Raw genomic sequence first — 116,052 nt, forward strand, 5'->3', positions numbered from 1 at the left:
CTCAGCGGAAGGAATCTTTAAAAAAGGTCTGAGCCAATTAATATCTCCCAACAGCTTTTGAAAATCATTTAAGGTATGGAGGTGATCTCTTCTTATCTCTACCTTTTGGGGCACAATCTTATCTGGGGACACCACAGAGCCCAAGAATTGTCCTGTATCAGAAATTTGGACCTTTTCTGTGGCTATCTGTAAACCCCACTGACTTAAAGTTTTAAGTAGAAAAGGATATGCCTTTTGTAGCATGGTAAGGTCTTTATGGCATAGGAGGATGTCATCCATGTAAAGGAGCAAAATTAAAGAGGGGAATTGTTCCCTCACTGGCAAAAGAGCTTCTTGCACATAAAGTTGGCACATTGTAGGACTATTGGACATTCCCTGTGGTAAGACCTTCCATTGATACCTCTTATCAGGTTCCATGTGATTAATAGAGGGGATGGTAAAGGCAAATCTGGGCCTATCCCTTGGACACAAAGGTATAGAAAAGAAACAATCTTTAATATCTATAATAATTAAATTCCAGCCACGTGGTAAGGCGGAAAGTACAGGGAGACCCCTCTGTACTGGGCCAAATAAGTTCATTTGCTCATTAATGGCTCTGAGGTCATGGAGCAGTCTCCACTTTCCTGACTTTTTCTTAATTACAAAAATTGGAGTATTCCAAGGTGAGGTAGAGGGTTCAATATGGCCTAGTTTTAATTGTTCCTCTACCAGTTGAATCACAGCTTCCAGTTTTTCAGAGGATAGGGGCCATTGAGGAACCCACGCTGGATTCCCCGTTTTCCATGGTATGGGCCGTGCTGCCCCAATGGCCGCTATGGAAAACCCAGACCCTGTCTGTCTTGGTTTCCATTAGGTAAGATAGGCTCTATCCTTCCCTGTTCTTGATGTCCTAACCCTTTTCCTTCTTTATAACCCATCTTTGCCATGATATTTTTTGCTTTAGTTGAATACCCTCCCGATGGGGCGTTTTCATTGGACAAAATAAGGCCCAAATGCTGCATAATATCCCTTCCCCAGAGGTTAACCGGGAGTGGGAGCACATAAGGTATGAATTTCCCTTGCTGTCCTTCAGAGGATTCCCACGTCAAGGCAACGGAGCTTATAGTGGGACATGATTGATATCCTAGGCCCTGTAATGAATGAGATGACTCTGTGGTGGGCCATGCTTTGGGCCACCAATGTGTAGAGATTATACTTTTATCTGCTCCGGTATCAAGGATGCCTTCAAACTCTTTTCCATTAATCTTAAGGCGGAGCTTAGGTCTATCATTTAAAGATACAACCAAATAGGCAGAATCATTTCCTGAGGAGCCCATTTTCTTTATCTCAGGTCCTGCAGATTTCTCCCTGGTATTATCAGGGAGGAGCAGCAGCTGAGCTATCCTATCTCCTTTACTAATAGAAAAAACGCCCTTAGGGCTTGAGCACAGGACCTGTATTTCAGGGGAATGTTGACAATCCATAACTCCAGGGTGGACTACTAAGCCCTGCAAGGTGAGTGAACCCCGGCCGAGAATAAGGCCCATGGTTCCCGGGGGCAAGGATGGTATAGGCTCCACTGGCACCGGCTGAATACTCATTTGAGGCATTAATAGGAAGTCGGAGGCGGCACGCAGGTCCACCCTTGTGGGTCTTCCTGGGTCGCCTCTCTGACTGCTTCCTGGGTCCTGACAAACCGGTTCCCATATCTTTGAGGGCCCTGGGACCGAGGGCCCGATGACCCGTTTTTTGGCACATCAGTTGATTGACTATCAGGTGGGGGAAGAATTCTGCCCTTTATATCCCTCACAGAGCGACACTGGTCGGCTCTATGATAACCCTTGCCACACTTAGAGCAAAGAGTGAGAGTCCCTCCCTGTTTATCTGGAGCTCTGCAATCTTTCTTAAAATGCCCAGGCTTTCCGCAGTTAAAACATGTCCTCTGATTATTTCTGCTCATGGAGCGGTTCTGAGATTGGAGGATGGCGGCCGCTAAGCCTGCATTGGTGAGAGGTCCCCCAAGCTCTCGACAGACCCTGAGCCAGTCTTGTAAGACTTTGTTCTTTCTTGGGGCTATGGCCGCTCGGCACTCCTTTGTGGCTTGCTCATAGATTAGCTGTTCTACCAGAGGCGCGGCTTGCTCTGAATCTCCAAAAATACGCTCTGCTGCCTCTGTCATTCTGGCCACAAAATCTGAGAAGGACTCCTGAGGTCCCTGGACAACTTTTGTTAATTGACCAGTGGTTTCACCTGCTCGGGAGAGCGCCTTCCAGGCCCTAATAGCCGTGGAGGAAACTTGGGCATAAGCTCCCCAATGGTAGTTTGTTTGATCAGCAGAATAAGCTCCCTGACCCGTTAACAAGTCAAAAGTCCAATCTCTCTGCTCTGGAGTCAAAGCAGCTGCGTTTGCTCGGGCCTGCGCTTGTGCAGTTTCATGCCAAAGAGCTCTCCATTCCATATATTTGCCCATACTAGGGAGAGCGGCTTTTACAACCGTTTGCCAGTCGGCAGGAGTTAGTGCCATGCCGGCAAGCCTGTCTAACTGCACCAAGGTAAAATTAGCATTGGTTCCATATTTACGGACCAACTCGGCAAGCTCTTTAATCTGTAAGTATTCTACCGGAGCGTGGACACGCCCACCCTCGGCTCCTTCAAAGACTGGAAATGCCTGTTGTATTTTCCTTTGTTCCTCTCTGGGAATGAATGAGTCTGCGCACTGCCTCTCTGCGCATCTCTCTGCGCATTGCCTCTCTGCGCATTGCTGACGCACTACGCAGGGCGGGGACTCCGCATAGGGCGGACCTTGAAGCCGACTGCCCTGAGGCCAATCAGCAAACTGGCCTTCGCCAGCCGCTTTTGGCTTCCTTAACTGATTAGCTAGCACTTTACCTGGCTGGTACCCTTTTTTCTCATAATGAGCTGCTTCTTCCTCCCAGTCTGTTTCTTCAGAGGAGAATTCATCATCTGATTCAGAGCTACCAAGAGCTGGCTCCCCGAGCCCATCTAGTGACGAGTATCTCCTAGAGACCTCCGCTAATCGATCTTTTTTCTTTTCTTTTTTCTTTTCCTTCCTTCTAATCTCTCCCCAGGTATTCTTACCTGACCTAAACTTTTCCTCGGGTTCAAGACCCTTGGAAAGGCCTGTATACTTATTTTGTGTACCATATTTTCTCTTTGCTCCTACTCTCTCTCCCCGCTTTACTTCTGATAGATTGCCCTGAATTTCATCCAGAATCCGCCCTGCCTTAACCACTTGATAACATGTGAAAAGGAACAAAAGGGCTTCTAACATTAGAAAAAATTCAAGGCCAAACATTTTCCACTTTACTTCTGATAGACTGTCTTGAATTTCCTTAGAAAGTTCAAGACCAGACTTACCTCGTAAAGCTGTACTCACTGGTACTCTCGTTCCCCAGCTGAAAAGTTCTGAATTCATACAGTTGAATCCTTCTTAACAGTCTGCTTTACGGGAACCTTTATTACCGCGACCCGCAGTTCTGGTTCTGGAATGAGGGATCTTCCTTGCACCGGTGATGGTAAACTCTCGTCCCGAGTTTTTTCTCTTCCCGGGTTTCGGCACCAATTGTTATTAACGCGTTCTCACGCCCGGCCAGGAAGAACACAACAGACCAGAATCTTCTGCGGCAAAACTTTATTGCTTACATCTTCAGGAGCAAGAGTGCAAGAAGCAAGAGAGAGAGAAAACGAAACCCCGTCCCTATTAAGGAGAATTATCCTTCGCCTAGGACGTGTCACTCCCTGATTGGCTGCAGCCCATCGGCCGAGTTGACGTCACGGGGAAGGCAGAGCACATGGAGTGGAGAACCACCCTCGGCACATGCGCAGATTATTTGTTTACCACTTAGAACACAGCTGTCAGCGCCATCTTGTAACGGCGAATGTGGGCGCGGCTCCCAACAGGGAAGGCCAGATTCCTTCAGGGCAGCAGAGTCTGGAAGGTGTGACCACCAGTTTTTTGTTTGGTTCATTCATTGGTGATACGAGTTGTTGTGGTGGGGGCTCATGTTTGAGTTCATTGTCTGCTTGGAGCTCTGGAAGACTCCAACTTCACTTCCTGTTCCCCTCTCTCCTCCAAAAGTCTGGGTACTTGGGACCCTTCTATAAGCCTTGGGGCAAATTTGGTTCTCAACACTTATTCCTGTTTTTCTGTTATTTCCCAGGATTCTTTATTTTCCAGCAAAAATCACTCATAAGTCAAAAGAAAGTGTCTTTACATTTTACCTCTTATCTCCTCCGCCCCCTCACTGCCACCTCCTTCTATTGAGACAGGTCTCATACAGCCCAGGCCGGTTTCCAGCTCTCTATACAGTTGTTGATGACCACTATCTCCTTACTCTTCTTTTTCCATCTCCCAAATGCTGGCGTCAATGTGCCAAGTGGCCATCGGTGCTGAGATCGAATCTGAGGCTTCTTTCATACACGAGGCAGAAGGCAGATAATGTTACAGCCCCAGCAAGCACTGAGCTACACTCGCCCTTTAATCACTGAGCTACACTCGCTTTGTTCTTCTGTACTGGATTTTCCAAGAATTGTTAGCGTATCATGCCTCATAAACATTCTGTCTTTGAATTATATATGTATATGATGCTACAGTTGCTTTGGCAGAAATGGAGACATTCTAAAGAGATACTTGTGTCTCTCAGTTCATGAACTATTAAAACAATGCGCCTGCCTCAAGGAAATGGGAATTTCCCCAGCAATCTCATGCTGGAAGGAGGAATGCCCCCCAGTCAAGGGGAGCTGGTCTCTCAGAGATTTCAAACAGTCCCAACAACTTGTCATATGGTCATACAGGATGCAACTGAAGCCCAGATCATTGTGGGACCATACCTTGACCAGAAATGCTTAGATGTGCACATCCATCCTTGTCTCTCCATTTCAACTTTGATCTCACTATAGGAGTTTAAAACTTGAGGGGTTTGCTGGGTCTCTTTGTCCCTCTTCCCCATGTGTTCACTAAAGCCAAATACCAAACAGTGCTGACAGGAAACTTGAAACTTGGGTTTGAAACCATTCCAGCTCCCAGTGTGAACAACTCAGCAGATGGTGTTGTTTGATTTGATCTGGGGTTCAGCTGGCGGGTGGAGAAAGCTTTGCTCTTGAGAAATACGTAACCCTTGACAAGGAAAGAGAATGATACAGATGTTTCAAGTCCCTTGATGGTATTATGCAGGTAGAGCCGAGTGGCCTAAGGATGTGTGTCTACTGCATCGGCTCCAGGGTTTCTGCCATTCCAGACTTGCTGCCTTCAGTTTCATCTACAACAAGAGTGCCAATTTCTGTTGTACATTCACGTTTTCAGAAAAGGAAACCCTTGGTCAAATGTTCTTTCCCCTGGTCTAGTCTCTGTGAACAGTGCTGGTCATGGAGAATACACAGCAGGTGTTGGTGGGGTGGGGAAAGGCAGCAGCTCTTGGAGAAAGGGTAAGTGGGAGAACCCAGATGGGGCCAGTCAGTAGTGCCTCCATCCTTCTCCGGCCTTTGACCTGCAAGCTCATTGCTGTTGGAGGGTGGCTTTGTTAGGGTTCCTATCGCTGTGAAGAGACACCATGACCACAGCAACTCTTACAAAGGAAAACATTTCATTGGAGACTGGCTTACAGTTCAGAGACTTAGTCCATTATGGCAGGAAGCATAGTGGCATGCAGTCAGACATGTGCTGGAGAAGGAGCTCAGAGTTCTACATCTGGATCTGCAGACAGCAGGAAGACAATGCTACAGTAGGCATAGCTTGAGCATCTGAGACCTCAAAGCTCACCCCGGTGACACACTTCCTCCAACAAGGCCACACCCACTCCAACAAGGCCACACTTCCTAATAGTGCCAGTCTCTAACAGCTAAGCATTCAAGCACACGAATCTATGGGGGCCATTCCTATTTAAGCCATTTCAGAGGGGAAACCAGTGTGCTTTCCATCTATTTGTAGAAAACACAAAGGGGGATTTCAAATAAGAACAGGCCCTGTGGGTCTCCCTCAGTGTTGGTTGGATGGACAGGGATGGTACGGCTGTCATAGTGTTGCAGTGAAGCCTGGCTCTTTGGTTCCAAAGAGATAGATCTTGTGGAATTTACCATAGCTCAGAATCAGCCTGTGGCTTTTACAAGCTTGCTCACACAATTCTCATTAGTGAGATTTTAAAGAAACGGATGCAAAAAGTCAGCAAGATGGCTCATCCTGAAGACACTTGCTGCTAAGCCTGATGGCTGGACTATGATCTCTGGAATCGACAGAAGGAGGAAATCCACTCCTGAAGGTTGTCTTCTGACCTCTACACATAAGTAATGCATGTTGTGTGTGTGTGTGTGTGTGTGTATGTGACTTTTAAGAAGTGACTGGTATATAAGGGGCTGTGGAAATGGTTCAGTTGGTAAAGTTCTTGCAACAGAAGGACCTGAGTTTGGATCTCCAGCACCCACATGAAAAACCAAGCATTGGGTGCGGCCCTATAATCCCAGCACTAAGGAGCTAGAGATGTGCTGACTCCCAGGGCTCACAGAATCAGTCTAGCAGAATCAGAACCATCAAGCTCAGGCTGGTGAGATGGCTCAGCGGGTAAGAGCACTGACTGCCCTTCTGAAGGTCCTGAGTTCAAGTCCCACCAACCACATGGTTGCTCACAACCACCCGTAATGAAATCTGATGCCCTCTTCTGGTGCGTCTGAAGTCAGCTACAGTGTACTTATTACCTACCTACCTTATTACCTATTTATTTATAATAAATAAATCTTTGGGCCTGAGAAAGCAGGGCCGACCTGAGTGAGCGGTGTTGACCAGAGAGAGCAGAGGTCCTAAAATTCAATTCCCAACAACCACATGAAGGCTCACAACCATCTGTACAGCTAGAGTGTGTACTCATATACAATAAATAAATAAATCTTTAACAAAAATCACTAAGCTCCAGGTTCAATAAGAAACACTATAAAAAGCACTAAACCAGCCATGTGGTGGTGCGCGCCTTTAGTCACCAGCAGAGGCAGGAGGATCTATGTGCTTCTGGGGCAACCAGGGCTGTTATACAAAGAAACCATGTCTTGGGAAAACAGCAGCAACAACAACAACAACAACAGAGTGATTGAGGAAGATGATTGACATCCATCTCTGGTCTCTTCATGCATCTGCACACATATGCATGTGAATCTATGCACACAATGTTCACATGTATGCGCGCACACATCACATACATAAAATTAAGTAAACAAAACAGAAACCCTAATCCTAAATGGAAATGTATGGATTTAACATGTTTACCAATGCATTATTAGCCTTTGCTTAAGTCTGTTTTGCAAACACCTTTGAGTATCCCAATTCAAGCTGCATGGCGGTGACACATACCTTTAATCCCAGTACTCAGGAGGCAGAGGCAGGCGGGATCTCTGTGAGTTTAGGGCCATCCTGGTCTACAGAGTGAGTTACAGGCTCAAAAAAAAAAAAAAAAAAAAAAAAGCAAAACCAAACCCCCCTGCCCCCCAAAAACCCCAAAAAACAAAAACAAAACGAAAGGAAAGGAAAAACAGAAAGAAAGAAAATTCCAATTCAGTGACAAGTCCAGTTCTGACCAGTGTGGAGAGATAAATAGAACTCAGCATTTCCTCCCTAAGGGCTCCCTGTCTTGTTTTGTTTTTCGAGACAGGGTTTCTCTGTGTAGCCCTGGCGGTCCTGGAACTCACTCTGTAGAATTCAGAAATCCACCTGCCTCTGGCTTCCAAGTGCTGGGATTAAAGTCATGTGCCACCACTGCCCCGGCTCCCTATCTTGTGTGTGCATTGGCTGTGGGGTAGATGCCCCTCTGAAATTACACAGCTGATTCTCTACCAGGAAGTAGCCTGTTCAGCATGAAATTCTAACAAAGGCTGGTTGCAGGGTCAGATAGCCAGGACCTCTGTGTACTAGGCTGACGAAACAACCACTGTCCGTGGTATAGTTTTCAGATCCCTTGCCTCCAGGTACCCACAGAACTTCCATAGCTGCTGATAGGGTGTGTGCTCCTGAAACTATTTTGCCCAGAGAGGCACTAAGGGGCTTCTCTTCCCCCTTGCTTTCGGTGAATGAGATCTTGGGATGGGTACTAAGGTGCCTTGGATAAGATTAGCGTCTGATAAGGTCACACCACATAGCTCAACGCTTGCACAGGTGGTTAAGGCACGCCTTGAATTGTATGGGCTTGTTTTCGAAATTCCTCAAAAATTGTAAGTTGACATCTGGAAAGGGAGAAAGACTACTGGGAGAAAGGCTATACAGGGAGGAAAAAGCCATACAGCGAGAGGAGAAAGGGCGTACATGCTTGAGTCTTTAGACATGCTTGACCCTTAAGCACGGTTAGTTCTTATTTGAAATGACTATAAGAAGGACTGTTATCTCTCTAGGTAGCCTTCACAGATGTTAACTGTGCTGGAATTCTCGACTCCTATGATGCTGAGGCTTGAACAAGGCTCTGGAGTAAGAATTCCTCTTCCCCTCCCCTCCCTCCTCTCCTTGCCTCTCTCCAGTCTCTTTTCTATATATAACTTCTGCCATATTTAAGAGCTCAATTCCTGGGCTGGTGAGCTGACTCAGCGGGTAAGGGCACTGACTGCTCTTCCAAAGGTTCTGAGTTCAAATTCCAGCAACCACATGGTGGCTCACAACCACCTGTAATGAGATCTGATGCCCTCATCTGGTGTGTCTGAAGACAGCCACAGTGTACTTCTTTATGATAATAAGTAAATCTTTGGGTCAGAGCGAGCAGGGACTGAGTAAGCAGGGTTGACCGGAGCGAGCAGAGGTCCTAAAATTCAGTTCCCAACAACCACATGAAGGCTCACAACCTCTTTACAGCTACAGTGTACTCATATACATCAAATAAATAAATAAATCTTAAAAAAAAAAAAAAGAGCCCAGTTCCGAGTCCTGGGAGCTGAAGGGTTAGTGGAGCCATCTTGAGTCTCAGCATGCTGCACTGACCATGGATCCCATTCCTTAAGATAGTCCCTGGATTCCTAAGCTCCTCACTCCAAGGCACCCTGGCTCTTACACCTTGTTGTGGTGTGCCCCTCTGACTAGGTTCTTCCCATCTTCATTACCTTGCTCACTTTTCTTACATTCTCATCTGTTTGGACTGTGAAGCTCTTTTCCAGACTTCCAGCCAGCTCTCATCCTCTAATGCCTGGCTAGCAACTTGATAGATAGATAGATAGATAGATAGATAGATAGATGAAAGGGTTGAGCGAAATTCCCTCATATTTAGGTATAAGAGCCACAGCCATTTATCTCTAGTAGTCAGAGCAGTCCAATCCACTCTGTGGCTCAGTTCTCACCTACTTTCCTTCTGCGTCTTGCCTGCCTACACACTTCCTGCCGAACTCTGGTCTCTGGCCTCTCTTCTATTTTCCCTGGCCACGGTCATTACATGTTCCTTGTTGAATTGAATTTTAGGACCTCTGCTCGCTCCAGTCAACACCACTTGCTCCAGTTGGCCCCACTTGCTCAGGCCCAAAGATTTATTTATTATTATTCAAAAGTACACTGCAACTGTCTTCTGACATAACACAGAAGAGGGCGTCAGATCTTATTATGTGTGGTCATGAGCCACCATGTGGTTGGTGGGATTTGAACTCAGGACCTTTGGAAGAGCAGTCAGTGCACTTACTTGCTGAGCCATCTCACCAGTCCTTTCTGTAACTCTTTTTTTTTTTAAATTTATTTATTTATTATATGTAAGTACACTGTAGCTGTCTTCAAACACACCAGAAGAGGGCATCAGATCCCATTACGGATGGTTGTGAGCCACCATGTGGTTGCTGGGATTTGAACTCAGGACCTTCAGAAGAGCAGTCAGTGCTCTTACCCGCTGAGCCATCTCGCCAGCCCCCTGTAACTCTTAAATTTCTATTTTCTCAAGTATTTGCTGTCTCTTGAGACCCCCACCCATTCTTAGGGTGTGCTGTGTCTTGAGGAGCAGGGGCCAACAAGAGAAATGGGGACTAGGAAGGTGAGAGTAAGAAGTGGTCGGGGGGCTGGGTGGTGGTGGCACACACCTTTAATCCCAGCACTCGGGAGGCAGAGGCAGGTGGATTTCTGAGTTCGAGGTCAGCCTGGTCTACAAAATGAGTTCTAGGACAGCCAGGGCTACATAGAGAATCCCTGTCTCGAAAAACCAAAAAAAAAAAAAAAAAAGAAGTGGTCAGGGTACAATTTCCCTGGTCCTGCCTACTCCATCAGTGACCATTTACCTCTGTAGCATCCCTTATAACCTTGTCATCAGCTCCACTGCAGTGTAAACACTGCTGCTCCACTCACTGTCCCTGGAGGCACAGAGGTGGTCCAGGCTTCCCACTGATGGATGCTGCTTCCTGGATCTTCAACAGCTCTTAGCTGCTCATTTTCCCCTTCCCTGATCTCTGTAAATAAACTTGTAAAATTATTTATCTTCTTATCATGTATGTGTAGCTGCATGAGTTTGTGTGCACCATATGCCTTCAGATGCCCTTAAAAGTCAGAGGGCATCAGACCCTTGGAACTGGAGGTCAGAGGGCATCGAACCCTTGGAACTGGAGTTACAGGTGGTTGTGTCCTGTCTGGTGTGCCAAGAAGAGACTGGTTCCTCTGCAAGAGCAGTAAACACTCTTACCCACTAAGCCATTTCTCCTGCCCCTGCAATAGACTTGTTCCCTAGTTTCCCTTCTTTCTGACTGAATGTACCCTCTCCTTCCTGTTAGGCCCTGCACTGATGCACAGGTTATCTTTTCCTGGAGCAACTGTTTCCCAGACCTTTGTACTTTGTAACAGGTATTTTGGAAACTACCAGTCCAGAACTGAGTCCATTCCCTTCAGTAGTGATTTTTCCCATGAGTACCATATAACACATGCACATACAAGCATACATATGTACGTACATACATACATACATACTACAGGGTTATTCAGGTTGGAAATCTGGTATATTAGTCAGGGTTCTCTAGGTAACAGAACTTATAGGACATATATATATGGCTTTATTAAAATTATTTACAGGCTATGGTCCAGCTAACCCAACAATGACTAACTATGAACAGAAGGTCCAAGAATCCAGTAGTTGTTCAGTCCACAGGCTGGATGCCTCCACTGGTCTTCAGTATACACTGGAATCCTGAAGACATAGGCTCTAATGCCAGTGGAGGGAATGGATTTGCTAGCAAGGGGCAAGGACAAGCAGACAGAGAGAGAGGCTTCCTTCTTTCATGTCCTTTATACAGGCTTCCAGCAGAAATGACTTAGTGAAGCAAAGGTCCCTCACAGGTATCCAGAGCCATTTTTGGGTTTTAATGATATGTAGTCAAGTTGGCAACCAAAATTGACATCACACCTGGGATTCATCCTAGCAAGCCAGACTCTTCCCTTACACATTAAGTTCATCGGTGCTACAATATTATTTATTTATTTTATGTGTGTTGGTGTTTGGCCTGAATGTATGTCTGTGTACTTTGTGCACACCTGGTGCCCGTGAAGGCCAGAGTAAGGCGTTGAATTCTCTGAAGTGGAGTTTGTTTGTTTTTTAAGATTTATTCATTTATTTTATGTATATGAGTTGTATTAGTTAGGGTTCTCTAGGGTCACAGAACTTATGGATAGTCTCTATATAGTAAAGGAATTTATTGATGACTTACAATCTGCAGTCCAATTCCCAACAATGGTTCAGTAGTGGCTGTGAATGGAAGCCCAAGGATCTATCAGTTACTCAGTCCCACAAGGCAAGCAGGCGAAAGAGCGAGAGCGAGACTCCCTTCTTTCAATGTCCTTATATGGTCTCCAGCAGAAGGTGTAGCCCAGATTAAAGGTGTGTTCCACCACACTTTTAATCCCAGATGACCTTGAACTCGGAGATTTAATCTTCTGGAATCCATAGTCACTATGCCTCAAGATCCCCATACCAAGATCCAGATCAGAAACTTCTATCTCTCAGCCTCCAGATAAGGGTCACTGGTGAGCCTTCCAATTCTGGATTGTAGTTCATTCCAAATATAGTCAAGTTGACAACCAGGAATCGCCACTACATGAGTACACTGTAGCTGTACAGATGATTGTGAGCCACCATGTGGTTGCTGGGACTTGAACTCAGGTCCTCTAGAAGAACAGCCAGTGCTCTTAACCTCTGAGCCATCTTCTCCAACCCCCAGAGCTACAATTTTAACTTTTTTTTTGTTGTTGTTTGCTTCTTTTCTTTTTGTTATATTGGTGTGCATTAAACACAGGGCCTCACTTGTGCTCAGCAACTGCTTTACCTCTGAGCTCTATCTCCTAGCTCCTTTTTTCTTTTGAGACAAGCTCTTATTATTTAGTCAAGGTTTGCCTCAAAATTGTGATCCTCCTGCCTCTATATCCTAAGTGTTAGGATAATAGGTGTAAAGGACCCCAGACCTTAACACAACTGACTCCATGATGGAAGTGGCGGATGGGCCATAAAACTCAGCATGTAGCCAGCACCACTGGCCAAAAAAAAAAAAAAAAAAAAAAGAAGAAGATCTAGTCCATCAAAGTCCATAGCTGTGGACAGTCTCTAAATGTACAAACTTTTTTTTTTCTTCTGTAGTTCTACTTTTAGCTTAACTGCTCTTGTTAACAGAAGTATGTCAACCCAGGATATGGTTTTTTTGCGCTTAAAATTTCATCCCGAGAAAGGCTCATTGCTACACTGGGATCCCAAATACCCAGTGTAGTTGCTGGCCAGCTAATAAAGACTTTGCATTGGCTTAAACCCATGTCCAAGCATTCTTCTCTGGTGGATGCCTCACGACAATAGGCATGTGCCACCATATTCTACCTTCCTCTTCACAACATCTCTTACTCTGTGCCTTCCTTTATACACAGCCCTGGTCAGTTCTTTGGATTAGGCATTCATTATCCAGAGAATTTAATATCTTCCTCCAGCCTCTGGCATTTGCAGGCACATTACACACACACACACACACACACACACACACACACACACACACACACAGAGTCCATATACAGGTAAGCAGGTTCAAACCTGTACACATAAATGTCACTTGAAGTTGAGGGTCTAGTTCAGTGGTAGGGCAGTTGCCCATTGGTTCTATCCCCAGCACAGAAAATAAACACACTCTGAGTCTGACTTCATGTTTAAGCTCTCTCTGAGTCCTTCCATGTCTATAGTGTAAAGTCTGAATATTTCTCGGCAAGCCTTGTAAGGCCCTTCCTGGCATGATACTCCTTGCTCATAGTTCTGAACTTGAGTGGCTTGCTTATCCTCTATGCTATCTCCGAAATTTTTTTTCCCTAGAACTGTCCTACGCAGGGAAGTCCTCCCTGATCATGCTGCCAGGATCTTAGGCAAACCTTTAGTGGCAGACTTTATTCTTTGGCTTGCCAGTACAGGAGGGTAGGCACCAGGTTAACCTACTTTTCTGCTCTCAGGACCTGGCACACTTTGAATGGCTAATCAGAGACTGGCAAACCCATTGTACAGGGGCTAAGGTACATCCAGTTTGTGTGCAGAGCCTAGGAGCTTGTGACCAGGCTATCAAATTACTCAGTTGTTGTAAAGTACCAGGCCTGGGGCACACTAGAGTGTGATCCAGGACAATCCCATGGAAAGTAACTGAGACCTACCAGAGCAGACCTTTCCCAGAGGCCGACCTGAGAACCAACACAACACGTGGGACTCAGTCACATACAGGACGGCAGGACAAGGAGGAGCCATGAATAGCCCAGGAGAAGGAGCAGGGTGGCTGTCACAGGCTCCCTGGCACAGACCCAAGTAGGAGGAGGCCAGGACTCATTCATCCAGGGCCAACCCAGGGAAGACTGCCTAGCAGGCTGGCCCGGCTTAGGCCAGGCCACCAGGGGAGGGGATTTCCTCTGGCTCCCTCCTCCTTGGGAACCTGTCTGGACAATTTTAGTTCTGGGAGGGCGGGAGGAGAGCCTGGCAGGCTGCGGCTCGGGCCTCCAGGCAGCTCCGTTGGCTGCTTGAAGTGCAAGATCCGACTGCAGTGTGGGACCACTGTGCCTCGGCCTCCCCAGGTAAGGTGCAGGGGTGGATTGGGGGATGGGGGGAGGAAGGCGGTGGGAGGCCGAATGCTGAAGCAGGAAGCTGGTGGCAGAAATTCTAGGTAGCTCCCTAAACCTGCTGACCGTCAGCGAGGGGAAGGAAGATTAATGCTTCCAGAGTCAACCTTCCGGAAGAACCTAGAATGTCTGCTTCGGGTTCTGAAACTTTTCAAAGTTGGCAGCGCCCTGGAAGTGGAAGGAGAGCCGACCTGGGAGTTTAATCCTGCCACCTCGCTGCAAGGTTCAAGCAAGCACTGTTTCATTACTTTCTCCCCAGCATCCTCAGACTCCCAGGGCTTATTTTTATTTTTGTTTTGGGCGGGAGGAATGGTGGTGTATGTGTGTGTGCGTATGCGTGTGCGTGTGCGTGTGTGTGTGTGTGAGACATGTCAGCCACACCTATAACTGAACTGGTAATCGTCTGTATCACCATCTGAGCCAGAAACTACCTGGGCTTCCCCAGCCTCTACCTCCTCTGCCCTGGAGATTGGCAGGTAGAGGTTTCAGCTCTTCCAACACGGCAGCTCTGCTGTGACTTCCTCCTTCCTGCTATGGGCACCTAAGGGATTTACCTCAAGCAATCGGTCTTTTATTCTTGGCCATTTGTTTACTCATTAGTTGAGCACACACATCAGTTGTCTGAAGGGAGGAACATGTCCTTCCTGCTGTGAATAAAAAAGTTGAAATTTATCCACACGTATCTACAAGCTGACAGGCAGGCAGCGGGGCATGGCAGGAGTTACAAACCTGGACTGCTGACCCTTCATTTCCTCTTTACTTCCTGGACTTCAGCATCCTCATCTGTAAGGGCCTGGATTTGTTTGTTTGTTTGTTTTTTAAAGATAATAAGGAACTATGTGAATCCAGGGCAGGCTGGGTGGTCAGCTCACAGTGGGGCCTGGATAAACATCTGTGCTTTCTTCTTCTTTGCCCCTCCCTAACTGGCACCTTCCTTGCAGTAAGCTTGTAAAGATAGAGAAGACAAACCCTGGCCTTGACAGTGTCTAGGTGGCTTGTAAATTGAACTGAGTAGTGGAGGCAGGTGCTCTAGGGAGTGGGAGGCCAGAGATGTGAAGGAAGGAGACGGGCCTCTGGCTGGATGTACAAACCCTGGACCAGGGCTGGGACCAGACGGTGATGCCGTTTCTGACTTGAGATCTGTCAGAGACATTATTCTCCTTCCATACTTAAGAAGATTCTATTTTATTACTTCTTTTTGGAAGAGGGTCTCACTATGTTATCTGGGCTGGCAGAACTCACTGTGTAAACTAGACTAGCCTTGAACTTCCAGAGATCCTCCTGCCTCTGCCTTCCCAATATGCTATCACTCCCAGCCTTCCTTCCCCATTAAATATTTGTTGACAATTTTGAACATTAATGAAATATATTTTAGCCAGTTTCACACACCCTACCCCCCTTCCTCCCACTGGTATTCTTGTCAGTGAATGTCCCTTTTACATCAAGTGTGTGGCTTCCTGAGTTCAGTTATTTGCTGAGTGGGGGTGGGGTTTATTTAGTGTCAAAAAGACCAATTATCTATGACACACTACAGAAGAAAGTGACACCCCTTCCCCAACAAGTGGTGATTGCCTCTCGTCCCTCAGTCCCAGTTGGATCTGGCACTTAGCCATCTTCAGTGCGTGGTCTTGGGCTTGTGGGTATCTGTAATCTCATCATTCAGGAGGCGGAGTTCAAGGCCAGTCTGGGCTGCACAGAGAGACGTTGCCTCAGATACCAAACCAACCAAACACAAAGATTCATTGCATCGAAACTCTGCTATATTACTCTCATCCCCATAGGCTTTCCCTAAGGCCAATACATAATGGATCCAGGATTCAGGTTTGTGGATCAGAATTCACGCTGTCTGCTCAGTCCCTGAAGTCTTTCAAAGTCTCTGTATAGAGGACAGAGAGGGAGGCGTCATAATCACTTCTGTTCTGAGCTGTTTCACTCAGGTGGCAGGAGACATGCTTGTAGTTGTTCCTCATTCATTCATTCATTCATTCATTCATTCATGTGCTCTATCTGTCCTAGGAGACCTAAAGGACCCCAAAGGGGGGTAATTAGTCTGGCTTGATGATTCATGCCTGTAGTTCCTGCACTGGGAGGTGGCTGCAGGAGGATTTTGTGAGTTTGAGGCTGCCTTGAGGTACATAGTAAATACTAGACCAGCTAGGGCTGCACAGCAAGACCCTGTCTCAAGTGAACAAAACCAAGGGTCCAGATAGTGTCTGCACTGTTACATAAACAGTGTACCTTCTATGCTCTTGCTATAAAAATGCTCCGTCAGTGAGTCTTTTGTGAGTAGATGAAGCTAAGCAATATCCAATTGTGCATTCCTTAGACTGTGCAATAAGGATGCAAAATGGCTACAACAGAAGTCTTGTACTTAAGGATGCCCACAGTCTGCAAAGAAAGCATCCCGGACACAGCAGAGGTTGGTGAGCCACATTAGAGGGCCCTTCACTTCCACCATGCAGTGTGGCTCTGACACATCCACAGTGAAGGAGAGATGTAAAGGGACTCAAACTGGGACAACAAATTGGGAGGGAAGATGTTCCACGGAGGGCAGAACTCACGAGGAGACCAACTGGAGAAGGGGAACCTGGCCAGCTCTGGCTCAGTGTGGTCACAGTACAGGGTGTATTTGGGGGAGTGCACCCAGGAGGTGGATACAAGACGATCAATGCCAAGGCCACAGCCTCAGTTGTATACTAAGTTTGAGACCAGCTTCTGGTACACAAGACTGAGGCTGTGGAGACAGTTGGCAAAGTGTAGGCTGCACACGTGTGGGATTGATCTCTCGGACTCTAAAAGCTTCATGTGATACCACATAATTGTTATCCTAACTCAGCTCTAGTGGGTGGAGACAGGAGGATCCCTGGGGCCCTCTGGGTAGCCAGATAACTTCAGCAGTGAGTAGCCACAATGTCTGTGTCACTCACTGTTCCCGACTGGAGATTCAGTGTGATCAAGTACTTCTAGCTCCTGTTGTCATGGCTTCTGGCCATGAGGGTCTGAACTCTCAGACTGTGACAAGAGAAACATTTTCTCCTTTAAGTTGCTTTGCTAGGTATTTTATCACAGCAAGTCACTAGTACAGGCAGTAAGAATCCTGTCTTAGCTGGGGTTTCTAGTGCTGCAATCAAACACCATCACCAAAAAACAAGTTGGGAAGGAAAGGGTTTATTCGGCTTATATTTCCATAAAGCTGTTCATCACTGAAGGAAGTCAGGACAGGAACTCAAACAGGGCAGGAACCTGGAGGCAGGAGCTGATGCAGAGGCCATGGAGGGGTGCTGCTCACTGGCTTGCTCAGCCTGCTTTCTTATAGAACCCAGGACCACCAGCCCAGAGCTGGCACCACCCACAATGAGCAGGGCCCTCCCCATCAATCACTAATTAAGGAAATGCCTTACAGCCAGATCTTATGGAGGCATTTTCTGAATTTGTGTTCTCTCCTTTCAGATAACTAGCTTGTGCCAAGTTGACATAAGACTAGCCAGCACAGGTTTGGTCTGAGTATTAAATAAGCTATTTTTCTGTGAAAATCCTTAGAATAGTGTACAGCTCATAATTACTATGAATGAGTAGACTTAAGTAAAATCAGTACTATATATTTTTTTTATGTAAGTACACTGTAGCTGTCTTCGGACACACCAGAAGAGGGTATCAGATCTCGTTACGGGTGGTTGTGAGCCACCATGTGGTTGCTGGGATTTGAACTCAGGACCTTCAGAAGAGCAGTCGGTGCTCTTAACCGCTGAGCCATCTCGCCATCCCAGTACTATACATTTGTAGTAAGGTGTGGCCCCTTCCATCTATTCACCAAATCACTCTTGTTTGTTCTTACTCGATCTCCAATTATCTCTTCCTCCCTCTCTCGCTCCCTCCTTCCCTTCCTTCCTTGCCTAGTATACACGGGCATGAATATGAAGCCCTGAGTTCAATCCCCAGCATTGCATAAACTGGGCATGGTGGTACATTAGGGGAGTGGAGGCAGGAGGATTGAAAACTCAAGATCTTAAGAAATTTGAGGCCGGCTTGGTCTAATATGAGCTGCTTTTTAAATTTTGTCTGGGATCCTTGCCAAAGGAATGGTGGCACAAAGTCAGGTTGGAACTTCCTATCTCTATTTACTAAGCAAGAGAATCTCTTACAGGCAAGCCCAGAAGCTTGTCTTTGGTGTCTCTAGGTCCTGTCAAGTTGACAGTATCAACCATCACACAGTCCTCTTTTGGGGTGTGTGTGTGTGGGGGGGGGGGGTTGAAACAGGGTTTCTCTGTGTAACTGCACTGGCTGTCCTGGAACTTGCTCTGTAGACCAGGCTGGCATCAAACTCACAGAGATCCACCTGCCTCAGCCACCAAGTGCTGGGATTAAAGGAATGTGCTATCAATGCTCAATTTCATATAATTCTTTTACAGATGAAGTTCCTGAAGCACCAAGAGGTTTAATGCAGGCAGGGGGTGTTCCTATGGGATTCAGGGACAAAACATTTGGTAAACAGCAGACATGGGCTTTGTTTGGTGGGGGTTAGCTCCTGGTCTGAATTAAGAAAAGTGACTTTTCTATAGTCAAGCAGGGACTACACTGGAGCAGGAGCCAGGGTTTTCTGACTCCTTTCCTCTCTTCATTTACTTGATTGGCCCATTCAGGGTTCACTGAGTGCCTTTTACTGTGGTAGATGCTATGGTGCAGATGGAATAGGAAATGAACAATCCTGACCTTCCGGCAACTAGAACAGACAGACAATAAATATGCCAGATATTTTTAGGTATGGTAAGTGTTTGGAGCCAGGAAGCAAGAAAATGTACTAGAATATTGGAGTGGAGGAAGGTGTGGGCAGGGAGACTTCCTAAGGAGGTGCCAGCCCTGTGGGGGGTGGGAGTCAGGGTTGCTGTGTTGGGGTTGGAGAGCTGGTTAGAAGGAACAGCAAGTGCAAGGTCTCTGAGGCAGGAGGATGTCTGATGAGTATCACAGATAGGAAGAAGTCCCTATGGCCGCAGCATATTGTTGGGAGAGATTGATGGAAGCTGGATTCTAGAAAAAGTCAGGAGCCAAGTCATGTAGCTGCTGTGTTTATCCTGAAGACAATGCAAACAGCTAACAGCTTTTTTTTCCCTCCTTTGGAGTGTTAGCAATGGAATCCAAGGTCTTTACCTTAGGAAAGTGCTCTACCGGCTGGGATACACCCTAGCCTTGCCATGGCTTTTGAGCAAGTTGATATACTCCAATGTATTGTTTTAAAGAGCAGGTGGAAATAGGGATGGAGGTGGAGGCTAATTTTGGAGGCTGCTTCAGTTGAGTCATCTGCAATCTCCTATATAGAGGGATACAGAGATGACCAATGCCAGTGGGAAGACACAGTGAGATGTCCTCTTGTCATCTGGTGTCTCGCGTAGCTTTTGTTACCACGCCTAAGCTCCGGGAATGGGCCGTGCTACCAGCCCCCTCCCAGATTCTCTTGAGTCCATGGATAAAAACCACACACACACACACACACTGCTCAATTTCAACTTGCCTTATTGGCTCAATTGCTGGGCATTATTAAACTACCTCGGCTAACATGGCTAGAGTGCCCTTCCCAGTACTCTTAGCTCAACACCCTAAATCGGTTCAACTTTAGTTGCTCAGTTACTTTTAGTCCCAGCTCAACATCCCCAACATCCCTGCTTGTAAAAGTGGCCTGTGGTTGCTCCACCTGAGATTTCACATGGCTGCTTGGCTTTATTCTCTCTAAAGCATGGTGAATTCTCCCTTCCTCTCTCTCCTGAATTTGCTCATTTGCTTCCCGGCAGGGACCCAGAAGCCCCGCCTATTCCTTCCACCCAGCAATTAGCCCACGGCTTCTTTACTGATAGATCAAGAACCAATTGGGGAACAGGACCTTAGCATCAGAACCACCCCTACAATCTGGCTCTGTATGTTGATAGCTAATGCTGTATTACAAGTAACTCCAAAATAAATGTTACGGAGGTTGCACACTTTTTCTGTTCTCTGCCAACTCATGTCATCTCGTTGTTGTGCTCTTGGCTGGGAAGACCAAGGAGGTGTCATTATTGGCCTAGTGCCCTGTTGCTCTACATGGTCCCAGCCTCCATGCTGGAGTATGGCCTTCTGCAGAGCATGGTGGCCTAAGGGTAGTCAACACATCTCTTAAAGCCTGGCCTTCATAGTCCCCAGGACTCCTTCTGCCACAGGCACAGGGTTGGCCCTGTGACTTAAGAAGAGAAAAAACTAATTCCATCTCCTAGTGGGAGGAATGACAACTAGTGTGCTCATCTTCAGTGTCCCACAATAGGCTCTGGAAACTGAATGGCTTGCCCCACTGTGCCCAGGCTGACCCACTTTTCATCTGAATCACTGCATATACTGCTGTGCAGCAATTCTTAGGACTTTCTATTTCCCTCTGAATAGGAGAGGAGCAGACTTTTGTTGTTGTTTGGTTGCTTTGCTTTCTTTTCTTCCTTCTTCTATGTCTTTCTAGTGTCTAACACACACCAGGCGTCTAGGGATGGTTTGCCAAAACACACACTCACCACATGAGCTTTGGTGATCACCAGAGAATGGTGGTGTATGTAAGGATACCCAGGAGGAGTGGCTAAAAACATATGCTGGCTCTCAATCTCTCTCCCTCTTCCTCCCTTCTCACCTTCCCACCTCTGCCTCTCTCTCCTTCTCTCCCTTTTCCTCTTCCCACCCCCTCCCTCTCTACACTGTCCCCTCTCTGTTTCTCCCCTTTCCTTCTCCTCTCTCCCTCCTTTCTGTCTTCCTCTCTGTCTCTTTGATTCTCTGTGTCTCTGTCTCTCCTGAAAGCTGGGATTAGAGATATGCACTGCCATGCCCACTTGAGATCGGCTCAGTGAACACTTCACCTTTTGAGCTACTTTCCCAAGCCTGAAAACAAACCTCTAAGGCAGCAGCTGCTTCCAGCGCCACCTCTTCTCTCTCTGTCTCTATTTCTCTACCCCTCCTTGGTTTTGTTGTGGGGTATTCACCAGAGAAGACTGCTTGGAAACGAATTTAAGCCAATAGAAAGTCTTTATTAGCCAGTCAACAGTTACACTCAGTGTTCAGGATCCCAATGTAGCACTGAGCCTTTCTCAGGGTGAACTTTTAGGCATAAAAATCGTATTCTGGATTGACATATTTTGGTTGACAATAACTGTTAGCCAGAAGCAGAACTACAGAAACCAGAAAGCAAGACTAGTAGATTTAGGGACTTTCCTGTAATTTACATACTTTGATGGATTAGGCCTTTATTTTCATTTGGTAGGTGGTGCTGTCTGCATGCTGAGTTTTATGGCTTGAATGGCACTTTTATCATAGAGTCAGTTTTGCCAAGGTCTGGGGCCCAGGGGCTCATCGGTTAAGAGCACCCATGTTCAGTTCCCAGAACCTACATTGGGAAGCTGCAATTCTAGCTGCAGGAAATTTAGTGCATCTGGCCTTCCTGAGACACTGCACTCATGTGCACATATCTACTCCTAACCACACTGTTGAAAATAAAAATAAATCCTTAGGGGATGGAGAAATGGCTCAGAGGTAAAGAGCACTGAGTGCTCTTCTAGAGGACCCAGGTTAGATTCTTAGCACCCACATGAGAGCTCAGAACTGTCTGTAACGCTAAGATTTGACACTCACACATATATATGTAGGCAAAACACCAATGCACATAAAATAGAAATAAAAAAATTGAAAATAAAAATAAATCTGGGTGTGGTTGTCCCTAAGGGTTTGTAGGCAGCCTAGTCTACAATGTGATTTCCAGGTCAGCCAGTGCTATATAGAAAGACTTAGCCTCAAAAAAAAAAAAATAAAATAAACAAAAACATGAAAGGCATGTCAGTAGGGTGTGGTAGTGCATGCCTGTAATCCCAGCATTTGGGAAGTGGAGACAGGAAGAACAGAGTTCAAGATCATCTTTGGCTATACAGAGGGGAGCATGATCTACATGAGATCCTGTTTTAAAGAACAGGGGGTGAGAGTGGTGGTGGTGGTGGAGAGAAATCCTAGCCCTGAGGAGGCAGACAGGAAATCCCTGGGGCTAGTTGGCCAGCCAGTCTAATCTACCATCATGCATCCCAGTGAGAGACCCTAACCCCAAAAACCAACAAAGGTGGACAGCTCCTGGGGATGGACCTCTGGTCTCCACACACAAACACATGTGTGCTTCATGTATGTACCAGCACATACTTCAATATACATACATACACACAAGTGAAAATAGTTTGGAAGAACACTTACAGATTTGCTTTCTTTCTTCCTCTTTTCAAGACATGCTTTCTCTGTGTAGCCCTGGCTGTCTTGGAACTTGCTCTGTAGACCAGGTAGGCCTTGAATTCAGAGGTGCCTCTCAAGTGCTGGGATCAAAGGTATTATGCTAATGCCGGACTACAGATTTCTAACAAAAGCAACGATTTTACATTCCTACAGTACTGACATGGTGTCAGGGTTTCTTTAGTCCTGTGCTCTGGAATGCGAGCTAGGTCAAGTCACTTAAATAATGTTATCTAATTTTGGAAAAAATTCTGGACTGTCTTTCTCAGTGTATATGAGACAGCTTTGAAAGCTCAGTCATGATCAATAAGGATGGTGATGTGTTGAAGATAATACAAAGTCCTGTCTATAACAGTGGGTACTTTTTTTTGGGGGGGGGGGTACAGGGTTTCTCTGTGTAGCCCTGGCTGTCCTGAATCTCACTTTGTAGACTAGGCTGGCCTCGAACTCAGAAATCCACCCGTCTCTGCCTCCCAAGTGCTGGGATTAAAGGCGTGTGCCACCACAGCCTGGCTAATAGTGGGTACTTTTAAGAAAGATTCATTTAGGAGCTCAGTGGTTAAGGGCACTTGTTGTTCTCTTAGAGGACCTAGGTTTGTTTCTCAGCACCCACATAATGGTTTATAGTCATCCATCACTTTAGCTCTAGAAGATCTTATGCCCTCATCAGACCACGTGGGTGCTCAGACCCAAACCCTATCTTCTATAAGAGCAGCCAGTCCTCTTAACTGCTGAGCCATCTCCACAGCCCCTCCCTCCCTTCACCCTTTTTTCTGAGACATGGTCCCTGTGCAGTCCTGGCTGACTTGGAATGCACTACGTAGGTCTGGCTGGCTTTGAACATCCGTTGACTCGCCCACCTGCGCCTCACAGGTGCTGGGATCACAGTGTGTCTCACCCATGTGCAGCTCAGCAGTGCATGCTAGTATCACCATCACTAATTTACTGGGGTGTGTGCACCTACATGATATGTTCAGTAGCTCTTGGGGGAGCAATGTGATGTAGCCTAGAGCCCCAGGGAGCTGGCTTTCCAGTCACCCGGAATGCAAGCTTTGGTGCCTCGTTTGCTTTATCTGTAAGTGGAAACAGTATCTTCAGCACAGGGTGAATAGGAGCATCTCCCAAACTAACATGAGTAGGAGAGACTCTGAAGACTGGATAAGGGAGGAATTATGATAGTCTTTTAGTGGAAGTAATACAAACATACTATTGAGCACACCACTCAAGCTATGGTAATATGAACATACTATTGAGCACGCCACCCATGCTATGGTTCCTAAGCCTGACCCACAGCCAGGGTGGTGGAGTTCAAGGAAGGAGCTTTGAATGCACAGTGGAGAGGCCTGGGGAGGCAGAGCTCCTTACCTTAGTTGCCCTCTCTACGGTGGGCCAGTGGGTTTCCCCTCCAGAACGGAAACTTTTAGAGATGGGGTTTCTGAAGGCATTTTTTGTTTTTTTTAGATCCTTTGTCTATTTATTTCAAGTTGTGTGCTCATACATGGAGCAAAAAGAAAATGGCCACAGCCACAGCCACAGCCACAAACCTATAATACTGAAAAACCAGTTCTTAATTTTAGTCGCTAAAAAAGCATCCTTTCAGGCCATGGCCACAGAGAGATCCCTGCAGGCGCTGGACCAAGGCATAATGATGGTTTACAGTGTGATGAAGGAGGCTGTTAATCTCTGTGGCTCAGAAGCCCAATCCCTGGCCTCACCAATTACCCAGGTTGCCTAGCAACGCCACCAAAAACCTCCCACTAGGCCCAGCTGGGCGGCAAGTGGGTGCGCTCAGTACAGACTGCTTGGCTCTCTGGCCACATCAAGGCTGGACTCAGCCCCGGGGAGGGACTTGCCTGGTACTGATGAATGGGTGGGACCAGCTGCATGGAGAAAGAAAAACAATTCAGCTGTTTGAAACCTCCCTGTTTCACTGCAGTTAGCAAACAACATAAGCGGATGGCCAAGGTGTCTTCCATTAATGAAGAGCTGTCCAAAGGGTGCTATCCCAGCAACCCTCCTGAACTAGGTAAAGAAGAGAAGGTGAGCCTGACTTAGTCTTCCCAGTTCTGAGAGAGGTGAACCCTGTTCTTGTGTGGGCACTTGTGCCCGTTTGCTTCCCCCCTGGTAGCAATGGCAGTGTTAGGAATTTCCAGCTCTATCCTGGCCTGCATGGTGACCTGAAGATCAGCTTCCATTTAGAATTCCCTGAGTTTGGGCTGGGTCTGTGAGGGAGGAAATAAGGTGAGGTGTGTGTGTGTGTGTGTGTGTGTGTGTGTGTGTGTGTGTGTACATACATAATCAAAATGAAGATGTGCACTTCGATAATGTGTGGTTCTTAGAAAACACAGAAGAAGGGGCTGGAGAGGTGGCTTAGTGGCTAAGAGCACTGGCTGCTCTTCTGAAGGACCTGGGTTCAATTCCCAGCACTCACATGGTGGCTCAAAACCATCTGTAACTCCACTTCCAGGGGGTCTGATGCCCTCTTCTGTCTGCCACAGGTATCAGACACGCACATAGTATACAGACATAGATGCAGGCAAAACACCTGCACATATAAAATACATTTAAAAGAAAGGAAGGAAGGAAGAAAGAAAGAAAGGAAGGAAGGAAGGAAGGAAGGAAGAAAGAAAGAAAGAAAGAAAGAAAGAAAGAAAGAAAGAAAGAAAATATGGAGAAAGGGAAATATCCATGAAGTTTGGAGTCAGAGGTTCCAGGCTCTCTCCCAGCCTTGCTGGGTGTAGGACCTTGATAAAGTTGTTGGTGGGAGCCCAAGTTTCCTTATCCATGAGATGGGGTAAAGTGCCTCACTTTACAAGGATGTTCACAAGCTGGGCAAGGTAGCTCATATCTATAATCCCAGCATTTGGAGGCTGAGTTAGAAAGGCCACTGTGAGTTCAAGGTCAGCCTCAGCAACAGAATGAGGTTTTTGTCTCAAAAACACAAGACAAAACAGGAAAGCAGCCAGGGAAATAGCTCAATCCTCAAAGTGGTTGTTGAATAACCATGAAGATGTGAGTTCAGATTCCCAGAACCTACGTAAAAAGCTTAGTGCACACCTGAAATCCCAGTGCCAGGAGGTCAGAGACGGGGATCCCTGGAGCTTACTGGCCAATCAGTCCTGCTGAGACTCCAAATAATGATAATAATAATATTAATAGCAACAATAAGAACAATAATAATAGCCAGAAAAGACACTATATATTGATCTTGCCTCTACATGTATACAACTATGCATACATCTCTCTCTCTTTCTTTCTCTCTCTCTCTCTCTCTCTCTCTCTCTCTCTCTCACACACACACACACACACACACACACACACACACACACACACACAAGAGTGCTCAAAGCTAATAAAACCAAGGCTCATTGGAACTAAACACAGATGTTGGGCATATTGATGCCCTAGGCCCTCTGGCAACCCTCACAGCATGGTGGCTCTACAGATCTCAGCGGACAACTCCGAGATGGCAGAACAGTGATGGTTGGTGAGTGTGCAGAGGATATCAACATGGTAACCTAAGACAAGGCCTTTAATCCCAGCACTTGGGAGGCAGAGGCAGGCAGATTTCTGAGTTTGATGCCAGCCTGGTCTACAGAGTAAGTTCCAGGACAACCACGGATATAGAGAAACCCTGTCTCAAAAAAACCAAAAAAACAACAACAACAACAAAAAACCCATAAAACCCTTTCATGTCTGGGAAGGCATGGCCTTAGGACCATGAGGCATCTGGTCAATTCCTCAGTCAGAAATGGAGAATGGACAGGTAGTGGGGCCAGACTATACAGACTATAATTCCTCAAGACTCCCCCATCCCAAGCATGGTGGTGCATGACTTTAATCTCAATGCTTGCAGAGCAGAGGTAGTCAGATCTCTGTGAGATCAAAGCTAGCCTGGTCTCTATAGCAACTGTCAGGCCAGTCAGAGGTGAATGGTAAGGCATTGGGTTTTGTTTGTTTGTTTGTTTGTTTGTTTTGTTTTGTTTTTGTCATTTTAAATTTAAGCAAATACAGTTGACTGCCCAAATTTAGGTCATACCTCTGCCCTAGGTAGCTAGGGCAGGGGAAATGGAGAAATCAGGCATGCTTCCTTCTATAATAGGAGGTGGTCCCTGCTGCCCATTAAGAAGAGATTTGCAGGGCTAGAGAGATGGCTCAGTGGTAAAGAGCACTGGCTGCTCTTCCAGAGGACCCAGGTTCAATCCCCAGAAACCACATGGCAGCTCACACCTGTCTGTACCTCCAGTTCCAGGGGACCTGCTGTTACAAAGACATGCATGCAGGAAAAAACACCAATGCACATAAAATAAAAATAAATTATATATATATCTCAAAAAGAGATTTGGAATTCCCCAAGAAAGTGGACAATTGACCAGTGTTATCAAAGGAATTTACTGACTGGAAGTCCTTGATTTTGAGAGACTGAACACTTACAGTTTGGTATTTTATTGACTATTGCCTGTAGCCTGCGCCCGTGTGAATGAATGTGAGTTGAAAGGCTGGTTTTGCCAGATAAACTTTTTTGTATTATGTATTTTCTGTGATCTCAGTGGTTATAGTCTTTGCTTCTTGTTTGAGGAGCAGAAAAGACTCACAGTAGCTGGGGACATATCTTAGTTGGTGGCATGCTTAAGTAACATGCAGAGTCCCAGAGTTTGAGTCCCAGCATATCATATTCAAGGCCATCTCTGCTTACATAGGGGTTCAGGACCAGCTTTGGCAAGGCTAGTGATAGAAAAGAAGAAAGTTAAGGAGGCCTGAGAAAGTGAGGTTTGTTTCTGGTGTTTGTTGATGCTGTTGTTGTTTTTGGTAGTGGGTTTTCTTCAGTCTCTCTCTCTTTTTTTGGTTTTGTTTTGGTTTTTTTTGAGACAGGGTTTCTCTGTGTAGCCCTGGCTGTCCTGGAGCTCACTTTGTAGACCAGGCTGACCTTGAACTCAGAAATCCGCCTGCCTCTGCCTCCCGAGTGCTGGAATTAAAGGCGTGCGCCACCACGCCAGGCTTTCTTCAGTCTCAAATAAAAGTTTTGGATGGAGTGGGGTGGAATGTCAAATTTAGTGATGTTTTGGATGTCTGATATTCATAGGTCCACTCTGTGTGTCTCTTAGGTATAGGAAGAGCTTTGGAAGTTGTGTCATCAAGCATAGGAATGACTCTTCAAGAGGGAGATGGTATAGTCGGTAAAGGGCTTGCTGTACACACTAAAAAGCCGGGTGCAGTGGAGACAGTTTGTACTCCCAGCATCAGGAAGGGGTAAGTTAATCTCTGCCGATCATGGCCAGCCAGACGAGCCAAATCAGGTCCAGTGGGAGATGGTTCAGCAGGTAGAAGGGATCGCCATAACAGCCTCACCAGCTGAGTTCAGGTCCTTGGAACCCAAGAAAAGCCGGATGGGCTGGTAGGTGTCTGTAATCCCAGCAGTCTCCTGGAAGCTGGAGTTGGCTGCACAGAGGTAAACAGGAAACACTGCCTCAAAAACAAGGTGGAAACAGAGAATCAACACTCACGGTTGTCCCCCAGCCTCTGCATGCACACTGTAGCATGTCACACACAAGCAACTACACACAGAGACAGGCACACACATAGACACGCACTAAATTTAAAAAAATGTAAGTGCAATTTAAAAAAATGCAAATTAGTAGGATCAGGTGTGGTGGTGCGTGCCTTTAATCCCAGCATTTAGGGAGGCAGAGGCAGGCAAATCTCTGAGAGTTGGAGGCCAGCCTGGTCTACATAGGGAGTTCCAGGACAGCAGAGCAGAGAAGCCACCTCAAAAACCAAAACAACAAAATTAAAAATCAGCAAGCGAAAAAGTTGTCTGGAGACATAGCTCAGCGAGAGAGTACTGGCCTATGTAAAGCCCTGGAAGGAAAGAAAGGAAACGGGAAGGAAACGGGAAGGAAACGGGAAGGAGAAGTTTCACGAGACCCTGGATGTCAGCAAGGGATTTTCTTCCCTAGCCACCTTTCAGCTGCCTCAGCTCACCGTGTGTTACACAATATCTCCGAAAGTTACAGGTTAAATTATGGCCAGAACGTTTTAAGTGATTCCATTTCAGTCCCTATATGAGTGAAAGCAGAGGTAAAGTTGTTTCTGAAATAAGTTGTCTGAGAAGAACTAATACTCAGGTGTAACAATGTTCAGCAGCAATACTGCTCACCTTTCTAACCCTCAAGAGCATTAACACTCAGCAGGACTAGTAACACTCAACCATGCTGATAGCCGCACCTGAGGTCCCAAGGGCTAAAAGAAACACTTGGTTAGTTAGATATGCCTCGGTTTATCTTCTAGTAAAGTTTTATTTCCTTTTTGTATTTGTTTGTTTGGGACAAGGTGACCTTGAACTCCTGCCTGACACATAGGCAAGTGCATGTGTGGAGGTCAGAAGACAATTTACAGAGTTGGTTCTTCTTCCACCCTCTGGGTTCCAAGGATTAAACTGCGTTCTTTAGGCTTGGCAGCAGGGGTAATTAAGCTGAGGAAGCCTACCGGTTTTTTTTTTTTTTCGTTTATTGTTCTTATTTCTTTTATTATTTTGTTCTATGGATCTGGGTGTTCTGCCTGCACATACATATCGTGTGTTTGGTGCTGGCCTCAGAGGATACAAGAAAGTGCCAGACTGGAGCTCCAGATGCTGTGAGCCTCTCTATGGCTGCTCAGAATCGCTGCTCAGAATCAAACCTGAGTCCTTTGAAAGAGCAGCCAGTGCTCTTAAACACCGAGCCTCTCTCTGGCCTTATTTAGTTATTTATCTTTAAGGCAGCTGCTTTGGGTAAACAAGCAGAGTCCTACCTTTTCCGGGTGAGGTCCCAAAGGAAGAAAGTGCTTCCCATATTTTAATTCTTTTTTAAAACATTGTTTTACTTTTGAGACAGTCTTAACAGAACATATCCCAGACACTGAAGTTGTATCCCTTCAGCCTCAGCCTCCTAAGTGCCTGGGCCACCACATCTGACTCAGACTTCCTTCTTCTTTCCCCAACCCCCCTTTTAAGGGAGGGGTTCCAGGAATCACCCCCGCCCCCCCCCTGATTAGGCCCTGAAAGTGCGTTCACCTGAAGAACCATCTTGCTGGCTCTTTATTTTTGAGACAGCCTTGCTATGTAGATCAGGTTGGTCCTAGCTTTCAATCCTCCTTGTCAGCCTCCAGAGAACTGGGATTAGAGGCATTTGTTACCAGCAGTGTTTATATTTTTATTAGAGAATGTTGCTAGCTGGGAACGTTGGCGTGTGCCTATAATCCCATATTTAGAAGGCCGAGGCAGAAGGTTTCCTGGAGAACAGCTCCGTTGTAAACCAAAAGGCTGGAGGCATCCTAACTGCCCACCCAGCTGTTCCCATGGGCAGGCAGGGTGAGAACATTTTTCAGCAGTGCCGTGTGTGTGTGTGTGTGTGTGTGTGTGTGTGTGTGTGTGTGTAGTGGGTGGGCATTTCAACAAAGTTTAGGCAGCAGAACCTGGCAGCACATTAGGAGGTGTATCATGCCGGCATGAAAGGAAATGCCAGGAACCCTCATGATTTTTGCTTAGTGACTAATGCTACAGTCAGAGCAGTAAATATCCACGTGAGTGACTCGGTCATGGAGTGGACAGGCAACTGGATAGCTGTGGGTGCTTTTGTATCTCAGAGAAACGACAGAATGCTGAGGTCATTGCCACCTGCTTTGCCTTGAGGGCCTTGCTGGGTTTTGATTGGCCTCTGGAAATATGTTGCTCATCTAAAAGGGCCTTCCAGCTAGCTGTGGGGGGCCTGTGCCTGCGATCCTTGCATCTGGGAGGCAGAGGCAAGAAGAGGGTCAGGAGTTTAAGACTAGCCTTGGATATATATCAAATTAATAGCAACAGGAGACCCTGGGCTATAGGATACTTTGTCTCATAAAACCAAAGTTAATTGATTAATAATTGTGCTTCTACAAGTTGTCCAGACCCCATGGAATCTATATACAACCTGCACTCAAGCAAGGGCAAATTGAACCACTTTAGATTGGACTTGCTTTCTGAGGCCCTACATAGGGAAAAATTGATAGGATGTATGCTGTAAAACAAACAAAACCTAAAAGCCTGACATGGTGTCACAAGCCTTTAATCCTAGCCCTTGGGAGGCAGAGAAGGTAGATCAAATGAGTTCAAGGCCAGTCTGGTCTACATAGTGAGTTCGAGGACAGCCAGGGCTACAGAGCAAGCTTCTGTCAAAAAACAAAACCATCACCACCACCACCCCCCCCCCCCCCCCGCCCAAAGTTAGAGCTGTCATAAAATGCAATATCCAGGACTGGAGAAATTGCTCAGTGGTTAGAGCACTGGCTGCTGCTCTTGCAGAGGACCCAGCTTTTCTTTCCAGCACCCACACAATGGCTCACAACCATCTGTAACCCAATCCCAGAGGACCCAATGCCTTTGTCTGGCCTCTTTGGGCACCAGTCACGTTTATGGTACACATAGATATACGCAGGCAGACACTCATACTAATTCCTAAAGAAGAAAAAAAGAAAGCAGCATCCCCATGGGAGGACATTTGGGTTGCTTATGCCTTTTAAGTATTGTAAATACTTCTGCATTTACATCCTTGGAACAGAGTGGAATAACTCAGATAATCTTTGCTGGGTAGAATTCTAGAAGTATCTTCTTTAAAGGCTTAAAAACCAAAACCAACCCAGATAAACACTCTGTAGATCAGGTTAGCCTTACAGTCACAGAGATCCACCTCCCTGACTCTCAAGTGCTGGGATTCAAAGTGTCTGCCACCACACACACTTGGCCTGGCTTACACTTTAATATTTTAAATCTCATTGTGTGTGTGCCATGATGTGCATGGGGAGGTCAGAGGACAACTCTATAAGTCAGTTCTCTCCTTTCTCCTCTGTGTGCTCTAGGGGTTGAACTCAGGTAGCCAGGCTTGTGTGGCAAACTCCTTTATCCACCAAACCTTTATCTCAATAGCTGATTCTATGTCTCAAGAGGCCACCTGATTGCCTTGCAAAGGCTGCCTCGGCTTGCGCCTCACATGCTGTCTCATCTCCGTACAGTCTCCTGGGTATGGCGTTCTCAGTCTTTTTCCACAGTTGCCGATGTGGTTGCTAAGATTTCCAAGGTCCTTGACCGAACTGAAATACAGGCGTGGGAGAGATCAAAAGGAGCAGTAAGATGGCAGAGATTCGGAAAGGACACCGGTGAGTGTCACAGGTTCAGGTGATGGAGATCAGATGAATCAGGGAGAGGCAGACAGGTAGGGAGGTCCAAGCAGGATAGCCATGAAGAGAGGTGAACACAAATGGCTTCTGATGGCTGGTCTGTAGCTAGGATCCTGTATCAGATGTCTTCGCTGCAACGCCAGGGAAGATGGCAGACATGCATGCACAGTCTTGGCTCTCCCACATGGGCTGGTATCTTTTCATCACAGGGCATAAGTACCCTGCACAGTCGTGGCTCCTCCATGTGGGCTGGTATCTTCTCATCACAGGGCATATGTACAGGTATTTACATAGCTAACATGATGAGACTGAAAACTTCTGGAAATATGAAGGAAGAGAAAACCTAAGAACATATCTTAGGTTTCTATTTCTGTGATAAAACTCCATGACCAAAAGCAAACTGGGGAGGAAAAGGTTTCTTTCAACTTACAGCTTACAGTCCTTCATGAAGGGAAGTCAGGATAGGAACTTCAAGTCAGGACCGAAGCATAGACCATAAAGAAAACCTGCTTACTGGCCTTTTCCTCAAAGCTCATTCAACTGGCTTTTTATACTCCCAGGACCACCTGCCCAGGAGTGGTAACCCCCCCCAGTGGGCGGGGCCTACCCAAGTCAGTCATCAATCAAGAAAATGCCCCACAGACTTGCCCACAAGCTAATCTTATGGAGGCATCTTCTCTTTTGCAGTTGCTCTCCCCAGATATTCTAGCTTGTGTCAAGATGGCAGAGAATCTAATGGAAACACACATCATCTTTATTTTTCTGGCTCCTTTTATAAATGTAAAATTGCACTGTCAACAATGTGAAATTTTATTCCCTCATTCAATGATCATCTATGGTATTTAAATTTATAATGGGGCTGCTTCCTAGTCCTAATTAAACTTATTTGTTTGCATTGCTGGGGATCCACCCCACAACACGCACATGTGTGTAAGCACTTCACTTCCTAACCCCAAGCTTATTTAAATGCATTAATACTAGCCCCTATTTATGGTTAAAAGCTGCTGTTCTCAAGTCCCTGCTGCTGTTTAGTCAGTTTTAAGAAGCAGCTGAGGCAAGAGGGCAGAAGGATTGTGAATTCAAGGCTAGTCTGGGTTACAATGATTTCAGTCTAGCCTGGCTTACCTAGCAAGACCCCCATCTCAGTACTTTTCCAATCTCCATTCTGCTGTTCTCAAAGTGGCAAGAATTAAAAGAAAAATGTACCAATTTTTAAGAAAAATAATAGAACAGCTACTCCATTTATGAATTTAGTGTCTGACTCTGGGTCATCTGTGAGTGTGAAGGCAGAAGAGACTGGAGTAGGAAAGAGACTTTACTTTCAGAAAAGAAAGGTGAAAGAATTTGCTTGCTTCCTGAATTCACCAAATGTAACCCATTGTAGCATGGAGTTGGGCTTTAAAAGATTACATCTAGAAATAAGATGGATTTGATCTGATTCCCAATTAGATGTTTGTGAAAATAGGCCCTGTGTTCAACCTTTCCACCCACTCATCCACCCACCCATCCATCCATCCATCCGTCCATCCATCCGTCCATCCATCCACACAATGCCAGCAGTAATGAATGATTATGGAATGCCTGCTATGTGCCAGATATTGTTCAGCTGTCTTTTATACATTAGCCAAAATCATACCCCCAATCTTCTCTCATCATCTCTACTTCAGAATGGATTCTGAGGGCCACGTAATAAGTCAAACCTAGAATTACCTCCACTTAGCACATAGGTTATATGTACCAAAGAACTAAAGACAGGCGTTCAAACAAAACCTTGTACAGGGCTGTTCCTGGCTTACTCAAAATAGATCCAAAGTGGATATAACTTACCTATCACCAGATGCCTGGATATCCCAAGTGTGAGGTACCTATACAATGCAACATATTCATTTACATAAGAAAGAAAATTATAGTTCATGCTAAAACATAGATGCATCTTGAAAACATGGTAAAATCACAAACTGTCCAGACATTGTCTGTTCATAGAAGCAGATTAGAGGTTTCAAGAGACTAGTGTGAGACTGTATGGGGGCAGTGACTGCTTAGTGGGCTTGTTATTTGTGGAGGGTGACAAAAACCTTTTGGAACCAGATCCCAGATGGTGCTTAGGATTATACAACATTGTAACCATGCTCAGTATCACCAAATTGTATGCTTTAAATGGTTAAAATAGGGCTGGAGAGATAGCTCAGCAGTTAAGAACACTGGCTCTTCCAGAGGTTCTGAGTTCAATTCCCAGCAACCACACGGTGGCTCACAACCATCTATGATGGGATCTGATGCCCTCTTCTGGCATGCAGGTGCATATGCAGATAGAGCACTCATACTTAAAATAAATAAATAAACCTTAAAATTTTGGTTAAAATAAAAGCTGGGTGGTGGAAGTGCATGCCTCTAATCCTAGCACTCCAGAGGATCTCTGTGTGTTCAAGGCCAGCCTGTCCTACAGAGCAAGTTCCATGCCAGTCAGGGCTATACAGAAAAACCCTGTCTAGAAAAACAAAAGAAAAAATTGGTTAAAATAGGTTCATGCTACTAATTTATCATTTATTTATTTATTTATTTATTTATTTATTTATTTATTTATTTATTGGGTAGCTGGGGTCGGGTGGGGTGGGGTGGGGTGGTGTCAATTCTCTTTTCTACTATGCTGGTTCTAGGAACTGATCTAAGGTTTTCAGGCTTGATGCTAAGTCATCATACTAGCCCACGTTTTGAGTTATTTACCATAGGTTTTTTTTTTTTTAAGATTTATTTATTATTATACATAAGTACACTGTAGCTGTCTTCAGACACCAGAAGAAGGTGTCAGATCTCCTTATGGGTGGTTGTGAGCCACCATGTAGTTGCTGGGAAATGAACTCAGGACCTTTGGAAGAGCAGTCAGTGCTCTTACCCGCTGAGCCATCTCTCCAGCCCTACCATAGTTTTAAAAAAGTACTTTTGGGCTCAGTGTGAACAACTTTCTCGTGGTGTCATGTATCCGCCCGTTCGTCTCCAGTGCTTTTCCCACCTCAGGCTGCTGAGTGTGTGACCTACCGGTCACGTTGCCACACACGGCTGGGACTACACTTCTTCACTTTTGTTTTGGGACTGGTCTTGCGTATCTCAGGGTGACCTCCAGTCTGCTATGGAGCAGAGAAAGAGCTTGAATGTCTCCTGCGGCTACCATCCAAGTGCTGGGATGAAGGGCAACCACACCTAGCTTAGATGGTGTCGGGGATCAAACCCAAAGGCTTGCATGTGCTACACCAACCCTTTGCCAATTGAGGTACATCTCTATCCCCAAACTGTGTTTTAATTTTGGTTGCCCAACTTCACAGATGTGCATTTTAAAAAAATTTAAATGGATGTATTCAATTATTCCTCTGCTCTGTCACTTACTTGTGTAGATAAGGTGTCTTGTAGCCCAGGCAGGCTTGGACCTCACGCTACTGCTGAAGATGTCCTTGGCCTCTTGCCTCTGCCTCTCAACCACATTCAGCTTATTTCTTTATTGGAAATTACATTTAACAAATTGTATTCTCTGAGTGTTGGGTGGAAGTCAGAAGACACCTCTCAAGAGTCAGTTACCTGCTTCTACGATGTGGCTCTAGAGGACAGAACTTGGGTCATCCAACATGGTGGCAGCAGCAGACCCCTTTACCTACTGAATTAGCTAACTGTCTCAGAGCTTCTTAGTGTTGATTTTATAAAGAAAAGAGTTGACTACACCCCTAAGGTCTGTGAGCATTGGACTTCCGTGGTGGCGCACGCCTTTAATTCCAGCACTCGGGAGGCAGAGGCAGGCGGATTTCTGAGTTTGCGGCCAGCCTGGTCTACAGAGTGAGTTCCAGGACAGCCAGGGCTACACAGAGAAACCCTGTCTCAAACAAAACAAAACAAAAAAGCTAAAACAACAAAAAAATTTTTTAATTACTTTTATTTTTTGTATAGGTGTGTACTACAATGAATGACGTGTAGGATGTGTGTGTGTCTGTGTGTGTGTGTGTGTGTGTGAGAGAGAGAGAGAGAGAGAGAGAGAGAGAGAGAGAGAGAGAGATTGTCTTATCTGCCCCGAATCCCTGCATTTTAAAACAGTTAAAAAATATGGCATGGTGGTGCACGCCTTTAATCCCAGCACTAGGGAGGCAGAGGCAGGCGGATTTCTGAGTTTGCGGCCAGCCTGGTCTACAGAGTGAGTTCCAGGACAGCCAGGGCTATACAGAGAAACCCTGTCTCGAAACCCCCCCCCCCCAAATATGGTGAAAACCTGATCCAATTTGGGGCCACTTGGGAGGTTTAGGCCATTTTGGTGATCTTTCGCTGCCTCCTAGCTACAAAGAGGAAGGACCAGGAAAACAAAGTTTTCCAGAGAGTCCAGGAAAGAACCACAGCCTGCAGACCAAAGGCTCACCGGTCCCGCGCCCCGCCCTCCACCCCCCACATTCACATTCATGTCTGTTTTAGGCGGAGGGAGGACCCAGACAATGGCTGTTGCTCACGAGATGGAGATGGAGAGTGTGAATCTGAACATGGAGAGAGAGGGAAAGGAAGAACCGGAGGAGGAGAAAATGAAAGGGAATGGAGAAGGTAAAGACTTCCCCAGGAGCAGAAAGGTCCACAGGATCGTCTCCAAGTGGATGCTTCCTGAGCCAGTCCGAAGAACATACTTAGAGAGAGCCAACTGCCTCCCGCCGCCCCTGTTCATCATCCTCATCAGTCTGGCTGAGGTAAACGCCGCCCTGCTGAGGGGCCTCACATCACTTCAGCCTGGAGGCTGCGAAGTCAGGACAAAACCTACCTAGAGAAGAAACCATGTAGGAAGAGAGCACAGAGGGACGGGAGTTGCGCGTATGAAGCCTCCACCCCCTACCAGCTCCTGAGCTGATTTGCCCAGTCACTGCCCACCCAGGGGTTGGTTTCATCCACATCAAAAATCCGCTGCCAGGGTTGACTTCGGGAGCTTCATTTCGTTTTAGCTAGAGCGATCTTTAGAAACCTTGGGCCTGCTAATTAGCCTTTTTATTTTTATTTTATTTTATTCTTTTGAGATGGGATTTGACATTATCACCCAGGCTGACCTCTCACTCACTATGTAGCTCAGGCTGGCCACACACTCACTATAATCCTTTCGTCATAATCACCTGGGTGTTGCGATTCTAGGCATGCACCACCATGCTCAGCTTGCAAATTGACTTTATCTCATGAAACAAAATAGACTGGTTGGTCAGGTCAGTCTGGGGTATATATTTAGAACAGTCACCAGCTGCCTGAGCTTTCGGAGGGAAAATGTGGCATTTGCTGTGGGTGTCTACTTTGGGTGGACGGGATATATTCTCAGACTATGACCTGCTTAGCTTTCTTGGTTTCCCGAAGGAGGGCAAAGCTCAGAGAGGTGAGGTGAGTCACCCAAGGGTGCGTCTCTGTGACTGGGAAGGGCCAGGTTCCTCCCGTGCTTTGTGATACGAAGGTTTTTCTTGGAGACTGCTGTCTTAGGAGAGATTGCTGCCTGGAGGGCATGACTTCAGGGGCATTAGGATGTCCCTAGCACAATCAAGCCTCTTAATTCTCTCTAATGCCTGGCTTTGGTGTCAGGGACTGCAGTAGTTGGAGCTCCCCAGCAGAATTGAATCAATAGGCTGAGGGAGGTTTCAGCTCCACAGTCTTTAGGGTAAGCTGGAGACCCCACCCACCACGTGATGAGTTCAAGGTCGCTTACTAGTGTAATTCTTTTCCTCATCAAAAGCAGTCTTTTTCTATTAAGGCTTTCGCCTGATTGGGTGGAACTCAGCCACGAGATGGAGAGAAAGTGGTACCAACTTAAATGCCATCCTCACTTCAACAAATGATCTCAGATGAGCATGGTGGCATGGCCTTGTCATCTCAGAACTTGGAAACTGAAGCAGGAGGATCTTGATTTAAGGGAGCCTGGACTACAGTAAATTTGAGGCTAGCCTAGGCTATATAGTGAAATGCTATAACTAAGTAATTTACTAACTAGTGAATAACCAACTAACTAACTTACTTAGTAGCTAGACAATACACAAAAAGCAAAAAAAAAAAAATGTTCATAGAAACATGTGGAATAATGTTCAGAGATATATTCAAGTCTATCTGAACCTTGACAAATTAAACATAAAATTAACTGTTGTAGGAACCAAACCTTTTATGGCAAATGTGCAAGCATTTCTAGAGGATTATTTTGTCAAGTCTGATTGGGTTTGAAGGACATAGCTCTCCACTTTTTTTTTTTAAATGGGGTTCTATGGCACGACTAGGAAGCATTAGGAGTGTCTGGAGTGTCTGGAGTCACTGTATATCTGGATTACCTGGATACTGATACATCTGGACATACCATTCTGAGTATATGTGAGAAAGAGGGAGACACTGGAGAATACTGGGAGATGTTCACATATTTAAGAATAAGGCAGCACAGCTCTGACAGCTGTAAATTCTGTGAGCTTTGAGAGCACAGCGCCCCACAGTGAGGTCCTGGAGCAGGTGCCAGGGTAGCTGGCTCTTACAGGAGGATGACTTGTAGACATTGCCTTGTTGATAGAGGGCTTGCCCAGCACACTCACTCTCCAAGGTCTTGTAAAACCAGGCACAGTGGGACACACCTGTAATCCCAGCACTTGAAAACTGGAGACAGAAGCTCAAGAAAAGTCACCCTCACTGCATAGCAAGTTCAAGGCCAGCCTGTGATTCATGAAACTATGTTAAAAAAAAAAGTAAGAAGGGAGAAAGAAAGAAAGAAGGAAAGAAAGAAAGAAAGAAAGAAAGAAAGAAAGAAAGGACAAAGAAGAGAAAGAAAAGAAAAGAATGGAAAGGTTGCAAAAAATAGAATAGAATCCCCAATTCTTCCATTGTTAATATTACATAGCTCCAAAGTACCTTAGTTAGATCTGTTTGGTATATCATTGGCTGAGGAACCCTTAACAGAAATGCTCACATCAGAAGTGGTTCATGTTTCTGAATATTTCTTTTTTTTTCTTTTTTATATTTATTATTTAATTGTGTGTAAGTGCAGGTGCCTGCAGAAGCCAGAGTTATTGGATCCCTCCTGGAGCTGAAGTTACAAATGGTTGTGAGCTACCTGATATGTGTACTGAACTCTGGTCCTTTGGAAGAGCAGTGTATGCTTTTATTCACTGAATCATCTCTTCAGCATCCATGTTTCAGAATATTTCTGAGTTGTTTTTTAATTATGTGTATATATGTGTGGGAATGGGGCGGGTTGGGCATGTGAGTGCACATACCCTTGGGTGCCAGAAGGGGGCGCTGGATTCCCTGGAGCTGGAGTTAAGCAGTTGTAAGCTGTATGATGTAGATGCCAGGAACTGAATTCAGGCCCTTCCCAGTTGCAGTGTATGTACCCTTGATGGCTTAGCCATATTTCCAGTTCCAATTTTGGAATATTTGTATAGACTTTAGTGCTCCCAAATCTTAAACGTTGGGTGTAAGGAGATAGTTCAGTCAGTAAAGTACTTCCCATGCAGGCATGTGGACACGAAATCAATCCTCAGAGCCCATGTAAAGGAGCCAGGAGTGGTGGTTTGTGCTTGAATCCTAGCACTGGTGAGGTGGGGACAGGTGGATAGACCCCCGAGGCTTGCTAGCTAGCCAGCCTAGCCTACTGTTTGAACTTCAGGTCACTGAGAGTCTCTGTCTCCAAAAGCAAAGTGTGTGGCACCCGAGGAAGGACACCTGAGGTTGACCTCTGGGTTCCACATGTATGTGCACACACATGAGCACTGGCATATACACACAAACTAAAACTTGCTTTTAACAGTTTTATTTTTTTAATGTATATGGTGTTTTGCCTGCATATACAGAGCTATGCACCACGTGTGTGCCTCACGCCCTCAGAGGCCAGAAGAAGGCCATAGATTCCTTGTCACTGGAGTTAGAGACGGTTGTGAGCCACTCTGTCGGTGCTGGGAATCAAACCTGGTCCTCTGGAAGATCAGCCAGTGCTCTTAACCCCTGAGCCATCTCTCTAGATTTCTAAAACATTTTGAAGTGTCATGTTGATGCTCAAAAACTGAAAAATTTGGAGCATTTGGATATCATATTTTGTAACCAGGAGGCTGAAGTTGCACTCTTAACTAAACTCCAGACTTAGATTTGATCCTTTTTCCTCACTAATGTCCTCTTTCTCGTCCTCTGGTCCTTCCAATACAGGGTTTCACACTGCGTTAAGTTGTCCTGCCTCCTCAGGCTCCTATGATTCATGGCAACTTCTCAGTGGTCTATGAAGACCCTGATAAAGATGAAGTATATTGGCCAGGTACCTTGTAGAGTGTCCTCATCTGGGGTTGTCTGAGGTTTTTTTCTTTTCATGCTTAGAATAGAGTTGGAAGTATAGAGGAAGAAAGGCACAGGTTAAGTGTCTTTCATCACATCATGAGGTAAATGACATCACTGGGACGCTAGTCATCATCACTGTAGTAAGCCAGACTCTGTCTGACAGGCTTCTGGGCTGTGAAGATAAAGTGAAGGAAGGTGAGGGACAGGGGCTATGTAATTAGGGAGGGCGCTAGGGAACACAGTGACAGCAAAGTGTCAGAGAAGCCAGGAGAAGGGGACTCAGAAAGTCATCATTACCATCTGGTCCATCACCTGCTCATCATGAGGACATATGACCACGGTGGGCATGGTGGAGAGATCCAGTTTCAACATCTTCTGAGCCCACAAAGAGCTAACCATTCAGACACAATTACTGCTTGTGGGTTTTAATGGGGCCCAGCTCCTGAGAGAGCTTGGTTAACATGCATGATCGCTCCTCCCTGACAGCTGGCTGTGTTTATTTATTATGCGGTGTGGAAGCCACAGAAGCAGTGGATCACCCTGGACACGGGGATCTTGGAAAGTCCCTTGACGTACTGCCCTGAGAAGAGGGAGGAAGCCTGGAGGTTTATCTCATACATGCTGGTCCATGCCGGGTAAGGAATGATGGCCCAGTCAATGCTGTCCAAAGAGTTCTTAAGTAATAGTTAGGCTGGTCAAGGTGGTGCATGCCTGACATTCCGCACTAGGGAGCCAGAGAGAGATCATGGCAAACTTGAGGCCAACATGACCTAGATATAGAATTTCAGGCCAGCCAGCCACATAGCCGGACTCTGTCTTAAAACACAAACAAAAACAGGGTGTGTGTAAGAGATGACTCAGAGGGTAAAGACACCGTCCAGACCCAACAGCTTGAGTTCGAGCCCCAGAACTCATATAGTGGAAGGAGAGAGCTGAATCCTGCAAGTTGTCTTTTGACATTTACACACACACACACACACACACACACACACACACACACAAAGATTTTAAAATTAAAAGAAAAAAAGAACACAGCAGAGAGAAGTGGGGCACTCCTTGAATCCCAGCACTGTGGAGGCAGAGGCTGGTGGATCTCTGAATTGAAGGCTAGCCTGCTTTACACAGAATTCCGGGTCAGCCATGTCTACCTAGTGAAACGCTGTCAGGGGACAGGGGAATGAAGGAAGAAACCCAAATCACCACTAATCTGTTTGGAATTTTTGTTATGATTATTATTATTTTTATTTGTGTGTGTCTGCCACATGTGCAATGGTCCCCTTGGAAGCTAGAAGTGCTGTGCTCTGCATAACCGTCTAATTCTGGTATTGATATATGAATATTAATGAGACAAGACCAGATCACTATCAAACCAAGAGTTATCAAACCCTACTTATTGGATGTTGTCCAGTGCTCCATTTAGGTGACGAAGGAGTTGAACTGAATCACCAGACTGCCTCTCCCAAACATATTCTGTAAAAAATTAACCTGTGAGCACTTGGACTGATGTATGGGACTTGTTGTGTATCAGTTAAATAGCAGCGTACGGAGGTATGTACAGGATAGAGAAGCAGTACAGGTGGAGCTGGACAGAAGGCACAGGGAAGAGTGCCCGCCCTGTGGGCATGGTCTCAAGTGTCTGCAGCCCCAGCACTGAACAAGTGGAGACAGGAAGAAGGCTGTGCTTGCCAGCTGCCAGTCTAGCTGAACAACACATGCTTCAGGTTCAGGAGAAACCCAGCCTCAAAGAAATGAGGTACAGAGAGAATGATAAGAGGAGATCCTGGTGCAACTATACAACACCTGCACATGCAACACACACACACACACACACACACACACACACACACACACACACAATCACAGAAACAGGAAGGGAGCAAAGTAAGAAAAGTAAGTAACGAACAGGAGAGACTATGTTTGCCCTCCCAATTTTCTTTACTTTTTTTTCAAGACTAGGTTTCTCTGTGTAGCCCTGGGTGTCCTGGGACTCACTCTGTAGACCAGGCTAGCCTTGAATTCACAGGGACCCGACTCCCTTTGCCTCCTGAGTGCTGGGACTAAAGATGTGTCCTACTACCTTCCGGCTTTGTTTCCAGTTTCCCAAAAGTGAGAGCCTTTTCGGACCTTGCTCAGCACCAGTTTGATGGTAGCTATCTTCAGTCTCAGTATGTGGGAGGTAGGCTCAGGAGTTCAAGGCCAGCATAGATTGTGAGCCTCAAAAGTCAGTCGGCATCTGTGACCCCTCCATGTCCACTGTGGTCGGTAAACAGCTTGTGGCTATCTCACTTCTTTGGGGGGAGCCCTGTGGTATCAGGTGAGTTGAGCTTCACCTGTGTGACTCACCCCACCCAGGGTAAATCACATTTTTGGTCAGTGGATAATTAGACGTTCAGGACAGCGTGCAAGGACTTGGTGCTGAGCACAGAACTCAGAGCGTCATGTGTACTAAGCCACCAAGGCCTACGCCTTCCTTCTGATCTTTCATCCCTCTTACACGCGTTCGCGACCGGCCAGGAAGAACGCAGCAAACCGGAATCTTCTGCGGCAAAGCTTTATTGCTTACATCTTCAGGAGCCAGAGAGCAAGAGAGCAAGAGTGCAAGAGAGCAAGAGAGCAAGAGAGCAAGAGAGCAAGAGAGCAAGAGTGCAAGAGTGCAAGCGAGCAAGAGAGAGAATGGCAAAACCCCGTCCCTTTTAAGGAGAATTATCCTCCGCCTAGGACATGTCACTCCCTGATTGGCTGCAGCCCATCGGCCGAGTTGTCGTCACGGGGAAGGCAGAGCACATGGAGTGGAGAACTACCCTTGGCACATGCGCAGATTATTTGTTTACCACTTAGAACACAGGATGTCAGCGCCATCTTGCAACGGCGAATGTGAGGGCGGCTTCCCACACATCCCCAGCCCTCAAGTTCTTTATTATTATTATTTTAAAAAATGTGTTTTTGAAACAGAGTTTTACTATATAGCCTAGGTAGCCTGGAACTAAGTATGTAGACCAGGCTGGCTTCAAACTCACAGAAATTCATCTGCCTCTGCTTCCCAGGAAATGGGATTAAAGTTGTGCACCACCACACCTGACTAAATTGTTTAAATCAGCTTTGCTGGTCTTTGTTCATGTTGTAATCACTGTTGTAAAGTAGAAATTACAGCACACATTTCTACATTTCTTTCTTTCTTTCTTTCTTTCTTTCTTTCTTTCTTTCTTCCTTCCTTCCTTCCTTCCTTCCTTCCTATTTATTTGTTTGTTTGTTTGTTTATTTATTTATTTATTTATTCATTTAATGTGAGTACACTGTTGCTCTCTTCTAGACACACCAGAAGGGGGCATCAGATCCCATCACAGATGGTTGTGAGCTACCATGTGGTTGCTGGGACTTGAACTCAGGTCCTCTGAAAGAGCAGTCGGTGCTCTTAACTGCTGAGCCATCTCTCCATTTCTAAAATACTTTTATGTGTTTTACATATTGAAGATTCATGCATGATTTTGTTTAAAAACAGAATAGTGGCACATGCCTTTAATCCTAACCCTTATGAGGTGGAGGCAGGTGAATCTCTGTGAGTTCAAGGCCAGCCTGATATACAAAGCGAGTCCAGGACTGCTAGGGCTATTACACAGAGAAATCTCAAATCCCCCCACCCCCCAACACACACACAAATAACAGAACAAAGCTGAAAACAACAGCAATAAAAACAGATAAGAGAAAAAAACAACAAAATAACAATAGCAAAATAGAAGAGTCGCCTTCTTTGAAAAACTAGAATATAGGAGTTGGAGAGATAGCTCCATGGTTAGGAGTGCTTGCTGCTCAATCCTGAGGACTGCAGCTTTGATCCTAAGACTCACACAGAGTGACTTGCAGCTCAAAAGGCTCCCATAGGGGCATTGTCTCTCCCTCTCTCCCTTTCTCCCCCTCTCCCTCTCTCCCTCTCTTCTCTCCCTCTCTCTCTCTCTCCCTCTTCCTCTTCCCTCTCCCTCTCTCTTTCTCCCTCCCTCCCTAACAAATAAATTTCTAGCAAGTTTCTAACCAGAGATATCAAGTTGACATGCAAGTCTTCCATGACAACTGCTTGCTGCTTGGATATTTGACCTGTGTTTGTCTCTGCAGAGTCCAGCACATCGTGGGGAATCTTCTTATGCAGATCGTCCTGGGTATTCCTTTGGAAATGGTCCACAAAGGCCTCCGAGTGGGGCTGGTGTACCTGGCAGGAGTGCTTGCAGGTCAGTGATCTGAGGGTAACACGGAACAAACACTTTTGGGCTCTTAGGATGGAAACCAAAGGTAGCAGATGTTTGTTGTGTTAGAATGGTGGCTCGTTGGACAGATCATACCAGGCCAACATGGAAGAGGTTTATTGGGGTGGGTGGGGAGGGATGAAGGAGAGCGACAAAGAATAAGGAAAAGAAAGAGAAGGTTAGGGGGCTCTGCCTCTTTTTTTTGGTGGGGGGGAGGCTGTGATGTAACTGCACTCGAAGGTGAGGGCAGGTGGACACTGGGAATGTATGGCGATTGCCATGGCAACAGGAACTCAAAGAACCCAGAGGCAGAGCTGATGCAGAGGCCATGGAGGGATGGGTGCTGCTTACTGACTTGCTCCTCATGGCTTTCTCAGCCTGCTTTCTTATAACAGCCCAGGGATGGCCCAACCTACAATGAGCTGGGCCCTACTTCTTTTTTTTTTTTTTTTTTTTTAAAGATTTATTTATTGATATGTGTAAGTACACTGTAGCTGTCTTCAGACACACCAGAAGAGGGAGTCAGATCTTGTTATGGATGGTTGTGAGCCACCATGTGGTTGCTGGGATTTGAACTCAGGACCTTTGGAAGAGCAGTCGGGTGCCCTTACCTGCTGAGCCATCTCACCAGCCCGAGACAGGGTTTCTCTGTGTAGCCCTGGCTGTCCTGGAACTCACTTTGTAGACCAGGCTGGCCTTGAACTCAGAAATCCCCCTGCCTCTGCCTCCCGAGTGCTGGGATTAAAGGCGCGTGCCACCACACCTGGCTAGGGAAGATTTTCTTAACTGAGGCTCCCTCTTCTCAGGTGATTTTAACTTGTGTCAAGTTGACATAAAATTATCCCACACAGGCCACCACATCTGACGCTGACATTCCTTTCCTGTGAAGCCTTAATTTCAAATAAGATCTCCTGATTTCAAATATTGTTCCCGGGAATTGGATGTCAACATGTATGTGGTTTAGGGATTACAGTTCAACTCAATTATGTTTACTCTTCTTCCTCCTCCTCCTCTTCTTTTCCTCTTGTTCTTGTTTTTCTTGCCCTTCCTTCCTTCCTTCCTTCCTTCCTTCCTTCCTTCCTTCCTTCCTTCCTTCCTTCCTCCCTCCCTCCCTCCCTCCCTTCCTTCCTTCCTTCCTTCCCCCTCCCCCTCCTCCCCCTCCCCTCCCCCTCCCCTTCCCTTCCCCTCCCCCTCCCCCCCTCTTTCTGGCTGGCTGATGGGAGGTATTTGTCAGCTACTGTCTGAGAGAATTCCTGGAGGGCCTGGTTTGTAGGGTGCAGTGGCAGCAGTGTGGACAGCAGGAAGCAGTCTTGAGCTACAGGAAACAGAGGGCTTTGAAAGGGCTTTGTGACAAAGCTTAGTTCCTTATTAGACACCTACCTACTGTTTGGGATCCCATTTCTCTGTTTCTTTGTGCATCTTTTTGTCCTGCTCATGAATGCAGAGGTGTGAACTTGCATGCCTCCTGCATCAATTACACATTCGCCCTCTGCTCACAGCTTGATGTCAGTGTGTGGCCTCAGCTCTGGCCAGCACCAGAGCAGAAGCCCTTCGGAAGAGAATGTGAACAATTGGTTCGCATCCTCTAGTGATTTCAGACAGCGCCTTTTGGCAGCTTTCTCTTACTATTCAGGTCGATGCTTCCCCCTGCTATTGAAATCATCTTCAGCAAACAGACTAAGTTCCTAGCAGTTCACAGTGGTCAACAGAAAGCCAAGACAGCAAGAAGGCTGAAACCCTTGTCTATCTGGCAGTGTTGCCTTCCCTGGTTTTGCCTTTTCTCTCTACTCTTCCATAGGCAATGTCACCCTACGGTCCTTAACTCTGGCTACCTGTGAGGTGTGCCCACTGACCCACAGTGTCAGCATCAGAAGAAACTGCTCAGACAGGGTGTTGGAGCCAGATCAGATCTGACCATTAGAATTCTTTCTATAAATTCACAGGAGCACATTAAAGACCAAGATGTCTGCCTCCAGATCAGCATCCCAAAGCTGACTGGTGCTCAGAATCTCCCGGAGAGCTCAGGACACCTCAAGCCTCTCACCAGACCTGCATACATGTGTGCTGGGCAAGACTGTCCAGCTGAGCTGCGCCAGAGCTCCCTACCCCCCCCCCATCTCTCTCTTCCTATTAATTTATTTTGTCTCTCTGTATAATTTCTCTATTTTGATTTGTGATGTAGAGAATGACATTGACTGACTTTCCAGTGTTAAACCAAGGTTGCTTCAGGGAGGACACTTGGTCATGGTCTATTATGATTTTAACAGATGATTAGATTAGATTTGTTAAAATTTTTTTAAAGATTTATTTATTTTAATTATAAGAGCACACTGTAGCTGTCTTCAGACACACCAGAAGAGGGCATAAGATCCCATTACAGATGGCTGGGAGCTACCATGTGGCTGCTGGGAATTGAACTCAGGACCTCTGGAAGAGTAGTCAGTGCTCTTAACTGCTGATCCATCTCTCCAACCCGATTTGTTAAAAATTTAAAAGATTTGTTTTTAATTATTCATATGTGTGCTGGAATGCACATGAGTGCAGTACCAGCCATGGTGGCCAGAATCGTGGTTCTCTCTCCTCTTCCTCTTCCTTCTTTCCCATTTCCATCCTTCCCTCCATCCCTCTTTCTCTCTCTCCTCCCCTTCCTCCATCCCTCCTTCTCTCTCTCTCTCTTCTCTCTCTCTCTCTCCCTCCCTCCCTCCCTCCCTCCCTCCAACCCATCCTTCCTTCCTTTGCTGGAGATTGAGCCCAGGGCATTCATCAGCCTGCTCTCTCCCATTGAGTCATATAGTCATAGAGGGAGGTGGAGGTTCTCTATGACTCTAAGGTCTTTGCTCATTTAACACTAAGGTAGCACGCTCCCCTCATACAGCAAGTAGGAAAGGGTCTTAGTCCTGTCAGGTTTATGGCAAGGATTAGGCAGAATTGTTATCACTTGGAAGGAGGCAGCGGTGCTGGGAATCAAACAGCCTTGCACACAGTAGGCAGCCACTCTACATGAGCTACATGCTCAGCCCTGGCTATTACTTCTGATTTAGATGACTGTTAGGATCCAGCAGTGAAGCAGGGTGTATGCTGCTTATCATCCTAACACCCAGGAGATGGGGCAAGAGGATCACAAGTTCAAGGCCATCCTCTACTCCACAGCAGGCTTGTAAATAGTTGGTTCTATGTGAGATACTGAGTCAAAAACCAAAACTAAAACAAACAAACACCCCAACGATAAAGCCATCATAGCCTGTTATTTGCTTTGTGGAAAGATTTTAAACTTTAATTCAATTTTAAAAATAGTTATCAGGTCAGGTGTGGAAGAACACAACTTCAGTCCCAATAACTCAGGAGCCGGAGGCAGGCAGATCCATGGGCGGTTGTGAGCCACTGTGTCCATGCTGGGAACCAAACTTTGGTTCTCTGGAAGAGTAGCCCATGTTTTTAACAGCTGAGCCATCTCTCCAGACCCAAGACATTCTTTTTTACACATAATAAAGATTGTATCTCATCTTAAGGAATGAAAAGTCATGAGAGGAAGATACCAAGTAGGAATAGTAGAAATTTTGAGAAGACCTCTTAAAATGCTTATGGTGTGTTCTTTGGCTCAGGTGTCTATCTATCACTGTGTTAAGAAATGAATTTCATAGCCGGGCGTGGTGGCACACACCTTTAATCCCAGCACTTGGGAGGCAGAGGCAGGTGAATTTCTGAGTTCGAGGCTAGCCTGGTCTACAGAGTGAGTTCCAGGACAGCCAGGGCTACACAGAGAAACCCTGTCTCGAAAAACAAAACAAAACAAAAGAAAACAAAAGAAATGAATTTCATTTTGCTTCCAGAATGTGATTGGACTTTGTGCTAAGAAGGATTCTGAGGCTACTTCCAGACCATGGGATAGCTCAGTAGGTATAGCTCTTCTCTAGAATTTTGAGATAAGAATATCTGTTGTACACAGAGCATGATTGATCACCCTTACTTATTTTTGTGTATGTGGGTATGTATGTGTGTAGACCCTTGTGAAACTCAGAGGGCAACTTGGCTCTCTCCTTCCACCATGTGGGTCCCAGGGATCAAACTCAGGTTATGGGGCTAGGCACCAGGCTCTTTCACCAGACAAACACCTCACTGGAAGAAGTAATAGCTATCACGGCCATGAAACCCTCACAAACACAGTGCTTTTGTATGATATGCGCATCAGTTCTTTTACTTCCCCTCTTAGTCTATTGGGAACTGCTTAGTTAATATTTCCACGTTACAGACAAGGGAGGTTAATTAAATAGTGTCCCAAAGTCACTCTTAGGGATTCTGGCTCCAGGGTCTGAGCTTCTGTCTCTCTTTTATTGCTTTACTTCCTCCTCTTCTATCTCTTTTTCCTACTCTTCTTCCTCTTCCTCTTCTTCCTCTTTCTATTCCTCTTCTTCTTTTCTGTTTATTTACCCCCTGAGACAGGGTTTCTTTGTCTAGTCCAGGCTGCCCTTGAACTCACAGCGATCCACTTGCTTTGGCCTCCTGAGTGTTGGGATTAAAGGCATGCACCACTACTGCCTGGCTTTTACTGCATTTCTAATAAACCTTTAATGTTTCAGAGATATTGGTGCAGTTAACCTACATGCCTGAATCTACACAGCACACAGGGCAAGGTGGAGTTGTTGCTTGCTAATATGAAAATGGTCAAAACTTCCCATGTGTTTACTTTAGATGTGTTTTTTTTAAACTCCTACTTCATTCATAATTCTTACAGCTCTGTCTGATCGTTTATATTTTATGTTTCCAGGTTCCCTGGCCAGCTCCATCTTTGACCCCCTCAAGTCTCTTGTGGGAGCTTCAGGAGGAGTCTATGCATTGATGGGAGGATATTTTATGAATGTTATAGTGGTAAGAATTTTGGGAATAGAAGTTTTAAAGATAGGGCCTCTCATGTAGCCCAGGCTAGACTGGGACCTGATAAATAGCAGAGGATGACCTTGACTGTATCCTCACCTGGATTTGGATCTTTGTCCCTGTACCTGCCAAAATTACAAGCATGTACCACTATTTCCCATTTCTGGACTTAAATTTTTTTTTTTTTTTGGTTTTTCAAGACAGGGTTTCTCTGTATAGCCCTGGCTGTCCTGGAACTCACTCTGTAGACCAGGCTGGCCTCGAACTCAGAAATCCGCCTGCCTCTGCCTCCTGAGTGCTGGGATTAAAGGCATGCGACACCACGCCCAGCTATGTTTGTTTATTTTATGTGAGTATTTTCTGCATGTGCATATATATGTGTATCATTGGCATGCCTGGAGTCTGTGGCAGTAAATAAAACGAGGGGGGGGGAGGGGTGTCGAATCCCCTGGAACTAGAGTTATAGATGTTTGTGAGCCATTGTGTGGGTGTCAGACTCAAACCCAGATCCTCTGGAGCTACCTCTTTAGTTCCTAAACTTTTTTTATTCTTGTTTCCTGATTTATCAACATTTACTGAGTTCTTATGAATTAAGAATTTTTTGGTCACTGGAAAAAGAAAACCTTCCACCCAGCTGTCATAACCTCTTTGTGCCACGATGTGACCAGGATACTGCATAGTCAGTCTGCATTTCCATTCCCACCTCTTTCAATCAATAAATTTTCTTCCCAGGGCACTAAAGTCTGATTAAAAATAACATCCTAGAGCTCCAGAGATGGCTCAGCGGTTAAGAGCACTGACTGCTCTTCCAGAGGTCCTGAGTTCAATTCCCAGCAACCATATGGTGGCTCACAACCATCTGTAATGGGATCCAATGCTTTCTTCTGATGTGTCTGAAGACAGCGACAGTGTACACACACACACACACACACACACACACACACACATACATGTTTGTGTGTGTGTGTATCACCCTAAACCCATATATATATATATATATATATATATATATATATACACAATCATCCTAAAGCCAGTGAGATGACTCAACAGCTCTTGCCACTAACCCTGAACATGAGTTCAATCTCCTGGACCCACATGGTGGAAGGAGAGAAACTTTCCTATGATTTCCACATGCAAGGAATGTGCACATACACACAGATGCACACACATGCATGCAAGCATGTATATACATACAGAATACTACAATTATGATAATATAATTTTAAAAGAATAGTCTTTTCCTGGCATTTCCAGTTATTGTAGAAAATGGAAGATGGAAGAGATGCTCAGACATTAGTTAAATCTTTCTGAACTACTACTGGGAAAGAGAATGAAATACCAAGAGAATATTAACCAGAAAGGCTTAGATGAATTTTACAGACTTACTCCCTCATTTATTGACATGTTAGATGTTGATTTTTATATTACTTGTACTTAATTACTGGCAAATGAAATTGTGTCATTAATAAAATGAAACACTATGTTTTATTTTGTGGTCCAAAGTAGAGCAGCACTGGCCTTCCCTGATGCATTTTAAAAAGTTGGCTGTTGCATCTATAGTTTACTTTGTAAATATCTGGCACATAAACATTGCTTTAACCTGGGAGTGATATCCCTCGTCTTTAATCCCAGCACTCAGGAGGCAGAGGCAGGCAGATCTATGTGAGTTTGAGGCCAGCCTGGTCTACAGAGTGAGTTCCAGGACAGCTGGGGCTACAGAGAAACCCAGTCTTGAAAAATAAAACAAACAAAAAACCCAAAACCAAACAAAAAACAACAAAAGAAAGAAGGAAGGAAAGAAAGAAAGAAAGAAAGAAAGAAAGGAGGGAGGGAGGGAGGGAGGGAGGGAGGGAGGGAGGGAGGGAGGGAGGGGAGGAGGAAGGAAGGAAGGAAGGAAGGAAGGAAGGAAGGAAGGAAGGAAGGAAAAAGAAAAAAGAAAGGAATAAAGGAAAAGCCTACAGCTTGTATTCTTCTTCTTATCATCACTTTCCCAGAACTTTCGAGAAATGATTCCTGCCTTTGGAATCGTCAGACTACTCGTTATCATTCTGATAGGTAAGTGCACTTTTCAAACATTTTACACCCTCAGTCTTATCTTCAGCCTTCACTGGAGGGGATGCTGGATTGTGTAGCCTTGGGAAGAACTGTCCGATGGTAGAGGTACCTCGGTGACAAGTTCTGGATGTGTTTGCTCTGTGCGTCTTGCCTCTCACAATAGCTTCACTTAGGTTTTCTGTTCCAGTCTCTTGTTTCACATGTCGGGACATATATGACTTCTGTCTGCAAATGAACAGCTTAAAAACTGCTAAGACAATCTATCTTCTTCCTAAAGTTCTCAATTTTCAGCTCTTGGGGTAGTGCTCCTGCCCCACCTCCTGAGCACTAAGATAACAGACTTGTGCTCTCACACCTATACCTGGTTTTGTACAGCGCCAGCAATCCAACCCAGGGTTCCTCACACTGCAGGCCAGCGTCTACTGATTGAGTCATAGCCACAATCTCTGTCCTGGTTTCCTTGTGCATTATTCTCACTTGGCTTGCTAAGGCAGCCCTCTATCGGGTCTCTCTGTTCCTGTTCTTGCTCCCTCTTTTCCTCCTAACCAGAATGATTCTTCCCTAGCACCATAAAAGCAAAGCAACCCCCAAATCTCATCAGATTCATGTCATCCAGGCCCCAAGCCCCCAAAGCCTTCCTGTCACCCAGATGCCAAAGCGCCTGGGTGAGAAGGCCTCTGCGTATCGATCACTCCCTAGCTCCTTGCCTGGTCCTACCAGAATTGCTGGAAGTCTCTTTAAAACAGGAGGCTCACCCTCGGCCTCAGTTTCTCATTCACCCGTATAGGGTGATCTAGAGAATTTATTTTTTAACAAGTTCCTGGTGCCAAGTATCATGGTTCCTGCCTATAATTCCAGTACTCCAGAGGCCAAGGCAGGAAGATGCTCTCAAGTTTGGGCCCACTTGGGTTAGATAATAAGTTTAAGACTAGCCTGGGATGTATAGTGAAACCTCATCTCAAGCAAAATAAAACAGACATTCCTAAGTGCTTTTGATATTGCTGGTTTGAGGGGAACGTTTCTGCCTCAGGGACCTCATGCTTGTTTCTCTTTACATATCAGCATGGCTTGCTCCATCTAGGGAAGGATTCTTAGAGAGCTTCCCAATCCTCCTATTAAAAGCAGTAGCTTAGCTGATAAAATTTCTTAGTTGGTAAAAGTGCCCGACGCCAAGCCAGACATACCGAATTCAAGTCCCAGGTCCCACATGGTAGACGCAGAGGAGTGACTTCTGCAAGCTGTCCTCCTATCTCCACACAGGTACTGTGGCATGTAAACACACACACACACAGACACACACAGACACACACACACAGACACACACATACAGATACACACACACACACACACACACACACACAGAGAACTAATTAAAAATAGTATTTTAAAGGATAGTCTATTCTCAACACCCCCAATTCTTTGTATTTTCATTGTGGTACTCATCACAACGAGGACACTATTGCCTTTTGTTTGTTTGTTTGATTGGTTTTTTAAACTGGTGGGGGAGGCGGGGAGGTCTCACTCTGTAGCCCTGGCTGGCCTGGAACTTGGTAGTGAACGAGGTTGGCCACTCTACTTTTTGAGTTCTGGGATTACAGGCATCAGCCAACAAACCTGGCAATGCATACACTCCCTCTTCCACCAGGACAGTAACCTCCATAAGTCAGGGCCATCTGGTCTGCTCTTTGTTGTATGTCTACCATGAGGGTAGTTGCTTGCTTGACTGATACATCCATAAGCAGGTTACTGATAATGTCCACTTCATTAAGCTCTTATGAGAACTAATGAATCGATGGAGGGAAAACTCGGAGACCAGCAACTGGTACAGCAACAGAGTAAAGCAAGACACGGTCAAGGGGAACAAAACTCTGCCCATTTGGGAGATCCTGGGCTTCATTGGGTGTCTTCTCTTCTAGTTGCGTCAGACATGGGATTTGCTCTCTACAGAAGATTCTTTGTCCCTGCAAATGGGTCTCCGGTGAGTTTACTTTCTTTCCCCTCCCCCCTTCTTTTTGTATTTGTCTCTGTGTGTTTGTGTGTATTTGGGTGCTCTCACATGTGCATGCACACATAAGTTCATGCTGTGTATGTGGAGGGCAGAAGACAACTTGCAGAATAGGTTTCTGCCTTTCACCCTGTCACTGCCTCCAGTCTCATTATAGAAATTCTGGGATTGCAGATATCCATTCCTGTATCCAGTTTTCTTACATGGGTTCCAGGGATCAGTCGTAGGTTATCAGGCTTTTGAGGCAAGAACTTTTACCTGCTGAGACATCTCTCCAGCCTCAATCCCCCCTCAATTCTTTTCTTTTTTAAAAAAGAAAAACATATTTTTCCATCAAAAAGAGTCATCATGTAATCTCTGAATTCAGGAGGCTGATGTAGAAGGATCTGGTTGGTGCTCTGGACCATCCTCAGCTACATAGCAAGTTCAAGGGTAGCCCAGGCTAAATGAGACTGTTTCAAAACAGCAACAACCATAACAATAGAATAAAACAAACAAGCAAAAAAAGGGGGGATATCAAATAGAGATTACAACTCCAATCTAATTAAAGTGCTCAAATTTCCCTTTGGAAGTTTAAAAAAAAACAATTCCTAAGATAGATCTGGGGAGATGCCTCAATGGATACAAATTCCTAAAACTCAGTCTATGATGGACAGCCTGTAGTCCCAGCCCTTGATAAGTGGAGACTGGGATCCCCAGGGCAAGTTGGCCAGCTAGGCAACCCGAATCAGTGAGCTTTTATTCCAGCACTGGGAGGTAGAGGCAGGAAGATCTCTGTGAGTCTGAGGCCTGAGCTACATAGTGAGTTTCAGAACTAAGTCTCTCTCTCTCTCTCTCTCTCTCTCTCTCTCTCTCTCTCTCTCTCTCTCTCTCTCTCTCTCTACCTATCTATCTGTGTATAGAGAGACCTACCTCAATATATAATAGAGTGGATGGATGCAGAGCCATTTGAGAACAGTTAGCCTCTGGCCTCCACATACATACATGCACATGCACTTACACATTCATGTGTACCCATGGACATCCAAACACACATATGCACATGCACACACATATGCACAACCACAACCAAAACAAACAATAAAAAAAATTTAAAGTTCTGAGGAAATCAGAGTTCAGATTGCCATTTGGCTCTCATAGTTGTCTGCCATGCTGGTAGCTATTCAAAAGTAGGTGATGAAGGCTCCCCTGCCCACAGAGAATTTAATGTATAGTGGGAAACTGGATGTAGTGGTGCGTGCCTATAATCTCAGCACTTGTGAGGACTGAAGATCATCCTCAACTGCATTCATCATTAGTTCAGGGCCATAATGAGACATATGAGGTTCTGTCTTTAAAAACAGCAACAACAAAAACACGGATCAGAATATAGCAATGAGCTGGGCAGGCACTTGTGACTTCAAGGCCAGCCTGGTCTACAGAGCAAGTTCCAGGACAACCCATGCTACACAGAGAAACTCTGTCTAGGGGGGGGGGGAGAGGAGGATATAGAATTTTGTCCAAGTGCTAAAATTCTGTGCCCAAGTATACTATAAAATAAACTGACAAAAGTAATTTCCAGGTTTTTCTGGGGTTAGTTTTTGAATGTGATAGTTTGTTTTTAATTGTTATTTAATGTTATTTAATTCTGCATCTCACTTCAATGGTTTAATGGTTTTTGACAACAGAGATACCTCATGGCTAGTCCCATTGTGGTCTCTTGGCTAACTTTGTGTAGAGAGAGACATCAGAAATGCAAAGCTGACCAAGAGGATAAGACTAACAGTGGTTCTGTCTTGTGTGCTTAGAGTGGGTGGGTAACATTTTATATTAGGGTTGGTTGTACACACCTATAATCCTACCACTGAGGAGACTGAAGCAGGAGACTTTCTGTGATTTCCAGTCCAGCCAGGGTTATATAGCAAGACCTTGTCTCAACGGAAAGAAAGAAAGAAAGAACGGAAGGAAGGAAGGAAGGAAGGAAGGAAGGAAGGAAGGAAGGAAGGAAGGAAGGAAAGGAAAGAAAAAAGAAAAGGAAAGAAAAGGAAGGAAGGGAGAGAGGGGGGAAAGAAAAAGAGAGAAAGACTTGGGTTGGTGAGGTGGCTCAAGTGGCCAGCACTTCCCTTGGAAGCCTGTGTTCAGTCCTGGAAGCCATGTGTGGGTGGAAGGAGAGACTTGGCCTCACAGTTACCCTCTGCCTTACACATGTGCTTGGTGGCACGTGTACCCTACCATAACACATATACACAATAATAACAAGTTACATAAACAGAAAAGAAAAAGATTGTTTTGTTTTTTGAGACAAGGTCTCTCTGTGTAACCCTGGCTGTCATGGAACTTACTCTGTAGTCCAGGCTGGCCTTGAACTCACAGAGATCTGCCTGCCTCTGAGTGCTGGGGCTAAAGGCGCGCGACACCCACCTCACCTGGCCACAGTTTTTGAGCTTTACGTGATTTACAACATCATCTTGTCTCGAGGGACAAAGGAGTTTGTGTCTCCTCCATCTTAGCCCCAAGACCCAGACTTTAAGACGACGATGATATTTGCGCTGGAGTAGGAGATCCACAGCTAAAATATACAATTAGCATTTTCTCCATCTATTTCTAATTTTTTCCCCTTTCTCCAAGGTGTCCTTTGCTGCTCACATTGCAGGTGGATTTGCTGGGATGTCCATAGGTTACACTGTGTTCAGCTGCTTTGACAAGACCCTGCTCAAAGACCCCAGGTTCTGGATCGCAATTGCTGCATATGTAGCTTGTCTCTTATTTGCTGTGTTTTTTAACATCTTTCTGTCCCCAGCAAACTGACTTGCCTCTATGATAAACCAGTTAATATAAAAGTGTCACATGGGACCAGGTGTGGTGGCACACGCCTTTAATCCCAGCACTCGGGAGGCAGAGGCAGGCGGATTTCTGAGCTTGAGGCCAGCCTGGTCTACAAAGTGAGTTCCAGGTCAGCCAGGGCTACACAGAAAAACCCTGTCTCAAAACCCCCCCCCAAAAAAAAAACCAAAAAAAAAAAAAGTGTCACCGGGGGAGGGGAATTGTAGACTCTGTAAAGAAACACAGATATTCCAGCAAATGCTAAGAACATTATAAAGAAGGCAGGACAGCGACTGAGCTTACAATAGGAGGCAAGAAGATAAGAAGCAAAGACCAGGTGTTTCATGCACAGAGCATGTGTGTATTACCCTGTGAAGGAGACTTGATATCCTCGGGGGATGTAACTTGGAGGTTGTTTATAGGCTCCATGAGAACTGTACTATCCTGATAATAAACATTTTTTTTTCACATCTGTGCTGGACTCTTGCTTCCTGTTGCTTTGAGGCAAAGCCTTGTGTATGTATCATAGAATGGCTAAGAACTTTGCTGAATCCAAGCAAGTCCTTTGATCTCTGCTTACATCTCTGCAGCTGGAATTACAGGCTTGTGTGATACCAACCTGGGGTCTCCATCCTTTAAGGCCGGCTCTACTGAGCTATGCTTCCCATGTAAAACTCTTGACAATCACTTTTCAGTAGACAGAGCACAACTGTTGTTGTTTAAATATTTATGTGTTTGGTTTTTGAGACAGGGATTCTCTGTGTAACAACTCTGGCTGGTCTGGAACTTGCTTTGTAGACCAAGCTGGCCCTGAAATCACAGAGGTCCTCCTGCTTCTGCCTCGGGAGTGCCGGGATTAAAGGCATGGGCCACCATGACTGGCAAGACTTACTTTACTTCTATGTGTATGAATGTTTTGCCTGTGTGCACGTGTGTGTACCATATGCATGTACTGGATCCCCTGTAACTGGAGTTACAAATGACTGTGAGCTACCATAACGGGTGTTAGGAATCAAACCTGGGTCCTCTTCAGTAGCAACAAGAACTTCCAAACACTGAGCCATTTGTCGAGCCCCAAGCAAAACTGTTGTGTTTTGTATATATAGCTGCTAATTTTTCAACTCAGAAAAGTAGATAATTAGATATTATTCTGTATCTTAGAGATGAGGATATGGGAATGCCTAAAACACCAAAGTACAATTGCATACTTGTGGGTTTACAGCCACAGATTCAACTGACCTAGACTACAAATATTTTAAAATAATACATCTGTACTGAATACTTATAGATGTGCACGTGCGTGCATGTATGCGCACGTGTGTGTGTGTGTGTGTGTTTGTATGTGTGTATGTGTAGGCATGTGCACCAGAGCATACAAGTAAAGTAAGTGGAGGCCAGAGGGCAACCTTTAGAAGGGAATCAGTTGTCTTTTTTTTAAATTATTATTGGATATTTTCTTTATTTACATTTCAAATGTTATCCCCCCTCCCAGAAACCCCCTATCCCATCCTCCCTCCCCCTGCTTCTATAAGGGTGTTCCTCCACCCACCCACCCACTCCCACCTCCCTACCCTCAATTCCCCTACACTGGAGCATCTATCAAGCCTTCATAGGACCAAAGACCTCTCCTATTCCATCTTGGGACCAGCTTCCATCTTAAAGAAAAAAAGCCTGAGAACTTGATCCGCAGCAGAACTCAGCCTGCACCCAGTTACCAGGAAGGACCCCATGGCTTGTCCTTAGCTACTTCCTAGCAACAGTCAATAAAAGATTAGTCTGATTGTTTCAGATGAACTTTCAGACTGTGATTGTATACGGCCTTGCTTCGGCTTATAGTTATCCTATTAGACGCTTGCCAGACTGGACACCCCCTTCCTCACCCCATCACTTACTTGCCCCCATTTTCCTATAAAAACTTGTCCTGCTGAGGAATCGAAGCTGCTCCACCTTCCCTTCCCATCCTGCTGTGTCAGGGTTGGGTTGGAAGAGAGCCCAAGCCCGAGCTTGTAATGAAGAGAGCCTAATGCTTCTACATTGGAAACAGCTTCTTGGTGGTCTTTTGTGGTTTACAAACTCTTCCTGGCACAACACTTCCACCATGTGAGCCCCAGGGATCAAACGTACATTACCACGCTTACCAGGGAGCACCATTACCCACTGGGACGTTTTGCCAGCTCATCTACCTTTATTTTTTATTTTATTTTTATAGAGGATATAATTCATTTTTGCTTACAGTTGCACAGGGGTAAAAGTCCATTATGGTGGCTTCTCAATGGTGCTTTGTGTTGTAAAAAGTATGGTTTTGTTTTACTTTCCAAAGACTCTTGGTTATGCTCATCCTTTTCAACCCCAACATTGCTTCCTGTATCTTCATTTAGTTCATTGGATATAATATATATTCTTTTATCTTTAATCTTTTACAGTCTAGTCGTTGTTCCCCCTCTCAGTCTGCCCACTGACAGTTCCTCCTCCCATTCCTCCTCTGCCCCCCCCATGTGCCCCTCAGTTCCGGTCTCAAAGAGGATGTCCCCACCCCTCACCCCCATCCCACCATTCCCTGGGGGTTAGGTGCATCTTCTTTCACTGAGGTCAGACTAGGCAGTCCTCTGCTGTATATGTGTCGGGAGGGTCTCATATGAGATGGAGTATGCTGCCTGGTTCATGGCTCAGTGAGAGATCTCGGGGGTCCAGGTTAGTTGAGACTGCTGGTCTTCCTTTGGGGTCGCCCTTCTCCTCAGCTTCTTCCATCCTTTCCCTAATTCAACCACAGGGGTCCCCAGCTTCTGTCCATTACTTTATTATTATTTTTTTGAAACACTGTCTCTTCCCCAACCCCTCTCTTCTGACACACACAGAAGAGGGCATCAGATCCCATTACAGATGGTTGTGAGCCACCATATGGTTGCTGGGAATTCAACTACAGGACCTTTGGAAGAGCAGCCAGTGCTTTTTATCTGTTGAGCCATCTCTCCATCCCCGAGACATTTTTTGTGGACTCCAGAACTTACCTTTTCAGCTAGTTTAGCTGGCCAGCCAGCCTCTAGGATGTCTGTCTGTCTGTCTCCCCCCACCCCTCAGCACTGGGATTATAAAGTGAGCTGCTCTGCATTTCACTGGGTGCTTGGAACGTAAACTTAGATATATGTATCCAGTAAACACTGTGTACTGACCCAGTTCCCCAACTTTCACTGGGTGCTTGGAACGTAAACTTAGATATATGTATCCAGTAAACACTGTGTACTGACCCAGTTCCCCAACTTTTAGACTATGTGTGTGTGTTGTGCACACATTTGGAAACCCTAAAGGGTTGAACCACACTCCTCTTAAAAGTTTTAAAATTAATTATATGTAGCTGTGTGTACCAATGTGTACCGGAGTGCAGGTGCCCTCAGAAGCATCATAGGTCTTTGGAGCTGGAGTTAGAGTCTCATCAGACCACCTGACACAGGAGTTGCTAACCAAACTCAGGTCCTCTGGAAGAGAAGTGCTTCTAATCACTGGGCCATTTTGCCAGCCCCTACTCCAATTTGATTTTGATTTTGATTTTGTATAACCCTGACTATCCTGGAACGGGCTCTGGAGACCAGGCTGGCCTTGAACTCATAAAGATCTGCTTGGCTCTGCCCCCCTAGTGCTTAAAGGCATTTGTCACCAGCACCTGGCCAATCTTTAAGTTTTACTTATGAGTGTTTGCCTTCAGCTATGGACATACACTGTGCACATGCCCAGAGCCCCTGGAGCTGGGGTTGTAGATGATCATGAACCACTGGATGGATGCTGGGAATTTTCCTCTGCAAGTGTAGTCAGTATTCTTAACTTCTGAGCCCTCTCTCTAGCCCTACATCCAGTTTTAGCCAATACATATTTTAAGGCTTTTACAAAGACCAGAAGGCTTAAACATATATTGATTTATTTGACGACAATAACCAGATGAAGGTTCTTGGCCGAGGAACAGTCTTCATGTACTTGGCTTCATTCTTGTAATCTCTGCCAAGATCTGAAATCACATGGGGATAAAAACTCAAGATACACACAGTGACCCTTTTCAAGCCATCTAATGAGTCCAAGTGCCGAAGATGCTATAAAAGTGGGCAGTTCAAAACGAGGCTTGTTGAGAAAGCCTTGCTTCTCGTTTGCCAAGATGTCCCATTCCTGAAGTTCTGCCTTAGCAATCTTAATTCTCATTTTCTAAATTTATTCTATAAGTGCTCTATCTGCATGTACACCTGCATCCCAGAAGAGGGCATCAGATCCCATTACAGATGGTTGTGAGCCACCATGTGGTTGCTGGGAATTGAACTCATGACCTTTAAAAGAACAGCCAGTGCTCTTAACCTCTGAGCCATCTCTCCAGCCCTGAAACATTTCTTGAAAACACACTGAGGTGAAAAGGTAAGAGGAGACAGCAAGCTGCTTCCAGGTTGCTCCGTAATTCTCTGTAAGAGTTTCATATACCTCACCTAGTAAACACTGTAACAAAGGAGGGAGAGGTTACAGCAACACTAACAAACATACAAAATAGTCAGTATGGACTGCCATCAATAAACAAAACCGCTAATAAGACTCTCACGGAGTTACATGGATCAACAGTTAGAATCATAGACATAATACTGTCCATTTACAAGCACAGAATTATCAGCGACCTTACAGCTAACATAGCTGTCTTGGTAAACAATCCTAGTTTGAGCTATGGACTAGTTAGTACTCTGGACGTACCTATGAAATTGTTGGGTAGACAGAAGACAGGCATTAGCAGGCATGGAAGCCACTGAGGATGGACCCCTCCCTCAGCATCAGCTTTGGGTGATGTTTCCTTGGTAACAAGTAAGGGAATTGTAACAACTGTCCATCCTTAAGATTCAAAATACCCTATGAAATGGAGGGGGATGGAAGGACCAGGGCTAGCTAAAAGAACACAGAGTTCTACCTCTGGCTCTGGGTGGTGACAGGACACCTGTCCTGAAAGTGAGAGCACTGTGTATTATTGTCCCCTCCCTCCTTCCAGGTCTCTCCCGGTGGTTTGCCCGATTTTATGATTTCTAATAGATAAGCAGTATTGTGCCCTGCACTCGCCTTTCTATCTTTTAATCAGAAATTTAATGAAGTGGAAACATGTCCACCCTGACCATCAGGGTGGTCTGTGCTCGATGGAGATCACCACCCACACAGCTTTATGCAGACCTCCACCTCTGAGCCTGCTTGCTCTCTTTGGACCCTGACTCCATAAGGAGTACCTCCTTCCTCTTCTGCTTCTCCATCCTCTCGGCAGCTGGCAAGACTTCCAGCTAGCTTGCCCTGTTTTTCTTTCAAAACTGCAATAAAATGGTCCTCAAGCTTCCTTCTGAATTCATCTGAACAACTTTTTATGAACAAAATTCATGAAGAACCAATAATGCTGCTCTTCTGTTAACATATCCACGTATCCAAATATCTAATTTAAAAAAATGCTTTAAACGAAATGTAGGGTCAGACGTGGTGGTGTACACCTTTAATCCCAGCTCTCCAGAGGCTGAGACAAGCAGATCTCTGTGAGTTTGAGGTCAGTGGATCTAGACAGTGGTTTCCAGGCTAGTCAGGGCTACATAGTGAGTCCTTGTCTCAATACATAAATCAGTAATAACAGAGGCAGGCGGATTTCTGAGTTTGAGGCCAGCCTGGTCTACAAAGTGAGTTCCAGGACAACCAGGGCTATACAGAGAAACCCTGTCTTGAAAAAACAAACAAAAAAATCAATAATAATAGTAAATGAATTATAAATGAGCTGCAGAATTATCACGTCTCAATATTGACAAATGATATTGCATTTCATTTAGACGAAGACCCAGAATTCATGCAAAAGTATCTTTACCATAGGACAATCCTAAAATTAATCTCTGGAATTTAAAGTTTGCCTAGAAAAAGCACTGCGGAGATTTTCGAGTACCTCATAAAAGCACTCTTTCAAACAGTTAGGCTACAAGTTTTCTCTCTTGTAAATCCTATGAGATTTTTCTCTCAGCCTTGCTACAAGCCATGCCCTATGTCAGAAACACAGATGGCCACATTCCTGTTTTTCCCCAAGGATAAAATTTACTGAATGGCAATAAAGCCACAAGGTTTAGCAGTTTTCCTTTACAATTTCTTTTCCATTTAAACATATAAAAGCGTGTGATATGTATGTGTTGTCTCTGGGGGCGGGGAGGGTCTGAGATGGAGCTCTGGGCGGCTGTAAGCCACCTGATGTGGGTGCTGGGAACGGGATCCAGCAGACTCGGGATCCGTCTCTCCGGTTCTAGGTCAGCAGTTTCTGTCATCTGTCTAGCCTGGCCCAGGTGAGTGCACACTCTTTCATTCTGACCTTAATTACTAGTGTTAACTCTCATATCGCACAGCAAATGCATCTATATATCTTTACATAGGTTACAGAAGGAGCTGTAGCAGCATTCAAGGTGTTCCACAAGTGGGCTGAGGAAGTCTGTACTGATGGGATAACGGGCCAGGCCAGTGCTGGGAGGGGGCTACTGCTGGAGCTGCTGAGTCAGGAGAGCCACGGAGCAGCAAAAGTTTAGCTGTGAGGTGAAAGCAGGAAACAGGTTAGGAGCTGGAAATGGCAGCCCAGGAACAGCTGGGCGAATGAACGCCAGGCTGTGTTCACAGCAGGGGACAGAGCCAAACCAAAACTCAGGGGACATTCGGGAATCCTTGGTCCTTGATGTACATCCTAGGTATCAGATGGCAGGTTGAGGTGGGACCATACCATCTTGGTATTAGGAGACCATCAGTTTATGGGAGTTCAAGTGGAGGAATTGCACCTTTTCCTTAGTTTGATGTGTACCTAGTAAGCTCTTGGGTCTGCTTGTTCTGACATGAACAGTTTTAATGCGTCAATGTGTCCCCTACAAATTCAAATCTTCCTAAGACTCAACATTACTCTCTTCCTGGTCAGTCTGTGATGGGTGGGTGGTAGACATGTAGATTCTGTCTGCCTGGGGGGAGGAGGGGCACTGCCACCCTTATCGCTCAAAACATTTTGTAAAGGCATGCCAAGAAGTAAGAAAAAAGAAATGTCAAACTGAAGGGGCTGGACTTGGTTGTTTCCAGGAATGCTGGCAGCAGAGGGGTTTGCTCCAGGCTGCTTTAGACACCACTATAGCCACCACAGGAAAGACATCATGTATTTTATGGTCATGTTACAACAGTGACCTGCTCCATACCCCTGCCTCCCTAACTCAAAGGTTCTATGGGGCACAACCCAAGAAGCCTTCCTGGTTGTAGGCCAGATACTGTCACAGGCATGGTTTAAGAGCCATACAAATGGCATAACGGTTAAAAAAAAAAAATCTATAAAATTGAAACGGCTCAGAAGAACCAAGAAAGACAAAGCCAATCACAAAATAAAGTCACCAAAAATGGCTCCAAAGGAACCCAAAGTGCTCAAAGGAGCCCCAAACAAAATGGAAGGCGATGTGTGAGTGAGGCACAGTGATTGGGAGATTCAGCCAAACTTTCTAAAGAGCTGCAAACAAATTCTACAACCTCCCTTGTTTCACCAAATAGGCAAAACCCAGAGAGTACTGGCTGAAGTAGAAACAGTTAAATAAATAAACAAATAAACAAACAAATAAGTAAATTCCTTGGAATAAAGTGATTTTGGCGGCTGCTTTGACCAATCTTTCTGTGGGGGTCATCTTGCTGTGAATGACTGCCACTCAAAATGTTCTGGCTGGGTGACCAAAACAGTTACTGCTATTATTAAGGACAAAAAGTTATGTCTTGACATCTCTAACTAGCCAGGTCTGATTATCCATCTCCAATGGTCTGATTATCCATCTCCAATTCCCCAGACAACTCTGTCTCTTGTCTCTGGCCGTGTGCCCATCACACACATTTCCATAGGATGTCGGTGCCCCTTCATAGACAGGTGGACACTGCTATTCCTAACATCAAGAGACATGAAGACCAAAGACTGGTATGAGCTTCAGCCTAAATCAGAGCAGTCTTCCAGTCTTTCCCATCTCTGCCCACTGCATCACAGGCAGGCAGGGTGGCTAGAGTTGGGGGTTTCATCAGTTCGCAGACCAGGGCAATGGTGCAGTGTGAGTGCCAGAGGCTGGGAAACTCTGATAATGAGCACTGAGCTCCCACACTCCAAAAACACGAGAGCGAGTTTTATGGTGAGCCCCAAAGAATTTGGAAGCCTCGCCTTGGGCCTTAACCCTTGGATGTCGGACTTCTCAGGGTTGCTGCCCTGCTGACACCAGGGTAAACTATGGGCTGGCTGGGCAGATTTGACTCCCCTTTCCCAGCTACTAGGGAAACCAGAACAGAATCTCCTGATTGTAGACTCTATAGGTGAGTGCCAGAGGCCTCGTCCTGGTCGCTTGCCTTCTTCAGAGCAGTTCTACACGGGCATGGAGATCAAGGTGTGGGCCATCGCCTGCTTCACACCCTAGGGCCACTGTACAGAAGTCCATCTCAAGTCCTTAGCTCCAACAACAGAGGAAGATCTCAAGAGAGGCTGGGATGCCGATCCAGGGTCAGCCCTGCTTCTGTCAATATGCACAGGATGCAGCTCATGTGGAGCCCATGTTCCAACACCTGAAGAACACATATGCTGGTCTCCAGCTGGTGGTGGTCATCCTGTCTGGCAAAAACTTCTGTGTATGCGGAAGTCAAGAGTGTGGGAGACACAGTGCTGGGGATGGCCACACAGTGCGTCTAGATGAAGAACTTGCAGAGGACCACACCACAGACCCCATACAATCTCTGCTTAAAGATCAGTGTCAAACTGGGAGGCGTCAACAACATCCTGCAGCCACAGGGCAGGCCTCCAGTGTTCCAGCAGCCTGTCATCTTCCTGGGAGCCGATGTCACCCACCCACCAGCTGGGGATGGGAAGAAACCTTCGATTGCTGCCATCGTGGGCTGTATGGACGCACACCCCGATTGCTACTGTGCCACCACGCAAGTGCAGCAGCACTGACAGGAGATCATCCAGGACCTGGCTGCTATGGTGTGAGAGCTGCTTATTCAGTTCTATAAATCTACCGGCTTCAAGCCCAGCCGTATCATCTTCTACCAAGGGCCAGTTCCAGCAGGTTCTCCACCGTGAGCTCCTGGCCATCAGAGAGGCCTGCATAAAGCTGGAGAAGGACTCTCAGGCAGGGATCATGTTCATTGTGGTGCAGAAGCCGCGCCACACACGCCTCTTCTGCACATGCAAAAACTAGCGGGTTGGAAAGAGTGGGAACATTCCAGCAGGCACAACCGTAGACACGAAGATCACCCACCCCACTGAGTTTGATTTCTACCTGGGCAGTCATGCCGGCATCCAGGGGACAAGCCGTCCTTCCCACGACCACGTGCTTTGGGATGACAATCGTTTTTCTTCTGATGAGCTGCAGATCTGAAGTACAAGCTGTGTCACTCATACGTGTGCTGCACACGCTCTGTGTTAATACCCGCGCCAGCTTACTATGCTCATCTGGTGGCCGTCCGAGCCAGGTACCACCAGGTGGATAAAGAACATGACAGTTGAGTGTCGCGCACCTGGTAGGGGGTCAAGACGAAGCTGGCTTCTCAGGGGCTGCGATGGTTGCTTTCCATATACATGTCTGGTCCTGGTGCCTCGCTTGATATCCAGGAAAGACTGCATCCTTTTCCTCTTCTTTCCCGTGTCTCTGCAGCACTGAAGGAAGCCATGCCTCTGGGCAGAGCGACAGATGAGATCATCAAGCGCTGGCCAAGGCGGTCCAGGTCTACCACGACACACTGTGCACCATGTATTTTGCTTGACACGTTGTACTGTTTAGCGATTGTGTACCTCCGTTTTCCAGAATGCCTTCCGTCCCAGATGTCAGACTTGGATTTTGAGCTGCAGGCCTGTATGAGACCCCAGTGTAGGAAACATGTTTTGCCAAATCTATAAGCTGCTCACTGAGAGTTCCGTTTCCTAAAAACAAAAAAACATAACCAAATGTCCTAAAACCAGTCTATGAGCTCTCAGGGCTTTAAAACATTTTTATAATAATAACAACAACAACAACAACAAAACCCCTTCTTTGAAAGAGCAATGAGGAATCAGCCCTGTTACCAAGGAAAAAAAACCAAACCAAGTCTGCTAAAGGGCCATGGAAGGGCCATGAGGCTTGGAGTTTTCGGCCAGATAGTATCAGGAGTTCTGTCCTGGTATCAAGAGCGATTGACTATAGCCACTGGCTCAGGACTGTCTCAGAAAGCCACAAGAAGCCTGTTTGATGAAGGATAGGTGATAGCCAGACCCCCCACAATCTGAGGCATTCCAGCAATGCTGAAAAAAGTGGCGTCTGGGTGAGTGGGGTGCTCCGCAGAGCCTCACAGGGTAAGTCAAAATCAGCGCGCACGTGGTGAGGTTAGCTGAAGGCTGCTGAGATGAGAATCTGAGAGGCTGGAGGTGTGGGGCAGTGAATGTCACATCAGCTTATGAGAAAGAGGTGGACTACCCAATAAGGGAAGAAAACACCCACTGTCAGGTAGCTCTGAAAATCTCCATGGAAACCAAGTGTCGGGCAGTCAATGGTGGGTAGGCACACTTGGCCTTGAAAGGAATCATTTCTTTCTAAACCTCTGATGGCCAGTCTCTGGGAAATAATGCTATATAGATTTCATGTAGTGAATTTTAGATCCCCTTTTTTTGGGGGGGGGGGGAGAACATTACAAACAGCTGACATTAAAGAAGCAGAGGCAATCTGTCTTTCCTGTCCAGAACGCAAAGGGAAGCCTGGTCATTCCATCAGAACTTCACTAGGGCGACTTGGGCACCTGGCACAAAAAATCAGAGCAACCAAATGCCAGTGCCTGTGGCATCCGTGTCTCCGAGCTTTTGCCGCCTTCCTTCCTTTATCTAGAAAGAAGAAAATGACATGTCTGCTTTCCCTTAGTGAAAATGAAGACAAACCAGAGGGAATTTTCAACGCATGCATCATCCACTCCTAAGCATTTTGAATGTGTGCTGGAAGGTTTCCTTGCTCCATAGCCTAGTGACCCCTGGAGCCCACATAAACCCCTGCTGCATTCCTGTTAAGTAGGCTCTGCTCTGATTCTAAACTCAGGTTCCTCCTTGGAGCCCATGTGGTGTGGGCTTGGAGACACGTGAGGGCTGGCCTTCCTGGTACTGCTTAGAGCTGTTGGCTCTGATGGCTGGACTCCTGAACTCTGGGTGTGCCCATAGCACCATGCAAAAGGACGAGGGGTCCAGGCTCCTCTGGGACATTCTTCCTCTGCCCCAAGACTTGGGAGGATTTTGAGGCTGTGCTTCTGAGTGGGGCAACACTTCTGTGACAAAGATCTCCTTGCTTAAAGACAACTCTGGAAGGGCACCTTGGGACTTCAGCTTTCAGATCTTTTCTGGCCAGCCCTCCAGAGACTGGCTTGGCTGTGCTTATTGCATCCAGCTGAGAATATTTCTTCAGCATCACACTGGCAAATCTATGTATCTATGGACTCCTGGGGTCCAAACATAACCGTTGGCTTCTATATCAGAAGATCTGGTAGATGGGGGAAGACATCTATTTCGAAATGGATGTCTTGAAAGTCACCATAAGGGGTCCTTTGGAGGATTTATCCTTTGGAAATTGTTCCACACACTTCAAGCCATTGACTGAAGTCTCAGGTCCTTTACAAATGACCCACCAAAGGAAGCCCTTGAAAAGGAGGCAATTTCAAAAGTTGCAACTTAACCTCTTTTGAGGGTGAACGTCTTGCACTGGAAGGTCCTTATGAGCAAGTGGAAACCTTGCGCAAAAGCTATTCCCCCAGTGGCTTCCCATAACTGTCGTCACCATCGTGGGCCCACTGCAGATGCTCCTATGTAGAAATCCGTGTTTTAAGAAGATCTCTTAAAATGTTACAACCTCAAGTCGCTGAAGGATGAACTGTTGCCTTCCAGTTCCTTTTGAGGAGAGGTCCCTTTTAGAAGTTGTATCCTGAGTCCCTTGCCAACAAATAGGACCCCCAATAAGAATTATGCCTATGAAGGGATCCCCGGTGGGAACTGTGGTCTTTGACCATCCATCTCAACAAGAGAAAGGCCAGTTCAATCATTTCGGCTTTACCACTTTGGTTAATTCTAAAGCACTGGGATGAGTTTGAACCTCAGACCATGTGTTGGGTTCCAGTTTTTTAGGCTCTTATTGAAGCCGGCACCCCTCTCCTTTGTACCCCTTCTTTTTCCCTTTCCTTCCCTGCCCTTCCTCACTGTCCCCAGTTGGAGATGGCTCCTCCAGTAACTGCCATGCGCGAGCAAGGTGAGGCCTCAGTGGCTGCTGCTGCTACTACTAACGGTAGGTAGAACGACCCTGGTGGGCGCGGGGGCGGTACAGGCAGCGCGGGTGGCGAGGGCGGCGCGGGCGGCCCTGAGGGTGGAGATTCCGAGTCCGGGTGCTCAGTTCAACAGGGGACTCGGTGCAGACTACAGAGCCGGATCTGCACAGCTACTTTGAGGCCTTTAGTACTTGCTTCTCCACAGGGCGTTTCTAGACCAAGTTCTCTGGTTTGGTGGTTACCTACCCACTCTGCCAGGATGCTTCTCCAACCCTCCCCACCCCCGCCAAATGTGGCGCCACAGAGGGCGGGTCCCCAGTGGAGGCCCATTTGGCCTCAGAACCTCAGGGTTACAGGGTGGTGGTTGGCCCTACAACAGCGACTGTGGTAGCTAGTGTTCTTGCCTAGCTTTCCCCAATTTGCCCTCGGGGTTAGCTGCTTACCCTTGGAGGGTATTCCCTATCTGATGACATTCTTAGCTTTGGGGTGGTGAGAGATAATGGTCTCTTAAGGATACATTTAAATATTAAACCGAAAGTGGTTTTTTTGTTTTGTTTTGTTTTTTAAAGATTTACTTATGTATATGAGTGCTCTATTTGCATGTATGCATGCATGACAGAAGAGGGCGGGGCGTCAGATCCCATTATAGATGGTTGGGAGCCACTATGTGGTTGCTGGAAGAGCAGCTGGTGCTCCTAACTGCTGAGGCATTTATCTCTCCTGCCAGAAACAAAACGTTTTAAAGATTTATTTAAGTTGTGCATTAAGTTTTGCCAGCATGTATGTATGTGCACCGTGTTCATGACTGGTGTCTTTGGAAGTCAGAAGAGGGTTTTAGATGCCCTGGAAGTAAGAGTTATCAATGACTGTGAGCTACCATGTGGATACTGGGAACCAAACCCTAGTCCTCTGCAAGAGCCAACCAGTGCTGATGAATCATTTCTCTGGCACCAATTTTAAGACACTGACCGTGTCACAGCCATGCTAGGTCAGACACAGAGGTGGGCAATGAATGACTTTGTAAGCAACCAAAGTACCCCAAGATAACTTGACTCTGGTCTAAAACATTTTAACTCCATCCATAATCTTGAAGTTTGGTCATTTGGCCTTGTGGAATCAGATTCTAACAGAGGTGTAGCTTCTCCCACTCCCCCCCTTTTTTCTTTTTCCTTCTTCTCCCCTCTTCTTCCATTCTTCTGGGAACTGTGGTTCACAAAAGTCAGGTACACATGTACAGACATTCTTCTCATGTTACCACAGATGTCCAGTATCTTTTCTTATTAAGAGCCACTTCTGGAGTGCACAGAGTTAGCAAGCATGAATATCATTTAACACAATTAGTAATCATAAACAGCGGGGCGGAGGATGCATGCCTTTATCCCAGCACTTGGGAGGCAGCTCTCGGTGAACTGGAGGCCAGCCTGGTATCCACAGTGAGTTCCAGGATAGCTGAAACCATGTAGAGTTATTAAACAGTTCAGGTTCAGAGGACACCATCTCAAAGTGAAAGACCCCCGAAGGGAGACCCTCACTCAGGCCTCGGGACAGCCGCGGACCCAAGAAGACACTGAGACCGTACTTAATATGTAGAAGGCAAGATTTAATAGAGCAACAGCAAGAAAGCACACGGACCAGAGCTCTGGGGTCGAAACTCATGCACCTAGTGTGGTGTAGAGGAGAATCGACGACCAGCCAAATTTTTCACAGGCTTATATAGGAAAACCCAAGGGGGGAGAGCAGGGCAGGGAAAGTACAAGTTTACATAACTAAGGGGTTCTGCCAAGGGACAAGGGGTTCTGCCAAGGGATTCTACGTAACTAAGGGGTCATGTCCTATTATTTGGCAACGTATCCGGTTCATTCTGAGGTTGTTCCAGGAGGCCCTTATCTCAAAAATGTTCTTGGAACAGTCTTTAGTTGGGAGGGTTCGAACTCTAGGATGAGGAGTTCAGGAATGCATTCTGGGGTGAAGAGTTCAGGAGCGTTCTGGGAACACTCTCTAGATGGGAGGGGTCGGGCTCTGGGGTGAGGAAGAGTCCAGTAATTAATTTTTTTATTCTTCATTCCCCACTTCTTTTAGGAGATAGCTCTAATCTTAGAGCGAGTTTTTAACCTCCTGAAGGACCTGATATTGTTGCCTTAGTACCATAACCTGTACTGCATTTATCCTTTCTCTAATAAAAGCTACTAACTTATTAAGGATGCAGGGGCCAAAAGTAAGCAAAAGCATAAGTGTAATCAAAGGTCCTGCTATGGTGGAGAGGAGAGTGGTGAGCCAAGGGGACTTATTAAACCAGCTCTCGAACCATCCTTGTTGGCTTTCTCTTTCTCTTTTACGTATATCCAGGCGTTCTCTAAGTTTGGCCATAGAATCTTTGATTACTCCTGAATGGTCAACATAAAAACAACATTCTTCTTTTAGGGCAGCACAGAGTCCTCCTTCTTTAAGGAATAATAAGTCTAATCCCCTTCTATTCTGTAGCACCACTTCGGACAGGGAAGTTAAAGATTCTTCTAATTTGGTTATAGACTGTTCTATAGTTCTAAGATCAACATCCATAGCTGCACGTAGTTCTTCATAGTATTGGGGGGTCTTAATTAAGGCAGCGGTTCCTGTACCTACTCCAGCCGCTACTCCTAATCCTAATAGAACTGCCAAAGTTAAGGTAACGGGTTCTCTTCTCCAGCGGACCCGATGCTCAAATTTGTCTAAAAAGGAGCTATCATCATGATACAGGAGTCTAGGAATAAGCTGAACCAAAATGCAGAAATCTTTGGAACTATTAAAAACAGACATAGACACACAAGGAGTGAGACTGGTATTGCAAGCCCATACTGTGTCTAAGGGAGGCACTAGATACCGACCACTTTTGCTAGACTGGATGTCCTGGGTCTGATTACAGAGGTGCCCTTTATCCTGAGGTACTCGGCCCAAACAAAGCCCTCTTCCTGAAACTGCTGCTAGAGTCAACTTTCTGTTTTCTCCCCAAAGGCATTGAGAATGATCTGAAGTAGTATTATAAGTCCTGATCTGAGCTATTCCTTCATAATAAGGGGGGCTAGAGGCATAGCATAACCAGCACGATTGAGTCATATTAGGGTTAGTCCTATTTAAAGCTAAAAAAGCTCCCTGGACTAGGCTGACCAGACGGTTCTCTGTACCTAAGGGCGGTGGGGAAGCCAAGGTAGGCTTTATGAGGGGAGTATTAGTTCCTAGGGAGGGTACCACTATGTTGGGCTGTGGAGTTGGTGGAGTCGGTACGGTCGGGACCTTCGGGGGAGCCGGTACGACTGGGGGGCCCTGTTCTATAAGGACCTTGTTGGGCCCCACGAGTGTCACCGCCGGTTCTCTCACTGTCAGTCTGATCGTGAAAATGAACCCAGGATCTCTTAGTGGAATGTATATTCGCCAACCCCACCTATTCCCTTTAAGCCAACTTAAACGGTGTTGTTTTCCTTTTTCGGTGAACCTTATAAGTAGAGGGTTGCAGTATTTATCTTTGCATGGTCCTGGGGGGCTGTTTTTAAAAGCGCATCCATTCTCTGGAAAATCACTTAACTTTTCTTCACCACCCCAGAGCCCTGGATATTTATTGGGGTCTCCTTCTCCTTGGTTTGGCTTATCATAGCCACTACCTCGTTTTACCGTGATTAGGTCCCAGTTAGAGGAGGGCTTCCAGTAAGCTTCCCCTGTCGTTTCACATGACCATTTACCACAAAAGTAATCTGATGCCCCTCCACACTCTTGTTGAAGCTTTTTGTTCTGACCCTGACCAGGGCAAACATAAAATTGTGCAGCTCTAAGATTAGCTCGGTAGAACTGCCCCGAACATCCATACGAGTTCCCTATCCCACCCAGGACACACTGCTGTTCAGGGGGTGGGTTGCTAAGATCAGTATGACCGGGGAGGTCCCAATTGGGGGATCCTGCCGCTAACTTACAGATGTCAGGTGTGAGATCAGGCCACCAAGTCCAGAGGGGATGGACTGCAGTGGTTGCCCATACAATGTTTCCCTTTTCATTGAGCACTTCCCAGGACTGTTGAATTGGAGCATGAGGGTTATGGTTCCCTAAGTTCAGGGTGGCGCCTACGGCGCAAACGAAGCTTAAGAGGATTGTCAGTGGCTGCCACTGTCCAATTGTCTTCGTGTTTTTCTTCATCTTGACTGGCGGTCCTCTTGACGTGGGAGGCGTGGATCCAGGAGGCAATCCCGTCAACTTTTACCGCAGTAGGGGTTGTCAGTAACACCAAATAGGGTCCCTTCCACCGTGGCTCAAGGCTGCCGGTTCGATGCCGCCTGACCAAGACTTTGTCTCCAACTTGGAACCCGTGGGGTACTGCAGTGGTCCCTGGGGTATAGGCTGCCTTCAGTTGGTCCCAAATCTGGGTCCTAATCACTTCTAGGGCCTTTAAATGAATAAGCAAAGAGGAGGGTAAGACAGGGTCAGAGTCGGAAACCAATGTTCCACCAGCTTCCATTAAAGGGGGAGGTCCTCCATACAGAACTTCAAAAGGAGTGAGCCCGAAACGTCCAGGAGTGTTTGGGGCTCGGAAGAGCGCAAGAGGGAGGAGAGCCACCCAGTCTTTCCCGCCGGTCTCAATGGCTAATTTAGTCAAGGTCTCTTTTAAGGTCCTATTCATCCTCTCTACCTGTCCTGAGCTTTGAGGGCGGTAAGCACAGTGTAATTTCCAATCGATGCCCAACTGAGTGGCCAAGCCCTGACTTACCTGGGCAACAAAGGCTGGTCCATTGTTGGACCCGATTACCTTAGGGATTCCAAATCTTGGCAGGATTTCTTCAAGGATCTTCTTGGCCACAATCTGGGCAGTCTCTGTTTTAGTGGGAAATGCCTCAACCCATCCTGAAAAGGTGTCTACAAATACTAACAGATATTTGTTACCATACATTCCAGGTTTAACTTCAGTAAAGTCTACCTCCCAATACACTCCAGGATGGTCTCCCCGTTGTCTCTTTCCAGGTTCTTTGTAGGCTTTAGTCGCATTAGTGAATGCACATGGTTTGCAGGAGTCTATAATCTTTTGAGCCACTGACTTCAGGTTGGGGACTTGGTATCGGGAATTTTTAATTAGTCTCATCATTTTTTCAACTCCCAGGTGGGTGAATTGGTGTAGTCCTTTCACAAATTTTATTCCTTCTTCGGGAGTCAATTCTATTTTCCCTTCAAAAAAGTATGGGAGGGGATCTCTGGTCCACCATAGCTCTTTTATGTTATACCTCTCATCCTCAGTGCTTTTGGGCGGATCACCTTTTTCAGTCAGGATCATGGCCCCTTGAGCAACTTGTTTTGCCACTAAGTCTGCCATTCGGTTGCCCTTGGCCACCGAGTCTTCTCCTCTTTGGTGGCCGGGGCAGTGGATAATGGCTACCTTCTTAGGTGCATGTATGGCTTCCAACAAGGCCAGAATTTCTTCTTTATTTTTAATGTCTTTACCAGCCGAAGTCAATAGCCCTCGCTGCCTGTAGATGGCCCCATGGATGTGTGCGGTAGCAAAAGCATAGCGGCTGTCAGTATAGATGTTAACGATCTTACCTTCAGCCTCTCGGAGGGCTTGTATAAGCGCTATAAGTTCAGCCTTTTGTGCCGATGTTCCTTCAGGCAGGGCGCTTGCCCAAATTACCTTTTTCCCATCTACCACCGCAGCTCCAGCCTTCCGCTTCCCCTCTATCAGGAAACTGCTGCCGTCCGTATACCAACTGGGAGCTCCAGGCCAGGGTTGGTCAGTCAGGTCCCTTCTGGTCCCAGTTTCTTCAGCGAGGATGTCCATACATTGATGTACTGGGACGGAATCATTTGTTAGAGGGAGAAGGGTAGCTGGGTTGAGGATGGCAGGGGGCGCAAAGGTTACACGCTCATTTAGCAGCAGGCTCTGATAGTGTGTCATTCGGGCATTTGTCATCCATCTGTCAGGTGGCTGCCGCACGATACTTTCTAAGGCATGAGGGGCTACAACAGTCACCTGCTGTCCCATTGTCAGTTTGTCAGCATCTTTGATCAGCAGGGCTACTGCTGCAATAGCTTTCAGACATGTGGGCCATCCACTAGCAACAGGATCTATTTTTTTTTGACAAATAGGCTACAGGTCTCTTCCAGGGTCCCAGTGCTTGTGTCAATACTCCCCTGGCTACACCCGCTCTCTCGTCCACATATAGGACGAAAGGCTTAGTCAAGTCTGGTAATGCTAGCGCGGGGGCAGTCATTAGGGACGACTTGATAGCCTCAAAAGCTCTTTGGTGCTCTTCTTTCCACTCAAAAGGAACCCCTTCCTTAGTCAAAGGATATAGAGGTGCCGCTAGGGTTGCAAAGCCTGGAATCCAAAGTCTACAAAAGCCAGCAGTCCCCAGAAACTCACGTACTTGACTTGGGGTGGTTGGTGATGGGATCATCATAACAGTCTTCTTCCGGGCTTCTGTGAGCCATCTTTTACCCCCTCGGAGGGTATACCCCAGGTAGGTTACCTCAGTTTGACAGATTTGTGCCTTTTTAGCCGAAACTCGATACCCCAAGTCACTCAGTTCTGTGAGGAGCCTCTCAGTTCCCTGGTGACAACAGCTCCTTCGAGGCTGCCGCAACCAAGAGATCATCCACATACTGTAGTAGGGTAAGCTGAGGGTTTCGCGCGCGAAAAGGCGCGAGATCCCGATGGAGGGCCTCGTCAAACAGGGTGGGGGAATTTTTGAACCCCTGTGGTAGCCTAGTCCAGGTTAGTTGACCAGTCTGTCCGCCCTCTGGGTCCCTCCATTCAAAGGCAAACAGGAGCTGACTCTTAGGGTGCAAGCGCAGGCAAAAGAAGGCATCTTTTAAGTCCAGGACTGTATACCATGTTCTCTCAGGTGGGAGAGAGCTTAATAAATTGTACGGGTTCGGGACTGTGGGGTGAATGTCCAGGACCCTTTTGTTAACTTCCCGGAGGTCTTGCACCGGGCGATAGTCATTAGTCCCTGGTTTTCGAACCGGCAGAAGTGGTGTATTCCAGGGGGACTGACAGGCCACTAAAACTCCTTGGTCTAGCAACCTCTGGATATGAGGCCGGATGCCCTCCCTAGCTTCCTTGCTCATGGGGTATTGTCTTACCGAGATGGGGGTGGCATCAGCTTTAAGTTCTACCACAACCGGAGGCACTTGTTTAGCCAACCCCATTCCTGCTTGTTCTGCCCAGACATTGGGGAACGCAGTTAGCCAGCCTGAAGAGACTGCATTTTTGGGTTGTTCTTCATGCAACCGGTACTCTTCCTCTGTGTTGAGGACAAGGCAGGCAACAGGGGCTTTTCCCCAGCTTACTTGTGGGCCTTCTGAAGTAAATTGGACTTGAGCCTTTAGTTTGGTTAGCAGATCGCGCCCCAAGAGGGGAGCAGGGCACTCAGGTATCACCAGAAAGGAGTGGGTCACTATGTTCTTGTCTATCTGAAGAGCTCGTTTGGTCGTCCAGGGGTAAAATTTACTACCAGTGGCTCCAACTACCATGGTCTTTTTGGAGCCTAGCTTGCCTAGGGGGTTAGTGAGTACTGAATGCTCTGCTCCGGTGTCTATCAGGAAGTTGACAGGGGTCCCCTCCATGGACAAAGTTACCCTAGGCTCAGGGAGGGGGTCTGAGCCCAGACTTCCCTAATCCTCTTCTAGGGTCAGGACCTTGGATCGCTCCCGTTTTTTAGGGCAATCTCTAGCCCAGTGTCCTTTCTCTTTGCAATAGGCGCATTGGTCTTTTTCCAGTGGTATCTTTCTGCCACCTGGCGGTTTCACTGCCCTGTTGCCCAGGAGCCCTGTTTTACCTTTTTCTGACTGTCTATCATTCACAACTGCGGCCAAAATTTTACTCAGATTTCTCTCCTGACGGCGGTCCCGTCTATTTTCCCTCTCCTCCATCTCTTTCTTTTCTCTCTCCTGCCTCTCTTCTTCTGTTTCTCTCTTATGATAGACTTTCTCTGCTTCTTTTACTAAATCTTGGAGCGAATGATCTTGGAGCCCTTCCAGCCTTTGCAGCTTTTTCTTAATGTCGGGAGCGGACTGACCAATGAAGGCCATGGCTACAGCGGCCTTCTGTCCCTCTGACGAGGGGTCAAAAGGGGTGTACCTTCTATATGCCTCCATGAGACGCTCAAGGAAGACTGAGGGTGGTTCAGTCTGCCCCTGCAAGACCTCTCTTACCTTAGCCAAATTGGTGGGCCGTCTAGCGGCTCCTCTGAGACCTGCCACTAGAGTCCGGCGATAGACAAGGAGGCGTCCCCTACCTTCCGCGGTGTTGTAGTCCCAGTTGGGGCGGTTCAAGGGGAAAGCCTCGTCCACGAGGTTAGGGAGGGCAGTGGGTGTGCCGTCCTCTCCCAGAACATTTTTTCTCGCCTCTATCAGGATTCTTTCTCTTTCTTCTGTGGTAAAAAGAACCTGCAAAAGCTGCTGACAATCATCCCAAGTGGGTTGATGGGAGAACATAAGTGACTCAAGGAGCCCAGTAAGCCCAGAGGGGTTCTCTGAGAAAGGAGGGTGGTTAGTTTTCCAATTATATAAATCAGAAGAGGAAAAAGGCCAGTACTGTAAAGGAATGAGATCATTGGGTCCTGGCGCTGGCCCTCCCACATGTGCTCTAAGTGGTAAGGCAACTGTTGAATCCGGCCCCCCTTCTTCCCCGGGGCTTCGGCCTCGTCGGCTCCGAGTCCCCCCCGCCGGTCCCTGTGCCCCTCTCGCTATTGGTCCCTGTGGTGGGGCGGCTGCAGGTGGCTGCTGGGGCAGGGGATAAGGGGGAGGTTGGGAGTCCATCCAGAGGAGGTCGTCAATCTCTGGATAAATCTTGGGGGGAGCTGACGGGCTGGACTTTCCGGCTGCATCAGACTGAGCAACTGCGACCGTCAGTTTCGAAGAATTTGGGGTCCAAGGCTTGACCCACGGAGGTGGGAATTGGACGAGATTCTGCCAGGTCACAATGTAGGGGATCTGATCAGGGTGACCCCCTTCCTCCTGAAAAACAATTCGCCTAACGGCAGCGATTAGTGACAAGTCAAAAGCACCTTCTGGTGGCCAGCCCACTCCAAACGTCGGCCACTCGGAGGCACAAAAGGTCTGCCACTCGGAGGCACAAAAGGTCTGCCACGGACCCTTTCTGACCTCCACCGACTGGTTGTGGGCTCTGACCCGCACCTCCTTCCAATGCTCCAGAGTCAGAGAAAGGGGAGTGGACACAGATTGTCCCATTTCTAGAAAAACAGTAGACACTACAAGAGCGGACACGAGACTAAGACAAAAAAGAAACCAGAAACGACAGCGACTTTGCGTCGACCACAAGCAACTCAAAGAATCAGATGGCCTTTCTAAGGCCGGCCGATTGAGACCCTCTGCACGAGGTGGGACTCGAACCCACGATCTCGCAACAAGGCACGAGGTGGGACTCGAACCCACGATCTCGCAACCCCAGATGGTCTCTTGGCCTCCAAAGGGGTCCACCAGGCGTCCCTGGTCCTCCCCTGTTCCTCCTGGGACGTCTCCTAGGGCGAACGGACGGTGGACGCCTGGACACGTCTATCCTTATCCACCCCGCGTTCCCTCTCGGAGCGCGGTCTCACTGAGCGTCCGCAAAACCGAAACTGTGATCGCACCAAACTTAGAAACAGAACACAAACATCAGACCAAAACAGAACAAAGAATCTTACCTCTAAGTGGGTCTAGGACCTCTGGGTGGTCGCGCTGATTCCCGGCCAATGCACCAAAATGAAAGACCCCCGAAGGGAGACCCTCACTCAGGCCTCGGGACAGCCGCGGACCCAAGAAGACACTGAGACCGTACTTAATATGTAGAAGGCAAGATTTAATAGAGCAACAGCAAGAAAGCACACGGACCAGAGCTCTGGGGTCGAAACTCATGCACCTAGTGTGTTGTAGAGGAGAATCGACGACCAGCCAAATTTTTCACAGGCTTATATAGGAAAACCCAAGGGGGGAGAGCAGGGCAGGGAAAGTACAAGTTTACATAACTAAGGGGTTCTGCCAAGGGACAAGGGGTTCTGCCAAGGGATTCTACGTAACTAAGGGGTCATGTCCTATTATTTGGCAACGTATCCGGTTCATTCTGAGGTTGTTCCAGGAGGCCCTTATCTCAAAAATGTTCTTGGAACAGTCTTTAGTTGGGAGGGTTTGAACTCTAGGATGAGGAGTTCAGGAATGCATTCTGGGGTGAAGAGTTCAGGAGCGTTCTGGGAACACTCTCTAGATGGGAGGGGTCGGGCTCTGGGGTGAGGAAGAGTCCAGTAATTAATTTTTTTATTCTTCAAAAGAAGTGTCTTAAGTTATGCCTCCTAGTGAGAAGGCTGGGCTGGTTCCATGACAGGCTTTAAATTGGCAGTTAAAGAGATTAGGCCTAAATCTGTTTCCAAGAACTGGGCAATTCCAGGCAATTCCAGGCCTCAGAAGCTGCCCCACCACCTGGCCTGAGGCAAGGACAATGGGTCAGCAGCAGTTTCCAGACTTCCTCAGCAACAGTTTCCAGACCTCCCCAGCAAGTTTCCAGCCCCCACAACCTGGTAATGGAATGTCCACAGAAATGGACCCAACAGATTAACATAGAGGTTGACTTATCACGGAATTCCCTAATGTGCTTTACATAAGGCCTGCAAGCTCACTTGGGGAGTCTCTCTAGTTTGGTAATGGGACATTCCAGCATTCTTGTCTTCTGCAGAATAAAACACTCCTTGTGTTTACATACTATTTAAGTCCAGGGTGTCATTCTTCAGCGAATCAAGATGCCTACACAAAAAGAGTTGTAAAACACAAAAATATCAGCAACAGTTAACACCATTTCACTGAAGAACTATGTAGCCAGTCTGCACAGGAACTTTCAAAGCAAAATTTAGAATCTTTGGCTCACTAGGTATGCTGGCTAGTTTTCTGTCAACTTGACGCAAGCTAGAGTCACCAGAGAGAAGGAAGTCTCAATTGAGAAAATGCCTCTATAAGATCTGTCTGGGGCGGTTAAGAGCACTACTGCTCTTCCAGTGGTCTGGAGTTCAATTCCCAGCAACCGCATGGTGGCTCACAACCATCTGTAATGGGATCTGATGCCCTCTTCTGGTGTGTCTGAAGACAGCTAAAGTGTACTCGTTATATATATATATATATATATATATATATATATATAATCTTAGAGAGAGAGAGATCTGGCTGTAGGCAAGCCTCTAAGACATTGTCTTAATTAGTGATTGATGGGGGAGGGCCCAACCTGTTGTGGGTTAGGCCATCCCCGAAGGTGGTCCCTGGTTCTATAAGAAAGGCCTCCTAGTGAATCCCAGGCTTTGCTCTGCAAACCTTGCTCCTTAATTCAAAACTGTGGAGGTTTGGTCTGTTGCTATGTAGTATAATGCTAAACACTGGCCCTGGTTGCCTCGGGACTAGGAGACACACCAGTGATGCTATGTAGCTTTGACTCCTGAGTTATCCCTGATTGATGAGTAAAGATGCCTATGGCCTATAGCTGGGCAGAAGAGAGCTAGGCAGAGTTTTGGTTTCTAGGTTTGGGGTCTGAGGCAGGGGACTGCAGAGGGGAGAGAAGGTGGAGAGAGGAGGTGCTGCAGTGAGGTAAGTGGGTAAGTGAATGAAAACATGGCCATGACTGGCCCCAGGTTGGAACATGGCAAATTATAACTTGGGATTATTGGTGGAGAAGTAGACATAATAGCATGGAGGTTAGATATCTGCTTGGCTCTAGTGCTTTTAAGGCTTATTATAAATATAAAGGTTTTGTGTCTTTTATTTAGGAACTGAATATTCAAGTGCAGGGTAGAAACCCCTGACTGAGATTAAATAATACTAAAAACCCCTAACTAAGAAACTGGAACCAGGGTAGTTGGGTATTGCTGTGACACACCTGAACATGTATTTTGTGGGGGCATTGTGGAAGGACTTTGGCAATTTGGGTTTAGAAAGCCACTGAGGTTGGAAGATAGTGTTAGAGAAATGCAGAAGATAGAGGCCCAGCTGGGTGTGGTGGCGCACACCTTTAATCCCAGCACTTGAGAGGCAGAGGCAGGTGGATTTCTGAGTCCGAGGCCAGCCTGGTCTACAAAGTGAGTTCCAGGACAGCCAGGTGATACAGAGAAATCCTGTCTCGAAAACAAAACAAAACAAAACAAAACCAAAAACCAACCAACCAAACAAACAAAAAAGAAGACAGAGGCCTGGCTTGTGAAGTTTCAGAGGGAAGTTTAAAGACTCTATGGGACCATTTGCTACTTTAAGATTCTGTCCTCCTGATAAGCCGAGGCTGAAGGGTCAGTGGTGATTAACAAGAGACAATTGATTCTGGTTGGCTGGAGCCAAGAAATGAATTAGTGGTGATTAAAAAGAGACCAGCATTATTGAGGTGAAATATTCTGGGAAGTGTTTCTTATAGTCAGCACACAGAATCTGTGTTCTAGAAGTAGCCAAGGTTGTACCTTGTAACCTCAACCCCCCCAGCCCCCTCCCCCCTGCCCCAGCCTGAAACCTGGCTGAACAGGTTTCACTGTTAGCACGAATGGGCCCCTTCCCCTTCTTCATAACTGAGTGTCTGGAAATAGTAAAACTGAACCTTGAACAGACTAGTTGTCTTGGTTCCATTCTTTCTCACATCGCCTAGTTCCCTCTTCTCTTCCAGATTCCAGGATGCCTCCCAGGCTAGAACCGAGACAATTGAGCCGCTGGCCAGCCGCAACAGTACCTTGCATTGTCACCAAACTTGATAGTGCAAGAGTCAGTGAGGTGGTAGTGGTTTTGAAGGCATGACGGGGTCATGGAGAGCAGCTGAGGCTTGGCATTGTGGCAGTGCTGGAGTCCCTGAAGAGAGCCCAGTAGAGGCTATGGGTGAAAGTGCAGGCTAATTGAAGAAAGAGATGCCTGCATTTTGGAGATCCTAGTACCATGGGATGACTACCAAGAGCACCAGAAAACGTGGAGTAAAGCAGTTGGAGCCTAGAGGAGAAGCTGTGTGTGTTACAGAGGACAAAGCTGGAGAAGTGACCTGTACCCTTTGAGGAACTCACAAGATGGTGAGTGAATCTCAGATCACTAAACATTGAGTTAATACTCTGTTGACTTTTTTTGGGTTTTGTTTGTTTCGCTTTGTTCAGATTGTGACTGTGCCTTGGTTCTTCCCTCTTGATGATGTAAGAAAGTGTAATCGGGCTGGAGAGATGGCTCAGTGGTTAGAGCACTGACTGCTCTTCCAGAGGTCCTGAGTTCAAATCCCAGCAACCACATGGTGGCTCACAACCATCTGTAATGAGATCTGATGCCCTCTTCTGGTGTGTCTGAAAACAGCTACAGTGTACTTACATATAATAAATAAATTAATTAAAAAGTATCTAATTTACATTTGATTTGACAGAAGCCCACAGTTGAGAGACTGAATTTTAAAATGCTTCACATTTTAAAAGAGATTGGCTATTTTAAAGAGACAGAATTTTTAGGATTTCAAAAATGTTTGAATTTTTAAGGACTGTGGGACTTTTAATATTTGGAATATTTTATATTGTGATGCTCCTATTAATGTGATATCTTGGGGATAAATAAGAAAGAAAAGGTTGTGTCTTACTAGTGATGTGTTTGTGTTTCATATTGATAAGGGGTTAGGTATACTGGCTAGTTTTCTGTTAACTTGACACAAGCTAGAGTCAGAGAAGAAAGTCTCGACAGCTGTGGTGGCACATGCCTTTAATCCCAGCACTTGGGAGGTAGAGGCAGGCGGATTTCTGAGTTCCAGGCCAGCCTGGTCTACAGAGTGAGTTCCAGAACAGCCAGGGCTACACAGAGAAACCCTGTCTCGAAAAAGCAAAAAAAAAAAAAAAAAAAAAAAAAAAAGAGAGAGAGAGAGAAAGAAAACAAGCAAGCACACCTCAGTTGAGAAAATGCCTCTATAAGATCTAGCTGTAGGAAAGTCTCTAAGGTATTTTCTTAATTAGTGCTTATGGGGGAGGGCCTAGCCCATTGTGGGTGGGGCCACCTCAGGTAGGTGGTCACTGGAGTCACTGGAGAGAAGGGAGCCTCAATTGGGAAAATGCATCTAGGGCTGGAGAGATGGCTCAGCTGTTATATTTATGACAAAAATATAAGAGAAAATTCCTTTATAAGATCAGAGTATAGGCTAAATGCCCGTGGCATCTCTGGGTACCTGCACAAACAACACACACACACACACACACACACACACAGTGGATGAAACAAAAAGCAGAGTCCAATAACTTCATAATACAAATACAAAAATACATACATGCATACATTCATTCATACATAAATACATATATGCATACATACATGTATACAGACCTACATATAAACATTCATTTATAGAATGGTTAGAACAAAGCTCCGGCAAGCAGGCTCCAGGCATTTTATACATACACATATATACATATATTCACACAATTGGTGAATTAAGAAAGCCCCAACACACCACCCAGACAAGCTTTACATATATACATATATATATACATACATATATATACACATACATACACATAGTTGATGGATGGAAGGAACAATGTTCCAGCCCTCCACACTTTATTCTTTTTTCCATAGCTTATATGTCCCAGCAAACATCATTCAAGCGCTATAAAATCACATTGTAATTATATTTTAGTTTTCTTCTAGTAAATGATTATGAAAACACAGTGCATTCCCCAACACCTTTACAAGAAATAACACTATGTAGTACAGGTAAAGAAAACAAATTATTTCCAAAAACCTACGTATGTTTGTAACTAAGCGACTTGCTGTAGATTAACAAAGTGTAAGCAGGCAAGGAAAGTAGTTTTCTCAGCTAGTTTCTCTTACTGGCAGGCAGCAATTTGCAGTTACAAAGAAATGAGTAATTATTTTGTTATTTATCTTTAAAACTAATCTTCTAAGAATCTTAAAAGAATCACAAATCTAAACTTTTATATAAAAATCAGTCATATCTACCTTAAGTCCTCAAAATGCATATCTACTCATCAGCAATTCGTCATAAATCGTAACAGGAAGCTGAGGGGGAAAAATGAGTATAAGAAATCAATTATCACCAGTCCAGCCTCAGTGAGAGTCGCATCAGCCAGCGCTGCCATTGTTCTTGTTCCCTGACCATAAAGTGTCCCTTTACAAAAGGCTTTACTAATATGAGTGTGCCTTTCTCAACTTCAACTTGTTTAAAATTTTCTACATCAGAGCCAGTATTAAAAACATTTCAACCTTGCTTCATTAACAATTTTATTTTTCCAAAAGTTTTTAAGGGTGGTGGTCATTGCTAACAATCTTTATCTCTAAGTTCTTTCCGATGTTGAGCTATGTGTCTGCCTCACCGCTGAGGCATCTGAGCGTCTGAGCACTAGGGGCAAGCCACTCAGGGGAGGCAGATCACAGTCTGTAATAGGGGTCCCAGTTAGTCTTTCCCTGGGTGAGGAACAGCGGAGTCTGAGATGAATGGTGTGGTTCCTTGTCTCCTGTGTTCCTAGATGTCACTTGGGCACAAGTAGGTCAGCAGGTCCACTCTTTCTCTCAGTGCATTTAAGTGCCAGGCAGGGAGGGGAAGGCTGAGCCTGGGATGGGGGTGGTATCTGGTTTGGTACCACCTTGAGTAATAAGACAGAAGACCTCTGGGAGGATTTAGATGCAGGTCTTTGCAACAAGGCTCCCTCCCATCCCCATGTGATCCTTGATGAAGAAGACTGTCCTTGCTTTTCCAAACTGTTTTATTTGATGGCAGATGTAAATGTATACACCTTACTCAGGGTGAACCAGGGATTAAATACCTTCTAGAAGGAAAGGAAGCTCATTGGCTAAACACTTGGTGCCTATCTAGATACCTCATTAGCATGGAGAACTCCAGGTTTCTATGCTCTGTGACCAAGTATCATGGTCCTCTCAGTGGGGTTACATGGTCCAGATCAGGTAGGTTGACAGGGAGCTGGCTCCACATCTCCCGTTCTCAATTCTGAGATTCCCCGGAGTTTGGGCTTACCCAGCCTTACCAGTTCTTCTGTCTGGTGGCACCGCCCACTTTCCTAGGGTGGTGATGGAATCATTAATCTGCTCCAGCGGCAATGCTTGAAAGTGATCCAGCATCATTATTGTGAGTGCGAGAGATACTGTCCAGTGAGAGACTGGAAGTCTACCCAAAGTTTTCATACAATTCTTAGGTGAAGAGGGATGGGAGGGCAGTAAGCAGAGCAGAACTCTATAACAGCCCAAAGTCCTCAGGACATGTACGTGGTCCTCAGGGATGTGCCACATCGAGGCTCACCCATGTGGCTGTGGTAACCAGTGACCACATTCTGTGAGTTCTAAATCCCTATGTCGTTCCTCCTGTGTGGCCCTCGGCAGTTATAGACAGTTGTGAGTCACCTGACACAGAATCTGGGAACTGAATTCAAGTCCTCGGAAAGAGCAGCAAGTACTCTTACCTACTGAACCATCTCCAGCCCTCGTACTTTTAACAAAACATAAAGTCTTGTTTTTTTTAAGTCATTTAAAAAACATTACTGGAGCAGAGCTGTATTCATAAGAGAGTTAATCTTGGTTCTTTTACATTAGATCTCAGTTTCTCCCACTCAGTGAATGTTATTTCCTTAATACCTAAACTACGGGTTTTTATGTTTGGGGGTGAGAGTCTGTGAGAGTTAATCTTGGTTGTTAACTTGATTATATCTGTGGTTAACTAAGAGACGATACCTTTGAGAGATTTTCCTAATCAGGTTAATGGAAGTGTACAAAATATGACCAGTACTTCCCAGGGCTGCCAAGATATAAGGTGTGTAAAGTGGAAATCTATTGCATTCTGTCTGCCTACCTTTGTCTCCAGCGGAAAAGTTTATCTAACTGTTGCTGTTCGGGCTCTGTGGATGCCATCATCTGCTGCCAGTGGAAACCAGTCTTTTCTGTCTTCAACGTGGACTAAAGTGACTCTAGAAATCAGCCATTCCTTCAGCACCAGGTTGAGACTGATGAGAAATTCAGACTGGGGGTGGGGTGGGGTGGCTAATGGAGTCTTAGCCTCTCGAGTGGAAAGACAGTAATGTGTCCTTTCTCCTGATGTGTGTGTGTGTGTGTGTGTGTGTGTGTGTGTGTGTGTTTTAGTGAATGTATGAGAGTGTATATGTGTGTGTGAGTGTTTGTGAGAGAGAAAGTGTGTATGTGTGTTTGTGTGTGATGTATGTATGTGAGGATACTCACATGCAGGTTGTTATCCCCCATAGGGAGGTCAGATGACAACTTTTTGGAGTCATTTTTCTCCTGCTGAGTGCCAGGGATCCAGCTTCTGTCATCAAATTGTGTGGCAAATGTTTTTCTATTCAGAGCCATTTCACTGGCTCTTAACTAGAGTTCTTAGACTCAAAGCCTGTGTGCCGAGAGCCCCAACAGCCCAGGCCAACCATTCTGTGACTCTCCATCAGCTCCCTCCTGTGCGCCTAGTGATCAGCCTTCCACAGCTCACCTCCCACCTGTCTGTACAACGCCTGTGCCCTCCATAGGCTGATGCTTTCCCTAGATAATGACTTCTTAACACCAACAGACACAGGGCCCAAGGCTTCCACTTATATGCAGGTCAGTCCAGGTCACAACCATCTTTCTCTTAGCCCCGCCCACTGCATCATAGACAGGCAGGGTAGCTAAGACTATGACTCTCCAGAGAGTTCATTTTCTCCAAACCCAGGACAACAGTGGAGCATTGACAGCAGAGGCCAGTGAACATCAGGGTATTTATCTTGTAGACAGATCATGCCAGAGAGAAGAAAACTAAATACTGAAGAGCTCTCCCATCACAGTGTGAGATCAATCAGGGAGGGACAAGGCCCTAGTCTCCAGGAGCATGAGAATGAAAAATGAACTGGCAAGATTTTAGCTCACACAGAAGACTATATGTTACTGTAAGCCTGGAGAGATTTGGCAGTCAAGTCTCAGGGCAGGTCACTAGGGCTCATTTTGCTCCACAAGCTGTGAAACTCCTCAGAACTGTGCCAGGCCATAGTGGGGTGTTGCCTGTTGTGGGTTCTGGCCAGGCAGAGCTGACTAATGTTTTACAGCAACTGGGAGAACCAGGACATCACCCCCTACGTTGGGGCTCTTCTGGTGAGAGTTGGGCCTCTGACACTAAAGCCACTCCATCGTTAGTCACCATAGAGATACTGCAGCACAGCCATGACAAACATCTGAACTCAGGGATCCAAGGAAGTGCCTTTGTAAGTACAACAGATAGTGTATGGCCAAAGAAAAATCCCTGGCCACCAATAGAGACCCATGGAAAAGAAAGGGCAATAGCTTTTCCATACAGGGTGAAAATGCGAGAAAAAAACCTTCAAAGCCTTCCACTACAAAGCCACAAGGACTTGTTGAAGGACATAGTCACAGGGGATGGCAACATGTCACTAAGCAGGGGATCAAGAGCAGCATCTCAATACCCTGAACTTGATTTTCTTGAAGAACATGTCCTGAGGGGAAGAAACATCAAGCCCAAGAAAAAGGAATTGCTTCAGGCAACATTGCCAATTTGCAGACTAGAGAGGAGACATGAAGAAATACAGACATCAAAGCAGGAGAAGATGAAAAGCAAGAGAGTCAACTCAAGGGAGGCCTGGATTCAGTTATTTCCTAAAAAGCCATTCTTGGGGCAAAAGCCAAAGGACCTGGGTCCATTGCTTATGGAAGGAGCAAGTCTGCAGCACAAGGAAAAGAGCCAGGCATTGGAGCTGTCATCCAAAGACCATCGTTTGAAGTCAAGCCCCAGACTACACAGACAGAACCTACAGTCAGCTCAGGATGACAGCGATAAGGAGACCCCAGGAGAAGGATCCAAAACGGAGAGAAGAAAGCTGAGGACAGAGTGGTGGGATCCCACAGTCTGGGGTGACCCAGTCAAACTTGTTGAGCGTGAACAATCTCTTCGAAAGATCTGCTCTGAAGTCCACAGTGACCAGAGGAAGTTGAGCTTTCCCATGGGCAGATCAAGTTATAAAGACATAATTCCCACAGGCAGATCAAGCTATTAAAACCCTGTTTTTCTGCTTCAAGAACATTAAAGGTCTCCATGATGGCCCTGAGGCTGTGGTTTCTGGCCAGGGCAATAGCCTGCTCAAATCCAAAGGCCTCCCAGACAACCCCTACAGGGCTCCCTAGATCGCTCCTCTTCTGGCTGGCCCTCCTGAGACTATGGCCATCATCCCTCTAGGGAATTTCCTGGGACATCACACTGGTGAGTCTTCTCTGATCCTGGTCATTGCCTGTAGCCATTGGCCTCAGATGAGGTCCCTAGAGAACACCCCACTCCTGAAGTCTTTCTGAAAGTTTGTCCTCAAGTGTCTGCTGGGCACCCTTGCCTGGTCTCAGGCTAGACCATCCTTTTTAGGGTGGAGCTCTCTCACCAAAGTTGCCCTAGGAGGTCCTTCTGAGGGCCTGGGAGTATCCCTCAGCTGCTGCCCTTGAGTCCTTATAGTGCTTTGCATTTTGTTTTGTGTTGTTTTGTTTATAGAGCAATTTTAATCCAGCAACAAGGCTACTCTGGCCAGGATCACATCCAAAAACCTAGGTGTGTGTGATCCAGCTGAAATATAGACAAGTCTTTAGTGCAAACCTTTAATTCTAAACTGTGACATGTAAGAGGTAGACAAAGAGTGGCATCAGAGAAAGACTGGACAGAATGAGTTAGAGATAGAATATGTTCAACTCTCAGAAGAACAAATAGGAGAGAGGCTACTTAAGAGCAGTTCAGGGTGAGTTCTCTTGAGTTCAGTCAGGTTGAGTTTGGTGCAGTTCAGTTGAATGTAGTTGAGTTTATCTCTGTTGAGTTTGTGGGGAGTTCAGAGGCCGTTTTTTTTCCAAGCAGAACAATTGGGTGAGAAGCTGGGAGAAGCTAATTTGAATCAGTCAGCTTGGAGAGGAGTTTGAGTCACAACAGTTGGAATTGAACCAGCCAGGCAGAGTTCAGAAAGAGCTAAAGAGTGAGTTTATTCAGTGTAAGTCTCAGAGGCTGGAACATTCTAGGCCTGGCTTAGCAGACTGAGGCTGGAAGCTGAAGCCTTCAAGGTCCAGGCTTGCAGAAGATTCGATTGTGCGGGGACAGGCCTACATCTAGGGACAGTTAGGTTGAAATGCTCTGGGATCAGCAAAAGCCATGTGTTTATAAAGCTTGGAAATTAATGAGACATTTACACATCCCCTTAGCCCAGCTCTAGATCCCTTGAAGCTGCCCCATCTCTGAGGCTTGTCTAGCAGACCCTTTCAAAAGCTGTAACCTCCAGTCTCTGGGGGAAAATCCTTTGTTCCAGTGTCTAGACAGCCTTTGAGGGAAAGAAGGCCTACTCAGAAGTTGGACCTCGAAACTTTTGCTAACATTTTAAGACCCTGTTCCTATGGAGGAATGCCCTGTTAGGAATTACCCTCTGCCTTTACAAGACAGAGGCTTCTTGAATTCTGTCAGAGTCATTGTTTTGATGTATTGTAAAGGGCTGGGATGAGTTTGATTCTTCGGCCCTGATGAAAGGGATTGTTTTGTTCCAGGTCTTCAGCTCTCAACGTAGCTCACACCTGTTCTTGCTTCTCTCATTCCTTCTGAGCCCTCTATCAAATTCCCACTGTGGCCTGTGGTGGATTCTGCAGTCTTGCGCGCACCGGACTCGACCAGCAAGAACGACGCTGCAACAGGATCCTTCTGCACACGTTTATTGGGAGAGCTTGATTGCAGAGGCGAAAAGACCTCGAGCCCAGAACTGGTGCTGCTTTTATAGGCCTAGGAGAGGCGTGTCTCATACCCGGATTGGTTATGCACTAAGCCTCATTTGCATGTTCCTCATCTGATTGGCTACTCTCTCTCAGTACCTCACAGATCCTCATTATCATACCTCATTTGCATGTCTCACATCCGATTGGTTACTCTCTTAGTACCTTACAGAACCTCATTCTCATATCTCATTTGCATGTCTCACATCTGATTGGTTATACTCTCAGTACCTTACAGAACCTCATTATCATGCCTGGGCCAGGCAGTGTTTTTGCAAAAAACTTTACTGCATATGTACACATTGGTTGTTTGTCCAATCTTATGCGTGGTGGCCAGCAGTAGTCAGTGCCACTCTGCAACGGCACATGTGGCTTCCCACATCTCCCCCTGTTTGTTTTAATAAAAAGAGGCTGGACTAGGCCTGTGCAATTATGCCCATCCGCCGTGGCTCCTGTTTTAGGTCGTTCCTCTAATGTCACAGCCTTACCCGTCATAGGGTAACCCTATCGCCACCGGGCCCCATGTCTTAGGTTGGACTGTGCACGAGGAAAGTTGCCCGTCTCTGGATACCGCAGTGCTGTGTGACAATAACTGCCAAATGACCTAGGGCGAACTCTGCAAAAGAGGCCAGCCAAAAAATGAATTAGTGGTGAAATCATGATCACCCTATCGCTTGCAGTGAGGAAACCTCAGTGATGTGCAAGGGCTGATCAATGATTGTTGAGTCTCTCTCATCTCAGTGCCGTGGAGTGCAAGAGCAGAGAACTCAGATGCTGACTAATTCTTGAGCATAGATAACCAAATTTCAGGGGAGGAGCCGTTTTCAATAGCTAAAAGTGCTTGAGTTATAATCACCTTGTCACGTTTTTTGTTGGGTTCTGAATTTGCATACCAACCAGAGCATGAACACCAGTCCACAGCATATGGCAGCACCAAACAAAATCACTCCCACCCATTCCTTAAAGTAAGAAAAAGCAAAGGTAAGCTAAGAGGTAAAGTCTCTGAGGGTCACTGGTTCCACTCTGGTCCCATAAAGGTTCAGGATCTGTATCTGCAGCCTTGTCTGCAACCTTTCCAGCTCCTGCGACCAGTTCCCCTTCAGGTAATTCGATAGGTCTGTACTTTTAATAAAAGAATTATTAATATACCTATTGGGAGTAATGCACACATGCAAAGTGGATGCCACACAACTCATTTGTATGACATCCATCATCTGTTCCATGTCATGTTGTAAAATATCCACTCTCTGATTCACTAACATTAACCCTGAGGCGATATGAGAATCCACCCTTTGCAGGGTAAGCAATGCTTCAGACGATTTTTCTGCTATCTGACTTATGGTATCAGCAGTATTAATTTGATGGGCCATAGCAGTTCCTGCGGTAACTGCTGATGCCGCAGACACCACAATGGCTGTAACAATGGCAGCTGTGATTCCAAAATCTCTCTTTTGCCGAATAAGACTCATTATTGGGAACTAATCTGGATCTGCCTCAACAGGCACAGGGACAAAGATTGGTAGATGAACCACTAAGGCTAAGAATTTGGTTCCATTCCAGCATTGCGTCAAAAAACAAGTGACATTTGTACAATCTAACCATTCTGTATTATTTTGAAATTCAGCCAATATAAAGAAAAATGGAGGATTGACACAAACTTCTACTGGAGAAGTAGTCATATTTCTGATAATTCTATTAGTTGTCACATTATCTAAATGAGTAGAGGTATTGGAAAGAGTGGCAGAAACAATCAATATCTCATGAAAGTTTCCAGTCAGCAATGCAAAGGCTGACAGACTGGTACTAGCACCTGCCTCATTGCTTAAAATCCATTGGTAATATGGCCAAATATTTTCTTTCCCTGTAGCATCTCCTTTATTGTTCATTATAGCAAAATCTAGTGGGGGTGACAAAACAAAACCCTTTGCTATTTCTTTCTGAGGAAAAATTTTTGATTGACAAGGTGAAAAAACTATAGGAAATGCGAGGTCCGGATGACACCAAGGCATGCTGCGTATAGCAGTAGCATTGCCAACAGACCATCGTGATCTTTTGGGAATGGTCACCTTTCCCTTTATCATAATAGTGGTGATGTTTATAGGTGAAGTTATATTATTTTCAACATCACCTGAGCCTGATTGCGTTCCTTGAGCAACTTGTGTTAAAGCATTAAACAACACTCCAGAGCTCACCTTATTTTGGCTAATGGGATCTGCCCAATTAGAGATAATCTTTTTCTTTAAAAATATACAGGGTGTAAAAGGTTTATCCACATTATGCACAAAGCATAGTGTATAATTCAAATGAAAACTAGTACTATTATACACCCGTGGCTCTTGAGGAGTTTGTCGTGCACAAGGCGCATCCAAATAACATTCCGTTGCAAAAAATAAAGGCAAGGTAGAAGAATTGGAATGTACCGGTAAAGGTACTGGCCATGATCTTACTATGGCCCACAAAGGTATACTTATCCCAGTCTCAATCATCAGGAGCAGGAGAATCATCTTGGGGTTCATCTTGCTCTTTCACGGTCCTTGTCAGTCACGTCGGGACCCAAAGTGGATTATCTTCACCCTGTGGAAAAACACAAATAGCTCCCCGGGATCTGATTAAGATAGGATCGGGGCCATACCATTTATTATCAAGGACATTTTTCCATTTGACCATTTCATTGGGCGATTGAGGCCATTGTCCGTGCCTTTCAGCTGGTGCTCTTCCAGCATCATCCAATTTTTAAAAATTAAGAGTAAATATTGTAAGGGATAGAGCCATCTTTGGCGTCATAGCCTCTATTCCCCCTTTCTGTTTTTGCAAATATTGTTTCAGAGTGCGATGGGCTCTCTCAATTATGCCTTGGCCCTGTGGATTATAGGGCAATCCAGTAATATGTTTTACTTGCATTTGTTTGCAAAATTGGCTAAATTTAGAAGAAGTATATGCAGGACCATTATCTGTCTTTAACACTAGGGGCTTGCCCCATGCAGCCCAAGCCTCTAAGCAGTGAGATATGACATGAACTGCTTTTTCCCCTGTCAAGGGAGAGGCATGTAGGACACCAGAACTGGTATCAATGGATACATGTACATATTGTAATTTCCCAAAAGATGGGATATGCGTGACGTCCATTTGCCAAACATCTAGGGGTCGCAATCCGCGAGGATTAACACCCACGGAAGGTGCATTAACAAATTCTACACATTTACCACACTGTAGGACAATATCTCGGGCTTCTTTTCGTGTGAGCTTAAACTTTTGTCGTAATGTAGAAGCAGGGACATGATAAAGTTGATGAAATTTTTTTTTGCACTTTCTATAGAACTTTGTAATAGGAAAACCATGTCTCTGGTGGCTGAGTCAGCAATTGCATTTCCCTTAACCATAGGTCCAGGTAATGATGTATGTGCTCTAATATGTTGAATATAAAAGGGATGCTCAAGCATCAAAATACAATTTTGTATTTTCATCAAAATTTCAGATACTGGACTAGACTGTTTAAAATTTCCGGCAGTCTCTAATGCTAGAACCGCATTAACTACATAAACAGAATCAGAGATAATATTTATGGGCATAGGAAATCTTTTAAAGACTTCTAAAACCACCAAACATTCTACCAATTGAGGGGCTCCTGGTGTAAATTGCAACCTTACAGCCTTTTCATTGATTACATAACTTCCAACTCCTGTTTTGGATCCATCTGTATAAATATCAATGGCTCCCTTTATAGGGGTATTAGCCGTTACCTTTGGAAATATTACTGGATGTAATAACATAAAATGTAATAACGGATGTTTAGGATAATGATTATCAATTAAACCAGAATAACTGCATCTAAGAATGGCCCATTCATCTATAGTAGCACACAATATTTGCATTTGTGCGACAGTATAAGGGACAATTATGCTATCAGGCATTTTTCCAAAGTGAGTGATTGAAGTTTTTATCCCTTTGTGGGCCATATTTGCTACCATGGTGGGATAATGCTCTATAGTCTTATTAGGGGATATATGTGGATGTATCCATACTAAAGGACTATTTTGCCATAACACAGCAGTTGGCAGATTGATGGTGCGTAATATGCATAGGCACAAAGGTTCTTGCTCATTTATACGAGTTAACTGTGCTGTTTGGATCGCCTTTTCCACTTTCCTAAGAACATCAGAAGCCTCAGCTGTTAATTGTCTCAATGAGGTAATATGTGAGTCTCCTTCTAAAATTTGAAATAAAGGTTTTAATTCCAAAGTAGGGATCCTTAAATAAGGTCTAATCCAATTTATATCTCCTAATAATTTTTGAAAATCATTTAGTGTCTTTAGATGATCTTTTCTAGTACTAATCTTTTGTGGGGTGACACATCGTAAAGTAATAGTGGCTCCTAGAAAATGACTAACATTAGACTGCTGCACCTTTTCTGGTGCAATACTCAAACCATTATTTTTTAAAGTTTCATTAAGCAAGCCATAAGCTTGCTGTATACTTTCTTCTTCAGGTCCACAAATTACAATGTCGTCCATATAGTGACAAATTTTTAAGGAGGGGAAACCATCCCTAACCGGTTGTAAAGCTTTTCCTACATATAACTGACATATGGTAGGGCTATTTGCCATTCCTTGGGGTAAAACCCGCCATTGGTACCTCTTATCAGGTTCCATATGATTAATAGAAGGCAAGGTGAATGCAAATCTAGGTTTATCTTTCTTATTTAATGGAATTGAAAAGAAACAATCCTTAATATCTACTACTATAATTCTCCAATCCTTAGGTAGAGCTGAGAGTAGGGGGAGTCCTTTTTGTACAGGACCCATAACTTGCATTTGTGCATTAATGGCTCTTAGGTCATGTAACAATCTCCATTTACCTGATTTTTTCTTTACAACAAAAATGGGGGTATTCCAGGGTGATTGAGTGGGTTCCACATGTCCCAGGTCTAATTGTTCTTGTACTAATTCTTTAGCTGCTTTTAACTTCTCAGAGGGTAAAGGCCATTGAGGCACCTACACCGTGTCCTCCGTATGCCACGGAATGGGCAAAGGCTCTTCAGTGGCCCCTAAAAAAAAACCAGCCCTTTCTTGTCTGCCTTTTCTGTGGCTTTAACTGGTGAAATTCTACCTTGCAAATTTTTTCCAAGACCTAGTCCAGGTATATATCCCATTCCTTTCATCATTTCCTTGCTTTTCTGAGAGTAATCATTAGTCAATATAAAGTTCATAGCTGATAACACATCTCTCCCCCATAAGTTTACAGGTAAAGGGAGTACATAAGGTTGAAAAAGCCCTGTCCTTCCTTCTTTATCTTTCCATTGCAAGGATTTTGCACTTATAGTTGGGGTAGCCTCATATCCTAATCCTTGTAAGCTATGTGACGATTGATTAACAGGCCAAGAAGCAGGCCACCACTTACTAGATATAATGCTTTTATCTGCTCCTGTATCCATTATACCTTGAAAGGGTTTTCCTTCTATTTGTAAAGATATGTACTTTATTTTCAAACATACTCTTTCTACCCTTTGTACACTGCTTTTGCATATTACCTGTTTTCTTATGTTGTTTAGAATAACTCCAACCTTGGGTTTCCAATTTTAAGCTAACTTTCTGTTACAAGCAAAAGGCTGCCTGCCCCTTTAAAAGCTCCATTTGCAATCGGCCCTCAGCAGGGCCTTTTCAGCTGTACTTGACTCCCAGCCACCGTGCAGCTAACTTGTCAATTTTTGCTGTGCAGACCGAGACTGCTTTTTATATTTTTCAACATGAAACACAGAACAACAATCATTCAATCATCCAAGCAAAAACAAACATGAGTTGACAGACATATAGACAATTTGGTGCACCAAAAAACAGACAATAGAACACAGATATCCTATTCGAAGTTAAAAATATTTCCATAGGAGCCAGAGAGGAAACAGGGCGTCTCCCGTTTTCCTTCTGTCCCTAGGAGGGCTCTGAAATAGCTTATTTTCATTTTTTCTCCTTCTTCTAGGAATTCTGCACAGTGGCTTCTTCTAATAGTTACTCCTCTTTCCCTGAGAGCTATCTTTAAGCCTTTGATGAAGGCTGCCTCTTTAGTCAAAGTCCTCGAGAGGAGGGTAAATTGACTTAATTTTTTGTTCTTCATTTTTTATATTATCCTTTATATCTTTATATTATCCTTTTTATATTATCCTTTGTATCATTATATTTTAGCTTCCTTTCTTTTTCTCTTTTTATATTTCTTAAGTTACTTATTTTTCTGCGCACGTCTTCTTTTTTCTTTCTCTCTGTTTCTGATATGCCTTCCTGGTACTCCTACAAAGTCACTGCCCTTCCTTAACAGCTGGTCCCACACAAACCCAGCAACAATTACCAGACCTACTGCGTAAGAAAGCATACCTCTCAGAGACTTACCTTAATTTCTTTATACTTACCGGTACCACCGTTCCTCAGCTGAAGAGTTCTGAATCCACGCAGTTGAATCCTTCTCAGCAGTCTGTTTTGCAGGAACCTTTATTAACACCGCTCCCCAGCTGAAGAGTTCTGAATCCACTCCGGATCCTTCTCAGCAGTCTGTTTTACGGGAACCTTTATTAACTGCTCCTTCCCCGCGATGCAGTTCTGAATCCTCCCTGTAGCAGGGGGTCTTCGCTCGTGCCTGAAGATGTTTCTTGTCCCGGGTTTTCGGCACCACTTCTTGCGCGCACCGGACTCGACCAGCAAGAACGACGCTGCAACAGGATCCTTCTGCACACGTTTATTGGGAGAGCTTGATTGCAGAGGCGAAAAGACCTCGAGCCCAGAACTGGTGCTGCTTTTATAGGCCTAGGAGAGGCGTGTCTCATACCCGGATTGGTTATGCACTAAGCCTCATTTGCATGTTCCTCATCTGATTGGCTACTCTCTCTCAGTACCTCACAGATCCTCATTATCATACCTCATTTGCATGTCTCACATCCGATTGGTTACTCTCTTAGTACCTTACAGAACCTCATTCTCATATCTCATTTGCATGTCTCACATCTGATTGGTTATACTCTCAGTACCTTACAGAACCTCATTATCATGCCTGGGCCAGGCAGTGTTTTTGCAAAAAACTTTACTGCATATGTACACATTGGTTGTTTGTCCAATCTTATGCGTGGTGGCCAGCAGTAGTCAGTGCCACTCTGCAACGGCACATGTGGCTTCCCACACTGCAGTAAAGGCTGGCCCTGAGTTCTAAAGAGACTCAGAGCAGGCCCTGAAGATGAATCCCCAGGCTACCCGAGTTTGTAGATTAAAGACTCAGAAAAGCTTGGCCATTCTGAGCTCTTTGGTATTGGTAGGGAGACTGATGCCTGTGAGTCCCCAAGTGCATTGGTTGAGGTTTGGTGACCTGCTCCGCAGAGATGGCTTGCCTATGAGGCCGCATCTTCACAAGCAATATGGGATGCCTGCTGAGGGTTGTATCCCACACCAAGCTAAACTAGCTTCCAGTTGGGATTTTTTTGGGGGGGAACCTGATTGAAAATTCCCAAGCTTAGTACAGTGCAGAAGGTAGAGGTCACCACCCACAGCAGTTGGGCCAGAAGTGTGACTTCTATTGCTAGTGTTCCAGAGGCACATGGGACACGGGAGCCAGCTGCATCCACCTGATGCCATAGTGTGGAGATTCCGAGGGTGGTGGATATCTTCTGGGGGCTGCAGAGGCAGCACCATGATGGGAGTCTCAGAGTATCGAAAGGATTGAGTGGTCTCAGGCAGCTCTAGCCTCCTTGGGGCAAATAAATAAGGCAGCACATTCATAATTGGTCTCATAAAGATCATGGCCGAGGAATAAATGTAGACCACGCAGCTTGTTCTAGTAGGAAAAATGTAAACACCTGAGAGTGGCAATTGGTGCAGTTCTTTTCATTTGGTTCAGTTCAACTCCTAAGCCTCTTTCCCTGCTAGCCCTTGGCAGTCTCTCCCCTCTGTGTAACCTTTGCTGTTCTGGAAGTTGCTCTGTAGGCTAGGCTGGCCTCAGACTCAGATCTGCCCGTCTTTGTCTCCCAAGTGCTGGGCGTGTGCTATCACAGCCCTGTGGCAGTGTGTCTTACCAGGCTGCTTCCTCTGAAGCAGAGGCAGCTTGGGGCAGGTATGTGGAGCTGTCTCTTGTTTGCCTGTCTCCTTCTCAAGGCATGGGTCTCACACGCACATTTTTGCACACAGTCATTGATACACTTTATTTATATTCTTACTTGGATCTTGGTCATTTTTATAGTAGCAAAATGTTTTATTTTGTCTTTTGTTTTTGTTTTGAGACAGAATTTCTGTGTAGCCTTAGCTATCCTGGAATGTACTCTGTAGACCAGGCTGGCCTCAAACTCAGAACTCAGAGATCTGCCTGCCTCTGTCTCCTGAGTGCTGAGACTAAAGGTGTGTGCTACCACTGCCCAGCTTGTTTTGTGTCTTAAGGACAATGGAGTAGACTTCTGAGTCTATGGCAAAACCTGGATATAGTGGAGTAATTTTGGTATAAGGACTTGTTACCAGGCTACTGCATTTTTGGTGAACCTGCTTGGCCCCCGTGCCTGAAATTGGGAGTGGTATGGTCCTAGTTTCATTTCTGGTGTTGTGATAAACTACCTTGACAAAGAAAGCAACTTAGAGGAGAGAGTTTATTTCAGCAAATAGCCTGTGGTAGGAGGAAAGTCAAGGCACAGGAACTTGAAACAGCTAGTTACAACATGTCCGTCCGCAGTCAAGATGGCAAGAAGTAAGTGCATGCATGCTCACCTGCTTGCTTGTGGCCAACTGGATTTCTCCACTTTTATACAAAGTTGAGAGTCCTCTGTTTAGGGAATTGTGCTGCTCACCGTGGGCTGGGTCTTTCTACAAGAATTAAGACAATTTTCCCACAGACATGTTCACAGGCCAACCCAGTCTCTATAATCCTTCATTGAGACTTTTTACCCAGTGATTCTAGGTAGTGTCCAGTTGGAAATCAAAGCTAACCATCACAGATATATGCAAAAATCATGTTCTGAGTTTATTTATTTTGAGGCAGGTTCTCGTTATATAGGCCAGGCTGGCCTTGAACTCAGAGATTCACCTGCCTTTGCCTCTGGAGTGCTGGGATTAAGGATGTGTACCATCATGCCTAGCTTCAGGATTTATTTATTTTTAACAAATCATTGTTTGATGGTATGCACGCAATAATTTCCCCTAATTGGCATTTCTTACTATTTCAAGGTATTTTAAAGAGTCTCTGTAAACTCCTGGCTGGCCTGGAATTTCCTATATGGATTCAAACTCACAGAGATCCACCTGCCTCTGTCCGTGACTAAAGGTGTGCACCACTGTGCCCAGTCTGTGGATTCTTTTGTTTGTTTTTGTCTGTCCTCTGTAGCTCCAGAGAGACACCATGATTAAGGCAACTCTTATTTAAAAAGCATTTAGCTGGGGGCTGGGTTACAGTTTCAGAGGTTTAATGCATTGTCAGCATGGCCGGGAAGATGGTGGCTTGCGGTGGGACTGCAGCTGAGTTACATCCTGATCCACAGGCAGTAGGCAGAGAGAAACACTGGACCTGGTGCTTTTAAAACTTCTAAGCCCACCCTCTTCTAACAAGGCCACACCTCCTCTGAGACCACACCTCCTAATCCTCTCCAAACAGTTCAACTGGAGACTAAGCATTCAAATATATGAGCCTATGAGGGTAGGGCATTTTCATTCCAAACACCACATTGTTGTTTCTTATTCGCCTGTTAATTCTTTAAAAATAATATTTATATGCCGGACGTGGTAGCACAAGCCTTTAATCCTAGCACTTGGGAGGTAAAGGCAGGCAGATTTCTGAGTTCGAGGCCAGCCTGGTCTACAGTGTGAGTTCCAGGACAGCCAGGGTGATACAGAGAAACCCTGTCTCAAAAAAACAAAACAAAACAAAACCAAAAATAATATTTATATGTGTATGCACAACGTATATATGTCTGTGTACCATGTTCATGCAGTGCCTGGGGAATGCCAGAAGAGGGTTGAAATCCTTGGCACTGGAGTTAAAGTTTGTGACTCATCTTACAGGTTGTAAATCACTGTGTGGTGCTGGTAATCCAACCCAGGTCCTCTAGGAGAACAGCCAGTGCTCTTAACCTCTGAGCCATCTCTATAGCTCTGTGTTAACTCTTAAGGGAAGAGAGAATAATATGTACTGTTTTATTCCTTGGAGCATATCAGAATATTATGTCTCTACCTAGGGTCAGAAGTATTCTATTCGTTTGATCCGGAAGCCTACGATGTGACAAAGCCGTGGGTACTATTCTAAAGATGATTTAATAATGTCTTCAGCAGGATCTGTATAGAAAAGTGGGTGGGGGCAATCAACAAATATGTTACATAAGTTTGACCTAATGAAGAGGTGGTTTTATTATTATAAGAAGAACAGGTTCTCTGTGCTCTTGACTTTAGAGACTTTATCATAGTAAGGAAAGATAACGTCACTTAAGTTTAGTGACGAGATGCTTAAACAGGCCACAGGAGGTTAAACCTCAGGAAAGAAGGTAAAAATAATGTATATTGGTTGTATAAACATTGATGTGACGGATTATTCCAGGAAGGGCCTAATTCTCCCAGTTCCACAGCACAGTTATCCTGTAAGCATTTTAGACAAGGAAGCTTTAATGGCTTATAGTTGTCTGGCCTGTACCTACTAATCAATGGTAGGCAAAAGTTTTGTTTGTTTGAGATAGGGTCTCTGTCTTAAAGAGTGTACTACTGCTATGAAGAGACACCATGACCAGGGCAAGTCTAAGTAGCTGAGAATTCTACACCTGGATTCATAGGCATCAGGAAGAGAGAGACACTGGGCTGAGCTTAAGCTTTTGAAACCTCAAAGCCCCACCCCAGTGAACACACTTCCTCAAGGCAACAAGGCCACATCTCCTCCAACAAGGCTATACTTACTCCCTCTCAAATAGTGCTACCACCTGATGACCAAGCATCCAAATGCCTAGGGGGGCATTCTTATTCATACTACCACAGTCTCACTGTGTAGCCCTGACTGTCCTGGAGCTCACTATGTAGAAGCAGGTTGGTTTTGAACTCACAGAGTTCTGCTCGCCTCTGCCTCCTAAGTGCTGGGATCACCACTATTAAAATCCCACATAGCTTCAGAGTTTTGTTCTGGTCCTCTTCTAGAGGATTAGACAGTGGAAACAATATTAGTTAATTAACAATATTTTTAAAAGGTAGGGTTAGGGTTGATGGCTCAGTAGGTAAAGCCTATAGACCTGAGATCATGGCCCTGCACCAATTGATTCTTGGCAGTTTTTCTCTGACCACACACATGCATAAATATATGTAATAATATATATATATATTGTAGATGAAGGTAGGGATAATTTAGACTGTAGGCTGGGGAGGGGCATCTGTTGCTTCCCATTCTTGTCATCTTTGTTGCAGAAGCAGTTAGTGGAGATAGTACAGCTGCAGCCCCCTCCTTTTCCCAAGGAGTTGATCCTGGCATCCTGCCTGGTCTTACTTGTATAACCTCTGCTACTCATGGGCCAGGCCAGGAAAGGGAGAGGCTGCAGCCTGAGAGCTTTCCAACCAATGGGTTAGCTGAATAGCTGTCAGCCATGGGCATCACAATGAAAACTGATGAGAAAATACTGAGGGAATTTTTTAGCAGTAAGATGCTCACATGATAGATTGTTTGCTCACTGCCTCCCTCCCCAAATGTTACCATTTGTCAAGGTCTAGGTTGGGTGGGTGATCCCAGGTTCCCCATGTCATCTTCAGAGCATTGAAATGAGCACATAAAGATTACAATGTAAAGACAATACTTTATTCAAAGCAGAGTGATAGCACAGATTAGAAAGGACTGCCAAGACTAATATGGGGGTAGGGAGAGCTGCAAAAATGGCTCAGAACTAGAACCACTTGCTATTCTTCCAGAGGACCAGAGTTTAGTTCCAAATACCCATGCCAGGTGGCTCTCAGTGCTTGGAACTGCAGCTCCAGGGGCTCCAATGCCCTCTTTTGGCCTCTTTGGGTACCTTCACATATGTGTACATGCACATGAACACACATACACACATTCATGTGTACACACACACATATAGAGAGAATAAGATAATTTTTTTTTGGGGGGGGGAAGATGCCTCAGGCTCCATGAGTGACATGCTCAAAAGACTCAGGTTCTTGTGGCTTCCACTGTGAACTTCCTCTGGGGCTCCAGAGAAGTTTAGTTGCTAAAGGGGCCTCAGTGCAGTAGGTCTTGCTTTGATTGAGAGATTAAGTTATACAATTTACCATATGCATGGAAATTACACACAGGGTTAGGATCGTGGATAAGGGAATCGCGGAAACCATCCTCTCAGAAGACACAATTTGCCTTACCGTGCATGCACCTGAAACCAGTCTAAGCTGGATCAACCCATTGCACACAGTTGCCTGTTATCTAGAAGATGCTAAAAGAAATCAGCTGCCTGGCTTAGAGAAGTTAGCACGTTTGATGTCGGTCAGGTTCCTGGATTGCTAAGAGATCACTAGGCTTTCCTTCCTTTCTTCCTCCCACCCCCTCCCCCCCCCCGTTTTTTTAAGAGAGGGGGATGAAGTCTACCGTCCTAGCCAAGTAAAGCCTCAGGCTGGTAAAAATAATGACTCTATTCAGGTGGGCCGAGAAGCTCCAGTCAGGAGAGCTGACCTGAGATAACCTCCTGGGCGGCTAGGGTCAGGGAGCTCCTGACAAGAGATCCATCTACCAACTTCCTGTGAGACTTCGGGGATCAGATCCGCAGATGGAATCTTCCATCCCCCAAATTCCCTCCTGCTCCCCGTAAACCTCTCTCGTCACCCGCACCATGGTACATGGTGTCTACTCCCACAGAGAGACCGCAGCCCTTCACTGCTCTGATGCTACCATAAGTCCTGACGTGATAGTGCTGGCCTGCCTCATAGCCACACTGTCCTGGAATTGAGTGTGAAATTGACATTTTTGACCTTCTACGGGGTTTTTGAGAATTGGATAAAAGCATAGAATGAACACTTTCAACATCAGGTTTTAGGTTATCTCTCTTGGAAACTCAGTAAAGGGCTTGTTTTTGTCAGTCTCAGTTTCTAGAATTAACACTTGAATGTCAGATTCAGCCATTTCAGGAGGAAACCAGCTCCAGGTTAACACTTGAACGAGTTATCATTTCAGATAGAGTCTCTTAGCCACTGAGTCCCATCTCCAGTCTTTTTGTTTGTTTGGTTAGTTTTTTTTTGTTTTTTGTTTTTTGTTTTTGTTTTTTTGTTTTTTTCAAGACAGGGTTTCTCTGTATAGCCCTGGCTGTCCTGGAGCTCACTTTGTAGACCAGGCTGGCCTCGAACTCAGAAATCCACTTGCCTCTGCCTCCCGAGTGCTGGGATTAAAGGCGTGCACCACCACGCCCGGCAGACTCCATCTTTTGATGGTTACATCAATCACATCAGAGATCTGCTTGGCATCCTTGTTCCTCTGTCTCTATTGGTTTAACACCCAGTGACTGAGTTGAGAGCCTGAGAACCCTTTCCTGTCACAGAATAGACACCTAGATAGCTTAGAGCCCACCATTCAAATGGCCTGACAGCTCGAAAATAGCTCTGCAAACAAGAATGTCTCAGAGCATCCTCAGAGACAAGGCTGACCAACAGGCGGCACCAAAATAGCTCAAAGGGAACCCAAAGTCCTCAGAGTAAATGAAGTGCACCCATCGGAGAGAACTTTACTGTGGGGAAATGTTCTTGAACCTAAAACAGACTTGAAATGCTTCACCAGAGCAGGGGAAGCAGATGACGCTGGCCCAGGTGGGAAGCTCTGAGAATATCTTGCCAAGGAAGTGGTTCCAGCAGCTGTTGGGAGTCCTTCAAGCTTTTCCTATCCCTTTGGGTTAGGACAGAAATGGTTGACATCTAAAATGTGTCTTTTTTTTCTCCAGGCTTGTTCTACACAGTTTGTTACCAGGGTTAATTTGTCTTATGTATTTTATCACTATTAATACAATGGAGGAGAGCTGAATATGAGAATACAGGACCACAGAGGTCTCAGCACACACATGGAGGTCAAAGGAAAATGGTCAAGTGCTGGTTTTGGCTTACCACTTAGGGTTTCTGAGAACTGACTCAGGTTATCAGGCTTCTGCGACAAGCCCTTATCACTCAGGGTCACCTGATCCTTCCACGAGAGTTCTTAGACTCAAAGCCTGTGTGCCGAGAGCCCCAACAGCCCAGGCCAACCATTCTGTGACTCTCCATCAGCTCCTCCTGTGCGCCTAGTGATCAGCCTTCCACAGCTCACCTCCCACCTGTCTGTACAATGCCTGTGCCCTCCATAGGCTGATGCTTTCCCTAGATCTTAGCCCCGCCCACTGCATCATAGACAGGCAGGGTAGCTAAGGCTATGATTCACCAGAGAGTTCATTTTCTCCAAACCCAGGACAACAGTGGAGCGTTGATAGCAGAGGCTGGTAGTGAACGTCAAAGAGTACTTATCTTGTAGACAGATCATGCCAGAGAGAAGAAAACTAAATACTGAAGGGCTCTCCCATCACAGTGTGGGGTCAGCCAGGGACAAGGAGGGACAAGGCCCTAGTCTCCAGGGGTGTGAGAGAAAAATGAATTGGCGAGAGCTTGTCTCACACAGAAGACAGAATGCCACTGGCAGCACCAGAAGACTGGGCAGCCATGCACTTTGTGAAACCACTAGGGCACATTTGGCTGCTCAGGAAGTCAAAGCCGGCCAGACCTCCCAATCCACCTGTAGAAGTCTGGATGCTCTGCAGGCAAGCCAGGCAGTGTCGCTCCCTCTTCTCCAGAAACCAAAGGAAGGAGAACATCACCCACTCCGGGCGGTCTCTGCTGGCAGGTACAGGACCCCTGCCACGGAGGGCCTTTCCTCGTTACCCATCAGAGAGAGATTACAAAGCTTTGTTAAACGTCTGGAGTTAGAGACCAGAAGAGGTTCCCTTAGAAATCCAAAGGAGGCATGGACAGAGAAAACTCTTGAGGCAAGAGCACCAGTAGAGACCCAGGGGAAAGAGGGGACAATGGCATTCTCTAATCAGGCAAATAACCCAGGGAACAAACCTCAAAGCCCTCAAGGTCAGTTACATAAGGACTTGTGGAAGGACATAGACTTAAGATACAGCATTGCATCACCAAGGAAAGGCCTACAAATGGTGTCCTACTGCCCCAAACCTGAAGGCAATCTTGAAGGCCATGTCCTTGAGGGAAAAAAGATCTACCTGAAACCAAGGTCACCAGTGCAGGAAATGAGCATGTATAGTTTGGAGGAGAGCCTGAAGGAAGAAATACAGACACCAAAGGAGAAAGTTAAGGAGATGAGAGCTAACCCTAAAGAAAGGGAGGCCCAGTCCCAGTTTTCAAAAGAAAAGGCATTCCTTCAGAAAAAACTGTGGGATCTGGGCCCAGCGCCTGTGGGAGGAACCCGTCTACTGGACAAGAAAAAAACCCAAGCCTTGGAGCTGTCGCCCAGAGACCATCATTCCAAGTCAGGCCCCAGAACACGCAGACAGAACCTACAGCCACTGGCTCAGGATGTTCACAATACGAAGGTCCCAGGAAACGAGTTAAACATGGAGAAAAGAAAGCTGAGGAGGCAGTGGTGGGACCCCACAGTCTGGGGTTCCCCAATCACACTGGCCAAGCGTGAACAATCTCCTCGAAAGACCTGTTCTAAAGTCCACAGTGACCAGGGGAAGTTGAGCTTTCCCACAGGCAGATCAAGTTTTTAAAACCCTATTTTTCTGTCTCAAGAACATTAAAGATCTCCATTATGGCCCTGAGGCTATGGTTTCTGGCCAGGGCAATAGCCTGCTCAAATCCCAAGGCCTCCCAGACAACCCCTACAGGGCACCCTAGATCTCTCCTCTTCTGGCTGGCCCTCCTGAGACTATGGCCATCATCCCTCTAGGGAATTTCCTGGGACATCACACTGGTGAGTCTTCTCTGATCCTGGTCATTGCCTGCAGCCATTGGCCTCAGATGAGGTCCCTAGAGAACACCCCATTCCTGAAGTCTTTCTGAAAGTTTGTCCTCAAGTGTCTGCTGGGCACCCTTGCCTGGTCTCAGGCTAGACCATCCTTTTTAGGGTGGATCTCTCTCACCAAAGTTGCCCTAGGAGGTCCTTCTGAGGGCCTGGGAGTATCCCTCAGCTGCTGCCCTTGAGTCTGTCACTGGGACCCACAGCCCAGCTCCAGATCCCTTGGAGCTGCCCCAGCTCTGAGTTTAGCCTAGCAGACCCTTTCAGAAGTTGTAATCTCCAGCTCTGGGGGAAAGTCTTTGGTACAAGAAGATCCTTTGAGGGAAAGAATTTCTACTCAGCAGTTTGCCCTTGAGACCTTTTTGGAGGGATGCCCTTGTAGGTATTATCATCTTTGATCCTCTGCCTCTACAACACACTGGCTCCTTGGATTATGTAGATGTATTACGAAGGGCTGGGATGAGTTTGATTCTTAGGCCCTGATGAAAGTGATTGTTTCATTCCAGATCTTCGGCTCTCAATGTAGCTGGCACCTGTTCTTGTTTTTCTCATTCTCTCTCTCTCTCTCTAATTCCTGGTTTTGGACTGTGGTGGATCCTGTAGCATAGCCTGGGTAGGGCAGGACCCCGAAGACAGAGAATTCTCACTTGTTTAAACTGTTCATCAGAGTCTCCATGGGCTGACTAGAGAGTCAGGCCTGCCTGGCAACTCTAAGGCCTTAGGAAATCAGGCTGACAATGTGGTGCTGTGAGATTCCAGACCAAGGGTTCTGGCTGCCGAGAGTTGGTTACCTACCTACTTTATTTGGAGGAGGCCAGTGCCTTGGTGCCACCCAGGGCCGTGGAGTAGATGGACACATGGAGGCACTGCAGTGATCCATCCCCAGCTGATGAACTTCCCTGTCCTGGCTTTTAGCTTGAAATGATGGAGCATTTAAGAAACCCAGCCAGATAAAAGGTCACAGCCACCATCCACGTGCGGTTGGGCAAGAAGTGTGCCTTAGGCAGAGGTGGCCATGGGTCAGTTCCATCCACCCATTTCATTGATCACTTGGAAGCCTGGCCTCCAAGAGCTGTGAGGATGGAGGCCACTCATGTGGTGGATGGATGAGGAGGCGAGGCAGAGGCAGGGCAGTTACTCACAGTGAGAGGCATAGGAAAAACAGCGTATGGACACTGCTTGTTCCAAAAGGAAAGGTTACAGTGCCGTGGCATGGCCATAGGGTGCTTCTTTTAAACAAGTAAGTCAACCACTAAGTCTCTTGCACTGCTGGGCCTTCCTCATTTTGCTTTGGGGAGTCTTTAGGAGGCTGCTTACTCTTGGGGTGGGACTGGGGTTGAGCCTACTTTGCCTCTTGCTTGTCTATGACTTAGTTTGGCAGATTTTTGGGTGCAATCATTGATGGGCTATTTTAAATATTACTTGTATTATTAATATTTAATATTAATATTTTAAATATTATAATATTACTTGGATATAGGTCACACACACACACACACACACACACACACATATACACGGATTTGCCCCTGTAGTTACACAGTGTAGTGAGTGCCATGTGGGTGCTGGGAATTCAGTATACGTCCTCTGGCAGGACAGCCAGTGCTTTTAACCACTGAGAGTCCTAGAATAGCCCTCTCCCTGTCCGTTATTTCTATGCTAACATAATTTTTCTGTTTTGTGTTTTAGGGGTAATAGATTGGACACACTGATTCCATAGCAAAGCCTGGACGTGGTGACGCGGTGGCACAGCTTACTGGATGGACTTAGTACTTGACTAGAGAACTTTTGGTGAAATATGCTTATATCCCAGTCCTGAAATTTGTAGTCAGAAATTTATAATCAGATGTATCAGAATAATTTTCAGAATTTTTAATAAATCTTTTTGAGTGTTGGTATGTAAGACTTGTCCCTAGCATCCATTTCTTAGTGTTTAAAGGATAATTACTTTTCTGTTAATTCTTTTTTTCATTTTGATTCCTCTGTTAATTCTTTTTTCATGACAAGGGTCTATATAGCTTAGCCTGGCCTGTGTCTATGTAGCTGTGGATGATCTTGATCCCTGACTCTCCTGCCTCCGCCTAGTAAGCGCTGAGATCCCGAGGTAAGCCTCCCTAGTCACTTTCTCTGTGGTTTAGGGGATGGGAGACACGTATGCCTATATTCGTCCCACGAAACCACAGACCCAGCCTCTAGTCTAGTAATTCTTGACTTTTTGCATTCACATGGGCACTAGGGGAAGAGCCTGGTTCCTGGCACCCTTGATCAGCCAGTATACCAGGCTGACCTCAAAGTCACAGAGATCCTGTGGATCTGCCTCTGCCTTTCAAGTGCTGGGATTAGAGGTGTATGCCACCATTGCTTGATTTGAGATTGATCATGTCTGAGCACATCCTGAAGATAGCTTATGTATGCTTCCTGAGTACAATCAGAGAGGTGACCATGTTTTGCTCATTAGAAATGAATAAAGGAAGGAAGGAAAGAAGGAAGGAAGGGAGGAAGGGAGGGAGGGAGGGAGGGAGGGAGGGAGGGAGAGAGGGAGGGAGGGAAAGAAAAGAATGGCCATGCTCACAGTCTGACAAGAGTCTTACAACTTACTCCCTTTGTCTAGCTAACTCCTGTCTAACACTCCTCTCTTGAAAGAATTCCTACAGGATGTGGGTGATGACCCATCTCACTCCTTCCTGCTGGTTGGGGATGGTGAGGAAGGCTGGGAGTTGAGAATATCTCTGGAGCACTGATCTAGAGGCCCATGGCAGAAATCGGGAGGGATTTCTCTGTCTGGTTCCATTTTTCAAGTCTTCTACGGTAGACAAATCTAGTTGTCAGGCTGACAAACACATTCATGAGCAGGTCTAGGAAAAACAGGGACTTGGCTAGTTTAGGGGTCAGGGGAGCTAGTGGCTTTTTCCTGGTTGACCATGTGCCTTTCACTGTTATATGAAGAGTCAACTATGAAGTTATTGCCCCAATGTTAAATAATTATGGAATAAGGGAGAAGCCTTATCAGAAGGCTGTGAGGTCATATCAGAGCAACTCTTCTATAAAATCCACAAGATGAGCCACAAGTAAACATGTCCAGGTGAAGACATCTCCTTAATCCTTTTGGGGTTAGGTATCCACACTAAGGAGCTGTAGGATCTAAGATGCAGCAGATAAGCCCATAAGAGAATAAAGAAATGTCAGTATACTTGGGGCTGGAGAGATGATGACTCAGTGGTTAAGAGTACTTGTTCTTATAGAAGACTTGGGGTTGATTCCTGGCACCTACACGGCACCTACAACTGTTCATAGTTCCAGTTCCAGGGGATCTGACATCCTCATTGGAACCAGGCATGTACTTGGTGCACATACGTGTAGACAGAACCTCCATATACATAGAATAAATACATTTTTAAAAAGACTGACACCCAAACAAGGCTTTTCTATGCTTTCTATGTAAGATATGGACACTTGTTTATCTTCTTGAAGAGGAATTTTAATCCCTGAATAGGCTCAACAATTCTTGGTCGTCTGGTTTGATATCTATCTCTGGGTCTGGGACAACTAATTGACTCTGGAATGATGAATCTGGGCATCATGTCTGTCGGTCTTAATGATGATGGGGTGGGTGGGATCACTGTGTGTGGCCTTCCAAGTCTGATTCTAGAGGTGGGAATGATGAATAGATTTTGCTACTATCAGATCCCAAGGCGAAGGGGCCTTTCGAACTTACATAGCTGTGCCTCCCAGAGATGGTGGAGGGCCTGCTGAGGTGAGGCAGCAAGGTCATCTCTTTTATCAGGACTGAAGTCTGTGCACATAACAAGAGTCATTAGAGGAAGGGCCTTCCATGTGGCAACTCAAAGGGGCTCAAGTCACTTACCGAGAGGGTTCTGAACCTGGATCAAACCCTGGGATGACAATGCAGTCCATAGTAACTGACCACCAAGTAAGTGGTTTCTGTTTTTTTGTTGTTGTTGTTTTGTTTTGGTTTGGTTTTTCAAGGCAGGGTTTCTCTGTATAGCCCTGGCTGTCCTGGAACTCACTTTGTAGACCAGGCTGGCCTTGAACTCAGAAATTCGCTTGCCTCTGCCTCCCAAGTGCTGGGATTAAAGGCTCATGCCACCACCGCCGGGCTCTTGTAAGTGTTTTGAGGTCTCCTTAAGGCACAGTGTAGGTGAGATGCTACTTAACACTTGATGTATCTGAGACCCTGTTAGTAGGCTTGTGGGAGTCTGAATCCTGCATAATCACCATAATCTCATGAAGTAGACCTCTAATTACCTCTTGTGCCTCTTTGCTCTCTGAGACAAAACTACTTTTTCTTCTAGAAGTTGAGCCTCCCTGTCCTGTAGTTGGTGTGGTGGACATGCCCTAGAATGGAAGAGCCAGTCACAATGGGATCACACCAGTTCCAATTTTATTTTTTAGGTCAATTTATGAGTCTTTTGTCTGCATGTATATATGTGTACCATGTGTGTGCCTGGTGCCCTCAGAAAAACACATTATATTATATGCCCTGGAATTGGCGATACAGATGGTTGTGAGTTACCATGTGGGTGTGAGGAACTCAACTTGTGTCCTTTGCAAGAGCAGTAAGTACCCGTAACTATTGAGCCACCTCTCTAGCCACAACCTGGTTTCAAAACAACAACAAAAACAACAACAATAAAAACCCAACCCCATGTCTACATTTCTCTCCTCTCCCTTACCCTGTGCGTGCACAACTTTCAGGAGTCAGTTTTTCCCTTCTACCATATGGGGCCCAGGGACCTATTCTCTCCCATGCTTAAAAGGTGACTGAGTTTTACTTATCCAGTCAGTGGATTGGCCACATGTGCTACATCACCCTGATCCCTGCCCCTCCTTCCTGTGGGGAGCTAACTCATGTCGTCTTTGTGGTTCTGCTGGTGTTCAAATCCAGTTCTGGGAAACCTCCAGAGAAGAAAGCAAAGCACTTGTGGAGACCCTGACACCTTTGATTTGTAAGGAAGCCTTTGTCTGTCTTATCCATGCAAAGTGCCATTTCTAGATTCCAGAATACATTATTAAAAAGAAATTGTGGCAAAGGGAAGCAGGGACTGAAGTATGAATATTTTTAATAAGTCCTGGTATGGGGCTACTACCCGCCTCAATAGTCTATGTTCCCGAGTCTAAGACGCACACACAGCCTTTATATTTAATATGCCTTAAACAGCACAACAGCTGGGCAACTGCCTAAACTCCATGTTGTTAGAATCTACTTTCTATCCTAGTCAGGGTTTCTATTCCTGCACAAACATCATGACCAAGAAGCAGTTGGAGAGGAAAGGGTTTATTCAGCTTACAATTCCATACTGCTGTTCATTACCAAGGAGGTCAGGACTGGAACTCAAGCAGGTCAGAAAGCAGGAGCTGATGCAGAAGCCATGGAGAGATGTTCCTTACTGGCTGGCTTTCCCTGGCTTGCTCATCCTGCTCTCTTATAGAACCAAGATTACCAGCCCAGAGATGGTCCCACCCACAAGGGGCCTTTCCCCCTTGATCACTAATTGAGAAAATGCCTTACAGTTGGATCTCATGGAGGCATTTCCTCAACTGAAGCTCCTATCTCTGTGAGAACTCCAGCTGTGTCAAGTTGACACACAACTAGCCAGTACAATTGACCCCTTGTCAATTTGACACACAAACACATCACTAGTAAGCCTCAACCCTTAATTTCTTATTCACCCCTAAGATCTAAACAACTTTAAAAATCCCACAGGCTTTACATATTAAAAGTCAATCCCTTTAAAATGTCCAATATCTTTTAAAATCCAAAGTCTTTTTACAATTAAAAGTTTCTTAATTGTGGGATCCACTAAAATATTTTCTTCCTTCAAGAGGGAAAAACATCAGGGAACAGTCACAATCAAAAGCAAAAATTAAACTCCACTGTCCAATGTCTGGGATCCAACTCACGACCTTCTGGGCTCGTCCAAGGGCTTGGGTCACTTCTCCAGCCCTGTCCTTTGTAGCACATGGCTTGTCTTCTAGGCTCCAGCTGCCTGTACTCCACTGCTGCTGTTGTTCTTGGTGGTCATCTCATAGTACTGGCATCTCCAAAACGCTGCTGTCTTCCACTGTAACTTGGCTTCAACAACAGCCTCTCATAGGCTCTCTTCATGGTGCCAAGCCTCAACTCCTTTGCATGACCCCTTCAGTCCTGGGCCATCAATTGCAACTGAGGCTGCACCTTCACCAATGGCCTTCCATGGCCTCTCACAGTGCCGAGCCTCAGCTGCTCTGTGTGACCCCTTCATGACTTCAAAACCAGTACCACCTGGGTGACTCTTACACAATACCAAGTCCAGCCACAGCACAAGGTACAACTTTGGCTATCTCTGGAACACAGCCTCTGTGCTCTCAGAAAACACATCCCAGATGTCACCTCAATGATGCTGGTCTCTTCTTAATCACCGTTAATTTCTTAGCTCCAGCTAACCAGCATCAATAGTCCCAGTAATGCCAAGGTTTTGCTTTAGTAGTTCTGGTATTTTGTTAATCACAGCTGATTCTTCAGCCCCAGCTAACCAGAACCACAGATTCTTCACAATCCAAGATAGGAATGGCCCTGAAAAGAGTCTTTAATTTTCCCTCTGAAATTTCACAAGCCAGACCTCCATCTTCTGCACTGTTTTCTTTTTTTTTTTTTAAGTTTTCTTTTTTTCTTTTTTTTTTCTTTTCCATTTTTTATTAGGTATTTAGCTCATTTACATTTCCAATGCTATACCAAAAGTCCCCCATACCCACCCACCCCCACTCCCCTACCCACCCACTCCCCCTTTTTGGCCCTGGCGTTTCCCTGTACTGGGGCATATAAAGTTTGCAAGTCCAATGGGCCTCTCTTTCCAGTGATGGCCGACTAGGCCATCTTTTGATACATATGCAGCTAGAGTCAAGAGCTCCGGGGTACTGGTTAGTTCATAATGTTGTTCCACCTATAGGGTTGCAGATCCCTTTAGCTCCTTGGCTACTTTCTCTAGCTCCTCCATTGGGAGCCCTGTGATCCATCCATTAGCTGACTGTGAGCATCCACTTCTGTGTTTGCTAGGCCCCGGCATAGTCTCACAAGAGACAGCTACATCTGGGTCCTTTCAATAAAATCTTGCTAGTGTATGCAATGGTGTCAGCGTTTGGATGCTGATTATGGGGTGGATCCCTGGATATGGCAGTCTCTACATGGTCCATCCTTTCATCTCAGCTCCAAACTTTGTCTCTGTAACTCCTTCCATGGGTGTTTTGTTCCCAATTCTAAGGAGGGGCATAGTGTCCACACTTCAGTCTTCATTCTTCTTGAGTTTCATGTGTTTAGCAAATTGTATCTTATATCTTGGGTATCCTAGGTTTGGGGCTAATATCCACTTATCAGTGAGTACATATTGTGTGAGTTCCTTTGTGAATGTGTTACCTCACTCAGGATGATGCCCTCCAGGTCCATCCATTTGGCTAGGAATTTCATAAATTCATTCTTTTTAATAGCTGAGTAGTACTCCATTGTGTAGATGTACCACATTTTCTGTATCCATTCCTCTGTTGAGGGACATCTGGGTTCTTTCCAGCTTCTGGCTATTATAAATAAGGCTGCTATGAACATAGTGGAGCATGTGTCCTTCTTACCAGTTGGGGCATCTTCTGGATATATGCCCAGGAGAGGTATTGCTGGATCCTCCGGTAGTACTATGTCCAATTTTCTGAGGAACCGCCAGACTGATTTCCAGAGTGGTTGTACAAGTCTGCAATCCCACCAACAATGGAGGAGTGTTCCTCTTTCTCCACATCCACGCCAGCATCTCTGCACTGTTTTCAACATTATCTTCTAACCTACTATACAACGCCTGACAGAGCACTTAACACTGAATGGATCTTCTAGCCCAAAGTTCCAAAGTCCTTCCACAGTCCTCCCCAAAACATGATCAGGTTGTCACAGGAATACCCCACTCCTGGTACCAACTTCTGTATTAAGGTTCTCTAGAGTCACAAAACTTATGGATAGTCTCTATATAGTAAAGGAATTTATTGATGACTTACAGTCTGCAGTCCAATTCCCAACAATGGTTCAGTAGTAGCTGTGAATGGAAGTCCAAGGATCTAGCAGTTACTCAGTCCCACACAGCAAGCAGGCGAAAGAGAGAGAGCAAGACTCCCTTCGTCCAATGTCCTTATACAGTCTCCAGCAGAAGGTGTAGCCCAGATTAAAGGTGTGTTCCACTACACCTTTAATCCCAGATGACCTTGAACTTGGAGATCTCCCTGTTTTAATCTTCTGGAATCCATAGCCACTAAGCCTCAAGATCTCCATACCAAGATCCAGATCAGAAATTTCTATCTCCCAGCCTTCAGATTAGGGACACTGGTGAGCTTTCCAATTCTGGATTGTAGTTCATTCCAAATATAGTCAAGTTGACAACCAGGAATAGCCACTACACCCTGTTACTACTTACTCATTTCTATGTTCCATCTTGGCTGCTCTTGACCCAATTGAGCAGTCTCTGGGTCAACTTCTTTGGTTCCTTTACATGGTGGCTCTGGTTCTTGCCTTTCCTAAACTTTCTTCTTCCATGGCTGCTCTCCTGTCTCCACTCCTGCATGTTCTCTTCGGTCATGAAGGCACTTCCCTTCCTCTCCTTCCTCCTCGAGGTTCTAAGGCCAGGAAACCTACAACCCTTCTCTCTTTCTCTCCTCACCAGCTATTAGCTTCTGGCATCTTTATTTACCAATCAGAATTAACTAGGGGCAGGTTCCCAAAAACTAAGTGCACACAGTTTTGGGGGACTCAGATTAACATTAGAATATAAGCAGCTACAGGGGATCCCAGCTGTTTCTAGGTCTACCTACTTTAAAAGGAACAAGTGAAAAAAATTTTTTTGACAGGGTTTCTCTTTATTGCCCTGTCTGTCCTGGAACTTACTCTGTAGACCAGGCTGGCCTCAAACATAATAGAGATCCACTTGCCTTTGCCTCTCAAGTTCTGGAATTAAAGGTGTGCACCACCACTTCCCAGCTAGAACAACTGAATTTAAATCAATCCACAGCTGTTTAAATCAAAACAGAGAATGGAGGATAGAAAATATGAATCTCAAACACATGAAACTCAAGAAGAAGGAAGACCAAAGTGTGGATACTTCGTTTCTTCTTAGAATGGGTAACAAAATACCCATGGAAGGAGTTACAGAAACAAAGTTCAGAGCTGAGATGGAAGGAAGGACCATCCAGACAGTGCCCCACCTGGGGATCCATCCCATAAACAACCACCAAACCCAGACACTATTGCATATGCCAGCAAGATTTTGCTGAAAGGACCCTGATATAGCTATCTCTTGTGAGGCTATGCTAGTGCCTGGCAAATACAGAAGTGGATGCTCATAGTCACCTATTGAATGGAACACAGGGCCCCCAATGAAGGAGCTAGAAAAAGTACCCAAGGAGCTAAAGGGGTCTGCAACCCTATAGGAGGAACAACAATATGAACTAACCGGTACCCCCCAACCCCTACCCAGAGCTTGTGTCTCTAGTTGCATATGTAGCAGAGGATGGCCTAGTCGGCCATCAATGGGAGGGGAGGCCCTTGGTCTTGCAAAGATTATATGCCCCAGTACAGGGGAATGCCAGGGCCAGGAAGTGGGAGTGGGTGGGTTGGGGAGCAGGGCAGGGGGAGGGTACAGGGGATTTTTGGAGAGGAAACTAGGAAAGGGATAGCATTTGAAATGTAAATGAAGAAAATATCTAATAAAAAAAGAGAGAAAAATAAAATAAAAAAGAAACTATGAACCTCATTTTTAGAAATACTTTTTGTCCTTTAAAAAATATTAGTATTCCCATGACAGGTGTGATGATGGTTCACACTTAATCCCAGCATCTGGAAGCTTGTGGAGGCAGATGCCTGTGTGTTCAAGGCCAACCCTGGTCTACATCCTGAGACCCTGTCTCAACAAACAAATGAAAATAGCATTCGCTTTTAGTAAGGATTCCCACATATTTTATATTAATGTTTAGGAACACTGAACCAAGAATACTAAACTGTAAATGTATCGTCACAGTTTCCTACATGGAAAACAGAATGGACTAGAGTGTAGTCTCCCCTCCCCCAGCCTGAAACCTGCTTGCTCAGGGGTGGAGCTTCCTGCTCATTCGTTCTGCCACGCCCACTGCTGGAACCTGCGGAGCCACACACGTGCACCTTTCTACTGGACCAGAGATTATTCGGTGGGAATCGGGTCCCCTCCCCCTTCCTTCATAACTGAGTGTCACAACAGTAAAATTTGAGCTTTGATCAGAGTAACTGTCTTGGTTACATTTCTTTCTCTCGCCACCTAGCCCCTCTTCTCTTCCAGGTTTCCAAAATGCCTTTCCAGGCTAGAACCCAGGTTGTGGTCTGCTGGCCGGACACAACACTAGAGTCAATGAACAAAAGCTTTAATAGCACGCTACACATGCCAGCATACATAGCGTTTCATGACATACGCCATAGGAACATTTTCTCTTTATAAACATAAATTTTGAGTATAATGATCAAGGACCCTAAAGCTAACATTGATCTTCAAGTTTTGGCATGTAACATTTATATCATATACGGAACCATCACAACGTATACCAAATTGTTAGGTAGTTAGATGGGGAGACAGGCATTAGCAGATGTGGAGGCTACTGAGGATGGACTCTATCTCAATGTCCTTGGCAACAAACAGGGACATGCATGGGGTGGTGGCACATGCCCTTAATCCCAGCATTGGGAAGGCAGAGGCAGGAGGATCTCTGTAAACTCAAGCCTGGTCTACATAGTGAGCTCCAGGACAGAGCTAGAGAGAAAGACTGAAAATACCATGTTGAGTAGCCCAGCAATCTGGCCCCCAATGAGATGCGATGTTCTAATCTGCTCTAACTCTGTAACATCGCATACTGTCTTCTCTTCTCTTTGTTGTAACTGTTTATAGATTTTAGCAAGTTTCTCCTTGCTTCCTCCACCCCCTTTTTAAAGTTGTGTATGGATGTGTGATGTGTATGGATGTTTTGTATGTTAGTGTATTTCTGCACAATGTGCATGATTATTGCCCATAGAGACCAGTAGAGGGCACTGGATGATTCCCTGGAACTAGAATTCTGACAGTTGTGAGCTGGGAATCAAATTTGGGTCCTCTACAACAGCCAGTGTTTCCCCGCTCCCTCCGCCCCCCCTCGCCCCCTTTGGCCTTTTTGAGACAGAGTCTCTCTACATAGCTCTAGCTGTCCTGGAATTCACTATACAGAACAGGCAGGCTTTGAACTCACAGAGATCCACCTGCCTTTAAAGGTGTGTGCCACCTCACTGGGCCAGACAGTGTTCTTACCTGCTGAGACATCTCTCCAGC

The 116,052-nt window shown here is 45.8% G+C and overlaps 2 protein-coding genes, 2 long non-coding RNA genes and 2 pseudogenes across 9 annotated transcripts; 4 read left to right on the forward strand and 2 right to left on the reverse strand.

The window, feature by feature from the left end:
• The first annotated feature begins 13,899 nt into the window (after positions 1–13,899).
• Rhbdl2 (rhomboid like 2) lies at positions 13,900–56,221 on the forward strand. 4 transcript variants are annotated; one of them, NM_183163.2, is made up of 8 exons: positions 13,900–13,996; positions 35,939–36,201; positions 40,268–40,416; positions 43,889–44,001; positions 48,782–48,882; positions 50,886–50,946; positions 52,863–52,924; positions 55,559–55,929. In NM_183163.2, the coding sequence occupies exons 2-8, from the start codon at positions 35,959–35,961 to the stop codon at positions 55,736–55,738; spliced, it is 909 nt and encodes a 302-aa protein (NP_898986.2). In that variant the 5' UTR covers positions 13,900–13,996; positions 35,939–35,958; the 3' UTR covers positions 55,739–55,929. The 4 variants fall into 4 exon arrangements, with proteins under 4 accessions (NP_898986.2, XP_006503088.1, XP_006503089.1 ...); XM_006503025.4 differs by lacking the exon at positions 13,900–13,996 and adding an exon at positions 24,247–24,346 and having other exon boundaries at positions 55,559–56,221; XM_006503026.3 differs by lacking the exon at positions 13,900–13,996 and adding an exon at positions 39,656–39,761 and having other exon boundaries at positions 36,114–36,201; positions 55,559–56,221.
• Positions 64,127–65,266, forward strand: Gm12904 (predicted gene 12904; annotated as a pseudogene).
• Positions 68,047–77,236, reverse strand: Gm46860 (annotated as a pseudogene).
• Positions 77,237–78,481: 1,245 nt separating this feature from the next.
• On the reverse strand, positions 78,482–84,887 carry 1700121C08Rik. 3 transcript variants are annotated; one of them, XR_868095.3, is made up of 3 exons: positions 82,970–83,105; positions 80,730–80,845; positions 78,482–78,781 (listed from the first exon to the last, which is right to left on the reverse strand). It is a non-coding gene; the product is annotated as an RIKEN cDNA 1700121C08 gene (long non-coding RNA). The 3 variants fall into 3 exon arrangements; XR_868098.3 differs by lacking the exon at positions 78,482–78,781 and adding an exon at positions 84,831–84,887 and having other exon boundaries at positions 80,605–80,845; positions 82,970–83,029; XR_868097.3 differs by lacking the exon at positions 78,482–78,781 and adding an exon at positions 84,013–84,566 and having other exon boundaries at positions 80,605–80,845; positions 82,970–83,029.
• A 797-nt stretch (positions 84,888–85,684) lies between these two features.
• On the forward strand, positions 85,685–89,194 carry 4933427I04Rik (Riken cDNA 4933427I04 gene). The gene is made up of 2 exons (NR_165172.1): positions 85,685–87,230; positions 88,535–89,194. It is a non-coding gene; the product is annotated as a Riken cDNA 4933427I04 gene (long non-coding RNA).
• A 13,934-nt stretch (positions 89,195–103,128) lies between these two features.
• Gm31309 (predicted gene, 31309) lies at positions 103,129–106,607 on the forward strand. The gene is made up of 2 exons (XM_017320503.2): positions 103,129–104,659; positions 106,394–106,607. The coding sequence occupies exon 1, from the start codon at positions 103,209–103,211 to the stop codon at positions 104,454–104,456; it is 1,248 nt and encodes a 415-aa protein (XP_017175992.1). The 5' UTR covers positions 103,129–103,208; the 3' UTR covers positions 104,457–104,659; positions 106,394–106,607.
• Positions 106,608–116,052: the final 9,445 nt, after the last annotated feature.

Source organism: Mus musculus, chromosome 4, assembly GCF_000001635.26.
Source record: "Mus musculus strain C57BL/6J chromosome 4, GRCm38.p6 C57BL/6J".
Lineage (NCBI taxonomy): Eukaryota > Metazoa > Chordata > Mammalia > Rodentia > Muridae > Mus > Mus musculus.

Excerpts from the sequence above, each read along its gene's own strand:
- Rhbdl2 (NM_183163.2), top strand. The coding sequence starts at position 35,959 with ATGGCTGTTGCTCACGAGATGGAGATGGAGAGTGTGAATCTGAACATG. Across the intron at positions 44,002-48,781 it reads CCTGGCAGGAGTGCTTGCAG|GTTCCCTGGCCAGCTCCATC; the intron begins GTCAGTGATCTG and ends TTATGTTTCCAG. Across the intron at positions 48,883-50,885 it reads ATTTTATGAATGTTATAGTG|AACTTTCGAGAAATGATTCC; the intron begins GTAAGAATTTTG and ends TCACTTTCCCAG.
- Gm31309 (XM_017320503.2), top strand. The coding sequence starts at position 103,209 with ATGCCAGAGAGAAGAAAACTAAATACTGAAGGGCTCTCCCATCACAGT.